General features: G+C 39.2%; 1 protein-coding gene across 6 annotated transcripts; it reads left to right on the plus strand.

The window, feature by feature from the left end:
- Positions 1–19175: 19175 nt before the first annotated feature.
- Positions 19176–121540, plus strand: fndc3a.L (fibronectin type III domain containing 3A L homeolog). 6 transcript variants are annotated; one of them, XM_018247598.2, is made up of 27 exons: positions 19181–19712; positions 37016–37108; positions 41228–41368; positions 67041–67116; positions 77469–77545; positions 80781–81009; positions 84451–84714; positions 86475–86533; positions 89736–89893; positions 92267–92326; positions 98152–98290; positions 99890–99943; positions 100275–100399; positions 101737–101911; positions 103214–103300; positions 105680–105818; positions 107097–107165; positions 108369–108487; positions 109948–110053; positions 110193–110368; positions 112274–112387; positions 113074–113223; positions 113324–113607; positions 114402–114614; positions 115104–115270; positions 116338–116465; positions 118846–121540. In XM_018247598.2, exons 3-27 carry the CDS (start codon positions 41249–41251, stop codon positions 119158–119160), a joined length of 3603 nt encoding a protein of 1200 aa, XP_018103087.1. In that variant the 5' UTR covers positions 19181–19712; positions 37016–37108; positions 41228–41248; the 3' UTR covers positions 119161–121540. The 6 variants fall into 6 exon arrangements, with proteins under 6 accessions (XP_041438538.1, XP_018103087.1, XP_018103088.1 ...); XM_041582601.1 differs by lacking the exon at positions 19181–19712 and adding an exon at positions 32887–33019; XM_041582604.1 differs by lacking the exons at positions 116338–116465; positions 118846–121540 and adding an exon at positions 116040–116097 and having other exon boundaries at positions 19176–19712.
- Positions 121541–123896: the final 2356 nt, after the last annotated feature.

Genomic DNA, 123896 nt, shown 5'->3' on the forward strand with positions numbered 1-123896 from the left:
CAAAGAGCAGACAGATTGTGGTTTCAAAAGGAAGTGCATTTGCTAATTATTTTATAACAATAGGAGGCAGCAAAGCTCATTCTATAGCTATATAAGATAAGGTTCTAACAATCTAACTCTGATGAGGTTTTCTGAGAATCTGTGTTCCACTGACTGCGTCATTCTCAATCACATAGTGATTCTAGTTTCTTCATTCTCAAGATACGTACCCACTGGCATTTTAACTTACGTACTTGTGGATGTTGCTGCATTCCACCATATGGCAAAAGTGCTTACTGATATGAGTCTGATGCTCACAGAATTTTGTGCTGAAGCATTGGCCATATTTGCTTTCAATACTCCGTAATAGTGGTTGCTTGCTATGAGAAAGATGCACCATGCTTTTGTACTTTACACAGTACTTTCCTCCAATGTAGAATTGGGTATGGCAACACTCCATTTATGAGGGGCAGGGCAGCCATCAGGGGGGGACAGGGGGGAGAGTTGTAGGGGGCCCGAGGGTAAGGGGGGCCCCGGCCACGACACACTTACTTGATTAGCCGGGCCCCCCATCTTTCTGAAAGCTGCTGACTATGGGAAGGCATGGACGTTTAAGGGGCCCTGGCCACCAATTTTCTTCTAGTGGGGGGGGCCCTGGCCACCAGTTTTTTTTTCTCATGTGGGGTCCTAGCCACCAATATTTTTTAATGGGAGGGCCCTGGCCACAAATGTTTTTTATGGGGGGCCCTGACCACCAATATCTTTTTATTTTTTATTAACATGTGGGAACCCTAGCCACCAATATTTTTTTAGTTTTTTTACTGTGTAGTGGGGAGGGCTGACCTGTAGGTGGGGCTTGCGGTGGGCGCAGCCCAGGGGGCCCAGGAAATGTTGTCGTACGGGGCCCTGCGATTTCTGATGGCGGTCCTGATGAGGGGTGGTGGGGGCATGTAAGCAACCCCCCCTCCTTTGTAATCTAGGGAGTGGTGGAGGCCACAGGCTGTAATGGGGCCCACTCGTGCACCCCTTAGTGCTTGTGCACATCTTTCCCTGTTCATCATAAAACACCCACACTGTGGGCACAGCCTAGGGACCAGAACATTGTTCCCTTTTAGTAAATGCAACCAAACCATAGAGCCATATAAAAGCATATATAAGATAATAAATAGATTTAGCTTTAATTTAAGGTTTAAATCAACGTGTTGCATGAAAGGGTTACAGCATTCTGCTTTATGTCCCTTATTGTTTAGAGGAAAATAAAAATAATTCTGCCCGACTGAACATGTCCAGTATAATCAGCTAAGGGATCAACTATTCCCCTAACAGCAAGATATTTGTGTCTTCCAGACAGTTGCAGAACTAAAAGGCTACAGGGTTATAAGAGGTTTCTGGGAATTGTAGTTCTGTAACAAGGGCAGTGGCACAGATTGAATAACTCTGTACTAGAGTGATCGTTTGCATTTTCCTCACCTGCTGTACTGTTGTTAGGGAAGAAGGTCCCCTGGCAATGCATAAAGGCTGGGGACGCCATCTGAGTTGGAAAATTTAATTATTTCGCAATGTTCATCCTGAATCCTTCCTCTTGTTATTGAACTATAACTCCCAGCATCCCCTATACAGCCTTTGGATAATGTTTATATGACTTAACTTTTTTACGTTTTTTCTTTCCCCCTATAGAAGCTTGGGTTGCTACCAGGTCAGTGAATATGGTGCCTAATGCCAATTTTATTAATTGGGAAAGGAGATAATGTATAGTAAGGCCAGCATTCTTCTCCCTGAAAAGACAGCCACCCTAACAGAAGCCAGTCTGATTTTATGGAGAAATTCCCTTTCTGCCCTTCCTTACACTAAAGCAGCAACCGGGTATGAAAATGTAGAAATTCCACTATGCAAGAGGGATGGAGAACCTGAAGACCTCCAATTGTGGTTTTACTACTACCACCAACCCTCCGCCAGCCTTTGGCTGAAGATGGGATTCTGGGAGTTGTAGTTCAATAGCATAAGAAGCAAAGCCATTTCAAAGCTCTAAAGTAAAGGCTCACATTTGGCTCTGATCATTTTTCTCAGCTGGTGACATTATTTTCCGATTTTGGAGCCATTAAACAATTCCAAATGGAAGGGAACTTCAGTTACGGAGAGTGCACTTGAGCACCCCTGGGTGCTGTTGCTGAGGCAGGCAGAGCTGAGTAGCTCTAAAGGCCTTTGTTTAGCCACCTGGGGCTGCTGACTCACAGATCAACAATGTACGTTTGCTTCATTCCATCAATGCTTTGGCCAGACAATCATTTCTGCTTCAGGATGTTCCTTGTCACACAAGAATCGTTTTAACTGTAGCCATTGGGCCAAAATGAGCAACAGGTGAAGCTGTTGTTTCAAATGAATCACATTAGAAGTAGAAAAACTGCAAATTATGTTATGAAAACGAGGGGGGAAATTATTAATGTAATTGCAAAAGTGCAGGAAAGACAAGATATTTTACTTCCATTTGTTTTGATGGTTTACATTTCCTTTAAAGGGGCAATAAACCCCCCTTCAATATCGTTCAATATATAGGGCTTTTGTTAAGCATACTTTTTGCCTGTTGTTTTATTTAAAAATAGCTATTTTCTTGTTGTTTCTTGAACCAAACATGGCAAAATTTACTTCCTGTCCTCATGAGCAGAGTGAAAACAAATCAACAGTCAACCGAGAAGTCCTCTGTATAAACAAACCCCTCTTTTACCCCAGCTGCTGCCTTTGTTAGGAACAACTCATTATAAAGAGACATCTCAGAGGACTGGGGATTCGTTTTGATTTTGCTTGTACATGTGGGAATTATAACGCGTCTTTACTTTCAATTTAGATTTTCCCTTTTGTTAAGAAAAAAATCATGATTTTTTGTGATTAAAATAACAGGCAAAAAGCATGCTCTGCACAAGCCCAATTCAATTGAAAAAGAGAACATTTTCCCTGGACAGGTGACAACCCTATGAGCGGCAATGAGCCTTCTCCTGTTATTGAACTATAACTCCCAGCATCCCCCATACAGCCTTTGGCTGATGTTTATATGACAACTTTTTTATGTTTATTCTTTCCCCCTACCGAAGCCGGGTAGGGGAGGTGGGGCGGATGATGTTGGGAGAGGAGCTTATGATGTGGCTGATGTCACTAACTTCATTGTGCTGTCCCTAATTTGGAAATCTGGACAGGCACTTGGAGGTTTTTGGAAGGGCTGTCTGGCTAAAATCTGGACAGGTAGCAACCCTATGCGCAGGGCTTTCCTGAAGCCAAAGATTATATTATTGTGCATGCACACATTGCTCTGGCTGATGTCACTGAAATGTTCTGTGCATGAGCACATTGGATTTTCGCTGCAAATTGTCCAAAATCTTCAGAAATCGGAGAATGCTTAAGATGCTGATGGAAGCCCAAAATCTGGTAACTCCTGAGAAAATAGGGGGGTTGATAGCTCTGCTTGTATCTGCCTGTGTATGAGACAAGCCTGCTAATATATGGGCACATATTAATTGTGCAGGTTTGAAAAGCCACATCTATTAGGGCTCTTACAGGCGAGTGTTTTTAGCTGTGCTCCCCTGCGTTCCGGCTTCATACGTTCAGCCGCAGGGGAGCGCAGGAGTAGACGCAATGGGGCTGTACTCACACAGGTGCATGTAAGTGCCGAGTGCAGGTTGGGACGAAGCATGTTGCATTTTTCCTGCTCACCTGCCTGCTCATCCCCCCCCCTGCCCTCCACCCCACCGTAAACCTCCTCCCCACTAGCACATACTTTAGTATCTCTTCATGGGCCACAATCGGGTTGGGGGGAGGTTAGAGAGCAGCACAGCACCACACAGGGTCTGGGCTGTGGGGTCCCCCACGGTTTTCCTGGTGTCAACCGGCCCAGTCCAACCCTGGCTGGCTGTAGATCAGCAGATCTCAGATTATGGCTACTTTGCAAAGCATTAATCCTACAGGAGAAAAGCACTATATAAATAATTCCCATTTGCCTTAAAGGAGAACTAAACCCAAAAAATGAATTTGACTAAAAATGCCATATTTTATATGCTACACTTAAGCTGGCCATAGATGTTAAGATTTTTAAAAGATCAGATCCTGATCGTGAGACCACGATCTTCTCAGAACGATCGTACGAATTTACCATCAACTAAAAAGACCAATTTGCCAGGATAACAAAGGGGAGCTGCCTGCTTGGCCCTGCAAACATAGATAGATTGCACTGGGACCGACAAAGATTTTTTGACCTGGCCGATCAATTTCCTGACAGATGTCGGCCGAAAAATCGTAAGATGTACGATCATTCAAATCCCACTAACCGCATGATAATTTCAAAGGATTGGTCGGGCTTCCCTAAAATCAGTCGTTCGGCAAGGAGAATCGTCGCGTCTATGGGGAGCTTTAATGCACCAGCCTAAAGTTTCAGCTTGTCAATTGCAGCAATCATCCAGGACTTGTCCCAGGGGGTCACTATCTTGGAAAGTGTCAGTGACACTCACATGCTCAGTGGGCTCTGAGAAGCTGTTGAGAAGCTAAGCTTAGTGGTTGTCATAAATCATTAAGCAGAAAATGCGGTTGGTCTATTATATAAGCTGTTTATGTGCTGTCATGTAGCATACCTCCCAACTGCCAGTACCTCTTTTGACAGCTCAACCCGCAGTCCCTAGTTTGTACTGGAAAGTCCAGTTTTTCTCTGCACTGAACAGCCAGAAAAAGAAACATTGTTTCTAAATTAATTGGCTTTTGACAGAGAGCCCAGAACAGCAACAAGGTTCAGATAAGATACTTTTGTAACAATTTTGAGATAACCAAATAAGGAATTGTAACAATATAAGATCACAGGTCCCTTGGGAGTATTTAGATTCACAGCTTAGCGGGCAATTCACCTTCATTAGCAAAACTGTAAAAACTGGAAAAAAAAACAGAAATATGTTCAAACTTTCATAACCTGCCAAATTTTGTAAAATGAACATGGTAATTAGGGGGTGTGGCCACAAAATGGACATGGTCAAAAAAAATTGCCACGCTACGTGCAGCAACTTTTTTGTCCCTCTTTTTATTTCCAAAATGTTGTGAGGTATGATGTAGTAATTATCTGTATTAATTATTAATCAGCCTTATATTGCGACATTTATATTATATGTGTACTGTATATTGTGAGTGGGTCCCTAAGCTCAGTAAGTGACAGCAGCACCATGTGCAGTGAATCAGCAGAAAAGAAGATGGGGAGCTACTGGGGCATCTTTGGAGGCACAGAACTTTACTGCTAAAGGGCTGTGGTTGCCTTGGGCTGGTACAGAAGCCCAAAACACAATGTACAACATTTACTACTTCTTTAGTTAAGCTTTAGTTCTCCTTTAAGGACACGAGGTCAGCTGATACCTCTACAACACAGTAATCAATGTGGTGATACACTGACACTAGGCATAAGAGAAAATTGGCACAAGCACTTACTGTATGATGTTATCACACATGCAAGCTGGTAAAGTAAATCAAATAAATGACCTTCCTGCCCTCACTAGAAGCATCTTTTATTATCTAGTTATCCCCGAAAAAGCCCGAGACCTTAAAAGCTGAATAACAAGAACGTAGAACAGCAAACAAACTGCATGTACTCAAAACTATATTTTTAGATTGGAAATGGGTGTTATTAGTGTGTGTTTTTCTCTGCTCGCTCATTTGAGAGTTGATTATATTCCTCTAATTGTTGGGCAATTGACTCAAGAGGCTGAAGCACGGCAGACAGCTGTAAGGCAAGAGGACTGGAGTTTTTATACACTACTTTTGCTTGCTGCTAAAGTCCAGTGAATTATCTCCCACACAGAAATTCAATGTTCAAGGGCCACTGAAGCCTCATATAATTGGCTCTTAAAACATAAAATGCATTTAAATATTTTTAGAGATACTTTAAAAAGGGGTAGGAAACATGATTATTTTGCCCTTTTTATTGGTTTTAAAAAGATGCATTTTAGAAAGGTCAGGTTGTGTTTGTTTTCTGTGTTATTGCCAATATTTATACAAAGGCACAATTATTAAAGTATTCTTTAAAAAAAAAAAAATGTAAGGACTATCGTATAGGGACAAGGATTTGTTTTAGGGTAGGGCAGAGAGTAAGTTTCCCATGGGTCAGCAACACCAGTGGTACAGACGCAGGTCGACGGTTCTGCGGGTTTGCGGTTCGGGCCGCGGGTCTTCTCAATAGAGATTTGTAAGCTTTTTTTCCTGATCCTGTCTACTTCCGATGATGTCACTTCCGGTTTACAATTACAGCACTTCCGGCTTTACCCCTTTTTTCTGAGCACGCCTACTTCCGATGATGCCACTTCCTGTTCACAATGACAGGACTTCCTGATTCTTAATGGTCAGCAGGTTGAGGGTCCAGGTTGTGGATAAGGTACTTGCGGGTCGGGTAGAGGGTCCAAGCTGGTTGCGGATTGCAGTTTGCGGGTACGGGTCGGGTACGGGTTCCAAAAAATGGACTCGCACAGGACTCTAACCAGTGGGGCTCCTGAGGGGTAAAACTGGAGCTGTTCTTGATCTTGCAAATGATCTGATAGCCTTACCTAAAAAATGGATCTCTACTTTCCAGGTGGGATGCACTCTGCCAGTGATTTTATAGCCTTTGTGATAGATACAGTTATATGGCAGAGCCCTGTTCAGATTAGGGATGCACCGAATCCAGGATTCGGTTCGGAATTTGGCTGTTGAACAGCAAGCCTGGGCATTCAGCAACACCTAAAGGTAGCAAGTCTATAGGGTAGAACTACACGGGCGTCTTCAACGCGATTCTGGCGGATCCGATGCGCAGCGCCAAACGCTGGCGTCATGTAGGATGCAACGGAAATTAAGATAAGAAATACAAATGTCGGATCTTGTCGCAGCGTTCATCCGACACAACTGTCGGATGCAGACGCAGCATGCAGCGTCTGCATCTAACAGTTGTGTTGTGTCGGATGAACGATGCAACACCATCCGACATTGTTATTGCTTACCTTATTTTCCCTTGCATCCGACTTGACGCCAGCATTTTGGTGCAGCGTGTCAGATCCGCCAGACTCGCGTTGAAGATGCTTGTGTAGTTCTAACCTTATATTACACACAGGATTGCCCTTAAGGCAGAGAGGAGTCAGTCTGGGTTGCCAAGATACCAAGAAAATGTCATACCAGAGTTTTTTTTCAGATATTTTAAGTAATTACATCAGGGATATTTGACCAAAGACATCATTAGGAAATATTTGATTGGCTCCTATTGCTGTATGGTTCATGCACTATTAATTATGAGCTAGAAATACCACTGATATATTATTAACCCTGTAACCAGCATAGAATGGTTGAAACTATTGGCATTTGAAGCCATGGCCCACTGCTAAATTGTATTAGAAATTTATGATCACACTTATCTTATTAAGTATAAGCTGCCACATTCGGGTATATTTTTAGTTGTAGCTTTGGGGATACTGTCTGAAATCTGACATTGGGCTAGACATATTGTCAGTTTCCCAGCTGCCCCCAGTCATGTGACTTGTGTTCTGATAAACTTCAGTCACTCTTAACTGCTGTACTGCAAGTTGTAGTGACATCACCCCCTCCGCCCCCCCAGCAGCCTAACAAAAGAACAATGGGAAGGTAACCAGATAGCAGCTCCCTAACACAAGATAACAGCTCCCTGGTAGATATAAAAACAACACTCAATAGTAAAAGCCAAGTCCCACTGAGACTGATTCAGTTACATTAAGTAGGAGGAATAACAGCCTGCCAGAAAGTAGTTCCATCCTAAAGTGCAGGCACAAGTCACATAGACAATATGTCTAGCCCCATGACAGATTTCAAAATTGAATATAAAAAAAATCTGTTTGCTCTTTTAAGTATTGGATTTCAGTGCAGAATTCTGCTGGAGTAGCAATATTAACTGATTCGTTTTGGAAAAAACATGTTTTCCCATGACAGTATCCCTTTTGGAAAATGTTTAAGATTGTAAATTGTTTGAGGCAGGCCGCATCAGACGGGAGGGTCCAAGGCCCACCACGACTTCCACCACAGGCCCCCCCCAGCCACAACCCCCCTCCTGCCCCAGGCAAACCCGAACAAAACCCTGTCTCCACATGTTCTCTAGTAGTTAGGGCCAGGGGGGAGATCCACCGAGTTTTTAACCCGGTGTCCTGCCTGCCCAGTCCGACCCTGAGGGCACTCTTTACTTCTTGTATCAGTTACTGGATGTATTTGTATGTAATCTTGTATGTTTAATGTATACACCTGTTTATTGTACAGCGTTGTGGAATATGTTGGCTCTATATAAATACATAGTAATAATAATAATAATAATGCTGATGCTAATAATACCATGCCCTAAATCAGGCTATTATATGCCTCTACAATTTCTCTATTTCTAATGTGGATATGTCATTAGATAATCATCCCATACCTCCCAACATTTTGGAAACAGAAAGAGAGACAAAAAGATTTGAAAATGTTGAAAATGTTTTTGGCCATTCCCATTTTGTAGCCACACCCCCTAATTACCGTGTTAATTTTACAAAACTTGGCAGGTTATGACAGAATGAACACATTTCTGTGTTTTTTATGTGTTATTACAGTTTTGCTAATGAAGGTGAATTGCCCTTTAAGCTGCAAGTCACAGTTTCCATAAGAGACCTGTTTATCTTAAATTGTCTAAGTGCACTAGTGATGTGCGGGTCGAGAAATTTTCGACCCGACCCTAAACTGCCCCCTTCAAATCCACATCCCGTCTGGCCCGCTATTGCCCCCCTATTTGTAGACCAGTGCCTGCAGTGATGTCACAAAAGGGGAGGAGGCAGGCTTGAGTCTATAAATTTAGGCGCCGGAAGTGCTAGGTCACGGCGGGGAGACCAGAAGATTTGGTGCAGGAGTCGACCCGACCCGACGGGTTTTGGGCTGGCCCCCACATCACTAAAGTGCACTAAAGTGCACTAAAGTGCCACGTATTCTGGGCTTTCTCCCAAAAGCCAATTAAGTTTTAGAAACTTTGTATCTTTTTCTGGTTGTTCTGTGCAGGAGAATAAAGAGAAAGTTGGGACATTTCAGTACAAATCCGAGACTGCAGGTTGAGCTGTCAAAATCAGGACTGACACGCAAAAAACGTGACAGTTGGGAGTATATCAGCCTGTTATTTGCTTCTTGGGAAATATAACATATGTTTACATGAGAGTAAATAGTTACTTGAAAGTAAATACAAAATTGGCTGCTTTCTTACAGTCCCTTAAATCATTAACTTGAAGGATAAATACAGCACCATAAAAATCATAGTCTGTACACCTGTAGCATCCATTCTCCAGCTACAGCTAGCTAGCTATTTTTTCTTGGTTTGTGCTAACCTGACTGTTTGGCCCCCAGGCCTACCAATAACATCACACAGTAGGCAGATTTGTTGAGTCAGGGTCCCATCCACGAAACCACAAAGTATTTCATCCTTGAACACTGATCATTGCCATAATCTGATATTGCTTGAGGAAACCATTATGGTCCCATATGTGGGCCAATAAGCTGCTAAATACATCTATAACGCCGTCATGAGTAGTCAAGTCTGCACCCAATATCAACATTCTTGCAACATTCAGGGGCAGATTTATCAAGGGGTCGAATTTCGAATTTGAAAAACTTCGAAAATTCTAATTCAAAAAGACCGACTGAAATTGAATCAAAGGTTTTTTTGGCAAATAGGTCCTTTTTCGTTCGAATTAGAATTGTACAAATTGAAGCAATCGCGCATTTGAATTGTACGATTTTTTTCCCCGGAAAAAAAAAACGTTGAATTTTCAAAGTCCACCAATTGACTCCATAAAGGTTCTAGGAGGTCCCCCATAGGCTGTTACACCAATTGCCAGGTTTTAGATGGCAAAGTTTTTAAAGAGACAGTACATGATAAATTTCTAAATTCGAATTTCCGAATATTTTTCGAATTCAAATCGAATTTGGAATATTCTCTAGTCAAAGTACACAAAAATTAGCTCTAAATTCGAACTTTTTTAATACAAATTTTCGCTTTGACCTTTGATAAATCTGCCCCATAATATTTATTTTTGATTATTTTGGTTTTAGGTTTATGTTTTTTGAGTGTGACCACTGAAGCAAAAGTGAAGGCCTTTCTGGGCATAGACGAGATAGTGCTTCACTTGTTTCCAACATATAGTTACTTGCACCTGGGCAGTATCCCTTAGCAACCAATCAGTGATTAGCTTTTCTCAGCCAACTGCAGTTAAAACAATGAAAGCATGCATCCGATTGGTTTCCATGGGTTATTGCCCAGGTGCACATTTGCCCAGTGTTCATAAATAACTGCCAAGGAGTTAAGTGACAAGACATGAAGGTCCCCATATTCTGACTATTATGCTCAGGTACTGGGGAGCAGGACTATATTTGGGAGTGTGGGTGGGGTGGTTAGGGAGGGGACTTTTGTAGGGCCCTGTGACATACATAAAATATAATCTGTCCCAGTGCCTAACAAACCGAAAGGCTACAGGCTATATTTCTGCAATACCCTTTCTGCTAAAGTATTTATAAGTGTTTCCTTTCAAACAAAAATGTACTTCTGTATGTACTTGGCAAGGAATTACAGTAGCTAGAGACAAAAATGCAAAGGAAATTATGAACACAGCAAATGTAAATTGGGTTTGAAAGGTAAGTTCTGATGTCCACATATGTCAGAAATCAAGGTGTGTTGTAAATGCTCAGCACAGTACATTTTCTGTCTCTATAGAAATGGCATTGCACATATGCATAGCACTTAAAGCCTGCTTATGACCAATACATATATACACATAATTAAACCATAGCAGTCTGGACTGTGGAGAGCTCTGTGCCTAGAGAAGTATACTGTCAAATGCTGGGGAAGGTGGCCATAAATATGGGTGTGGCTAAATTGGTGGGTGTGACAAAAACAGAAATGTGCCACATAGGGGCAGATTTATCAAAGGTCGAAGTGAAAATTCGAATAAAAAAAATTTGAAATTTGAGCTAATTTTGTGTACTTCGACTAGGGAATAGTCGAAAATCCATTTGAATAAAAATTGAAAATTCGAAATTTATCACGTAGTGTCTCTTTAAAAATTCGACTTCGACCATTCGCCATCTAAAACCTGTCGAATTGCTGTTTTAGCCTATGGGGGACCTCCTAGAACCCATTTGGAGTCAATTGGTGGACTTTGAAAAAACAAAGTTTCGTAGGATTCGAATTCGATCGAAAACTGACCTATTTGGCCAAAAAAAACTTAGATTTAATTTTGGTTGGTCTTTTTGAATTCGAATTTCGAAATTTTTCAAATTCGAAATTCAACCCGTGATAAATCTGCCCCATACTGTTTCTCCACTTCTTTTTAGATTAGGGTAAAACAAAGTCAGAAAATAGAGTGAGTTCTTTTACTTGCTCACATTTACTGCCATCAATTGGTTTGTTTTTTTCAACACTTTGTTTTAGGATCAATTACAGGTATGTAATCTGTTATCCGGAAACCCGATATCTCATAGACTCCAATTTATCCAAATAATCCAAATTTTTTAAAATTATTTTCTTTTCCTTGTACTAATGAAACAATACCAGAACCCAAGGATCAAATTACAGGTATGATATCTGTTATTCGGAAACCCATTATCCCATAGACTCCATTTTATCCAAATAATCCAAATTTTTAAAAATGATTTCATTTTTATGTAGTAATTGTAGTACTTGATCCAAACTTAGATATACAGTAATTCAGTTTACAACGATTTTCTAGTAGACTTAATGTATGAAGGTACAGGTATAGGATCCGTTAGCTGGAAACCAGTTATCCAAAAAGCTCTGAATTATGGAAAGGCCATCTCCCATAGACTCCATTTAAAAAAAAAATTATTTTCTGTTTCTCTGTAATAATAAACCAGTTCCTTGTACTTAATCCAAACTAAAATATAGTTAATCCTTATTAGAAGCAAACCCAGCCTATAGCAAGATAACAGCTGCCTGGTAGATCTAAGAACAGCACTCAATAGAAAAAGCCAGGTCCCACTGCATCACATTCAGTTACATTGAGTAGGAGAAACAACAGCCTGCCAGAAAGCAGTTCTATCCTAAAGTGCTGGCTCTTTCTGAAAGCACATGACCAGGCAAAATGACCTGAGATGGCGCCTACACACCAAATTACAATTTAAAAAAAATACACTGGTACTAATAATCCAGAAGTAGGGACGAAGTGCATAGATTTAGGGATGGTAGAATGTCCCTTAGGTTCCATTTAGAACACAGGCTGAAAGCTGAGTTACCTTCTCAATTGCTGCTTAACTACAGCTGTAACTGTTCCCTTGCCTGCAGGGATCAAGCTGTGTTCTTGGTACTGTGAGTATAAGCTCCACACCGTTGCGAGGGCTTGCAAATGAGAGAAAGGTCTCATCCGTGCACAAATATATTTGAAAGTAAACTCATAATAGAGACAGTGCCACTCAATTTATTATAGCGCTACACATGATTTTCCAGCAGACTTAAGGTATGAAGATCCAAATAACAGAAAGATCCCTTATATGGAAAAACCACAGGTCCGGCTAGCAGGTCCCATACCTGTATTGCTTCCATTCTATAATCATTGAAAAGCTACATTTTTACAATACTAGAGTTGTTGTTTTCTAGGAAACAATGAATGAAGTCAGAGCCTTGAAAGGTAAGATTTTACATAATAAAATAGAAAACAACATTTTTAAATATTTACATAAAAATGTTGACATCTAAGGTACAAGCAGCAGTGGAAGGGTGGCCTTGGGTGCTATTTGCCGAGTCCTGACACTGATGAAAAGCTAAAGTGACTTTTTTCCTTCGTTTCTCGCTAAGATGGATGACTATTTAGCTGTGTCCTTTTATGGTATTTTTGATTTTTGAATATCTTATTGATATCTGAAATCAATATAACATCACCAGCCAATATGCCTACTACTACTACTTGACATGCAAAATGGGTTTGTTATTATCCAGAATATTATCCAGAATGCTTGGGACCTGAGGTTTTTTTTAAGGGGCCTATCTGTAATTTGGGTCACCATACCTAAAAACGATTTAAATTATTTAAACATTAAAAGAACTCAATAGGATTGTTAACCCCAATATGGTAGTACAAACTATTACAGAGAAAAAGGAATTTATTTAAAAAAAATAAAATTATTTGCTAAACGTCTATGGGAGATGGCTTTTCTGGAGAATGGCTTTTTGGATAAGGGATACCACACCTGCAAATTGTTGACTGACACAAGCAGGTAAAATAGTAATTTGCAAGACTAAAGTGTGTCTTGCCAGGACAGAAGGGGGGCTCCTGGGTTCCTAGGATTCTTTCACAGCTTTTCCTGAGACAAGTCTGGGACATTTGTGCAGCTTCATGTAGATCAGCTAGGTCCGTAAACATCTTTAAAAACAGCATAACACAACATTAATATAGCTCTGTAATTGCATGCTGCCACGCCTTAATAAGCTGGTGCACATAACCTAATTACTATGTGTTCCTTTGCTAACTGCAGCTGCAACTGGATCAGGTGAAGCAAATCTATTAAAAGTGCCAGTTCAGAATCAAATAGATAACTCGCTTATACAAAAACATCTCTAATCAGAGACTGGGTTTAAATACCATTGTGCTTACTCAACAGCGGCTCAGTCAAAATAGGGTTTACGTATTTTTAGCAAGTCCTTTGTTTTGGGGGTTCAAGATTATTGCTTGTTTGTTATGAAACTTGGTTCATGCAGGTGAATCTACAATTTAGCATTTTTACAGTTATGGTTTTTATGGGGACAAAATGCTTTAGATTTCCCACTCATTCAGTTAGAAATAAATTGCCTTTAAGCACCCAACCACGTTTTTGATTCACATCCAGAAACACTGACTGCTGTGTTTTCCAGCACAAATTAGGGTAGAACTACATGGTGCGTCCAAAACGCAGGCGTCAAATCGGATGCGACGGAGAATATGCCGCATCTGCATCTGACAGTCGTGTCGGATGAACGCTGCGACAAGATCTGACATTTGTATTTCTTACCTTATTTTCATCCAATTTGACGCCTGTGTTTTTGGGCATCGCATCGGAGCAGCCGGAAACGCACCAAAGTCGCCTATTTAGTTCTACCCTTAACTGATAATAAAATTCACTGGTGGCTGTGGCAATTGGCATTGAAAGTGAATGGAGGCAACTTCAAAATATTTCTCTCTCCATTAACAAAAATGCTCAAAATTGCCCCATGTCCCATTACCCTGAAAGTCCCAAATCACTCTTTGTCACATAGGTAAAGTATCTCCAGTTATTACAAACTTTTTATTTTATTAATAAATCTGACCCCTGACAATAAGGTGGGGGAAAATGATGACCCCTGTGACCAGGCTTAAGTGGAGGGGACACTTGTGTCCCTAAGAAATTTCATTTATTTGTCTGTGTATTTGCTCCCATAAAACTTTGCAGAGTGGGGACGTGTGGCCTAAAGCACTAGGAAAGAATTATTACTCACTTCCAGGGAGTGTGATACCTCCCCTTATTCTTTAAAGGTCTATGAAACCCAACTCTTGTTTGATATTTTAGCAAACCCTGTAAACTACAGGTTGGAAGAGAAATGCTTTCACCAAAACTACTTAATAGTGGAGGATTTTTTAGCCCATTTTGTATTCACCCTAACATTATAGGCCAGACCTGTAAAGAAGCATTAGAGTCTTGGCTGGAGTAAAAGTGTCTTATACCAGAAATATTAAGGGGTAGTTCACCTTTAAAGGGGACCCGTCACCCAAAAAAATTATTCAAAATCCTATTTTATCACATTAGTCAAGCAAAATGAACTTTAATTACACTATATAAATTATTTGAATCTTGTTTCCTTCAGTCTGGGAAATCATAATTATAGCAAGCAGGCAGGAGCCATATTGTGGACACTTTTATTAAGGCAAGCCTTGCAACATCTCAAATCTTGTTTTGTGCACCAGAATGTGGGACTCAATGTTCATCCCCATGCCCTGGCTACCCAGTTAAACAGTAAAGAGAACGGGGCAATGTATGGAGAGCAGTGACATCTAGGAAGTGCTGAATGGAAAGTGAAAGTAATTGTCTGCTCCGCCTCTATGCCTAAGGCATAGAGGAGGGGCAGACAATATTTGATTGACAGCTGAGAGTTGTCAGTCAAGCAAAATAAGCTTTAATTACACTATATAAATTATTTGAATCTTGTTTACTTCGGTCTGGGAATTCATAATTATAGCAAGTAGGCAGGAGACATTTTGTGGACACTGTTATTAAAGGGGTTGTTCACCTTTGAGTTAATTTTTAGCATGAGGTAGAGGGTGAATTTCTGTCAACAATTTGCGATTGATTTTCACTTTTTTTCTATTATTTGTAGTTTTTGAGTTATTTAGCTTTTTATTCAGCAGCTCTCCGGTTTGCAATTTCAGCTATCTGGTTTCTAGGGTCCTAATTATCCTAGCAACCATGCAATGATTTGAACAAGAGACTGGAATATGAATATTAGAGGGCCTGAACAGAAAGATGAGTATTAAAAATTAGTAATAGCAATAAATCTGTAGCCATACAGAGAATTTGTTTTTAGATGGGGTCAGTGACCCCATTTGAAAGCTGGAGAGAATCAGAAGAAAAAAGCAAATAAGTAAAAAACTATAGAAATAAATGATGAAGAACCAATTGAAAAAAAAATTGCTTAGTATTGGCCATTCTATAACATACTAAAAGTTGGCTTAAAGGTGAACTACCCCTTTAAAACTCTTAGGGCACTTACACACAGGCTTTTGTTGTGGCTTTACAAATGCACAGTGAGCACAGAAAAACTCTGTATTGAATTTATTTGTGTTTTTGCTTTTTAAGCTCCAAAAGCTGCCTTTTATTCTATTGTCTTTTGAACTTGCGTCAAGTGCAAGAAAATGCAGCATATTACGTCTAAAAAACAGCAATACACCAAGAATGCAATGAAACACAACTCTGAATGCTCATGAGTACAACCAGGCAGAATATAATGGAACCAATTAGTCGATGCATTTAGGTGTGCACAAACCTGACTTATGAAAAAAACGCCTGTACATAAGAGCCCTTAATATCGACATCTTACAACAAATGGTCAAGAACCCTAGCATAAGCACTAAAACATTCTGCTGCTAAAGAGTATAGCTAAGTTTTTCACTGGTGCTCCTTCAACATTTGGTTAGATTCATTAAACACCATCTCTGGTACTAAAAAGTTGCAGAATCACATAATTTTAGACAGGGTCATTCTGAGAAAAAGGCAGAGCTGGACAATCATGCAGTGGGATCTTTTAAGAATATGTTAAATAGATACCATGGTAGGAATATGCAAGAATGTGCAAGCAGTAAAAATACTAATGTAAAAATTAAATAAAATGGAATTTTAACGACAGGGCATTAGAAAGGAATCTCAAAATATGAATGTATACACAGAAAATGAAAGTGATATGTGTATCAAACAATGATACAAAATAAAGGATACAAGAATTATAGCTTTTACTTAAAGGAACAGTAACACCAAAAAATGTGTTTTAAAGTAATGCAGTGTTGCCCTGCACTGGATAAACTGATGTGTTTGCTTCAGAAACACTACTATAGTTCATATAAACAAGCTGCTGTGGAGCAATGGTGGAAATTGAAAAACGGCTATATGGCACAGGTTAACTAATGGATAACAGATAACACCATTAGACAGACAGAGCTTATTTGCTATGTAACCTGAGCCTTTTCTCCTTTGAATGGCTGCCCCCATTGCTACACAGCAGCTCATTTATATAAACAATAGTAGCATTTCTTAAGCAAACACATCAGTTTTACCAGTGCAGGGCAAAACTGCAGTATATTTTCATTACTTTATTTTTTGACTTTACTGTTCCTTTAAAGACCAAAAAAACTAATTTCAAACAAAAGCAAGATAAAATCTAAAACAGCCTGTCACATTCAAAATAGGTAAGAAAAACAAAGTATTAGAGGCCCACTAATAGCTACATTAGCAATAACAATAAATGCTAATGACATTTTAATTGCCCCCTTTTTTCACACAATTACAGTGAAATAACAAATGACAGAAAATCCTACCTAAGTGCAAAATTAAAAATGTAAAACAGGAAGGCTATAAAATTACCTGAACAGGTAAACACCGAAAGAAACATGGAAAAGAAAAATGATCAGAATTGGGTTGCATGAATTCCAGATTGGCAGGAAAAACATTGAGAATTACCCCTCCATATGCTTGCATGGCAATCATGTGATCTGTGCCAGGGTACCTAGGGGGTCAGGTTATATACAATGTGGTAGTATGCTTTTCCAAATGATAATTACCTGACTCATAAGTGGATTTGCATACTACAGACATTTTACAAACAAATGGAGGGCTGATTCCTTGTGTTTTGACACCCTGAAAGCTGGAAATCACCCAGCAAGCCACTAAGAGTGGATGTGACGATCTATGTTTCATAGGTACAACATTTCTGAGAGTCAGTAATTAGACATTTTAAAGGACACTCTGCAAAATGTCTCTGCCAACATAAAAATATCTGGGGGAAATGTTGACAGCTGCACATTTTTTGGAACAAATGACAACATTTTTTTACTGACAAATAAATTATACTATAAGATACCTTTTGGTAATTGGTCATACTTAAGACATCTTAACAATTTTGCGACTGGCACGTTCTGATAAGATTGGGGAGTTGACATTAGTGATGTGCGGGTTGGGTAAAATCCGACCCACACCCTACCCAAACCTGCCCTCCCTCCACCCGCCTTCCGGGTTCCTTTTATAGACCTGCGCCAATCAGGCCCAGATTTGAGGAAAGGCCACCAAGGCAGGATTTTAGGGGGCAGCATGATACCCAACCACACCCACATTGGTTCAGAAACACTGGGGATACCCAGGAGATAATAGTTTTTAAAATTTCCCATGCGGCAATCCCCATTACTTTGTCCTGATAATGAAAATGTTCGTGAATAAAAGGCGCAGGGGCGCCCCCTATGTAAATCTGGCTCTGCCGCCAATGACGTCACAAAATTGTCGGGACGAGCAGGCGCATGACTATAAAATCAGAATTCAGGAGCCAGCAGTTCAAGGTGGCGGGCAGGGGAAGAAGAGCTTGACCTGGACCTACTAGCTACTCGTAAATGGGGGTGCGAAGTTGGCCCGCGGGTATCGGGCTGGCCCACACATCACTAGTTGACATGTATGCAACAAGGAGTAAATTACTTATTATAATAGAGTTCCCATCGTTTCTAGTTTAAGGGGGTAAAATGGGAATGAAAATTGGCAGGTGAACCAGCTTCAGGTGTAACCTGGTGTTTTGGAGAAAGCTGCTGTGAGTGGGTAGGGACTGTGTTGGAATAGGGGTTAGCTGTGCAGGCTGGAGCGTAACTTGGAATTAAAGGGGTTGTCCACCTTTACGATAGTTTTTTATAGGATTTAGAGGGTGATATGCTGCAAGTGATTTTCATTCTTTTTATAATTTGCCATTTTTGAGTTATTTAGCTTTTTATTCACCCACTATCCAGTTTGCAATTTCAGCAAACTGGTTGCTAGGGTCCATCTTACCCTAGCAACCATGCATTGATTTGAATAAAAGGTTAGCTGTGCAGGCTGGAGCGTAACTTGGAATTAAAGGGGTTGTCCACCTTTACGATAGTTTTTTATAGGATTTAGAGGGTGATATGCTGCAAGTGATTTTCATTCTTTTTATAATTTGCCATTTTTGAGTTATTTAGCTTTTTATTCACCCACTATCCAGTTTGCAATTTCAGCAAACTGGTTGCTAGGGTCCATCTTACCCTAGCAACCATGCATTGATTTGAATAAAAGACTGGACTATGAATAGGAGAGGACCGGAATAGAAAGATGAGTAATATCAAGTAGCAATAATAATAAATCTGTACCCTTACAGAGCACTTGTTTTTACTTGGGGTCAGTGACCCCCATTTGAAAGCTGGAAAGAGTCAGAAGAAAAGGGCAAATAATTAAAAATCTATAGAAAAAAAATAGTGAAGATCAATTGAAAATTTGCTTAGAATAGGCCGTTCTAATTCAGAATTCAACGAACCAAGGGAATAACATGCTTGAATGACATAGTAGTAAATTAAAACACCAGCCAGGCCATCCAGATAGCGTTTGTGAATGTTAAAGTATTATTGTACCAACACAGACTGACGTTCAAGTCTCTCCAATAGATCGTCGAGCAGTTCGGCCAGCAACTAGTCACGTCTTGGGAACACCTACACGGTTTGTGTGGGCGTAGCGGATCTTCACGCCGCCCACTCAGCGTTCATGGTGCTGTCCCACCGCGCGGCGTCGAAGGGGAATCTCTGCGTCATGCGCACTGACGTCACGGGATCTCCTAGTGTCTGAGAATTGCGCTGGAGCTTGTGCATATCAGCTTGCGACCCTGTGCATCAGCTGGTTCCTGGCAGCGCTACTTGCCTCCTTACAGCCCACATGCGCCACAGCTGCCCTGCCTCTGGAGCGGAGGAACAGCACGGATACTGCAGCGGGGGCTGTGCGGAGCTTTCTTCCTGAACTCAATACACAGGCACTAGGAGTGGCTAAAGTAGAAGCATCTCGTTACCCGCCCCCCACGGCCTGAATGGTGGGGGAGATGGGGATGGAGCTACCGGGAAATTGCGACTAAACAATTGCCTCAGCGCTGGCTGCAGGGACGGGAAGGATCGTAGTCGGCCAATAGGTGGAGGGGCTGAAGTACAGACCGCAACATTTATACGGGGGTGAGTGGCAGCACTTGTTGCTTCTGTCCTACTTATTATGGCTTTGTGTCTCACCCCTCGTCTTGTGTGCTCGTCTGTCAGTTTGCTGTGTATGTGTCTGTCAGTGTTCCTCATTATTCATGTACTGACTTCAAAGGCAACACTGTGTTGATTCCTGACTGACTTCAGTCACGTGACGGCTAAGGGGGTGGGGTCCGTCTTTTTCTATTGTCTTATCAGCTCTGTCACTATTGTCATACTTTGCCTTGGCATATCGTGTGTTTTTGCTTATATTAAAGGGGCGGGTTCGCCTTTAAGGTAACTTTTATTATGTTATATAACGGTCAATTCTAAGCAACTTCTCAATTGGTTTTCGTTATTTTTTTTTTTATAGTTTTATAGTTATTTGCCCTTTTGTTCTGAATCTTTGCAGCTTTCTAAAAAAAACAAATGCTCAGTAAGGTTACACATATATTGTTATTGTTACTTTTTATTACTGATCCTTCTATTCAGGCCTCTCCTATTCATATTCCAGTCTCTTATTCAAATCAATGTATGGTTGCTATGGTCATTTGGACCCTAGTTACCAGGTTAAGATGCAAATTGAAGAGCTGCTGAATAAAAAGCTAAATAACTCAAAAACCTTCAATAATACAAAATGAAAACGAATTGCAAATTGTCTCAGAATATCACTCTCTACATCATACTAAAAGTTATCTCAAAGGTGAACAACTCCTTTAAAGGGGATGTTCACCTTTGAGTTAGCTCTTAGTGTGATGTACAGGGTCGGATTGGGGGGCCCACTGGGGCTGCTGTCCAGGGCCCCTACTGCTGCGGCGCCGGCGCGCCACTGCCGTGCAGTGTGTGTGCATTTGCACGCACTATGATCTGCCGCCCTCAAAGGGGAGGTGGCCGCAGGAAGAATTTTACAAATCCGAGTGTAGAGAGTGATATTCATGATTTATGGTTTTCTAAGTTATTTAGCTTTTTGTTCAGCAGCACCTCAGTTTGCAATTTCAGCAAACTAGTCGCTAGGGTCCTAATCATCCTATCAACCATGCACTGATTTGAATAAGAGACTGGAATATGAATAGGCGAGGCCCTGAATTGAAAGATGAGTAATAAAAAGTAGCAATAACCATACATTTGTAACCTTTACAGAGTGTTTTTTTTTAGATGGGGTCAGTGACCCCCATTTGAAAGCTGGAAAGAGTCAGAAGAAGAAGGCAAATAATTTAAAAACCATTAAAAAATTAAATAACGACAACCAATTGAAAAGTTGCTGAAAATTTGCCATTCTATGACATAGTCAAAGGTAAAATTAAGGTAAACCACCCGTTTAAATTTTGATGGGAAACATATGGACAACAACAACAACAAAAAAAAAAAGTAGGCAGCTCTGAGCTGTAACTGGTGTTCCATTAGGCATATGTCGGCCAAATCCTGGGCCATCCCTATACATTGTTTTAAAGGGGTTGTTCACCTTTGGGTTAGTATGATGTAGAGTGAGACAATTGTAAGCAAATAAAATATACAGGCACTTTTAATTACTACTCCTCCTGCCTTTTACTGCTTACAGTTTAAATTTTTGGTGCCCAAGGCATTGGAATGTAAATCTACCAAAGTTCACATAGCAGTGACGTGGGAATCCGGCCAAATTTTTAAACTTCAAAGCACAAACCTTTTTTTGAACTGCACCACTCCCCTTTATAATTCTAAGTGCCACACAAGGGTTGACTTCTAATTATAAGTTATTATGCCTTGTTTATTCTTAGAAGGCAAGCCAATAGGAATATATATAAATATATATATATATATATATATATAGGAGATAACAAGCAGAGCCCGCACACACAGGACTTGAGTGAAGAAAAATTATTTTCGTTTATTCAACGTTTCGGCCCAGTCACATGAGCCGTCTTCAGGAAGTGAGGGTGTACCAATAGGCATACAGATATTTATACATTTGTTTTACAAATGTATAAATATCTGTATGCCTATTGGTACACCCTCACTTCCTGAAGACGGCTCATGTGACTGGGCCGAAACGTTGAATAAACGAAAATAATTTTTCTTCACTCAAGTCCTGTGTGTGCGGGCTCTGCTTGTTATCTCCATTTTATGTTTAATTGCTCCAGCACCTAGGCATCCATTTTGTGCTCTGTGTGCACCGACCCCTTTGGTTGTTATATATATATATATATATATATATACATACATACATACATACATACATACATACATACATACGAGTCTTATTATCCAGATGCTCAGGACCTGGGGCTTTCCGGATAACGAATCTTTCTGTAATTAGGATTTTCATATTTTAATCTACTAGAAAATCATGTAAACATTAAATAAACCCAATAGGCTGGTTTTGCTTACAATAAGGATTAATTAATCTTATAATAGTGGTCTAATGACAAATACAATATGTATGCCAATGGCTTATCCGGCATTTGTGGGTATGGATCAACATTCACTTGAAAGCAGGGGTGCACTTTCTTGAAAGGTGATTGTCTCCCAGCTCAGGGAGCTTCAAACATCTGGGCCACAAATACTTGAATTATGCCATATGCCATGGTCCTTAATAAAGTCTGCTACACTGATTTGACGTATTTGTTGCTATGACAAAAGCTGTTAAAGTATTCATTATCTGTTTTTCTGCTGTCCGGTTAATTCCTTATTCACAATTAAACCGGTACACTTACATTCTCCTTTGCATTAGTACCCTGTATCATTACTGATCTTGTAGTATGTTTTTGTGCTGTTGGCAGAGACTGGAACAGCAGAAGGAAAGACAGATTAATGAGGAGAAAATAGAAGCTCCCTGGTTGGATCCAAAGACCCCAGCGCTTTAACAACATTAGTTCAGTGAATAGGGCTTGTGCTGAACATACTTTATGCCTATTGCATGAATTGCATAAAATCAATTGTTTCTGTTATTTCATGAGCTAAACAGGCAAATAGAAGCCATCCCAAATTTGTTACTTGCTAGGAAGAATAGTGTTTGACCCTTTATGTAAATAAAGGTAACATGGTAAAATGTAGTCATTAAAGGGATCCTGTCATCGGAAAACATGTTTTTTTTTTCAAAACACATCAGTTAATAGTGCTACTCCAGCAGAATTCTGCACTGAAATTAATTTCTCAAAAGAGCAAACAGATTTGTTTATATTCAATTTTGAAATCTGACATGGGGCTAGACATTTTGTCAATTTCCCAGCTGCCCCTGGTCATGTGACTTGTGCCTGCACTTTAGGAGAGAAATGCTTTCTGGCAGGCTGCTGTTTTTCCTTCTCAACGTAACTGAATGTGTCTTAGTGAGACTTGGGTTTTTACTATTGAGTGTTGTTCTTAGATCTACCAGGCAGCTGTTATCTTGTGTTAGGGAGCTGTTATCTGGTTACCTTCCCATTGTTCTTTTGTTTGGCTGCTGGGGGGGGGAAAGGGAGGGGTGATATCACTCCAACTTGCAGTACAGCAGTAAAGAGTGAAGTTTATCAGAGCACAAGTCACATGACTTGGGGCAGCTGGGAAATTGACAAAATGTCTAGCCCCATGTCGGATTTCAAAATTGAATATAAAAAAAAAAACTGTTTGCTCTTTTGAGAAATGGATTTCAGTGCAGAATTTTGCTGAAGCAGCACTATTAACTGATTCATCTTGAAACATTTTTTCCCCATGACAGTATCCCTTTAAAGGAGAACTAAAGCCTAACTAAAGAAGTAGGCTAGAAATGTTGTACATTATGTTTTGATGGATTAAAATCTTTCGATGGATTAAAATCCTTCGTATCGAACGATTCGAAGGATTTACATTTGGCAGTCGAATATCGAGGGTTAACCCTCGATATTCGACCCTATGTAAATCTGCCCCTCAATGTTACAATATAAGGCTGATTAGTAATTAATGCAGATAATTACTACATGACGGCACAGGCACCAGTGCAATTAGCATCAGAATTTAATAATCAGCCCTGTACCATTATCTTATATAACAGACCAACCTCGTTTTCTGCTGGATAATTTGTGACGACCCCTAATCTTAGATTCTCAACAGCTGCTCAGAGTCCACTGAGCATGTGAGTGGCAGACACTTTCCAAGATGGTGACCCCCCTGTGACAAGTCTGAAGTCCTGGATCATTGCTGCTATTGACAAGCTGAAACTTTAGGCTGGTGCAATATGTTCAGTATATAAAATATTAAATTTTTTGCCATATTCCTTTTTAGTTTATGATAACATGATGCCAGAAGTTAATTTTGAGAAGTCTGTGTTTTATGCCTGCCATCCACACTTAATGAATGTACCAGGAATCGTTTACAGTATCATCTAAGTATTTGTTTAAAGAAAGACCAAAACAAAGAAAAGGTCTTGCACAATATTTAATTACAGTCTGGGGAAGCTGTAGCTAGAACCAGCTATAGACATCTCAGGGCAGACAGGAACTCACTGCCAAGGCAATATGTATTGCTTTGATCAGACAGGTACTAGGGGAAGATTTATCAAGGGTCAAATTCTATTCATCCGAGTTAAACAAAATTTGATTTTATTAACAAATTATGATTGGTCGAATTTCAAATTTATGGGAGTTTTTAAAAGCTCACATGAATTCGACCTTTGATAAATGTGCTTCATGGTGTATGAACAGATTTTACATTAAAGAATGTTCATTTCAGAACAGGAAATTAAATACAGGGTATAGCATTTATTTCCTTAGAAGTGGCCTTGTACCTCACTTTGCTCTAAAGTTGAGCCACACATTACCCACTCTAGCCCGCTATCTTGCTAATCTCTGATTAAATACTGCCACAAAAACATAAAAATCGATGAAGGCCATCAGCACATTTGTTGGTGCAATGCTTACATGCTGGAACAAATGCCTTCATACATATTATTGCAGGATATCACTGCTGGATAGCGGAGCAACATTTCTGCTTCTAGAAATATTTATTTCAAGAGGCATTATATTTATTTTTTAACCCTGAAGAAGTCCCCTTGAGTGACGAAACGCGTTGGTATTTGGACTTGAATCTTTAGAAAGCACATTAATGGAAATCAAATCTTCCAATTGTGTTGTTATACACTATTGATGCCTGCAAATATTGTAAGTGCATTTTACCTACAATTAATAAATAGTTCATGAAGATTTTACACAAGGGGAGTGCGCCCTTCTTATTATCTATTTTTAGATCACTCCTGGCTTGACCAGATCTGTTGGGACCACAGACGCCAACATTAATTGGAACTTGGGTTTTTTCTACATAGACTATTTCCTTTAAAGACTGTTCTAAAACGCCCCCTACTTACTAACATATTTTTGCACGGTTATGCAATTTTGTGTGAAATGGCTAGGCAATGAATTCTATTTTATAGCTGCGACAAATCACACCTAACGTACAATGGAAGCGGACTTTTGTGGTCTCTCATCTCTCTGAACTTAAAAATAAACCATATAAAGTAAGTTTACTTGTGAAAACATTTTAGTTTGAACTTTAGGCAACCTTGAATGAGCTACACAAAGGTGTAGATTTATAAAAGTTGCAGTTGTGTTTTCCATGAAAATTCGAGTTTTCCAGTTAATTTATTTTGTTAAAATTCATTTTTTCGGGTTAAAAAAATTGGATTTTTTTCAAGATTTATTATACTCTGACCCTGGAAATAGCTAGAATACGAAAATACAGCATCTAAAAGCTGTCAAGATCATGTAGTAGTCAATGGCTAAGGTCCCTTGAACCATTTGAAGATGCTATAGCCTTAGTGATGTTCGAGTTTTTTTGGTGGGTTTTGCTCAAAAACACAATCAATTCGAGCAATTCGAGTTTTTTCCCGCTAAAAACTTGATCAATTCAGGTTGTCACTGATTTGAGTTTTTCCCATTTGAGTTTTTTAGAATTAGAAATTAAAATCATTCGAGTTGTGAGTTTATTCGAGTTCATTCAAGTTCATTCGAGGTATATAAATCTCTAAAATTCGACCTTTGATAAAAAACCAACTAACATCTGATGTTGGTTGCGGTGTAAATGTCAAGAACTGACACCTAGACATGGATGTACTCATCACACTTGACATTTCCAGTGGAACATGGCAAGCCCACACCATTGTTGGTTGATATAGTGACTGAAAGCTGGAACTGCAGGGTGGGCATCACCCACAGAAATGTTAGGAGGCAAGTTCTGTTTAATGCAGTTAAAGTGCAAATAGAAGAATCAGTTTAAAATGTTGCTACATTTGTGGTTTAGCCAAGAACCTGAGCCTTTCCCCTTCCACGGTTTCGTTTACTGCTGATTGTTTTAAAAGGCCTCAAGGCATGTGATTTTTCAGAAATTGGGAACATAAGGGAGGAACCTCCTAACAATGCTATGAGCTGGAAATAGTTGACATTATTAACTCTTTGTTCTCACTGAGAACAAACGTTTCCTTACAGTAGTGTTTCCACAGTATTTCTTTCGATCTGATAAGGGAAGAGGTAACAAAGAAGGTGGCCATACACGTACCAATATAATTGTAAAAAGCATGGTTCATATGTGTATGGTGGGAGACGAGGAAAATGCTATTGGTAAAAGCCCTGGATATTCGTTGTCTCATCGATTGGACAGGATGGAAAATTATTATCTGGCACCTTTTGAAAACACCTGAATATTGGCAAGACTTTGAGGGTTTTTTTTTATCAATGGTTGAGTTTGTGAGATTTTTTCTGTCTGGAATAAACTGAATGTTTGCTTATTTATGAAGAAACCCGAATGTAAAAAACTGGAATTAATGCAATTGGGGGGAAAAATTTGAATTGATCGAGTTAAAAATTGATCAAGTTTTCGAGCGCAAACCACTGAAAACCCCCCAAAAAGCCTGAAGGTTAAAAACTTCTTCAAATTACCTCTCTCATTGACGTCTACATGACTTTGAGTTTTTACTGAAACTACCCTCAATTCAACCTTGAATTTTTCAAGAAAACAGAACTTGACCTTTGATAAATAACCCTCTTAATGCTGACTTTATAGGTAGAATTGTTTTGTTCCTACCTGCATATCTGACGATTCAGCTCTTAAAGGAGAATTCAACCTGTGGGGTGGGGAGTATGGGTTTTTTTCCCCCCACAGGTTGAATTCTCCTTTAAGGTTAGTTGTGAAAACAAAACATTGTAATTTGTATTTCCACCTTTAAGGTAGCTATACATGTTCCAATTAAAGCTGCAGACTCTGCCTTATATCGATTGGGCAAATGCTGTTGGTAAAGGCCCCATCATCTCATTTGATGCTGCCTTTCCCTGGTGGGCCACCCTAGGCCCCATTAAAAGACGTTCTTTGGCTATTGGCCAATCTGTTCGATCATTCAGACTTGGTTGAGGGTGTTGGTGGCCAAATTGAGGAGAAGTTACACAGATATACCCATAAGGGGCACCTTACAACGCTTTTTTTCCAGTTCAGTTGGTTTCAGACAGTTCACCAGAAAAAAATACTTTTTCAATCACCTTCTATTTGCAACAGTTTTTCGCCTTCTTATGTCTTTCTAAAGCAGTTCTGGAAGGGGATCACCAACTCTCTACACTGCTTTAAATTGATACATTAGTTGATACATTTACGTTACTATATACATTTCTTATCTTTGTCCCTGCTGAGCAGAATCCCTGAGTTTCACTAAAGGCAGCTGTTAGAATTGATACAATAGTTACTAATGTTCCACAGATGCTGTTGAGAAATGTATGAATTCATGCAGCAAATTGTATCAGTTCAGGATCTGCACCTGAATTCCTGAGCTGCCAGACTGAAACACCAGAGGCAGGAGCATTAAATGTTAACTTCAATTTTGGAAAACTGGTAGCTAATAATGTAATGTAGCACGATGAAATAAGTTAATTTACAAAGTAAAGTTATTTATTTTATCCTGCTGCATTAGTTCACTTTGCACTTGTCACTGGGAATTGCATTCTTTTAAGGGCTTGTATGTTAATAATTTTTTTTTATGTTAGGTTAAATGGATTAGGGGTTGTTTACACTTCTTTTAACACAATGGATGACATCAGTGATGCAAAAAAAAACCCAAAAAAAACACACACTAGGGAGCATATATGGTTTGCTTTTGGAGTGTGGGGTATCTTGACAAAGGTTTGAGATGTAGATTGAAACATTGATCTACAAGCTCACTGTGTTTTCTTTGCAGGGGCCAAAACTTTATCCATTAAATTGTAGTGCACCGTTCATATTTTGGGGCCTCTACATACCACATAGCTTAGGTAATAATATTCATATCCATTTGAATTATCCAGCTATTCACAACACCCGTGGCATTCGTTTTAAGGCTGTTTTGTTTTTGTATCTAAGTAAATAGTTATATGATAACAGATAAAATCATGGACTGTATCATTTTTGAGTCAATATTATGGAACCTTGTATGGATCAATACATTCTGTTGGGCTGGGGCCACATCAAGCTGTTTATCCTCTCCCAACAGGTTTGCATAGTCCAGAAGCCAATTATTTGATTAACCTGATTTGGCCCATCACCTATATTTGTGTTGGGCCGGACAGTGTTTTTTGTTTGCAGGGGTTAAAGTGGCAGCCATATAAATTCTTAGGCTCACTTGACGTTTTAAGGTGATATATCTTAAATAAAAACACATGTTAATTTATATGCTATAAAATATTGTTTTGCTTAAAAGTAACAAGTAGCTTTAGGTTGTAGTTGTAGAAATGGATGCCTGGGTGGCCAAACAAGCCTGCTTTGAGTGTAGTATGGACATGGTTCAGTTGCCCTTTGAGAACTTAATCCAAATTTGGGAATGTAACATTGGCCGACTACTCCTCAGCAGTTAGTCCAAGTTCCATAGGTGACCAAATAAATGTTTTCAGCTCACAGGTTTACTTTTCTGTTCTTTGTTTTTTATGTGTATTATCAGCCTTGTTGCCTAATGTAATCTAGTGTGTCAGTGTCACTCATTGTTGATGAATGTAAAAATATTATTATTATAAGCATCATCATTGATTTGTGTTCTTTGTTTTAAAATTCATGGTTATTTGAGTATTCTTTGGGGAATGCCCTTTTTTACTGCCATAACAGTTGAACTGATCGGGGGTCTGGGCTACCGAATAGAGCAATTCAAGATACAAATATAAGCACAGGTTATCTATTCCCTGTGGAGAACTCCCCAAATTAGAGCAGTGGCCCAGGTGCTCCTGCTCCACACCCTCAACTCTGGAACCAACATGCAAATCAGACCAAAAATATTTGTTAATAAGTAGAAAAAAATCTTTATTTCAAGATTTACGCCATCTGCTACTTAATTACAAGCTTTATATAGAGCAGCCATTACTACTTGTTCTAGAAATTTAATTTTAAGTCGTGTTAAAGTAGCACCCATTCTGGTACCAAATTAGAAATCTTGCTTTGTTTGTTTTGATAAATATTAAAACTAAGCATCGCTCAGACAAAATGAAATCATACAAATTAGTTGCTTACTAAAATGTACTAAATACAGTGGACCGTTAACTTAATACTGGACTGACCATCAGGGTACCAGGAAAAGGAAATCCCCATGGTCTCTTTCCTGCTAACTAGGGTTGCCACCCAGCCGGTCAAACACCCCCGCCCAGGCCAGGGCCCGTATTACAAATTTACCTGCAATGTAGTTGATGGTAAACCTGTAATGCCCTTTAATGTAGCCCTCGGCCCGTCCACCTAAGCCCTTGGCCCGCCTAGAACTTTCCCTTCCCGGATCTCCACCTTCTAGGTCCCTTTTGTGGAGTAGTCCTGCCCCTCTGAATCATCCACCCCTTGTTATGCCATGACCCACCCCTTTTTGCCCCCCAGCCAGGCCGGTAAAAATTTGTGTGAAATGTGCCAACCTTGCTACTCACCCATACAAAGAAAAATTAACTGGCACACACAGCTTCTCTAAGCAGGATGAACCCCAAATGTTTTGCTTGGAGAAGCTCTGTACTGGTGAATTTTTCTTCATATTGCTGAATTGTGAAAGTGCTGATCTCCCTATCATTGAGCAGTGATAATAACTGTCCATGGGAAGACAAGGGTGTATGTGTACTTTTTGTTTGGACCTCTTCTCACCCTTGTATGCCTATATCTTGCCAATTCTCTTTTTTGTATACAATTAAAAATGAAAAATAAAGGGAAGATTTATGAGTGAGCATAACAGACTAGGAGAATCAAGAAGGTGAGTGAGGGGATGAAGAAAAATTACTGGGCCATTACTGGGAGACTGGGCCATTTGTCTAAGGTTTTCTGGTGGGCTCCTGGCGTTAATGTCAAGCAAAACCATGAATCTGAATACAATATTTTGGAATCCTGAATCTTTTATGAAGGTTTCAGTCAAATCCAGAACCCTAATTTGCATATGGAAATTAGAGCAAGGAATGGTTAAATAAGAACCACGTGCGTGAAAAATAAAGCACAATTATTTTTTCATTTGTGTGTCTAAAAGTCTCATGATTTTAATGATTTGGATTTGATTCAGCCAGGAATTTGGATTCTGGTGAATCCTGTTGAAAAAGGTCGAATCCCAAAGCTGGGTGTTATACATTGCTTAATATGCGTTTTAAAGTGTTTTGTATCTATTGTAGGGTTATGTTTATAAAAATATTGTTTACTACTGTGATGACTGAAATAATACAGCAGTTTAAGTTTTTACTCAACAAACAGCATAGCTCTCTGCTTTTGTAAGTCAACTAGAAATTCTCAAAAATAGGCACATTTCTGACTGTAAAATACCTCTGACTTTGAGTCTCTCCCGGGTAATATATTGCCCATTGCTTGCAGAGCTAACAGTGCTTCACGTCTTATCTGTGCATAAATGTTCTAGTCTTGCCAAGGCAAATATCTTGTGTCCTGGTTCTCCAGGATTCACTCATTGACATTTAATCTCCAAAGGGTGAACACTGTGCTCTGTACCCTGCTTTAACAGAAAAGACTTATTTGGTCATAACAATAAACAGGAAGCATCTGTGGTATGCCGAGAAGCAAAATTGCTATGATTTTTTGTAGTATAATTGTTATAATGAATTGTGTGTCCTGCCAGTGGAGGTACCCAGATAAAAAATATTTTCAAGTTCCATTTCTCATAGCAACACATTCTCACCCAAAAGTATCTTTCTTTTTCCTTTTCGTTTTATAGCCAATATATTACTCTTTGCTTTGCAGATACTAAACATCATTCACATCACATTTTGGTCATTTTTATCAAAGCCAGATTACCTGCCTGTAGGTTTTTTAAATGTGAGAGGACACCAGAGTACCCAGAAGAAACCAAACCCATGCAGACATGTTTGTTTGCATCTGAGAATTGTTAGGGGGCCCTAATGTGTTTAATTGTGTTCTTAGGGTGCTGTGTTATCCACAGGGGAGGAGGCATATGGATTTAAGGATAGGTCTTAAAGGAACATTTCAATGTAAAAATAAAAACAGGGAAAATAGGCTGAGCAAAATAAAAAAAAAATTCTAATATAGTTAGTTAGCCAAAAAGTAATGTATAAAGGCTGGAGTGACTGGATTCTAACATAACACATCAGAACACTACTTCCTGCTTTTCAGCTCTCTAACTCTTGAGTTAGTCAGTGACTATAAGGCAGGCCACATGGGACATAACTGTTCAGTGAGTTGATCCTTAGCATGCAGCTCAGATTCAAAAGCAACAGTTATGAACCATGTGGCCCCCATCAAATCACTGATTGGTTACTGCCTGGTAACCAATCAGTGGAAACCAAGAGAGCTGCAATGCAGGAAGTAGTGTTCTAGCTATTATGTTACACATTCAGTCACTCCAGCCTTTATACATTACATTTTTGGCTAACTAACTATATTAGAAACATTTTTTATTTTGTACAGCCTATATATTTACCCAGTTTTTATTTTTACAAATAAAAAAATTCTGGGCCTCGGTACCACAGAAGTTGGACAGCACTGTTCTAGGCAAAATCACCTGACCAGATATACTGCAGCTCTAACTGTAACAGGAAGAAATGTGAAAGCAAAAGACAGAACTCTGCCTGTTAATTGGCTCATTTGACCTAACATGTAGGGTTTGTTTGTGTGCAGCGTGAATCATACGAACACAGGGGGCCGTCCTTATTTTTAAAAATGTCTGTTTTCTATTTATGATTACCCAATGGCACATACTACTAAAAAAGTATTATGAAAATGGTTTATTTACATAAAGCAGGGTTTTACATACGAGCTGTTTTATGCAATATCTTTTTATAGAGACCTACATTGTTTGAGGGGTATAGTTTTCCGTTAAATTTTCAAAAACTTTTTAAAAAAAAAAAAAAATATATATAAAATATAAAAAATAAAAAATACGCAAGGGTAGTACATGTGAAGTGTAAAGCTGGCCATAGATGCAAAGATCTGATCGTACGAATCATCGTACGATCTGACTTTCCCATCTCCCGAACCGACACTAACCATTCAGATCAAAGTCTTACCAGTCAGATTAGTTAAAGAACAGATCAGCAATGTTCTGCTCCTGACAGCAATCGTACGATATCTATGTCCAACCAAAGCTAGTGACAGTCTCCCACTGAAAATCGTACGATCAGCAATACACGCAGAGATGTTATCGGCAGCCGACAGAAATTTTCTAACCTGTCCGATCGACCAAACGACCGATCTCCGCCGAACGAAAAATGTCAGGACTCTCCACACACGTTCCGAATATCGTACGAATCCTCGATTCGTATGATCAGATCTTTGCGTCTATGGCCAGCTTTAGGGCTGGGACACACTGGGCGATTTGGGGAGATTTAGTCGCCTGGCGACTAATCTCAGCGACTTTTCTCCCCGAATGCCTCCCCTCACTCTGCGCCTGGATAAAATGAAAAGTCGCCGATGCTAATCACACACGGCAATTCGTTTTCCGAAGTCGCCCGAAGTTGCCTCACGAGGAAACTTCGGGTGACTTCGGAAAACGAATCGCCGCGTGTGATTAGCGCAGGCGATTTTTCATTTTAGCCAGGCGCAGAGCGAGGGGAGGCATTCGGGGAAGATTGGTCATGGAAAGTCGCGGCGATTAGTCGCCAGGCGACTAAATCTCCCCAAATCGCCCAGTGTGTCCCAGCCCTTAGTGTTCATATAGTCGAGATATCCGGTAGAACACATGCAATATGCTGTAGGAGTGGAGCTATAAAGTGTAATCACCAATTTCTGTGTCTCTTCCTGTCTGGCAACCGGTTCAGCAAGGCAAACACCAGCTGAGAGCTTTTAGTAGAGGAAGGAGATAACATTTGCTACAAAGGCTTCTCTCTGCCTCTGACATATGGATGTCTTTTAAGACCTGGGGCTGCTGCACGGGGGAACCTGTGGGATGGCAATTGATGCAGGTCTGTACGATAATGAACTAATTCTCTGTTCAGATCAGCGGCAGGTCCTTTAACACATTCAGACTGTATCTCTGTATTGCCGCTTACATGGCTGCCACTTTTTATCTATAGTGTGACTGGGTGTTTACTGTTCTACTTGTTGCCTTTGAGGCATTTCAAAACTGTTTTCTGTACTCTGAGAGAAGGCAATTTATTGCATGGACTATAAGTTAAAGCCCTTGATTCTGTTTAGGCGGATCCTTGCTCCTTTTTTTGTAAAATATTTGGTTATTACTGGTTTTTTATCCTCTGTCCTTAACAAATGTTACCGTTCCTAATATGACTTTCTTCATAGCTTTGAAAAGATGAGGCAATACACCCCCTTTCTAAGCAAGTGTTCTCTTTAAATCAACAAGTAACCTTGCTTACCTGAATATTTATCAAAGTGGGAGTTGCCGTATTGATTACCTTGGATGAGGCATCGACAATAAGTTTTGTCATATCAAATTTTCAAAGCACACATGCATAAACATGCAAGCCAGAATTAAAAATTAATGTTCTTTAAAATGGGTCCATATGGGACACTATTTTGACGTTAAATTTAAGAAAGGACTATAAGGGGGCATGGTAAATGCAGTTGTGCTAAGCCTGAGGAAGGTCATCATTCCTCATTCCTCATGCCTTGTGCATTGCCCTCAAAATAAACATGTGTTTTTTGCCTTGCTCCTTCTGTGCATAGGTCACCTTGTGATGCCTTCCTTCCTTGTCCTTGGTCTAAATTTTTAGTAAATCTGGACATACTAGTGCTCCTGTTGCACAGAGGAAAGACCGATCCAGTGGCAGAAGTGAATTTTTTAGTTACTCCCTGTGTTTGCAGTCATTCTTTAGCTACGTAAGTGAACATGATCAGAGCCAGGGATTCTGTCATGATTTTTTTTTTTATGTAGTTTTTTTTATTTTATTTCTTAATTACACTGTTTACACTGCAAATAGTTCACTTTACAATATAAAATTTCATTCCTGAACCAGCAAGTATATTTTTTTTAGTCTCAGGTCACTTGCCTGGTCATGTGCTTTCAGAAAGAGCCAGCACTTTAAAATGGAACTACTTTCTGGCAGGCTGTTGTTTTTCCTACTCAATGTAACTGAATGTGTTGCAGTGGGACCTGGAGTTAATTATTGAATGCTGTTCTTAGATCAACCAGGGAGCTGTTATCTTGTGTCAGAAAGCTGTTATCTGGTTTCCTTCCCATTGTTCTGCTGATGGGCAACTGGGGAAGAAAGGGAGTGGAGTGATATCACTCAAACTTGCAGTACAGCAATAAAGAGTTACTGAAGTTTATCAGAGCACAAGTCACATGACTGGGGACAGCTTGGAAACTGACAATATGTCTAGCCCCATGTCAGATTTCAAAATTAAAAATCTGTTTGCTCTTTTGAGAAGCGGATGTCAGTGCAGAATTCTGCTGCAGAAGCGCTTAACTGATGCATTTTGAAAAAAAGTTTTTCCCATGACACTATCCCTTTAAATAGTAAGTTGAACAACCAGATCGCTGGGAACTGGCAGCCAGTTCACTGTTTACACTAGGGATGATCTTAATCCAGGATTCGGTTCAGATTCGGATTTTTTCATCGGATTTGGCCAAATCCAACTGCCTGGCCGAACTGAATCTGAATCCAAAAAATCACAACTTTTCATCACACAAACAAGGAAGTCAAATGTATTTAGCCCTGCGATGCCCACATGATTCTTCCCCCCCCTCGTTTCCTTAATTTACATATACAAATTAGGGTTTGGATGTGGTTCGGGATTCGCCCAAATTTTTGGCCAAATCCCAAAATTGTAGATTTGGTGCATCCATAGCTTATACTACAGGGTTGTTATCAAAGAGATGATTTAACATATCCGCTAAAAATCCCTAAATGTTTTTTATTGGAAAACCTAGTGCTTTTGGCTCCACAGAAAGACCGTGGAATTGTCAATGAATACTTCCAAACTGGTAATAACCATAGTCTTCTGTCTCCACCTTAAACGCCAGCCAACAAGTTTAAATCATTTTAAACCAATCTATTATAAAGGGTTTAACATATGATTAGCATTTGATTCAACCAGTAAACAGACCTTATATTAGAAATTTCTTCCAATTATGAGGGGTCTTCCTAGCTTGGGAGATGTTTCTTGCAAAGGTAATTGCAGTTGGAATCTAGTACTCATAGCTGAGAGGCAGATCTTATTGGCTGCAGGAATAATGCCAACACAAACTATGATTATAAACTATATCAGTGCTGTCCGACTTCTGTGGTACCGAGGGCCAAAATTTTACTGGCCTTTGTGGTGGAGGGCTGATAATAGATGTCAGTGTTGGCCACTCCCCCTTTTAAACCACACCCACTGTAAACTGCATCCATGTTACCACAAGAACTTCTAATATCATATCCACATTAATGGTGGTAGCACACCAAAAAACCTAATGGTTGGTGCTCACTGCAGGGAAATCACTCATATGTGAAATATTGAAGTCATGTTAAAACATACCCTTAAATCCATGTGGATAATACAAAAACCCTCCAACACATGAATAAACACCTTAGGGGCCCTTAACAAAATTTTCCAAATGCTAACAAACCCCTAACAGGCTTACATTCCACAGGTAGTGTAAGGCAAGCAGAGAATGGCACAGACAAGCAGCACTGGGCAAGCAGAGAATGGCACAAACAAGCAGCACTGGGCTAGCAGAGAATGGCACACACAAGCAGCACTGGGCTAGCAGAGAATGGCACACACAAGCAGCACTGGGCAAGCAGAGAATGGCACACACAAGCAGCAATGGGCAAGCAGAGAATGGCACACACAAGCAGCACTGGGCAAGCAGAAAATGGCAAACACAAGCAGCAATTTGCAAGCAGAGAATGGCACACACAAGCAGCACTGGGCAAGCAAAGAATGTCACACACAAGCAGCACTGGGCAAGCAGAGAATGGCACACACAGGGAGGGAAGGCAGAACAGAGCAGGAGACAGGGAAAGCTATCAATCTAATATGTACTACATACAGTGACACAGTGCTGGTGCCCCATCAGCATTTTGAATAAGGTGTGAACAAGTGAACAATGTGGGCAGTTTCAGTTTGGGTCTCAGTTGTGAACAATACAGGCCTTTGGGCTATACACAATAGAAATGTCACATGTGTGAACAATGCAGGAGGATAACAAGTGGGAACAATACAGGGGATTCGTCTGAATTTGAGGTTTAATCTCTGTTAATCTCTGTAGTGATACCTTTTAAATCTTACATATAGTAATCAAACACAGCATGTTGGGGGCCACAGGAGGGGGGGGCGCCAGTTGGACAGCCTTGATCTATATTAAACAAATTAAACATAACTCTTGAAACTGAGACATCACTAAAAATGTTTTCCCTAGTCTTGTAAGCACTAAACAGCACTGCAGCAGATCTCTTGACTTAATTTTCGTCCAGATAAAGAGAAACAGAACCCATGTTGTCCATGTTATCCAGCCCCAGGATTGTTTAAAAGTGCTAGTACTGTGTACTCAGTTTGAGTTAGTCAGCACACACTTGTAAAGTAATTAGCATTTAAATAAAGTTCTATTTAGTGCTCTTTCCGATCTCCCCTCCCCTTAGTTTTCATTCATTAAGGTCTAGTCACCCTTCATTCCCAAAGGTCTCGGCTAATTTCGTTGCTCTGGCAATCGGTATGCAATTCAAGCTATGACATCTTTGTTTTTTAGGACTCTCTTTTTTATTATATAATGAGATTTGTTGCTGGGTCTATTGAAAAAAATGTAATTCACTTTTTTTGTTCACTATTGCGTGCTGGGAAGAACTTTATCATAGACACTTCTGTAACTACATCTGCCATATGGTGCAATTATATAGGTCTTGTTCCCTTAATTTTAACAGTCTTATTTTGAGTTTTATACAAGATGATACACCCTTGCCAAATAAGCTCTTAGTACATTTCGTTTGTTTTTGTAATCGTGAATCTTTTGTTTTCAGGTTGTGTAATTTTCAAGAACATCACTGGTTGTTCCTATTGATTGGTAATTTTACTGGCTCTTTGAGAGAGTATCGAGAATGAGTAATGAGTGGGTAAGTTAATTCAAAATCATGCATAGCCCTTAAATTAGTTTTTTTTTCTTTTTCTTTACAGAATATAAATATTATTGGTTTCTTGAAACAACTTATGTAATGACTTGTTTAATGAATACAAAGACAACTGTAGTGAATGTACAATAAATCAGTCTTTTATATAGTCTATGGTTTGTTAGGGCTTTGATGCATAATGCTTTGTAACTACAATCAAGAAGCTATAATTTGTACAGGGTGTCATAAAATAATTCATAATGAAGTATTTTTTGTAAAAATTTTTTGAGTTTTTTGGTTATGCTCAAGGTGAGGTGTGTTAATGACTTACATATATAGCATGCAGTGACACCGTTTAAGTTTCACTTTAAAAGGGAATCTAATACAACCAGTCTAAAATGTAAAATGGCTAGCCTTGTTTTTTTGTAAGTCAAGGGTAGTTTATGTCTAGATGCTCATTTAATTGTTGAGAAAATGAACCATGTTGCTGGCGGCATAATTCTACACTGTTAGACAAAGAAGTGACTCTTAGGATAATATTGCACTTTGGCTTTTTCAGGCCAAAATGTGCCCCATGTGTGCAATGACAGGTGGATACCATTGACATTACTGCCTGGGCATGATGGGGTTTTCCATGTGTAATATTTTTTTTAGTAGGCTTCTGTCCTCATTGTAAGTGCTCAGTGGAGCTTGTGTTTTTGGAACTCAGTTGTGTTTCTTCAACTGTACATTTCTGGTACACACACATACTGGCCTTAACTCATTTAAGACTTCGTTCTTGACCCTGGAAATGGCCTTTTATTGCTGAAAACCTTGACCTCTAGTTTTTGTAACCTGGAGCTCTTACTATACTGTGTTTTAGTGACTTTACACTGAAATCTATTTGTGGTCACCTGGGATGATTTAGTTACCTGAGGTTGCAGCACCTGACTTTCCCTATACTGATCCCTTCATTCCTTTGTTTGGTCAGTCCTGGAGGGGGGCCTAAAAGAGAGCACATCCCTATAGGAAGAGAAGTATGCCTGAATGTTAATTAATAAACCTAACTATCATGTTAGATACGCTGGTTGAAATTCATTGTATTATGACCAAAGACGAGTCGCTTTATCTCTTGGTGTCCCTGCATACTTAGTGCACATGGCTGCCTTGATTGCTGTAAAAATAAAGCATTTTGCATTACATGAGAGAAAAGCACTGTATAAAAAAGATTCTATTTCCATACGTTTTCTCCAAAATAATTAAGTATTTCAAGGTTCTCTGATCGCTTTCGTGTCTCAAGCTCACTTGCACACCAACAGTGTCGCACGAGTCAATTTTCACTGAAGCAAACCAATATGGTACCCTCAAACATGTCCGTTGGGGCTTCTTTTGATAGCAGAGCAAGATGAGGAGATAAACTTATCTTCAGGTTGAGAAAAGATGACCATTGTTATGATGCAAAGATTTTTCTTTCTTTTATTTTTATTTCCCCTTAAATAGACCGTTCAGTACAATATAAGACCTTTATTTATTCATATAAGCAAGATTATATAAATTTACCTTACTGGGACTTAACATATTGGTTGCTTCGGTGAAGGCATTCTCCAAAGAATAGCACCATCTGCTTTTCAGAAGTGGACAATAGTTTAGTGTTTCTTAAACTTTTCTCATATGGATTGCTGATTAAATTGTCGCGCATTAAAATAATTTTGATGCCCATTGACTTTTTAATGCATTTGGACAAAAAAGTTGCACGTGTAAAAAATGTCGCACGTCAAAATAGTTTTGACGCTTATTGACTTTTATGAGTTTTACGAATTTTGCTCTGAAACTAAATGGGAAAGATTTGCCCATCACTAGTGGTGGCAATCTAAAAATGTAGTTAGACTGGAAAACGTTTTGAGCATGGACTGGTGTCAGAATAGACATCTAGCTAGATTTCTTTTAAGGCTTTGACAGTAAATTGTTTAATAAGACGTTAAAGTTGATGGCTACACCTAACTAGAAAACCAAATATTTAATGTTGATAAGTCCCTAATGTGGAAAGTTCTTAATTTCTATAACCTTTATTTTCTTTTGTATAGTATCTTGTTAAGCTTGTAGTGCCTTATCAAGATGAAACTTTTGTGTAAAACCGTTACACTCAGGTGGGTTGTGTGTGGGCTTCCAGGAGGATTTTAAAGGAACAGTTCAGTGTGAAAATAAAAACTGTGTAAATAGATAAGCTGTCCAAAATAAAAAATGTTTCTAATATAGTTACTGTATGTATAATGTAATGTATAAAGGCTGGAGTGAACAGATGTCTAATAAAACAGACAGAATCCAACTTCCTGCTTTTCAGCTCTCTAACTCTGAGTTAGTCAGCGACTTGATGGGGGGCCACATGGTACATTTCTGTTCAGTGAGTTTGCAATTGATCCTCGGCATTCTGCTCAGATTCAAAAGCAACAGATATGACCCATGTGCCCCCCCTAAAGTCTCTGATTGGTTACTGCCTGGTAGCGAGGGTTACCAGTCAGTGTAAACCAATAGAGCTGAAAAGCAGGAAGTAGTGTATACATTCAATTTTTGGCTAACTAACTATATTAGAAACATTTTTTATTTTGCACAGCTTATCTATTTACCCAGTTTTTATTTTTACACTGAACAATTCCGTTAAGACCTTCAGTCTGCTCAGGGGCTTCACAGAATTCTTTGTATAACATAATTATTTTATATATAATCCGGTCTTCGGACATGAAAAAATAGACCCTAATAGAAACTATTATTATTATACTATATCTTTTAGGTGTAGGATCCATTATCCTGGATGCTTGGGTCATGGGGTTTTCTAGATAATTTGCTAGATAGTTTAGAGACCATAACATCCATCCTTTATGACCACATTACATCCAGAGTTTTCACTGCAGTCATTGCCAAGGTAGAGCATGTTCTCTGAAAGCAACTCTACTCCCGGCTTTCACTGCACATGTTTCTTTTCAATGATGACTGCACTGAAGACTTTGACACATCCAAACATGGCAGCCACAAACCCTACTGCGCAGGGTTGGGGAAGGAGAAGGGTGGGTCCCTTTTGTATAAAAGTGGCTTTGATTTTCCCTTAAGACTACTAAAAAAAAATTTTAAAAAATGAAAACTTTTGTTTTTCCATGAGTATGGACTTTGCTACTGTAGCAAATAATATAAATTTTTTTAATACAAAGATGTTTTGAATTAGGACACTATTGGGGGGAAGCAATTTTGGTATGAGAATCTTTTCTTAAATCTTTCCTAGGCAGAAGAACATCAGAGCAGCCTCTTTCTTTCTCCTGACCACTTCCTTGACTACTTGGTGGTCAGACTGGTCAGAAACTGACCAGCAGGTGGTTCTGTTGAAATAAAATTCTTTCATATTAACAGTACATGTATCCCTTAATATCTTGGAATGAAAAGAAAATAAATAATGAATGTGCATTAGTGACTGTATCCGCCAAAACATGATGGTATAACAGAATGTAGGGGCCTAGTACTACTGTTGGGTGCTCAATGGTTTATGAATTTCTGTCTCACTGCTTTTGGGAAAGGTTAATATTTTCAATTATGCCAGGAGTGGTAGCCTGTGGCCTTCCTGATGTTGCTGAGCTACAACTCAAAAGCAGCCTCTCCGCAGATTATGGAAACGTATACTATACAGTGGTGCTTATTATATTGTGTCCAGTAACATTCTGGCAAACCCCCTAACCTCTAGTAGAAGTTACCTGGCCCCATACTGGACAAGTCGGTAATCTACTAGTACCCTAGACTTTCGTCTCTGCAGATATGTTTGTTGGTGTCTGCCCCTTTTAATTAATGTGGCGTTGTCCCCATATACTTTGCCCAGTGTATAGTATAAGCACAAGGCTTTGAACCTGATAGTCAGCCATCGTCTGACTGGAGACCATGGCACAGCATTTTCAATTTGTACATGTACTGTACATGTGGTAGCTTTCTTGCGCCGGTTGCCGCTTCTGATTGCTTGTTTGAGGCAATTAAGTGGTTCTTACCATGTATGCATTTAGAATTAGTGTTTAAAATGTGTCTCTGCTGTCAGTAGAAAAATAAGAACTGCATTTCACAATTCTAAAGGCACAATGAATGATGAAAACTATGTATTTTTGTCTCATTCAGGGCTTAAAGACGATCTTGTAAATGTATATTTTATCCGTAATGGCAGATCATCCGCCTCCTCCACTGGACAGCACACCACTCCTAACCACAGATATTCCTCTGCTCCCTGCACCCATTGTTAATGGAGAAGGAGGCCAACAGGTAACACTTTAGTGTATTGTGGGGTACAATATGTTCTATTCAACAGACAATTAGGGGATCTGGTTGTACTTACTATGGCATTTATATTTAGGTTTATTACTGTAAAGCTCATAATGAAACACAAGGGAAGTCATGGTTCTACTGAAAAATAGCATTGCCTGCTGAACAGATGTATTTCTAGTGCCTTTCTGTTGTCAATAAAGAAGTTTTTGTAGAGCCACATATTCAAAAGAGCGAACCGTAATCAAAAAAAAAAAAACTTTGGTGTCCCAGCCTGAGAAAATAAAGCCTATGTAAATTAGAGAGGGGGTAAGGATGTCAAAGCAGTAACGTACAATAGAGTCCTGCGTGGGTCCATTTTTTGTAACCCGTACACGCAACCTGCAATCCGCAACCAGCATTCTTACCTGCTTGGTCCCGCTACCTGACCCGCAAGTACCTTATCCGCAACCCGGACCTGCGACCCGCTGACCATCAAGAATCAGGAAGTGCTGTCATTGCAAAACCGGACGTGAAATCATCGAAAGTAGGCATTATTAGAAAAGAGGAGTAGATATTGCTATTGAGAAGACCTTTGACGCGACCCTCAGAACCACTGACCCTCGTCTATATCCACACCCGAAACTTCTACCCACAACCCACTGGGTACCGCAGGTTTTTGGTACCCAACCCGCTGCAGGACTCTACCGTATAATGCCACTTTGCTATACTTACCCCAGCGGTTTAACAACAATTCACACTTCCAGTATTGAAAGTTTAACACCTGCCTCAATGAGAATCATGGTACCATTGTGACTGGATCACACTTTCACACATGTCTGAGTTTCAGCCAACGTAGAAGATTTAAGAGAATAGCACAACACCATGTATGTTGCAGGTGGGGAGTTTACCCCTTTTATTTAAAGTGACCACCTGTGCATCAACGTTTCGGGGGGGGATAATCCGAAAGCTGCCGAAGTGCTGTTTTAGCCTATGGGGGACCTCATAGAACCTATATGGAGGCAATTGGTGGAGTTTGAGAGATTGAAGTTTTTTTGGGGGAAAAACTTTGAATCGAAGTAGATTGAAGGCACTATTCCTTCTAACATACGTTTCGAAGTAGGTTGAATACGGACCACTTCGACTCCCAAAAACCTTCGACCTCTATTCGGTTGGTTTTTTTTAATTCGAAGTTTGAAGTTTTTTTTAGGCAGCACACAGACCATCACAAAATGGTGGTTCAAGGCAAGCGATGTAAAGGGGCAATATTTAGTTAAATATATATACCAGTTTGATAAGATTCTTTAATTATCCACTTAATATGATGTAAACTATCTGTTGCTGAAATATTCATTTTGGGGGTAAAGTTTTCCTAGGGAATTCCCTACCACTTCAGTTGAACTGAAGAAGTTGTTGTGATAAGTGGAGTCTTGACTATGGAGGAGAGTTGAGCTTTACTACATTGTTCCATGAGCCAGAACCAAAAGTGCAGAAATAGATACAATAACTATTTTCTTTGTTGCCATGTTTTAAAGTTCATGAAATAAAAGGTAACTGTGCATTAACATTTACAAATATGTTGCTTTTCAACAGTTTCCTTCTTTTTTAAATGAGATAAATATGAAATTTGTAACAACTCCAAAAGACACTAACAGAATTTATGAAAAAAGTTAGTCTTTGCTTAAACATGCTATATGATATCATACCATGGTGCCTACCAGTTAATGGTACATTTATTTTTTGGCCTGTCAGGCACAACCTTGTTTATCTCCTCCTCCCATAGCCCTTCGATTGTGTTATAATCCCATAAAGAGGAGCCAGAACAGATGTTTACCCCTTTGGTCAGCCAGGGTTGAAATGGAACCATTATACATCTAAGGTGACCGATTTACCCGTGTAAAATAATTGTGCATTGTGATAAGAACTTGCAATAGAAATCGGAACCTGTTACAATAACAGATGCAAACCTATATTTCTTGTATGAGGAAAATGGTGCAGCACTTCTCCTGTTGTCTAGGCTGAGTGCTGCCATAAATTATGCTGTCAGTTGGTGACTCATGCTTTTAATCTTAGCCTGCATCACTGAAATAGTTAACTGTGTTGCGCAGCATCCTGAAGATAACCGTCATTATATCAGGTAAGATTGCTTATGAGCTCACTGCGGCCTGCACTGACAGTCTCATACAGAAAAGTATTATTGGGTTAAGGAATAGTATCATTATGTTATTATTGTACTTTGAATAATTTCCCAGGCCAAAAATTGTCCATGATTTTTTTTATTCTTTAATAAATTTCCTTCACTGTCAGAAGCTAAAGCTGACTATACATGGACAGATTTAATCAGCCGATTCTGCCCCCTTCAGATAGAGGCGGCAGCTTCTGTGGCCATGAATGAACCCTTCATGACAGCTTCCCTAACAGATATCTGGCCAAAAATCCTATGGAGTAAGGACCATATTGGTGCGTTTGTGCAGCCCTCTCCCTATTGGCCTGCGTACTTTGCCAACTGTGTCTCTTGGGAACCTCCAATGCCTTTGTAAAAGAAAAAAAAAAACTAAAAACTAAAGATTTCTGTTGGAATATTTCACCCATTATATTTTGTAAATGTAGCCTTTTTTGTCCCTATTAAAAATCTGGTATTAGTTTTCACCTGCAAAAGTCCTAAATACTCAAAATGACTCCGAGATTAGCTTTACTGAAACTAGCGATTGTTTTGTTACTAAATTATTATGAAAAATCTAGAGCTTGGCTGCTCAAAAAAAGATTTTATTAAAAGCCTAAAAACTAATGGTTGCTTTTGTTTTCTATTATCATCTCCTAAATTAACCCAAATTTTGCGCTTTAAATTATGGAAAAAAACCCCTCGGGATTGGAACCCAAAATAAGTTTATTTGTGAAACACGGAAACGTGGCAAAGAAACTTTCTGCTGCCGAACTGACAGGGTTGGGACCAGATCAAAGGAAGAGCAAAAGATTACTTTTGTTCAATTTCACCCAGTTTCTTTTCTCCTAAACTAGCCCCTGTTCTGTCCTGTAATTGTGACTCATCTGGCGCTTGTCTGCCAAATAACAAACACACTCTCTAATGCCACTGGGAAACGTGAATAAAATGGCAAAATTATTTAGGTCAGTTTTACCCACTCTTCTAAATCAGCCCGTTGAGGGTCCAATGCCATTGTGGAAAAAACGTCCATATTTCACCCATTATATTCTCCAAATTAGTCTGTAACTTGTCCCTAAATTGTGAAAAATAATGGCCTAGTCTTCATGTGAGAGGAACCCAAATGAACTGGCAGGGAACCTCCTACACACGTCAGAGTTAGGCCCATAGCAAACAAAATGTAACAAGTTCCCCCTCCCCCCCCCATTTTTTCTCTCCTAATTTTTCCCTTTTTTCTGATTTGTAAAAAAAAAAAAGAGTCCTTTTATTGTCACTTTTTAGAAGAAAATGCTCTTACAGTGTGGGTATTTTTATCACAATGTTTTTCTTCCCTGGAACATGTAGAAACCGTGCACAACTGTTTACTACAGAGACCCCTGTGGCAGCTATTCTGTTAAAAGTAGGATCCCCCAAAAAAAAAACCTGCAAACAGCCCCCGACACATTACTAAAAATTGTAAGCTCACGTGCCATGTTACTCACATAGAGTTGGACTACTGTGTTAGGGCCTGAGACTCAAGGGCCCTTCTCCTGACACCCAACCTTGCACCGCTCCTAATACTCTCCCCACCCCCACTTGTGCCAGATGCTGTGCTTGCATCTGTTTGGGGGAGACAGGCCTGTGTGGGCTGAGGAGGACTGGGTCGGCAGGTCTGTCCTCATAAGAATGAGTGGAACACGAGTTCTGTAAAGAAAACATTTAGGGGCAAATTCACTAAGCCACGAAGCGCCGAACGCTAGCGTTAATTCGCTAGCGTTTGGCATTTTCGCTACTGCGCAAATTCACTAACGAACGCTGGCGTAGTTTCGCTAGTGTTACTTCGAAACCTTACGCCAGGCGAAGTTTCGCTAGCGACGAAACTACGCAAATTCACTAACTTGCGCAGTGTACTGAACGCTACCTTTTACGCTAGACTTCCTTCGCCACCTCAGACCTGGCGAAGCGCAATAGAGTAGATAGGGATTGTTTAAAAAAAAGTCAATTTTTTTTTCTAAGTCCCAAAAAACGCTGGCGTGTTTTCTACATGATGGCTGATAGGCTGAAAAAGATCGAAAATTTTTTGGGGCTCCCCTTCCTCCCCCCTACATTTCCTGACTCATGGCAGCTTACCTAGACAGTGGGCACATGTGTAGGGCAAAATAAAATTTTTATTTGCTGATTTGAAGGTTTTCTAGGCATTTGTAGTGCAGATACGTGTTCCTCCATTGAAATTTGAATTTCGTGCCGTATGCAAATTAGCCTTCGCTAGCGTAACTTCGATTTATATAGCGAATCAACGCTAGCGCAACTCCGCAACCTTACGCTACCCCTGTGCGCAACTTCGGATTTTAGTGAATTTGCGGAGCCCTGGCGAAACTACGCCTGGCGAAGTGCGGCGAAGTTGCGCCTGGCGCAACTTCGCATCTTAGTGAATTTGCCCCTTAGTGAGATTGTTAATGAAGGGCCTAACAACAGCAAATTGAAACTGCGTACTGCAGGGCCCCCGAAGAGATGAGGGAGTTACAGCACAGAAGGAGAGGTATTAAGGAGGACAGTTATTTGGTACCGTAGACAGACAAAATTTGGTGACCATAGTTGTTTGGGTTGGTACCAAAGACGGAGCCAGAGATAAAGGGGTAGTTGCCAGAGTTCATACCATATACAGCCTGAGAGGGCGGCTCATCTGATCCCACGGAGCTGCTGCCAACTGCAGCCATCATCTGCCTGGCTCCTCCCCTAGCTCCAACCTACACCACCTTTTCTGCCCGTGCAACACAGCCCAACACTCGCCTCTTTATGGCAACTCCCAAGAGCTGCACTGAAATGCTTTGGAGTGACTCCCACTCCTTATACAGATCCCTGATATACCATTGGGCACTTCTGCTCTAAGTAAACTCCTATGGTATATTATAAGGCTCCTAGGCTTGGTATACTGCCTGCATATATTATAGAGTCCAACATGTGCTGGGACACTTGTTACCCTTTTCTAGGGGTTCCTTAATCTATATTCCATGTATACTCGATATATAGGAACCCCAAGGCTCCAGAATTTATATTTGGCTGCAGTACTCTTCCAGGTCTGGTATCCATTTTATATAAGGGCCCCCTTTACTCTGCATACTAATTCTATCCATTATATAGTGCCGGTTATTTGGCAACTCTTTTCCTCTGCTACTGGTGCAAGTGATCCTATGAATCATAAAAGCCTCAAACAATAGGTTCCCCCAGAAAACCAGATGTGTTTGGAGAAAAAAAATTGTGTGTGCCATAGCCTTAAGGGAGGGCAGATCCATGGATAGGAGGGAATTCAGAATTCCGGGGGTCAACACTGGGGGGGGCTGGATTTCAAAGGACTCAGAAGACACATGGTGACACCATGCCTGCTATTGTTATTGGCTCATTTAGCATGTGGCTTCCAGGATCCATTGGCCCGACTGTGCTTTTACAGAGTGCTGAATACGTTTCTGATGGTGGGCATGCTAATGGGTACCAATCTTTAGTTGTTAGTAGGGATGGGCGAATTTGCCCCGTTTCATTTTGCCAAAAATTTGCCGCTGGTGAATTGTTGTTGACGCCCATTAAAGTCTATGGGCGTCAAAAAGTTTTTGATGCACGGCAAAATATATTTGTCACGCATCTTTTTTTTTTTTTTTTTTTTGACATATGCAGCCATACAAGTCTATGGGCGTCAATTCTGCAGTGAAACAAGGCGAAAAAATGTGCCCATCCCTAGAACTTGTTAGGCTTTTTTTTTTTGGTTACCAACAGTGCCTGTCACCATCAGAACATTGTTGTGCCAACTAGGGCCTTTTAAAATTAAAGGATTAGGGACACACCGAATCCAAGATTCAGTTTGGACCTAGGCCAAGATTTTTCACCTAAAATAGTGGATTTGGTGCATTTTAGAAAGAATCTTAGGTAGAAAGGAGATTGAAAGGTAGCCCTGGGTTTAGCTGCCAGTGGCTGTGCCTTAACTAGGCATTGTAGCCTGTGTTGTGTTGCACAACTGCCAGTTAGTTGGCATTGAGTTGAGCCCCTGTTCCCCATCTCTGCTAGTTCTTGCTGATTCCCTTAACAGAGACCACTTTTAAAGACCAGTGCCTTCTTTTAGTTAGTGTTTTCAGTAAAGCAGGGTTTTATCCCAGAATGGCAAGTGCAAAAGGTTTTATTTTTTTATTCCGAAAAAAGCATAGTGTTCAAATAGTTCAACTGCCAGTTAGTTGACATTGAGTTGAACCCTTGATAAAGGGGTGTGGCCCCGAAACGTTGCACTTCCGCACAAAGGATTAAAGCAAGGCTTTCCCTGCAAACTAAAGCCTTGTGCCGGTATCTTTGTTCTATTGAACCCTTGTTCCCCATCTCTGCTAGTTCTTGCTGACTCTTCACAGAGATCACATTTAAAAGCAAGTGCCCTCTTTTAGTTAGTGTTTTCAGTAAAGCATGGTTTTATCCCAGAATGGCAAGTGCAAAAGGTTTTACTGTATTTTTCATTCCTCTAGTGTTTGCAGACACATGTGACCCTATGGACATGGCACTCCATTATTTGTGACAAGTTTCAAAATGCAGTATATTAAACAAATGACAAGGCAGCACAGTGCATAATTCCACAAAATGTTGTGTGTATGACTAATCAAACGGAAGGGAGCCCTCTACACTTACTTGTTGGGCCGTCATTTGTTCTCTGTTACTGCTGTTGTGTGATGCCTTGCCCAAATTAAGCCTCAGGCTGCACTGAGATACAAGACCTTGGTTTATTGAGGAATGCATTTGCACACAATTCAAATCATGTAACATGGGTTGCCTGGCACTCACTGCCAACACTCCAAACCATGCTCTGGCACTTAGGTGGGACACCAAAACTAGGGATGCACCAAATCCAGGATTTGATTCAGGATTCGACCAAGATTCAGTGTTTTCGGATTAGGCCGAATCCTTGTGCCTGGCCAAAATGAGTCCAAATCCTAATTTGCATATGTAAATTATGGATTGGTAGGGAAATCCTGTGACTTTTCATCACAAAAGAATATTTTTTTTTTCACCTTTTCCTTTTCTGCCCCTCATTTGCATATGCAAATTAGGACTATGTTCGGTATTCGGCCGAATCTTTCACGAAGGTTTCGGGGATTCGGCAGAATCCCAAATAGTGAATTCAGTCTATCCCTAATCAAAACACCACACATACCATGGCAGCATTTGTTATTTTGTTTTTGCTTCAAATGGATGTAGAAAAAGTGTTTACCATGACAAATGCAAAGCCTCTCTAGAGGCTGGTTCAGAACCCCTACATATAACCAAATTTAATGAAATATAGAGACAAATCAGTTTCCTATTGTTGTAGTCTATGCAGCAGTTGCAGAAAGCTTTTAGTTTCTGTGCATTTGAATGACTTGTTTTATTATATGCATGATGCAATAAAAATGCCCCCCAAATATTTTATCTGCTTCCCGCTTAATAAAAAAGAGATTTTAAATCTTCCTCTTGCAACAGCTGCTTAAATCACACAGTATAACCTACTTTGGTAAATCTAGACATTATTTGTTCAGTTACAATAAAGTCAGATGTTAAATGTCAGTCCTGTTTATTTAGAACATTTACATTGGCTGCACAGTTTGTGGCTGTGCTTTTATGAAGAAGTCGTTCATTTAGCACCAACTTTGTTTAGGAAAATGTCAGCACATTTGTTATGTCATCCTTTGTCCAAGTGTCTGTTTATTATAGACCTATAGCGCAACACAATGTTAAATTGGATGTTCAACTTAAGCAAAGTTGTAGGACTTAGGACATTAATGTATTGAAAATGGATTGTTTAAATTGTATTAATAATAAAAGTTTGCACTTTTTATAAAGTGCTTTTGGGCTACCCCTTCTGGAGAAGAAGGTCGCTAACCCCCTCCTTTTCCATGTAATTGTAGAGATTGGCATAATCTTCTGTAAGGACAGTGTGGCTTTAAGCTCCAATGTGCATGCCAATCACTGGGCAGTAGCCAATAGGATTGTTGCTATATTAGTGAATGAGTGCGGCATGGGCATGTGCACTGGTGCATAACACCACACTGTCCTTACAAAAGATTCCTTCATCCTGACCATATCTGCATCTACTCTATGGGTAAGCACCAATTTGAATTATTATTAATATTCATATGAACCTTTTTGATACAGTCATTTATCTGGGAAAGGTATACTTCACATTTGGGGGATTATTTATTAAGGATCGAATTGTGTTTTCCATGAAAATTCAAATTTCCGAGTTGTTGTTTTTTGGTCAAGATTCACATTTTCGGGTTTAAAAAAAAACTTATATTTTTGAAATTTTTTAAACTAACTTTAACTAATTTCAACATTTTTTTTTTGGTATTTATTATACCCCCAACCCTGGAAATAGCTTGAGTCCAAAAATACTAGTGATGCACCAAATCCAAGATTAGGTTCAAGATTCTGCTTTTTTCAGCAAAATTCGGATTCAGCCGAACTGAATACAAATGCTAATTCACATATTATAATGAGCAAACAGTTTTTTCTTTTTCAAACTGTCATTAGTTTAAAAAAAAAAAAAAATCAAATAGTCAGGATAATATTCCCAATATTCCTTATTGTTCCCTAGCATTTTCACCTAAGGGGCAGATTAATAAAAGGTCAAACTACTTATATAATTTCAGTATGTCAAGAGAGCATTCACATTAGGAAGTACAAGATAACTTCTATCTTCAAACTGAATCTAATCACCAGTGAAACATTTGAATTGTTCTTTACAAGACTTTTCCCCCAGTGTCTTCACTGTGATTAATTTCCCAATTTGTGAAAACGTTCACAAATTTGAAGGGAAGCACACTATGATTTTTTTTAACCTTTAGAATAAAATGGCTTGTCTTTCTGGGTAACAAAAGTGAGGAAGATGCAGACATTTTTGATCCGCAAGTACAGTGTTCAAAGTGTAATTTTTTTACTAACAATGCAGCATTTTCCCATCATTTTTTAGCTATGGGGAGTTTTTTCTCCAAATGCATTAAAGTCAATGGGTGTTTTTTCTTATGGGCATTTTTGTGGCAAAAATTTCTGCAGCAAATTTTCGTCGCAGTTTCGCCAAAAAATTTGCTCATGCCAAAATTCGGAATTTCGCAGTGACTCCATGGCTGGCGAATAAATCCGCTCATCACTACTCAACAGTGAGAGTAATGTTACATTTATTCATAGTAGGAATTACATCAAATTTTAATAGTGTTATATAATATATTTATCTGTGAATGAGGTGCTTTCTTTCCTGGATAACCTCCCTTTCCCCTTTACCTTTCTTATTCCATTAAGTTGTTGATTTCTCTAGACCTTGGTTGCAGGCTGTGCTATTTGTCAAAATGTCATATATTATTATTTTAATAATATAACAAGAGACCCTCATAGGCCTGCTGTATTCTACTGGCTCATGTACCTAATCTATTAGTCCTCCTGACTGCTTGCTGCTTATGCAGTTCAGAGGTGTGCATTGCAATCCCATTCTGCAGTTATTAATGTACCTTTTGCATAGCACTTTCTCTTTTATTCGTCTGTGGGTCATGGCCTGTGATGTTATGGCTTAGAAGCTGATGGAAGGAATGTCTGGTGCTTAGATTTTATGAATACGTTAGTGCAGGGCACAGGGAAGGCAAGCTCATTAACTCTGATAGCACACAGTGAGGTTATCTGGTATATACTGGCAAGCATTACATTTAAAGGGTATTTTATTAACAACTAGAATCCGGAATTCGGTTTCAGATTTGTCTGAATTGTAACACTTTTTGCAACATTCTGATTCAGCCAAATCCTAAACCTACTTGTGTCTCCCTGAACACTCACTCGCATAAAATTAAAGGGTTAAAGTCACAATTTGGATTATTTATTTCTGTGCAGCCTGATAATGTTGACAGTGTGGGATTTTAAACCTTTGAGCACTGAATTGTACATACATTACAGATTATTTTTTTCCCTCGAAAAATATCCACTATAAGCACTGCAATTTGAAGGAAGCTATCTTATCTCTGTCCGGCACATTTCCACAAAGGTTTCTTTCACCTTTTTCTGAAAACTTCAGTCGGCCATTAAGGGCTGAAGAAATAATAGATAATAGTTAGAAAGCATGGAAATTCTTTTTCAATGAAGAGAACAGATATAATGAAATACTCTTTTTGCAATGTAGGTATTTCTTTGTTCACCAGAGGAAAGTGACATTAGGCAAACAAGGCCAGGTGGGCCCAGGGTAAACATCTACTAGAAAATAATTGTTTTGATTATTGGGATTATTTCAAATAAATATAAAACATTTGTGCTTTTGTATGTGCATTCCAGGAAAACAAATATATTACAGTGAAATTTCAATTTTCCATCCACTTTTTTTCCGTTTTCCTGTTTTTTTTTCACCATTTTTTTTCTGGTTCCTAAGAAACATATAATGGGGGTTCTACAGTTAACAAATAAGAGGAAGAAAAAGATTAAAATAAAGGCTCTGTCATGCCAGATGCTTCATTCAAATGTTTTCGCAGACAAAATGGCCGATGGTGCCTCTTTGGGTAGGCCAGAATCCCAATATCTCAAATTGCAAATCACAATAACATAGTAAGTTAGGATGAAAAAAGACAGACGTCTATCAAGTTCAACCTTTTAAGTCTACATATAACCTTCCTAAATGCTAGTTAGTCCAGAGGAAGGCAAAAAAAAACATTTGGAGCAACTGGATCAACTTGTACTATGAGCTATCTTCCATAACCCTCTATTCCCTCACTTGCTAAAAAGCCATCCAACCCCTTCTTAAAGGGGTGGTTCACTTTTAAGTTAACTCTTAGGGCAAATTCAGTAAAGGGTGATCTGCTGCACTAGCGCCACTTTGGCAGACGAAAATCCGATACCACTACACTAATTCACTAAAATGCGTCTGGGTAGCCGAATGCTGGCGAAGCTTCGCTAGTGTTAATTTATCAGCGCAAGCATTTCATAGCGAACTTTCGCTAGAATTTATTTTTGCCTAGTGAAACTTCATTAGTACTCTTATGCTTAGGTCAATTTGAATAGGGCGGGTACATATAGGTTGTATGGACATCTTTATTAGTAATGTTAATGCAAATGTCGAAGGAAGCATAATAAAGATAAAAGAGCTCCTCTAATGCCCTAGACACGAGCCCACCCTAAAACAAATGTGGCATGCCCCAAATGGTTGGGAAAGAAACACAAAAAGTTAACACAAAAATCTTTAATAGTTAGAACTTTTAAAGGCAATCCCCCTTTAAAATATGAAAAAGGCCAGTCTTTTTACAGGATATGATGTCACTGACATAAGATGGAGGAGCATGTAGCTTCATCTTATCAGTTCGCCAGGTCTAAGCTGGCCAAGGAAACTCTGGCAAAAGAGGTAATGCGCTGTAAAATTCGCACTTGAATTGAATTTGTGGAGTAATGATAGTTCTCAAAAATTTGTCTGGCGATAGGATGGGAAACTGCGCTAGTGATGGTCTGTTTCGCTAGCGAATTTTCGTCTACACCTGTTAGTGATGTGGATGAGATTTCTGGCAAATTGTCGCTAGTGATGGCCACTAAGCCCTTTAGTAAATCTGCCCCTTAGTATGTTATAGAATGGCCAATTTCAAGAAACGTTTCAATTTGTCTTCATTATTTATTTTTTATAGTCTTTTTACTTATTTGCCTTCTTCTCACTCGTTCTAGCATTCAAATGGTGGTCATCTAAAAACAAATGCCCTGCAAAGCTACAAATTTATTGTTATTGCTACTTTTAATTACTCATCTTTCTATTCAAGCCCTTTCCTATTAATATTCCAGTCTATTATTCAAATTAATGCTTTGTTGCTAGAATAATTAGGACCCTAGCAACCAGTTTGCCGTAATTGTAAACTGGAATGCTGCTGAATAAAAAGCTAAATAGCTCAAAGACCAAAAATAATAAAAACCAATTGCAAATCATCTCAGAATATCACTTTCTACATCATACTAAAAGATCATTTAAAGGCGAACAACCCTTTTAAAGCAATCGAATGTATCAGCCAGCACGACTGATTTCACATCTTCACAGATCTCCTGTAAAAAACCCTTACAGAATATTTATCTGGCATCTCCTTACTTGCCAATGTGTCATCTGGAAAGGCCTACTGGTAATTAAAGAATTAGAGAGATTATTACATGATTCCTTTGTATATTTATCTATAGTTATCATATCACCCCTCTGGCACCTCTTGTCCAGCATAAACAACCCCAACTTGGCCAGTCACTTGAGAAAGGGCACAAATGGCCCGAAACATGTTGTGTATGGTAGTCAGTGAATAAATACTTTTTCACAGCATTTTGCTTTGAAGTGCTCTCCTTGAACCAATTGTTTAAAGATTTGGCCAGTCATTCCTTGTATGCTATGCTTTTATCAGTTTAGTAGCCTATATCTGCACTGGAGACCAAACTGTAAGGTATATTCTAGATGAGGCCTTACCATCACTCTGTATAGTGGAAGAATCACCCCCTCCCCAAATCTATGCCCCATTTTGATACAGCTCAAGACCTTGTTTGCCCTTGAAGCTGCTGACTTGCATTGCTTGCTTCAGTCAAGTTTATTATCTACAAGGACTCCAAGGTCCTTTTCTATTATGGATTTGCCTAGTGCAGTCCCATTAAGGGTATAAGTGACTTGCATATTTTTACATCCCCCTAAATCTCATCTGCCACTGAGCTGCTCAGATTGCCAGGTTGTAAAGATCCTGCTGCAAGGATATTGCATCCTGAATGGAATTAACTGGGCTACATAGTTTTGAGTCATCCACAAACACTGATACATTACTTACAATACCCTCCCCTAAGTCATTAATAAACAAGTTACATAAAAGTGGACCCAATACAGAGCCCTGAGGGGACCCCACTAAGAACCTTACTCCAAGTAGAGAATGTAGCATTAACAACCACCCTCTGTAACCGATCCTGTAGCCAAATCCTGTTTCCTATCCAGGTGTAAACGACCTCATGAAGCTCAAGAGACCTTAGTTTAGAAATCAGTCGTTTGTGGGGCACAGTATCAAATGCTTTGGCAAAATCCACATAGATCACATCTACTGCTTCCCACTGTCCAGCATCTTACTTACCTCATCTTAAAGGAGAAGGAAAGCTACAGAGGCATTTTATTGCCAATAGATTAGCTGCAATAGTGCAAGCTAGAATGCTATATTTATTCTGTAGAATGTTTTACCATACCTGAGTAAACAGCTCTAGAAACTCTCTGTTTGTTTAGAGTAGGAGCTGCAGTATTAATGTGGTGTGACATCACTTCCTGCCTGAGTCTCTCCCTGCTCTGGGCTCAGATTACAGTAGACAAGGGAGGGGTGGTGGGAGAGGAGCAAACTGAGCATGCTCTTGCCCAGGGCAATGAGGTTTAAGCTGAAGGCAGGAAGTCTGATACAGAAGCCCATGTGTACACAATAGAAGGAAAGAAATGCAGTGTTTCTTTTGACAGGGGACTCAGAGCAACATTACTTTGGGGGTTTACTGGTGTATTTAGATGGACCTTTCTGATAAGGCTTACTTAGTTTTAACCTTTCCTTCTCCTTTAAAAATCAATCCAAATGTCTGACATGACCTATCCTTCATAAAGCCATGCTGATTGCTGCTCATAATGCCATTTACCAGGGAAAAATTTTGAATGTGATCCCTTATCAAGCTTTCAAATCATTTGCCCACCACGGATGTCAAATTTACTAGCCTATAATTGCCAGGCCAAGATTGTAATATTATTTACATCTTAATTACATCAGCTTTCCTCCAATCCATAGGTACTAGTGATGTGCGGGCTGGGTTTTTACGGAAGTTGGAAGCATACAGACCGTCAGTGCGAGGTGGCGGGTGGGGAGAGCAGGAAGAAGAGCTCAACCTGGACCCGCCCACCACCCGCAACTAGAGTTCCGTGTCGGCCCGAACCTTCGGTTATCGGGCCGGCCTACACATTACTAAATTGAACATTTTTCAGGTTGCGTCTACTCAGGCATAATCCTGGGGCTTCTGCCACCCCCCTCCCTCTCCATGCTTAAAACTTTAGTGTATGAGCAGGTCAAAGGGGGAATGCATCACCATTGCTATAAAGCGCTCTCTGCACTAGCGGAGCCGAATTTCTGAATTTTTTTAAAAGTTGGAAATTTGGCTCTTAAAGTTAGTAGAGGCTGCTATTTGTAGCCCCTGGTAACTGGCTGCTCACTGCTGCCCGAGGCAGGGTTCTCATGGCAGGAGCATCCCTGCTTCTACTTGCAGTGTTTGCTACATTCTCCTATTGATTTATAATGTAAGTTAACTGCTGTATTTTCTCCTTTCTGTTTTCTTATAATAGAGGGAAGCTCTTGTGTTCCTTTACTACAAGATCTATTTTTATTAGAAAATGTTGCAGGCAAGTATATAAACATATATGCAGTGGCCTAAAAAAACCTTTAAATGTATTATTGCATAGTTTGCATGCATGTTACTATAAGATGATGGATGTATTAGAATAGTATACTGGTATAACCTTTGCGTGTTGCAGATTTATTGGAAGCAAACTTTGTCTTGTATTTCCACTAGTTGTGTAATCTGAGTCACTTGCTTTTAATTGTTAATTTCCCATCGTTATTGAAATGCAATATGATCTTAAAGCGTTTGACATCACAGCAGCCCTGTTAGTCATGCAGTCTGTGTATATTTTGGGATAATTTCCATTGCATTGAAAAGCAGTTTGTTCCTGTTGCATCTCATATTCTTGTAAGGCATGAAAGCCTTTATCCCTTAAAGGGTTCCTCCACCCAAAAATTTTTTCCACAATGTAAAAATATATAAATGCAGCCTTATAGATCAATATAAATTCACTAAATGTTTTATTGGTTTTACAGTTATTTATAGTTAATGAAGGTCCTAATGAATCAGTATCTTCCTGCCTGTTTAACAGAAGTCAGCTGCTTATAAAGACCTGGAGGAGACAAATACCACTTTTAACTTTATTTACTTGTCTAAAGGTGGCCATAAACGGCAGCCGATATCGGTCCTTTAGACTGATTCTGCAGTTTATTTGCTCGTGTTTGAGGGCTTCCGACGGGTCCCCCAGATCGATATTAGGCCAAAAATCGGCCTGATATAGATTGTGCAGGTTTTATTTGATTGGCTAATTGATGCGGTCCTACGACCTGTCGCCACCCATTCTCTTCGTTGTAATCCGATTGTTAGGGCCAGGGCCGCTCCGGCCATGAGGCAAGGTGAGAATTTTGGCTCAGGCAGCAAGGAGCGGCCAGTTACCAGGGGTGGCAAAAAGCTGCCTCTGTTAACTTTAAAAATAAGAATGTACATTAAAAGTTACCTATAAGTCATGTTGATCATTTTTTGCTGAGAGGTCTGTTTTTGTAAATAATTTTTAGTTTATGTTCCTAAGCCTGACTGTTTTGCCAACCTGACTCTCCCATCTCAGCCTGTCGGTTAAAGTTTCTAATGCTAACGGACTTTAGCTGCACAAATATGGCAGCCTCCTCACAGACGAGCACTGGGAGTCAGATGGGTAATGTAAAAGCTTTGAGCAAATACTTTATGGCAAAATTATAAGTAGCAAACAAAGCCAATACTATGATAGATGTAAAATGGTTTAATTTCTGGTGTCCGTATTTCTTTAAGAGACGAATTTCCATTTTTCAAAACGGAAATTCGTCTCTTCTAGTGCAGCGTGCAATATCGCTCACTGCACTAGCGATGCGGCCCCTGCTCCACCTATCTCCGATGCTAGAAGCGCGGATCGGGTTGGGGGGGCAGCGGCAGCCCCTGAAACCTGCCTGCCTAGGGCCAAACCATATCACCCTGCCGTTAGTGGGCATATGGGGGAAAGATCCGCTCATTTTGCGACCTCTCCAAAAAAGTGGTTATTATCGTGTATGGCCACCCTTACATAGTAACATAGTAAAGTTAGGTTTAAAAAAGACACACATCCATCAAGTAGTTCAATCTTTTAACTCTATATATAACCTACCGAACTGCTAGATGATCCAGAGGAAGGCAAAATAACCCATCTGAAGCCTCTCCAATTTGCCTCAGAGGGGGAAAAAATTCCTTCTTGACTTCAGACGAGTCCCTGGATCGACTTGTACTATGAGCTATCTTCCATAACCCTGTATTCCCTCACTAGCTAAAAAGCCATCCAACCCCTTCTTCAGAGCTCTCACTCTTAGTTCAAAACTTATGACAAGTAAATGATTGTACATTGGAGAGTATATTAGACTTGATTAGAATTACAATTCATCTTGTATTTAACCACAGATCTCTTACCGATTATCCCTGTGGACCAGATTTTGCCCCCCCCCCCAGTTTCCTGATACAGTCTATTATTTGGTTGTACCTTTCTTATAGATTGCCTCTTCATGATTGCCCTACATCTGCCATTTTTTCTCTTTCCAAAAGAGAACTGAATAATCAAATTATATTTTTTTAAATTAAAAAAAAAAAAAAAAATTTCTAAAGGGAGGAAGAGTTTTACAACCATGTATAAAGAAACCTGAGAACTCCGGCTCCGTAGTTTGGCAATTATTAGTGATTATGGTCTGATACCCAGGAGTGCACTGCCTCCAATCTACTATAAAGAAACTTGGGTCAAAAAACATGGGTCTGAATCTAACTCCATATTCACAGCCACATCAGGAGTAGTTCACTGGGTGTATCCATTTTTCTTGTATATCCAAGTGACTCCAGATATGATGGCTCACTTTCACAATGTATTTCATAGTGATGAATATACAGTTATCCAGAAGTCAATTATCCAGAATGCTCAGAATTACAGGAAAAGCCATCTCCTGTAGGCTATGTTTAATCAAAGAATTCAGATTTTTTTTTTTAATTATTTCTGTTTTCTCTGTGATGATAAAACAGTAGCTTGTACTACCAGGCCCGGATTTGTAGCAAGGGCACAAAGGCCAGGGCCTAGGGTGGCGAACTTATAGGGACGGCATGCCATCTGGCCACATCGTTTATCGCATGAGGAACACATCGGTCCCCAGCACTATGACGCATGCACGCTTGCGGGGGTGGATTTTCGCGTGGACGGCGGGCGCTAGGACCCGAGGCCTCGGGGCGCCGAGTAGAGAAATCCGGCACTGTGTACTACCTTCAACTTCTAATCAATGGGGACAACTGGTACACAGAAGCTCATTTGGTGCTAGTTTATTTTGGAATGTGTGCATAGTAGGAGTTGTGCCTGTTCCACGATCAGAGTCCTACTCATCCACTCCATAAGGGTAACACTGCAAATGGCTCCGCTTTTGGGTATATTCATGGGTCTCAACTCCAGTGTGCCGTTACCATGGCATCCAACCTTTGGTCCATGCGATGGTTGAAACAAGACTGCCTTTCACTTTGTGGTCATTACCATAATATGCCATAACAAGAGGGGTATATTTCTGTGCTCCAGTTCTTTTAAATCCTAACCTTCTGCTGGCTGACGTTAGATAATCCAGAAACAGATGCTGCTGCAGCGATTTGTTGATTTAGTTTCCATGGAAACCTGATACATTCGTCTACCACAGGAAGCTCCGTGCACATTGGCTGATTTGATAGGAAGCAAGTCTTGAGGTAGGTATTGATGACTGCACTGATAATTGGTCATACCTTTTAACATTCAGCCTGCACATACATTATCCATGGACTTTGAGATAAGGGACATAGGAAAATACGATGCTATCTAAAGTCAGGGGTTAGGCTGTCCTGTTCAGTAGAAGGAGGCCTGATGACCGAGACGTCAGTACTGATTATCTAGTGAATGGGACAGACTGGAACATCGGGAGCGGTGTCTCTTGAGTCTTCCTGCAGCCTTTGTCCGCCTGCTATTGCCTCTCGAATGAGCCACATCAAAGGATGCTAGCAACAGTAAGTGAAAGTGCCGATGCTTTGCTAGATCATGCTTGCTGCCAGGTTACCATGCTCCCAGGGTTTGTTTGAGACAACGGCAACGGGAGGGTGAATTTTCAGTGACACCAGAGCATGGCATGTTCACTCTTTGTGTTAGGTTTCCATTGTGGCTGAGCTCACTTGTCTGTTTCCCCATTGTATCTCCCGAGAAACCCTGCAGTGCCCTTTATTACTTTTGATACAGATGGAATCCTATTGATTCCATTAATTTACTGGATTGATTGATGTGCAGCCTGTTAACCCCTTTTTTTTGCTAGTGGTGTTGTCACTATTTAAAAAAAGAAAAAAAAAAACATCTTGAAGTCTTCTGGGATGTGTTCCAAAACAGCTGTAGATTCCCAGTCTGGGCATTCATTACCCAACTACAAAATATAATGCACATATATAGCTGATAAATTCAAATTATAATCTTCTTCTTTCTGGCAGTATTCTGTATTGCTTGTGCTTTATTTAGAGAAAAGGTGTATGAAACGTGCCACCTTTCAGTTCTTGATCTACTGTACTTCTCTCCACGTCCAGCAATTTCAGCTGTCAGTGGGATACTGGAAGTAATAAAAGTTATAGTTCAGCTACCAGAACCTTTCTGTAACCTTAAGAATGAATTTGCTGTATCACGTGTAGCTAACCTGTCTCATACGCTATTTTTCTTCTGCTGTTTGTATGCTCTAGGCTCTTTATTCATTTGTGGTGTGCAGTAGAGATAAGCAAACAAAGATCAAGGCAATTTTCTAACAATAGACTTTGAGATATGTAATATGGAACTGTAAAATCATTTCCCTTTCAATGCTAGACAACTACCGGTAGTCTTCATCTATACTGTGCATCTGAGCCAATAAAGTGTTTTAAGAGACAGCCAAGTTTCTAGTTAATTTTATAGTTTTTTTAATACTAGAGATGGAAAATTGAGTATTGTTAAAAGCACATGGAAGTAAAGATATATCCTGATGGGTATGCAGCTCTAAAAATACTGGCTCTGAACATGGCCTAACATGTTCACATTTAGTAAATGATTGGCCCTTTAACTTTCTTGATTTCCAGATCCATCACCTGTTGACAATATTCTGATATATGTGTAAAACTATATTTTATAAGCTGATCCTACAGGGCTGTTATTAAATTCTGATGCTAGTTGTACTGGTTTCTGTGCTGCCATGTAGAAAATATTTGTATTAATTACTAATCAGCCTTATATTGTGACATTTATATTCTATGTGTACTGTATATTTTGAGTGGGTCTCTTAAGCTCAGTAAGTGACAGCAGCACAGAGCATGTGCAGTGAATCAGCAGAAAAGAAGATGGGAAGCTACTGGGGCATCTTTGGTGACACAGATCTTCCCTGCTAAAAGGCTGTCGTTGCCTTGGCCTGATATAGAAGCCTAAAACTTAGGGACAGATTTATCAAAGGTCGAGGTGAATTTTCGAATGAAAAAAAAAAATCGAATTTCGAGCTATTTTTTGTGATTTGAATTTGAAAAAAATTTCAAATATCGAAATTTATTATGTACTGTCTCTTTAAAAATTTGACTTTAAACCATTCGCCATCTAAAACCTGCCGAATTGCTGTTTTAGCCTATGGGGGACCTCCTATAACCTATTTGAAGAAAATCATGTCTGCTGGGTGTTATTCAAACCAGAAAGTAGATCTATCGTCAGGATAGATTTCAGTATTTATGCCCTATTCTTCTTGCCATTCACAGCCTCTTCATTGGGTTATGTGGGAGCTTAGCAGTTTCAATTCCAAAGTGGAGATCTACAGACCATAAAGTTACATTTATTTGTGCCTTGCCTGATTAGCAGCCAGAAAGGAAGTCTACAAAATTACTGCCATTTTTAATTTTCTTTTTTTACTCTTCCTTTCTTTGTTGTTCTGCCAGTCATAAGCGAACTCATCTAGGATCTAATTTCCTCATGTTTTTATGTACAATAATGTAGCAGACAGCAGAATCCATGTCAAAAGAAGACTAAAGTCTAATCTAGGATCTCTATTTAATGTTATTTATTTATAAATATTCTACTCCATAAGTATCCTTCTCTGTAACAGCATTTCCTTATTAAGCAAGACAAAAGCTCATACCAAATCTGTCATGCATCTGATATTCTGTGCAAAAAATATTTTTATCTTTGTTTGAGGAAAGAAAGGGGGCATACGAATAAATATTTTGCTTGAGGGATCAGAAACAACTAGTTATTTTATGGAGGCTAATCTTATTAGGCACGTGGTGTGAAAATAGCAAACCGTATTAGCGCCAATTCAAAAATTGGCTGCCATTTGGTTTTACAGTAACTGGACAGTTTTTTTTTTTTGTTTTTTTTTTTTTTTGTTTAGAGATTTGACAAAGGTTTAGATCTTGTAACTGCGTAGAGATTTGACAAAGGTTTAGATCTTGTAACTGCGGACAAAATGGAAAGTGTCTAATCTCATGCCGGTGCTCATGAAGCAGGATTCAATCGGTTTTGCGGTCTGTTTAGGCCATAGTGTAGTGTGCGAATGTCTTGAGAATAGTATAAGGTGCATCTTTTTATTCAAAGTGTATCATTTGTCTACAAATACTAAATTTCTGACTCACAGATTCCATAATTAATCCACTGCCTTTTTAGCAGCTGGGGACAGCTAGCACTGATAATTTTTTTTTACTTTCTCTAAAGACTAAACTGTTCAGACGAAGGCACGGTTGTCAGACCATTTTAGTTGTTAGTGTCTTCACTAATTAGCTTTAGTTATTGATTAGATATGAGGAGTGAATGAGAGAGCAGAATCAAATATAACCCTTAGCACTTTGTCTGGGGATAGGGGGTGATGGTGGTGTTATTAAAGGGATACTGTCATTGGAAAACATGTTTTTTCAAATTGCATCAGTTAGAGCTACTCCAGCAGACTTCTGTTTTTCAAAAGAGCAAACTGATATTTTTTATTTTGAAATCTGACACGGGACTAGACATATTGTCCACTTCCCTAGGATCCCCAGTCATGTCACTTGTGCTCTGATAAACTTCAGCCACTCTTAACTGCTGTACTGCAAGTTGGAGTGATATCACCCCCTTCCTTCCCCCCTCCCCAGCAGCCTAACAACAGAACAATGGGAAATTAACCAGATAGCAGCTCCCTAAGGGTAAGGCCACACTGGGCGTTTTGGGGAGATTTGGTCGCCTGGTGACTAATTGCCTCATCTTTGCGGTGACAAATCTCCCCAAACGCCTTCCCTCATTCTGCGCCAGCTAAAATGAAAAAACTAATCACATGTGGCGATTCGTTTTGCATAGTGCAGCACTGGCTCTTTCTGAAAGCACATGACCAGGCAAAATGACCGGAGATGGCTGACTACATACCAACATTACAATTAAAGATAAAAAATATAACTTTGGTTCAGGAATGAAATTTTATTTGGTAGAGTGAATTATTTACAGTGTAATTTATAAATAAAAACAACACCGTAAAAATCATGACAGAATCCCTTTAAAGAAGGAAAGGCTTGTGCACTTAGGGGTGCCAAATGTTAGGCACCCCCAAGTGATTGTAGTGACTTACATGAAACCCTGGGCCGGTGCTCCTATTAACAGAAAACTGCACTGGCCCGGGGTTATACCATTGAGCACCACGGATGGATCCTCTCCAGGCTTCTTCTAGTTTCCCAGGGCAAACACATGCACAGTTGAACGAAATAACCGACTTTTTATTTAAAAGTTCAGATTTTCGTTCTACTGTGAGTGCGCAGCCGCACAAAGACAGAGGAAGACGGAAGATCGCTCCTAGGTGCTCACTGGTATAAGATTACAAGGCCTGAAATAAAAAAATAAATGAGCAGTTCATATTGCCATTTGTATGACCTGCTGAAAGAGCAACTTCAAGTTTAAAAGGAACACCAGGATGGAGCAATGCCGCAAAGGCAGAGAGAATGGAGAGACTGTTCTAATTAGGAGAACTTTTTTGGTGAGTTGTGTTAGAGCAGAGTTTTTTTATGTTTTGTGGCCAATAATGAAACTTTCATTAGAGAAAAAACAGGTGAGAAAGAAAGGGACACAAATAGATGTGTTAGCAGTTACCAAGGTTACCATTCTTTATTTCATGATTTTTTTTCTTTTATATTTAATAAAGATCCTTTATTATCCCTTATTTAGGACATATTCCACAGCACTTTCCATAAATTGTTTATTATTCACTGCCACTGTGGAGCTACCCATTTAAGCTAATCTAAATGAATATATTTATATATTAAATTCTAGTAAAACTAAATACTTTACATTTCAGATTTTTATTTATTTATTTATTTCGTTTTATATAGCGCTGACATATTTCCACAAAGCTTTACAGAGATCACACACATTTTACAGTCAATCCCTACCCCATTGGAGTTTACAATCTAAGGTCCCTATCACATTAACACACAGTAAGGCCAATTTTATCAGGAACCTGTTAACTTGGCTATAAGTTGGAGGAAACCGGCGTACCCATAGGACCCACTCAGGGAGAACTGACCATTCATCAAAATGGAAGGATGGTAAATTATGTGATACCACCCACATCTATTGACCCTGTAGACTCATGCTATAAGAATGTACTGCTGGCAGTTTAAGAGGGTAGTGTTAACAAAGGAAAGCCTGAGGATCTGTGGAAAATCCTTATCTGACTTCCGAGAATATGAGATTAATCTTACCACGGACACATTTTCTGCTTTTCTTTCCTGTTTTGATGCAGGTAATAGCTGTGAGGGAAATGCACAATGCTTTGTCACTGCAACTTTATACCCAAACTGAGCAGTTTAAATAAAACTCCTGTAATAAACACAGATCACTTCCCATTATAAACTATACAAATCACAGCCACCATGGTATTACCTACCAAAATATTTATTTTTATATATATATATATATATATATATATATATATATATATATATATATATATATATATATATATATATATATATATATATATATATATATATATATATATATATATATATATATACATATACACACACACACATACCCATGTGCTATACCCCAGTGATTTTCATTGATGATAATGGAAAGTGTTTTCAATTCCTCTGCTTTTAGCCAACTTTTTTGTATGTGATCCAACTGCAAGAACTCTAATTGGTCGCCCTGTAAATTTACTAATTGGATTGGTAGTGAGTGTATTTTTTAGGCTGTTTTAAACTGATAGTAGTCCTTTTAGTTAAAAATCATTTCTCTTTAAATACGGTACTGTAAGCATATGCTATTATATTATATACAAAGAATGTTTTTATCCTCAAAAATATTTTCTGATAGACTTTCCAGTTTTACCCTCATCCACAACTAGGGTTGCCATCTGGCCGGTAAAAATGATGGCTGATCCCAGTGTTATTAATAAGGAAAGAAGTTAAATAGGAAGGCAGGTATTTTTTTCCAGAAAAGGTGGCAACCCTATCCACAACTGTCCCCCCATTTAACCATGCGAGAAACCTTTGGAGATGCCAAAATCCAGCCTCACTACACATGCACAGTGCATGACTTAGGCAGTCTATCAACTAAACATATTATTGTACTTTGTCACCTAAACAACAGGGAGATTTCCTGCAACCTTTAATATTCATTAGCTATTATTTGTCTTTATCTCCTGCTCTTCCAGGTACTGGAGATCAGAATGGCTTTCCAAAGAGTTCTGCTTGCGTATATAGAAATCTGATATGTTGGGGATAGATGCTGAATTCATTAGTGCATGAATGGCTGTGACCACATCTATTTTTATAATTAATAGCATAGAGCAATGGGCTGCTTCTATGCATATTGTATACAACAGTGATCCCCAACCAGTAGCTTATAACCAACATGTTGCTCCCCAACCCCTTAAATATTGCTCCCAGTGGCCTCAAAGCCGATGCTTATTTTTGAATTCCAGGCTTGGAGGAAACATTTGGTTGCATAAAAACAGTTGTATTGCCAAAGCTTTCTGTAGGCTGCCAGTCCACATAGGGGCTACCAAATAGCCAATCACAGCCCTTCATTGGCATCCTCGGAAACTATTTTCATGCTTATGTTGCTCCCCAACTCATCTTACATTTGAATGTTGCTCATGGGTGAAAAAAGTTGGGGATCCCTGGTATAAAGCATGGGGTAGTTAGTCCATAATCTTTGTGAAGGTCTGTATCTATCCCAGATGTATAATGACTTGCAAGGAACAGACAGAAAATTAACCTGTACAGATATGGGGTCTGTTATCCAGAATGCGCAGGACCTGGGGGTTTTCCTGATAAAGGATCTTTCTGTAATTTGGATCTTCATACCTTAAGTCCACTAGAAAAGCATGTAAACATTAAATAAACCCAATTAACTGATTTTGTTTCCAATATGGATTAATTATATCTTAGTTTTGATCAAGTACAAGTTATTGTTTTATTATTACAAAGAAAAAGGAAATCATTAAAAAATTTAATTACATTTTATTATAATTGACTCTATGGGAGACGGCCTTTCTGTAATACTGAGTTTACTGGATAATGGGTTTCCGGATAACGGATCCCACACCTGTACCAAGAATATGTTGAGTGGCATGGGGCAGTCTCCTAAGGTATATCTTATTGATTATATTGCTCATACTGTGTGTGTTGGCCATACATGGTAGGATCTTTACCCAATTTGGCCAATGACACGGTAGCCCAGATTGGGATGATTTGATTGTCTACTCTAGCCCCTTGGTTTACAAATGGAACACAATTCACATCAAAGCTCTTATGCAGATCAACTGAGATTTTCAAACCAGCTCCTATGTTATTTTGGGCATGCAAGGGGCTAAAGTCTCATTGATTGGCTGCATCAGGAATATGTTAATACTATTTATCATTGTAACAAAGCCTCAATCCTTACTGTAACAGACAATCTCAGTGACTTGTAAATGGAAATGATTAAGTTTTGTTAATTTCCAATGTGCCTCTTTAGGGACTTGATGTATCAAGCCGTATGTGGTATGCTTCATCTCTAGGTGTATCAGATAGACCAGGGGTGTCCAAACTGCAAGGTGGGCCAGATTTGGTGAGGGGAAAATGTGTGGGGGCCAACCATTCAGCCTGACATTGTTTGAACCATTAACATCATTTAACTCATTTAAACAAGGAATCACTTAGTTGTAGGAGTAATATTTGGCACATTAGTGAAATGATCTGCCACTGGCTCGTAGTGACGTGTTGCTCTCGCATACGTCTTTAGTTTACTGTACTGGCACATCAGTACGTCTATTAACACCTTCAGCCCTAAAGAAGTATGCGAGAGCGGTGCATCGCTACGTTCCAGTACGTGTCTATTGCTAACACCTTCAGCACACAGGCAGCAGTATAGACCAAGTGGCAGATTATTTCACTAATGTGCCCAAATATTACTGCTATGGCTAGGTGATTCCTGATTGCACTGTGCTGGTGGGCCTCATTATTATTCATTTCATGACAGAGGCTGAGGGCCGGTGTAAATTTGAAAATGGGCCTTTTGCCCCCGGGCCTGACTTTGGACATGCCTGAGATAGACCTTTTCTATGGGTAAAAACCTAAAAAACAGCCCAATGTATATGCCCCCTTGGGGTCTTTGAGCTTAATGCATTTATGAATTGTGGCATTGGTAAAAGAGTTACTTGGTGACCAGTAATTTATGTTCTCTCTTCCATTTCTTTTCAGGTTATTCTGGTGCAAGTTAATCCAGGGGAAGCATTTACAATAAGAAGAGAAGATGGCCAGTTTCAGTGCATCACTGGTTAGCTATGTTTTCCTACTCTCGCTGTTCTAATTTTGTGTATTTTTTTATTCCAAACGGAGACCTTTGTGTTTTGATAACACATTATTTTCTTTTATATTCATAGTATAAGCTTTTATAGAAACTATTTTTGGTGATTGGGGGTGGGTGAATTTTTTCGCCTTGTTTTGCTGTGGAAATGACGCCCATAGACTTGTATGGCGTTGTGCGTTAAAAAATTAAAAATACGTGTTGAAAAAATTTCGCCGTGCGTCAAAATTTTTTTGGACGCCCATAGACTTTAATGGGCGTTGGCTACATTTGGCCGGCGGCAAATTTTTTACAAGTGCATGAGCACAGTAGAATCTGGAATGACTGTGTACATATTTTACACTTCTATAACCTCATGTACAAAACTGCAGTTTGATGTTGGGAAGTTTTATTGCAGTGTTTGTGCTATTTCTCAATATTTTTTGCAGAATAATATACCCTTTTTTCCTCTGTATGACTACAGTGCCTTGCTGCATCTTTTGTCACTTGGATCTTAATGTACAAAATACACAACCTTTAATTGCCATTTCTTTGTTTGAATAAGACAAACACCATTGACTAGCTTCTTTTCTTATTGACATTTAGAAAAATTCAGCTGTTTAGAGAATCTAGTTTGTTTTGCAATTAAGTGCAATTAGAGTCACTTATAAGCTATTTAGGTTGAAAGCACATTTGACTTTTTTCAAGCAACTGAGAAGCGCACAAAATAATCTCCTACAATTCTCATTGGCTTGAAGGCATGAAAGTCCCTTTATTATTGCACAGACTTTTAATATAGGCTCTGAATGATAATGAAGGAAATATATTGGTCTGTTGCTATGGGTTACTACTACTAGGACTCAAAAGTAAAATGTACCCTTGTACCAATTTCGTTCATGCTTCAATGGGGTACATGGAGCAGTAGGGGCACACCAGAGGAATTCCAACATTATAAGTGGGTATAGGGCTACTGGAAGTGGTAAGAGCTTAAAAGGATTCTGTCATGAATAAACTGTTACACTGTTTACACTGCAAAAAATTCACTCTACAAATTTCAATTCTGAACCAGCAAGTGTATTTTTTTCCGTTGGAATATTGGTGTGTAGGCAGCCATCTCGGGTCATTTTGCCTGGTCATGTGCTTTCAGAAAGAGCCAGCACTTGATGGAACTGCTTTCTGGCAGGCTGTTGTTTCTCCTCCTCAATGTAACTGAATGTGTCGCAGTGGGACCTGGATTTTACTATTGAGCGCTGTTCTTAGATCTACCAGGCAGCTGTAGTCTTGTATCAGGGAACTGTTATCTGGTTACCTTACCATTGTTCTATTGTTAGGCTGCTGGGAGGAGGGAGGGAGTGGGTGATATCAGTCCAAATTGCAGTACAGCAGTAAAGAGTGACTGAAGTTTATCAGAGCTCAAGTCACGTGACTGGGGGCAACTGGGAAACTGACAATATGTCTAGGCCCATGTCAGATTTCAAAATTAAATATAAAAAATAAAATCTGTTTGCTGTTTTGAGAAACAGATTTCCGTGCAGAAATCTGACGGAGCAGCTCTATTAATTGATGCATTTTAAAAATAAAAAAAAACATTATTTTCCCATGACCGTATCCTTTTAACAAGTCCATGATAGTTCAGTCTTCTACATGCCCTATAACTAGCCTCTGTAATGGTAAAAATAGACTGACATCTCATTGTCATTGATCGTATGTGGTGGATTTGCCCAAAAGTGTATCCTATGGTACATGGCTGTCTGGGGAAAAAATGCTGTGTGTTACATAGCCCTAAAGCTCAGTTTCAGTGGCTGCCACCATGGTTCTGAAGCAAGTATATATTTTTTAAAGTGCAGGGTAACTGTATATATATTTAAATACATACAAAATCCCTTTCACTTTTTGTGGTTTTACTGGTCCTTTAAGAGCACTTTAACAAGCACGAATAAAGTTTGTCCTTGATACATTAGAAATCTTTTTATAGTGTCTGTAGCCCGGAAATAAATCAAGGCTGATCTTTTTGTTCACATGCTAACAAAGAAATGGGAAATCTAGCCCCCCCCATCCTTTTCTTATGCGGTGCTCCTGAAATAGAAATGTCAGCTCTATGACAGGGAGCCGAGTTGCTGAACACATGAATGGGCGCCATTTGTAGCTGAATAATCCATTCATGAAAAAATGTGTGCTGCAGAATTTCTGAATGAAGATGACTCATCCAGGGCACAGTCCCAAGCTGCTGCTAAGGACCATTAAATGCTGCTTGACATCACAAGGAAAGCCATATTAGAGATGGTCTGGCTGAGAGGAAATTGCCACACGCCTGGAGAAATGGAAAATGTGCAATGCAAATGAGGATGAGTCACCCATAATTAAAGTCTGAAATAAACGAATGAAACATTTATATGAGGATAAACCTTTAGATATGACAGAACTCCCAAGAAGCCCTGACTGTTCTCTTTATTTCGCAGTGCAGACTTATTAGAGAACTAATAACATGCCTCGTTTGTTTGTCCTTAAATGAGCCGGCAAATTGGACGGTGTAGTTGTTAGTTAAAAGAACCATATAAACAACTGTGCTCCAAGAGGGCTGTTAGAATGATATATTTGTTGTTGTCATGGTGTTAAAGGAAACCTATAACTGAAATACAAGTTGGCTTAACACATTTCATCTTTCTAAAAGAGCCAGTAACAGTAGGAATTGAAAATGACCTGAATACATTTACATATGGCTGTGGAATCTGTTATCCAGAATGTCGTGGACCTTGGATTTATCAAACTGCCCCTTTTATAATACAGGTGTGGGATCCATTATCTGGAAACCCATTATCCAGAAAGGTCGGATTAAAATGGAATATATGGGAGATGGCCTTCCTGTAAATCAATGGTTTATTTTATTTTTATTTTTGAAAATGTCCTATTTCTGTTTCCTCTGTAATAATAAAACAGTACATTGTACTTGATCTAAACGAAGATATAATTAATCCTTACTAGAAGTAAAACCGGCCTGTTGGGTTTATTTAATGTTTATTTTATTTTTAGTAGACTTAAAGGAAACATTTTGTGTAAAAAATAAAAAGTCAAATACAAGCTCCTGGAAAATATAATTTTCCAGCTCCAGTTTCATGTAAAGCAGCTTAAACTTTCGGTTTTAGGGCTCTTACACACGGCTGTTCCGACCTGCGCTCCCCTGCGTTCCGTTTTTTGGCGTTCAGCCGCAGGGGAGCGCAGTAATAGACGCAAGTCATGATTTGAAATGGGGCTGTACTCACTCAGGCGCGTGTAGGCGCCGAACGCAGGAAAAATGCAGCATGTTGCGTCTGAACCTGCGTTCGGCGCCTACACGCGCCTGAGTGAGTACAGCCCCATTTCAAATCATGACTTGCGTCTATTCCTGCGCTCCCCTGCGGCTGAAAGCCAAAAAACGGAACGCAGGGGAGCGCAGGTCGGAACGGCCGTGTGTAAGAGCCCTAATTGTCCTTTAGGTTTCCGGCTGTAAACATTGTTGTTTATCAGGATCTTTAACCTGTAGCTTCTCAGCTGCTAAACAGCCACTCCCAGCATTCTGGGAGGAATTAACGATATCTCTGCTCTTGATTTATTATCAGAACAAAATAGACAACTTGTGAGCTTTATTTTTGTACCAGGAAAGGACAATCAATGGCCATATAGATGATACTGAACTACAACATGCAATTATAATTGTTATGCCTTGCACTATAAATGCAGCAGACTCCAAATTAGTGGGATCACAGCAGCAGTGCTCCTCCTTCCGGTTTAAAGAAGGGGGTTATTCTTCCACTGTATAGATCACTGGTAAGGCCCATCTACAATATGCAGTACGGTTTTTACGGTTTCCAGTTCTCAAACAGGACATCATTAAATTACAGAGGGTCTAGAGAAGGGAAACTAGGCTGGTAAAAGGAATGAAAAATCTCTAAGCTACACTACGAGGAAAGACCGGCCAAGTTGGGGTTGTTCACCTTTGAGTTAACTTTTAGCATGACGCAGAGAGTGATAATCTGAGACGATTGCACTTGGTTTTCATTTTTTATTATTTGTGGTTTTTGAGTTATTTATCTTTTTATTATGCAGCTCTGCAGCAATCTGTTTGCATTGATTTGAGCAAGAGACTGGAATATGTATAGCAGAGGGTCTGAATAGAAAGATGAGTAATAAAAATGAGGTATAACTATATGCACAAAAACTGGAGCATCCAGCACATGCACGAACATCCGCAAATAATCCTGCACACTTGGGTGCAATCCTCCGCATTGCACATTTATTTTTGTAGTCTTCTCTGATCTGGCCGGCGGGAGCCCATGAGGGCCGAGGCCCACCGGGTTTTTTTCTGGCCCAGCTGACCCTGTATAGGTTCCAGGGACTCTTTTTTTTTTTTTTTTTTTTTTTTTTTTCCCCCCCCCCAAGGCAAATTGGAGAGGCTTTAAATGGGATTTTTGCCTTCCTCTGGATCAACTAGCAGTTAGGCAGGTTATATACAGACTTAAAAGGTTGAACTTGATGGATGTGTGTCTTTTTTCAACCTAACTCACAATGTTACTATGTTAATATGTTTTTATACAGCCACCTTACCTTGATCCATTTTTGCCTGCACTGTATTGTTATGAAAATAAAACCCAGCCAGAAGTAGCAGCGTGGGTGTGGAAACAATAGCCTGGGTGCCTATTTCTGGTAGTCAGGCTATTGATCCACTGCAGTTACTGCTTGATTGGTGGTGTGACAGCGTCAGCCTGCATCTCTATTCTTTCTGCTGCTGTGGCCTTTGTGTTTGATCCTGTCATTGCTTGCGTCAGTGATACATATCAGTGTTGATGTGATGTCAAAGTGTGGGTGTTCAGTTAGAGAGACACCGTTCATCTAATGCGCTGCTGTAAAACTCCAGCACTGTTTCCTCTCTGGGAATAACAAGCAGAGAGTGATTCATTGCTGTTCACATTAGCCCAATGCTAAGTATAGAACCATTCACGACCTGCACATCCGCATGGATTAGTATCTCGGCTGGCTAAATTAAGAGTGCCAAAAGGCTTGGATTAATAAACACAGGAAAAAATAGCTTGTACCAAGTCCTAAAGTAAACCCTGCCACCTAGGATAGAGCTGTGCTTCAGGGAGGGAGTGAAGTACAGCGAAAAACAAGTTTAACCATCAAATGGTTTAGTGTGTACACACGCTTAAGCTGGCCATAAACGCAAAGATCCGATCGTATGAATCAATGTACGATCGGACTTTCTCATCTCACAAACCCTCCACTAACCATAAAGATCAAAGTCTTACCATTCAGATCAAATAAAGTAGTAAAAGAACAGATCAGCCAATGTTCTGCCTCTGACAGCAATTGTACGATAGTTATGTCTGACAAAGCTAGTGACCCACTGAAAATCGTACAATCAGCAATACACGCAGAGATATTATCGGCAGAAGACCAAACAACCGATCTCCGTGGACAAAAAATGTCGGGACTCTCCACACACGGTCCGAAAATCGTACAAATCCACGATTCGTACAATCGGATCGTTGCGTCTATGGAGGCAGAAATATTCTGCAATTTACTAGTATTGGTGCCTGCAATTGAACAACAGTGCTTTGCCGAGTTCTTTCCAGTGTAGCTATAGTCTACCTGACCCTATAATACAGGGGTGTCCAAACTGCGGCCCGAGGGCCACATGCGGCCCTGGATGCATATGAATGCGGCCCAGCTTGGTTCCCGAGGAAACGTCATCTCACAAAGGATATAGGAGGAGGGGGGACTCTTCCCATTGCCTAGTTAGTAATAATAATATAATAATAAGTCTATTTAATATCCAGGTGTCCCATATTCCAGTGAATAGCTCCATCTGGTAAAACAACTGGCATTGTAGTTCTTTTCTGTGTATTTCCTTTACTTTTACAAATCAAACGTGTTTGTATATTTCATGTGTGGCCCCAGACAATTTTTCTTTTTCCAATGTGGCCCTGCGAGCCAAAAGTTTGGACAACCCTGCTATAATACATTTAATTATTAAAACCCTAGACTTTATCACTAATACATACGTATGATACTGATAGGGCATTGCATTCAGTGGGTTCACTTTCTTCATTAGCATTAAAATGCCAAATCCTAAAGCGGTTGTTCACCTTTGAGTTAACTTTTTGTATGAGAGTGATAATCTGAGACTATTTGCAATTAGTTTTCATTTTTTATTATTTGTGGTTTTTCAGTTGTTCAGCTTTTTATTCAGCAGCTCTGCTGTTTGCAGTTTCAGCAATCTGGTTGCTAGGGTCCAAATTCCCCTAGCAACCATGGATTGGTTTGAACAAGGTTTGAACAAGAGACTGGAATATTTATATGAGAGGGTCTGAATAGAAAAATGAGTAATAAAAAGTAGGTATAATTATAAAAGTATAGCCTTACAGAGCATTTGCTCTTTAGATGGGGTCAGTGACCCCCCCCACTTGAAAGCTCGGAAAAGTCAGAAGAAGGTAAATAATTAAAAAAAATAAAAACCATTCAAAATAAATAATAAAGACCAATTAAAAAGTTGCTTAGAATTGACCATTCTTAAACATACTAAACGTTAACTTAAAGGTGAAACACCCCTTTAAAGACACTTTGTATAGCATATTGCCTTCACATGTTGTTCAACTACAACTTTTATCACTTGACAAATGCTTACAGTTGCTCATTCTTGGACATATTGCTGGAGGTCTGTTATTAGTCCATACATTGTTTTTAAGTACATTAAGTGGGTTTACCTACTTAAATGGTCACATAGTAACTTTCACACATATGTGCGCACTGAACCTTAGCGGACAACTTTTCGGTCATCATTTTTTTAATATCGTTTTTTAATTAGTAACTTCCACTTCTGCCACTTTCTTATTTTGAAATAGGGGTCACTGACCCCAGCGGCTTTATGAAGCTACACGTCTATTATTACTTTTTATTACTTATATCTGTGTTCATGTCTTCTCCTATACATGTTTCAGTCTCTCATTCAAACCGCTTTCTGGTTGCTATGGTATATTAGACCCTAGCAACCAGATGGCTGCTCAAATTGATCAATCACAAATTGAATATCACTCTTTATATCGTACTTTAACTACAGTGAAACTTTAATTTTACATCCCTTGATTTTAAGTTCTGAATTTTACTAGGGATGCACCAAATCCACTATTTTAGATTCAGCCGAACCCCCGAATCCTTTGTGAAAGATTCGGCCGAATACCAAACTGAATGGAACTGAATTGCATATGAAAATTAGGGGTAGGAAGGCAAAACCATTTTTTACTTCATTGTTGTGTGACAAAAAGTCACACAATTTACCTCCTCAACCCTAATTTGCATATGCAAATTAGGATTCGGTTCGGCCGTGCAGAAGGATTCGGCCGAATCCGGGCCAAATCCCGAACCGAATCCTGGATTTGGTGCATCCCTAGATTTTACACCATTTTTTTCTGGTCCCCTGAAAAACTTAAAATGGGGGTTCTACTGTATATAGAAATGTTTTGAAAAAGTGCTATTATCTGGATTATGTTTTTAGTTATAGAGGTATGGGACCTGTTATCCAAAATGCTCGGGACCAGGGGTTTTCCGGATAACAGATATTTCCATAATTTGTATCGTCATACCTTAGGCCTACTAGAAAAACATTAAATAAACCCAATATGCTGGTTTTGCCTCCAATAATGATTAATTCCATCTGGTGGACATAGACGCACAGATAATATCGTACGAAACTAATTTTCGTCCGATATTCGTTGCGTGTATGGTGGAAAAAGAGCCGACCGATATCAGCAGAAGACTTGGATATCGGTCGGCTCGTCAATCGGGCTGGACGGAAAATTTTGATCGGGTGCCTTTGAAGGGACCCAAACATCGGCCATTGTTAGTGCTGAATCGTCAGATACAGGTAGAATTCTATTGTTTCTTCCCGTATATCTACCTGTATATCTGACGATTCAGCTCTACACGTTTGTATTGAAATGAACGATCTTTCTTGGAATGATCTTTTCCAAGAAAGATCGTAATTGTTACGTCTATGGCCACCTTTAGTTTGGATCAAATACAAGCTACTGTTTTATTATTACAGAGAGAAAGGAAATCTTTTTAAACATTTGGATTATTAAGATAAAATGGAGTCAATGGGAGCTTCTTGGATAACGGGTTTCCAGATAATGGATCCCATAGCTGTATGGTGTACTTTAACTTAGAGTATGGTAGATACATAGCGGTAAACAGTAGGCCAATAGCAAGTGAGTAATATTACACAAACGCGGAATGGAATTGTAGCAGCCATAATGAAGCCTGGGTTCCTATAATTAATAAAATAATTGATTGCCGGTGCCTGGGAAGTGCAGCAGCTGCTACTTTGCCCTATGAAACAATAATCTGCTACATTTCCTTCCTTTATTGCACTCGCACCTCCTGGCTCACCCTTTACTGTATGTCACGTGACTCGGTCATGTGACCCAGGCTTTCCATTCGCCGGCATTACCTGCTACCGTGTTTCCTACGTGTGTCCCTGGGATGTGATGTGTGTCACAGCTGTTACACAGACATGAGGGGTAAGAGCTGAAGCTTGCACGCACCAGCATGTACACAAGCTGATTGATCTATGAAAGGATGTGCACACACACAAATTGCCTAGGAATCTGAACCTTATCACATTCTCCTGTTATGTATACATAGATGGAAAACACCGGCATTTCTTCTTTGTGTGCCATTGCTCAGTTTTCAGTATTAGTTGTGCAGTGTGTTGTATATTTGCATATTAATAGGTGTATTTAGCTGATGCTTTGTGCAGAGGCAGGAGCCAGCTGTGAGCAAGTGTTCCCAGGCAGCCATGTGGCCTCTGAATCTTCTGAATCAATCAGCCATTTGCTGAATCACTCGGCCCCGTGCTCAGATATGCATTGCATCAAAGAAACTGCAGTGTGTTCCTTTATCGGGAATTCTGCTAAATGTCAGCTTTTACTCCTGGGTAAAGTCAGGTGGCAGTTTTACCATTTTATTTGTTGTGACAGATTGTGCTAAACCCTTCTGCACAACACTGTCAATACTAGGGTGGGATTACATTAACCCGTTCATTGGTACTATTTCAAACTATTATGTGTTACTCTTCTCCCTATATGCCACCTAAATTAGTAAAATGGTTGGTTTTTATTAGCACAGAACACTGAAATATGAAAATTTATATGGAATGGTTGGTGTGTTTAGAGGTCTTTACATGTCTTTTTTTTTTACTTACAAAGATATATTTTTTTTTAAAAAAGAGACTTTCTGATAGTGTGAATTTCAGAGCAAAGGAACCTCTTAAAGGGGTTGTTCACCTTTAAGTTATCTTAGTATGACGTAAAGAATTATATTCTGATACAATTTGCAATTGGTTTTCATTTATTATTATTATTATTATTATTATTATTTGTGGTTTTCACGTTACAGTAGAACTCCACATTTTACATTTTTCAGAGGACTAGAAAAAAATGGTGTAAAATCAGGGAAATGTAAAATCAGGGAAATGTATTATGCATAATACATATTTTGGACCACAAAACAACAGTGTAAAATGAGGGGAAACTTAAAATCAGGGAATGTAAAATTGAAGTTTCACTGTATTTAGCTTTTTATTCAGCTGCTCTCCAATTTACAATTTCAGTCATCTGGTTGCTAGGGTCCAAATTCCCCTAGCAACCATACATTGATTTGATTTGAATTTGGGATATGAATAGGAGAGGCCTGAAGAGAAAGACAAGTAATAAAACGTTTCAATACAATAACAATACATCTGTAGCCTTACAGAGCATTTGTTTTTAGATGGTGTCAGCAACCCCCATTTGAAAGATGGAAAGAGGCAAATAATTAAAAAACTGAAAAATAAATAATGAAGACCAATTGAAAAGTTGTTTAGCATTGGCCATTCTATAACTCACTTAAAGTTAACTTAAAGGTGAACCACCTCTTTAATGACTAGGTAGTATTATCTATGGAGAATACCTCAGCAGAATTATCTGTGCACCCGGCTAAGGTTCTCTGTTTCAGATAGAATATATGGAAATATAACTGGCAACCATTATGCAAATAAACCTATATGTCCTGTTTTTATTGAAGGGAATTTCTTTATTGTAATCCTCATTTTTGATACCTTCCGTTGTAAACCACAGATATAAACTGCTGTCTGCACTGCATGAGTTGCTTTACCTATATAAAGACCATTGTATGGCAGCAGTTTCCTATGGTGACTTTTCATAGAGGCTACTTTGTATTATGTGTAATATCAAGTTATTGTATTTATTTGGTTTAGTTTAGTGTTTGTAGTTTGTGCCTTGGATTTAAGATATCTCTCTTTTCTTTGATAGGCCCTGCTCAGGTTCCAATGATGTCACCAAATGGCTCTGTGCCGCCCATATATGTGCCTCCAGGATACGCTCAGCAGGTATGTATGTTCTGCAAGCGTTTACATGATGTCATTATAATATAATTGGAAATTACGTGCCTTTGGTTGAAACTTCTTTCTAGAAACCTATTTTTTTCCAGCTATGTTTAATGCTCTTAGAATCATGAAATTGATTTTCATACCAGAGGCTGACTGAAAAGGAGATTGGATTGAATGGAATTGCAGCCTGTACTGATTGTTTTATTTATGATGGACCAGCATTTTCTGCAACATGATCTATGGTGATCAGACAAGAAACAGACCTTTGCTACATAAATACATATTATTAGACATATTGAGACAGAAAATTGAGGACATTGTATATTTAAACTCACAGTCTGTAGAAATTGGACTACAAGTAGCAATTGTGTGACCGTGTTAAAGGAGCACTCATTCTCAATAACACACATTAGCTATCATTATTAAAACATATACAGCTTTTATGTAAAACATGTATAGTAGCACTTTACCAGCATGAAAACTGATTTAAGGAGGTTGTTCGCCTTTAAGTTAACATTTTTTTTTTATGTTCTAGAATGGCTAATTCTAAACAACTTCTCAGTTGGTCTTCATTTTTTCATTATTTATAGTTTTTGCATTATTTGCCTTCTTCTGCCGCCCCATTCCAGCTTTCAAATGGGGGTCACTGACCCCAGAAGCCAAAAACATATTGCTCTGCGAGGCTACAATTTTATGGTACTGTTCCCTTTTATTACATACCTTTCTATTCAGGCCCTCTCCTATTTGTATTCACGCCACCACACAGCCGCTGAAATTCTAAACTAGTAAGCTGTAACAGAAATAGCCAAATAATTAACTCCCCCCCCCCCAAATAAAATGAATGCCAACAACAAGTTGTCTTAGAATGTCAATCTCTACATTAGCAACAGTTACTTTTAAGGTGAACAACCCCTTTAAATTAACGCTCATTACCAGTACTTCAGTCATAACATTTGGTGATTGGTGGGGGTTATTTACAGGTAATCCAAATATCTACCTCACAGGGGCTAAACATGGCGTACCATCATTTTCACTGTTAAGGGCAAGAAATGACAAAAAAAACCATTGATTTTTCAAAATTAAAACAATTGGCAAAAAGTATGTTCATCACAAGCTCTATTCACTGCACTTGTATTAAACAAGCAGGTTTACTGCCCCAGTAAGGCATTTTGTACTTGTTAAAAGATTAAAGGAGACTTTTCACACAATATGGAAGATACATGTATTCCTTTATCTTGAATACATATTCATTTTCTGATCATCATTTTCAAACACATCTGACAGATTTTTAGGTCATTATTGTTGGACCAGTCTCATGTACAAACATTCATACATCTCCATTTAATGGTAATTGCACAGGATTGTCAAATTAATCTGATCACTGTATTGTCAAACAAAAGATGAAATGAATCTGAAATTGGGCAAGAGATATGATCACATGGAATCTTGAGTAAGTATTAACTATGGCTCTTAATTGTATTGTATTACTCCAGCTTTTTTGATTTGTTCTATTGACATTTGTACAAGTATTTCTAAATTGCTAACATATTCAGAATGGTGTAAAATAGAAAGTTGTACATATCAAACATGCAGATTACATACCAATACTGACAGATTTAGGAGGTAAACAGGGCCTTACTCGTTACAGTTTACAAACTGATACAATTTGGGATAAAAATCTCCCTTCATCCTCCAGAATAACATTTAGATTATTAGCATATGTCGAAGAGCTTGTGTGCAGTGTCATTCCATGGTGTAAAGTAGCTAATTTTATGGCTCACATAAGCATTGTAATAGTCCTGTCACTCCATTACATAAAACATATGTACAAACAACATCTTCAAATTACACCTGCCAGCACATTTGTTCTACTGTCCAACATTCACCTTTAAACTGTGTACAAAGAAGGATGGTTAATCTTTAGCAACAGTGTTTATTCTGACATGAGCAAACAGAGACCTTGTTTTGGAAACACAATTGATAGATGAGCCCCTTTGTTTTGGGTGCATGTGCTGGAACCCAATACCTGTGTGAAGGTGCTTTCACCTACAACTGTGTGGTGCCGACAACACCAATGTAGCATCTTTAAGAAAGGCATAAGGTGATTTCTAAGTGAAGTATTGGGGGCTCCCCCCCCATTTAAAGTAGAGCATGAGATGTATGAAAACATTGTACATTGTTTTTATATTTATTTATTTTAAAGACCATTTTGGAGGGCTTAAACATTGCTGTTATTCTGGTCACCAGATTGTAGCTGCAGTACCAGTGTCGTTCCCTTAACTGTAGCTGTCTCGTACAGCCAAAAAATAAAACAAATATGCTCATTCTATTGATGACATTGAACCAACATTTCATATGTCACATTACATTTCAGTCACTGTTATAAGTGCAGCTCCTGTGTCTGCTATTGAGCTAATGTGCAGGAAGGCCCACCATAGTCTGATTATGTCTATATTTGCATGCCCTGGATTTTCTAAGCATCTACTTAAAAGAACAGTAACATCAAAAATAAAAGTGTTTTAAGGTAATTAAGATATAATGCAGTTTTGCCCTGCACTGATAAAACTGCTGTGTTTGCTTCAGAAACACTACTACAGTTTATATAATAAGCTGCTGTGTAGCAATGGGGCAGCCATTCAAAGGAGAAAAGGCTCAGGTTACACAGCAGATCGCAGATAAGCTCTGTAGAACATAATGGTGTTATCTGTTATCCATTATTTAAGCTGTCTGCCATATAGCCTTTTTCAATTTCCACCATTGCTACACAGCAGCTGGTTTATATGAACAATTGTAGTGTTTCTGAAGCAAACAGATCAGTTCTACCAGTGCAGGGCAAAACTACATGATATTTTCATTACTTTAAAACACTACTTTTTAAAACACTAAAAGACTTCAATTTTTAGGTGTTACTGTTCCTTTAATTTTGTCTTAGACATTGTCCCCTTTATTATTTTTTTTTATTTGACGTGACGTTCGACTGTATGGAAGTTCCCCAAATGTTTGTTCAGCTCATTCTGCATTTTTTTTAGCATATGGATAGTGGTTTACAGCCAATAATTATTGGGGCTTAATGGAGCCTGAGGAGGAGATTATCTCAGCCAGTGATTAAGGGTTATGGCAGGCACTTTGTCACCTGCAGGAGTGGAGATTTCCAGTGGGAAACAAAACACCCTTTTGTAAATTGTATAGCATAGTATTTGACTTTCAAATACTATTTTCTTTGTATCCTATATAGGTAATTGAGGATAATGGTGTACGTAGAGTTGTAGTGGTTCCACAGCCCCCTGAGTTCCATACAGGCAGCCATGCAGTCATACATCGGCCTCCTCCTCCAATACCAGGATTCATTCCTCTGCCAGCTATGATGCCTCCCCCACCTCGGCACATCTACTCACCAGTGACTGGAGATGTAGCCTCACAGTATACCCCACAGTATCACCCCGCACAGGTATATGGAGATCTGGGTAAGTCGTTTCCGTAACTTTTCGTCTTTAGATATGTGAAATTGAAAATGTAGTAAAGTGATTAACTACATACTGAAAGTCAAAGTATAAAATATGGACACGGTCAGCTATTTTTATTTCACTTTGCACACTGCCTTTCTTTTTCCCTACACGTTTCTGCCTATCATTTCAGAACACACAGACTGGTGGCTGTCCTCATGAATACACTGCTGTATTCATTAGGGACAGGAGGGGAAGACGTATAACAGGCTCTAAGAACAGTGTTGGCCTGTGCACCTCTTGCTGAATTTTAACCAATTCAAGGTGTAGAGCAAAGCCATTCCCTCAGTCTGAAGTTCTTCAATCATGAGCACTAAGAGGTTCGCTTTTGCGCCCCTTAGTGCTTTTCCATACTTCTCGGGGCATAGTAAATACCCACCTCTGTATATTACACCTTGTTCACATGCACATATGAATCTGTTAGGGATACACTGAAACCAGGATTCGGTTCGGGATTCGGCCTTTTTCAGCAGGATTCGGATTCGCCCGAATCCTTGTGCCTGGCTAAACCAAATCCGAATCCTAATTTGCATATGTAAATTAGGGGTGGGTTGGGAAATCACGTGATTTTTCGACACAAAAGAAGAATTTTTTCCACTTTTTCCTTTCCTGCCCCTCCCTAATTTGCCTATGCAAATTAGGATCCGGGTTCGGTATTTGGCCGAATCTTTCACCAAGGATTCAGGGATTCGTCCGAATCCCAAATACTGGATTCGGTGCATCCCAAATATCTATACACATTTCACATTCCGTTTGCCCATATTCTGTGTAGAACAATATAATGGAAGAATAAAAATAATTCATATGCTTTGCAACAGTGATAAGTTGAAATCTTGCTTAATTTTAACAAACAATAACATGTGCCCTAGACCTGCTCAGATGCACACAGTATTTGCTGTTTTTATTTTCCATATTTGGCCAATACAGTGAACCTGTAACCTGTTAGAGTGACCAACAAGTTAGGTACATGTGACTATATAATCAGGTGGATGCAGGCCTGCAAAACTGATTTCTACCAGCTGTACAACTGACAACAGCTTTATCCCAAATCCTTCCCACTGCAATCTGCCTGCTCTGAACACATTCAACAAGGTCATATCATCATAAACCTAGAGTTAACACAAAGACATGTTGCAGAAGCCTATTTTGTAGAGCAAAATATTATACCAGACCTGGCCCTGGACATTCAGACCAGGTTGCTCACAATGCTACTACCCACAATCATTATTACCTACCCTTAACTTGCCCAATGCCTGCATTTTCTTCAGCGGCTAACCAAAACATGTTTCCTCAGGAATTTTGGCTTCATGCATTTTGCCCTCTACTCTGACCAATTTCCCGGTCCCTTCTGATGATAGCATCCCCACAATATAATGCTACCACCACCATGCTTCCCATATTTTGGGAACCGCTGCCCTAATGTACACTGATTGGAACAATGGGTATTTCACTTACTCCATTTTAGCAATGAAAAAAGCCAGATTCCAGTCCTCTGCCATCTTTTAGTGCAGATTCTGTTTTGTGCAGTCTTGTTCATGAACTAGTGCTTTATTTTTGCTTTTCTTTTCAGGAGAGCCAGTTACTTATAAAAAAAACATCTATTATTGAGACTAATTGGGACCTAGAATATTGTGGATCGAGAGTCTTCCTGTTATTGGGAGCACCATGATTTAAAGGGCTTGTTCACTTTATTATGATGTAAAGAATGACATTCTGAGACAATTTGCAATTGGTTTTCATGTTTTATTATTTGTGGTTTTTGAGTTATTTAGCTTTTTATTCCGCAGCTCTCCAGTTTGCAGTGTCAACAAACTGGTTGCTAGAGTCCAAATTACCCTAGCAACCATGCATTGATTTAAATGAGAGACTGGAATATGAATAAGGGAGGGTCTGAATAGAAAGAGGAGTAATAAAAAGTAGCAATAAAAAAAATGTGTAGCCTTACAGAGTCAGTGACCCCCATTTGAAAGCTGGAAAGTAATTTAAAAATTATAAAAAATAAATAATGAAGACCAATTGAAAAGTTGCTTAGAATAAGTCATTCTATAACATACTAAAAGTTAACTTAAAGGTGAGCGACCCCTTTAAGGCTGGTGGAGCTGTCTTAATAATGGCATTTTCTGATAATAGAGCCCATAACTACAGGTATATCAATTTCTGAAAATATCCACTGATGGAAAATGTAACCGCATATGGAAGTTTTCATTAATGTAACCTTCTAATTCTCAAACCACCTGGTAATATTAATCTTGCAAAACATGTGCTCAGAACTTTGCCTCTGGGTTAAATGAGACTCACCCACGTCATCAGGCAAAGTCTATTTTTGTCAGTGCACAAAACTGGAGCAGTAATACAAGCATAATCTTTTGTGAGCATCACTAAATATTCACAAGTTTATAATCATTTTGTTGTGCTATGTATGTTTTTTTTTTTATATGCAGTACATATTGCAGCATTTTCATTTCTGAATTAAATCCGTTTTTATTCCATTGAATTGTAGAGATCCAAATAAAAAAATCCTATTGCTTTCATTATGATAAATGTTACCAAAGACTAGATTATTTCAAGCTTTTACAATTTCCTTATGATAAATTTGAAATTGCTGATCGTGAAATTGTTTTGCTGTATTTGCACACAGTATTTCATAGCTTATCTGTAATTGGTATTGATTTTCTAACCGCTCAGTTACTTGCTTTATACCTTGAATCAAAATCTAAAAGGAATGTAATAAAATATAAGGTGTCGTTTACAAACCCAAGCACACACACAACATGGTTTGCTAAATTGTGTATACAGTTATGGGACCTGTAAATGCTCGGGTCCTGGGGTTTTCCAGATAACTGATCTGTCCGTAATTTGGATCTTCGTATTAGAAAATCATGTAAACGTTAAAAAAACCAATAGGCTGGTTTTACTTCCAATAAGCATTAATTACAGTATATCTTACTTTGGATCAAATACAAGGTACTGTTTTATTATTACATAGAAAAAGGAAATCGTTTGCAAAAAATTTGATTATTTTCTTAAAATGGAGTCTATGGGAGACAGCCTTTCAGTAATCTGGAGCTTTCTGAATAACTGGTTTCCAGATAACAGATCCCATACCTGTATTATACACTATTCACAAAGGTACATTTGAATACACACACCTCTATATTTGCACGCATTGATGTAAATGAAACCTATAACATCATAATACATAATATCAGTTTCATAACTGTGGAGCTTTCCCCTTTTTCATCGGTTACTTGCCATCATCATGAATGGGAAGACTTAAACGTTTTTTATTACATCATCCTCCGTCAGCCAAGGTCCAGTGCTGAGATGGTATGGGATAGTCAGCATCAAATAACTTAAGTGGATCAGCTGCAATCATTGGTGATTTTGTTCTGTTAATTTCAGATGCTCTTTCTACACACGGAAGATCTAACCTCAGAGATGAAAGATCCAGCAAAATACATGAGAGACTACAGAAAAAACTTAAAGACAGACACGGAGTACAAAAAGAGAAGCTAAACAGCCCCCCATTCTCACCCAAGAAAAGCACTTCTCCGATAAATGAATCAAATGGACTCATAAAAGGCCAGAATTCGGGCTTAAATACAGGACAGGCAAAGAACAAGCACAAAGGAAAAGGTGGCTCTCCAGTGGAAGCAGAAATACAAGGTATGGGTCCAAGAGAATTTTTATTTCTAGTGAAAATGTATCCCCCAGTCAGTTCTAAAGGTGGCCATACATGGAGAGATCCGCTTGTTTGGCGATGTCGCCAAACGAGCGGATCTCCCTCCGATATGCCCACCTTGAGGTGGGCAATATCGGGCTGATCCGATCGTGGGCCCTAGGGCCCAACGATCGGATCCTAACGATGCCCAAACGGGCGGTCGGATCGCGGCACCGCATCAACAAATAGATGCGGCCGCGATCCAACGGGATTTTCTGTCCCATCCGATCGAGATCTGGCCGACTTTCGGCCAGATCTCGATCGGTGAAGCCCGTCGCAGGGCCCCATACACGGGCCAATAAACTGCCGACACGTTCTGTCTGCAGGTTTTATCGGCCCGTGTATGGCCACCTTAAGGCTAATGCCACACATACACATGCTATTTTTTTTATTAATTGTATTCATTTGTGTGCCTATGGGCAGGAGAGTAGCCTGCAAATACAAGTGGGTCACAAATAAATGTGAATATCAATGTGAAGGATATAATAGCAAATATTTTTGTTTGGCAGTAGATAGGTAGAGAGGTGATCAAACTGCCAGTGGGACAAAAAAGACTATTTAAGTGATAATGAGACCTATTAACAGATTAACTCATCTGTTTCTTAGACAAGAATTGAGTGTGATTATTTTTTTATTTTTTTTAATAAGGTCTTGTAGAAAGTTAGGTTGGCACAAACCATAAATCAGTCAAGAAAAATTCTGCTTAAAAATAGAGTATTTTATTCAAAAAATCTATTGTATCTTACAGCACATTGGGAGAATCAGCAGGTCTCATATAGAACGTTTACAGAAATATATGCTGTTTGCAGAGACTACGTAGTATGTTCAATTAGCTTCTAATGTTCAGTTCAAACATTTGCCTCATTGCAATAGCCACTACAAGCTTCAGCACTCTCTTAACAAGACCTTGGGGGCACATTTACTAAGCTTGAGTGAAGGATTCAAAGTAAAAAAAACGTTGAATTTCGAAGGTTTTTTTTGGGGTACTTCGACAATTCAATAGGCGACTTCGATTCGAACTAAAAATCGTTCGACTATTCAACCATTCGATAGTCGAAGTACTTTCTCTTTAAAAAAAACTTTGACTACATACAAGGAAAATCGTTCGATCGATGGATTAAAATCGTTCAAATTGTTCGATTCAAAGGATTTAATTGTTTTCCTTTGATTGATTGTAGTATTTGCGGTAAATCCTTCGACTTCGATATTTGAAGTTGAAGGATTTTACTTCGAGGGTCGAATTCGAGGGTTAATTAACCCTCGATATTCGACCCTTAGTAAATGTGTCCCTTGGTGTTCTTAGCAACATGATCTACTCCATGTGGCCTTTCCACAGCCAATCACCACAGTCGATAGTTGGACACTGCTTACATTGAATCAACACCTAGAGCAATGGCCAAGTGCAATACCACCACCAATACCAAATTTTCCCCAACGTTTTGGTATAGAACCCAACATTTTTCTTTGGTATTGCTCTTGGCCAATGATGTAGGTGTTGATTCACCATACTCTAATAACATAACAGGTCTCCGTAACACTAATGCATGATATTGAAGGTGATGTTTGCATCAAGATGATTCCATGATTTATTTTCAAGAACCACACTGCTATCTCTTCTTAATGCATATACTTGACAGCACCAGAATTATGGTCAGTTTCTGCTATAAAAGGAATGTAGTAAGGCCCATTTTATTTTCCTTTCCAGAAAAAGATGATGAAACAAAGGCACTAGAAGCACTGCTCTCAACAGTTTCCAAACCTGTGGTAAGTCCTTAAAGAGCCACTTCCATCATTTTAAATTTGAATTCGTTTTTGTCAACTTGAAATTATAATTTCTGAATATAAAAGTATTATTATTTATGTAGGGTGGCTTAGAGTGCAACGTAAATTATGGGGAAACAATTTTTTAGAGCTTTATTGTATAAGGTCAAAGATGCAGAAAGTGCTATGATTGCACACTGTACCCGGGGAACAGGGAGATTTGGCCAACTGTACAGAGACATTAGTGGAGCTCGTTGAACAACTTCCCAGCTGTTTCTCGTATACAGTAGAGCAGTGATCCCAGTAATCCCCAACCAGTGTCTTGTAAGCAACATGTTTCTCACCAACCTCATGGATGTTGCTCCCAGTGGCCTCAAAGCAGCTGCTTATATTTGAATCCAGGCTTGGAGGCAAGTTTTGATTGCATAAAAACCATGTGTACTGCCAAACAGAGCCTCCTGTAGGCTGCCAGTCCCCATGTCAATAGTAGCTCGTATTTGGCACCACCAGGAACTTTTTTTCATGCATGTATTGTTCTCCAAATCTTTTTATATTTGAATGTGGCTCTTGGGTAAAAAAGGTTGGGGAACACTGCAGTAGAGGGACATACCATAAAACTGGCATAGTATGTATCAGTAAAGTGTCATATGTTTTAACATGTAACAGATTTACCCCCAGTCCAGTAACCAACAGCAGTTTTCAGTAAACAAAAGCCGTTATAGGGCTACATTGACTGTAATAAATAGTCGCAATATGTGTCATTTCAACATACAATTCCTGGGAAGTAGCATCCATACATTTCCCTAAAATAAAGCAGCCAGTGGTAGCCTGCATTGCTGAAATACATATTTAAATTCTGCTAAATGTTTCATTACCTCAGGGACCACACCTGTGCTCAAGTACTTGCTTTTAATCTATGTTTTCTCTCATTTACTCAGTTGCTCCCTGCATCTCATCAGCAGTAGAAATGCAGTTAAATGTAAGGAGCATTTTTGTTAGCTTTGAAAGTTCCTCGTTGGTTGAGTCTCAACACACATGAAAGTAAAGCACACAAAGCATCCAAATCTTTAGAAATTACTTGGAAGTCTGAAGATCCACTTGAAGCTTTCTCTGAAGACCTAAAACCAGCTCTTACTTTTATCTTTGTTTCAATGTTTCTTTGTTGAAAACTAAACAGACACTTAAACAAAAGTCTAGTTACAAAAAAGGTAGAAATTGTCATTTTATAAGTCGATCGCATACTGCTGTAATCAGATAGAAACACTCAAAACACTCAAAACACTCCTAATCAAAACTGCTGACATGAGACATGACAGGGACCGACAGACCACTGCCTCAGTAATCTCATACAGTTTGTTGGTCCCACTACTGCATCTGTTGTTGCAATTCTAGAAAACTTAACTATGGGTGGGCAGATAGACGAGGCATGCGCCTAGCGCTCGCCCTAGATACATTTACGCAGCACCTTAGAGATTGTCCAGCAGTCTCTGCTCCAGTGTGGAGGTTACAGTCTAAGCTCCGTATCACACATAGTAGATCCAATTGTATTAGTTGCCACTTAACCTGCCTGTATGATTTGGTGTGTAGGAGAAAACCGGTGTATCCAGTGGAAATCCACACAGATACAAGGAGAAGATACAAACCCGTTGCAGATTTTGTCCAGGCCGGAATCAAACTAGTTTTATTCCACTTTTGGGAAAATTACACTGTACTGACGGAATTTAGGGCGCAAAAAATAAAAATTGGCAAAAACTGTTTTGGAGACTTTTTTTGGGAGCCCCTCATTGTGGCTATTTTCCAACTTGCAGAGAGAAGTGTACAAGTTTAAAAAAATAATTGTAATTGTGTAGATATTTATATTTCAAAACAGTGATTCTAAACCTGTGGCTCAAAACCCAACATTTAGGTAAGTCTCCATGATCCCATTTATTGAAGCAAAGTGTACTGCTTCTGTAGTCAATAGTAATTAAATAAGGTGCATAATTATTTCTTAACCGATTCTTTGGGGTGACTAACAAACTAAAAAAAACACTGTTATTCTTAAAATGCTTGCGCACAACCCAAGACCCCTGTGTCTGTCAAAAGCATTTGCCAAGTAACTGCTCACACTGTATATAATACCTAAATATTGCAATAAATTTGCATAACTGCATTCTAACTAGTTCATATTCTTGTGGAAAACTATCAATATGATCAGCTCTATTTTATCTCTGTGATGTTCCGAAGAGCTGCTTTTTTTATTCACTTAGACACGGACTTTCCCAGGGTTTATAATCCGCATTCTCACTGTGATTCTTTGTTCTTTGTAACTTAATGCTGTTCAGAACTGGTAATTTGTCTGAAAGATTGAGCCGAGAGCAAAGCCCAATAGTGGAATAGAGCTATTCCGACATTCCGTAGTGCTGGTGGCGCAGAATCCCTTATGGCAAATGAATGCACAGGCTGCAAGGGTCTCTGGATTCTTTGGCCTTTCCCACAGTCAGTTGCTTTTGTCGACATACCATTGCTGAAGAAGAACCACATTAATAGAGTTGCTAACGGATTTATGCTCTATGTAAAATAAGCACGGATTCTTACAAACTACCATTCATTCAAGCAGTGGCTGGTGTGAATGATGAACAATCTCCATGAAGCACTCTGCTGGCACTATATATTCTAAATATAGGATAATATTTAGGGAAAATGCAATAAAAGTGTCTTCGTATGCTATTCTAACCAATAGCAACCAACCAGTCTGTATCATTTTACTGGGCTGACCTTACCCCGGAAATGACAGAAGTCTGTGCCCTAGCTTTGTACTTACTGCTGCTGGAGCCAATCAGAGACAAGTACACATGGTGCTATAGTGCCCTGGTCATTTCCACCTGTTTTCACTCCTCTACCTACTAGATTGGTTGCTAAAAATCTGAGGCATTGTTCCAATGTTTCGAAGCCAAATAAGGGCATAAGATTTTAGCTGCTTATCAGCCAGTTCAAATCGAAGGAGTCACACTTCTAACTAGTGATCTAAAAGATCAACATACTTGCGTATAGGTATCCAACCAACTGGTTGTAGCCAGATTAAATATTGGTTAAATGATGAGACATTTAGCCAGATAGTGAAAGATAGTAATGGTTTTATGGACACTGATACCAGTTGTTCACTGCTATATTTCTATTTCATTCCTTGCCATGTGTGAGCATGACCTTCCATTTGTTTTTCCAGGCATCAGATATTCAGGCCAGGTCTGTAACATTATCTTGGTCATCACCTTCCAGCCTTATCAGTGAGGAGAATGATGGGACATGCAGCCCTGAAGCATACACTTATGAAATCCTGCTGTCGAGCAGTGGGAAAGATGGAAAGTACAAGGTTGCCTATAGGTAAGTATCTTGTTGTATACTTAAAAGATCAGTAACATAAATTTTTTTTAAATCTTTTTTTTCTTTTTAATGAAAAAAAAACACCAAGACAGTTAAAACATTTAATTTGCAAAGCTTTTATTAAGAAATTACTTCTCGATTCTCTGCATGTGCTGCTCTTCAGAAACGGCGACAAGCCGACAAACCAACGTGCTGCGCTCGATTTCTCCTCCCTGCCTTCTATAGGAGATAGCCAGGGAGGAGAAATCGAGCGCTGCGCGATGGATCATCGCCCTGTAGCCGTTTCTGAAGAGGAGCGCATGCAGAGAATCGGGAAGTAATTTCTTAATAAAAGCTTTGCAAATTAAACGTTTTAGTGGTGTTGTTTTCTTCGTTAAACAGAAACAAACTTTTTTTTAAAAAAAAAAATTGTTACTGGTCCTTTAAAGAAATACTGTCATGGGAAAAGAAATAACAGTGCTTCTCCAGCAGAATTCTGCACGTTTCTCAAAAGAGCAAACAGATTTTTTTATATTTAATTTTGAAATCAGACATGGGGCTAGACATATTGTCAGTTTCCCAGCTGCCCCCAGTCATGTGACTTGTGCTTGGATAAACTTCAGTCACTCTTTACTGCTGTACTGCAAGTTGCAGTGATATCACCCCCCAACCTTTCCCCTCCAGCAGCCTAACAATAGAACAATGGGAAGGTAGCAGCTCCCTAACACAAGATAGCAGCTGCCTGTTAGATATAAGAACAGCAAATCCAGGTCCCAGGTTTCATTGAGTAGGAGAAACAACAGCCTGCCAGAAAGCAGTTCAATCCTAAAGTGCTGGCTCTTTCTGAAAGCACATGACCAGGCAAAATGACCTGAGATGACTGCCTACACACCAATATTACAACTATAAAAAAAATACACTTGCTGGTTCGGGAATGAAATTTTATATTGTAGAGGGAATTATTTGTAGTGTAAACAGTGTCATTTAGAAACAAAAACAAAATCATGACAGAATCCCTTTAAGCCAGTTTAGTTTTATTGTGCTTTCATCTGACTAGTGGAAATACCCAGAGGTGCTTGTGTTTGTGTTGAGAATAATGTATACCCTATTATAAATTGAAAAGGGTGTTATAAGCTTCCAAGAAGTTCCATGGCCACTAAAGGTCATTAAGCAGCTAACATCATTATGCATGGATAGACCCTGTGCTGTATATGATGTATAAATGCTGCTTAGTAATGTCATCCACAGTGATCAGTGCATTGTGATAGAATTTGTCACAATAATGTTACCCTTTTGTAAAATATGAGGATATTTGAAGACATCCCGGAGTTCCTTGAGCAGTATAAAAGGCTTTTGGCCTCATGATTTATATGGTTGTGGGACATCTTAGTGATTTAGAATAGCCTTATATTTTACAATAGGGGGTGCATGACCCATACTATACATCTTATCAGTTTATAACTTAAAGTGACAACACACTGAGAAGTAATGTAAATGCAGCATCACACTCTAAAGTTATTGATCTAGTTACAACAGATTGCCCCTCTTCCTGTATATGGTGCTTCGTAATGCATTATTCATTATAATCTACATCTTTGGGTCCAGGACCGGAGTTGTGGAAAGACCACAAAGGCCCGGGCCTAGGGCAGCAGAATTTTAGGGTGGCGGCATGCTGCCCAACCACACCCATATTGGTTCAGAAGCACTGGAGATTCGCAGGAGATACAATCATTTTTAAAAATTCATGTGCACCAATCCCCAGTACTCTGGACCCGATGATGAAAATTTGCGCATGTGCCCAAAGAAAGATTATGAACAGCAGTGGGCCTAGGGGTGCTGTTATGTAAATCTGGCCCTGTTTGGGTCACTTGCAAAAAACAGACTAATAAAGGGAGTAGATACTTATTAGTTTATTTACAACACATAGTATTATTTTGTGCAACTGCATATTGTATTTTAGGTCTCTTTGACTTTTGTGTTGCTGTATTGACAGAAGGTGGGGCTGTTGCCCAATTTCTACTTGTGACTCTTCTACTTGTGACTTTGCAGCTAAAGTTTGACAACTATCCGTGTTTTCTGACAGATAAACAACACTCAGACCCTGGTAGTTGCACTTGAACATAAATATGTCCAGCTGATGAAAATAAAAAACATTCTAGTCATTTTGAGACCAGTTATTTTGCTGTTTTCAACTCGTTATTCAACCGAAGTCTTCTTCAAAGAAAAATAACCTCTTTCATCTCCTCTCAACATTTTTATATAAAATATTATGATTACATTTAACAAATGTCACTTATATATCACACTGTGATTTTTTTTTTTTAAAAAAAGGCTGGATTTGACATATTTCAATTAAATATTTACTTCTTATAAAATATTGCCTTTTCTTTGCAGTGGAGAAAAGACTAGTGTTACCATGGATGACTTGAGACCTGCAACAGATTATCATGCAAGGTAAGGCATTGCTACTGCTTGCATAATTTGATTTTACTTTTTCATTGATAACAGAGTATCTTTCATGGAAAATGATGTTGGTATATTTGCTTAAGCACAGGGTCATCTTACCTGTGCCCTACCTGTGCTAGGCAAACCATAATGTTATGACAAACAAAGTTTCTGAAAATCTCATGTGCCTGCTATGTTTTATAAAAGCTTTCAAGGGGTGCTCCAACCAGGGGACCAGAGCTTGACTCCACGCAGAGATGTCGCTTTAGGCAGGAGCAATGCTCTTTCTAAGGGGGGTGCTCATACGTGGCCAGTGCACACAACAAATTGTGGTGCGCACAAAGAATTTTTTGTTAAAGGAAAACTATACCCCCAAAATGAATACTTAAGCAACAGATAGTTTATATCAAATTGAATGACATATTAAAGAATCTTACCAAACTGGAATATATATTTACTTAAATATTGCCCTTTTGCATCTCTTGCCTTGAACCATCATTTCGTGACTCTATCTGTGCTGCCTCAGAGATCACCTGACCAGAAATACTACAACACTAACTGTAACAGGAAGAAGTGAGGAAGCAAAACGCAGAACTCTGTCTGTTAATTGGCTCATGTGACCTAACATGTGGTTTGTATGTGTGCACAGTGAATCTTACGATCTCCGGGGGCGGCCCTTATTTTTTAAAAAGGCAATTTTCTATTTATGATTACCCAATGGCACATACTACAAAAAAAGTATATTATTATGATAATGGTTCATTTACATGAAGCAGGGTTTTACACATGAGCTGTTTTTCTCAGTATCTTTTAATAGAGACCTACATTGTTTGGGGGGTATAGTTTTCCTTTAAAACACAAAATTTTCTGACCTGAGCACAGGGTTTAAAAACTGCTTTCAAGGGGTGCTCCAAGCAGGGGACCAGAGCTTGACTCCACGCAGAGATGTCATTTTGGGCAGGGAGCAATGCTCTTTCTAAGGTTGGTGCTCATTCGTGGCCAGTGCACACAACAAATTGTGGTGCGCACAAAGAATTCTTTGTTAAAACACAACATTTTCTGACCTGAGCACAGGGTTTAAAAACTGCACACAAAAGTTTAAAATGTGTGCACGAAAGAATAGTTTTTTGCGCACATGGCCGAGAAGGAATTTGTGCGAACATTGGCAGGGAGAGTGTGCAACAGACAGCCCTTGGTATAGTAGGGTGAGATGTAGGCAGGGGTGCTGCTTCATGAGGCAAGTTACCAGGGCCAGCCAAAAATCATGGAAACGCTAAGAGACATTTTTAAATGAGAGTTTTGTCTCTTATTTCACCAAGAGTAGGATAAGGGGGACTCATCAATGCATCCCCCTTATCCCGCTCTGCTAAAAGAGTAAAGGCCGGTCATCAGTAATCCTATAGCCCCATAGTGGGGTCCTTATTATTAGTCCACTGTTTGCCTGTCCCCTTTGGGTGTTATGGCCTGTCAACAAGTAAAATGGGGCCCCAATGGAAAAAAATAGCCCTGTGCATGCACTCCCCTGATTGACAACTCCCTAATTATGGCAAAATTCCACCCACAGTCTTCAGAAACCCAACCATTTTTTGCGGACTGGGAATAACTTTTGCCCATCTTTCCCCCCCACCTGCCATTGTGCCATTTACTGCAACACCCCTTATACCCTGATGGTGGATCTGCCCAACAATAGAAGAAGCTCAGAGGGTTGACCAGCTATACTTTTTAAGTTATGTGCTCCAACCTTCTGGAATGGTGAACCCCACGAGACAGGAATGTCCACCCTACAACACTCCATCTGTGGTTTAACTATGCTCTGACTATCCTAGAACCAGTGTCGTACTGGGATGCTTTGGGCCCACCAGAAAACCTTAGACTGAGGGCTCACTTTCCAACTATTTTTCCTTCTCTCTTCACTCAACCTCTTTATTCTCCTAGTCTTTTATCTCTACATACTATACTCTATTTTTTCCATTATTTAGCCCCTTAAAGAAATAGGGCATGACCATGAAATAGGCAAAATAGTTAGAAGCACCAGGAGTTTTCCTGTTATCCCGGTGGGCCAGTCTGGCACTGCCTAGAACTTGTAGTTTAACCACAGTACGGGATTCTTGGGGGTTTCATGGGAGCTTTAGTTTAACCACTGTTAGAAAGCCCAAGTTGCATGACCTTAACGTGTTATATGATTTTCAAAAGAAAATTGACAGATCTGCTCCAAATAGTCTTCAGTTTGCTAACCTGTTGTGGTTTGTTCTTGTCAGGAGTTTCTTGGCTATCCAAAGCTTTTGTTTATCTTCTTGTTTCACTCTTTCAAATTGTGATCATTACAGTGAAACAGATGGCTCTTTCATTCAAACAACAAAATGCATCTAATGTTTGCTTAAAAAAGCGAGAAATTAAATATTGGCTTCAAACCGGTTACTGGAAACAATAGCACGGATGTACTGATTACATTCTTTTGTTGCACTGCATATCAGAAGTATCACCTCCCCCCCCCTTTATTCAGTATGTGGTATCTGTGTGCAGTAGCCAGGAAGGGGCTGCCCAAATCTCGTCTGTGCAATCTTAGGTGAAAGTGTGCTATACAACTTGATTAAAAAGCAGATGTATATTGACAGGTCTCTAGTGATTGAATGGTTCTTCATCATAATAAAACATTCAAGTCTTCAGATACCTACTAGCTGTTTTTAAATTGTAACGCCTTCTATAAGTTAAGCAGTAAGTGGGAAGGCAATACAAATGAAATATCAAAATATTTTTCTTCTGCACACTTCATAATAGCACTTTTGTATTGTATGGATACAATTTGCCTCCTGTAAAATAGATACATGAGAAACTAGAATGGCATTTATTTATTTTGCTGTTTTAATTATGTACTTTCATAAGTTCTTCCCTTAATGAATCTTTTGTCATGGGATCCTTACTGCATAAGTGAAAGAATAGGGGGCAAAATTACTTACCTCCGAAGTTGCGCCAGTCGTGACTTTGCTGCACTTCCCAGGCGTAGATTCACCAGGCCTGTGCAAATTCACAAAGATCTCAAGATGTGCACAAGTTTGTTTGCGAAGTTGCGCCAGCGATGTTATGATCAGCAGTTCGAAGTTATTCTAGCGATCGGAAATTTGCATACGGCGTGCAGTTAAAGTACAATGGCCGTATATGCAGCAGAAAACACATTACACTACACAAGGCCAGGGAACCTTAGTAAATGTATTCTAATGCCCTACACATGTGCCCACAGTATAGTTTAGGTGCCATATGTTATCAAATGTAGGGGGTACCCTAAAAAAAATTCAATCTTTTTCAGCCTATCACCCTATGAAAAGTAAAAGACGCCAATGTTTTTTTGAGACTTAGAAAAAATTTCAACTTTTTTTGAACCATCCCTATCTACTCTATTGCAAAGTAAAGTCTGGCACAAGAGGTAACATTCACGAAAATCCGCAAATTAGTGAATTAGCGTAATTACGTCCTTTCGCTATAGTGCAACATTGTCTGGCATAAGGGTGCGAAGTAGCGCTAGAGTAGGTCCACTTCGCTAGCGAATTTACACCAGCACCCATTAATAAATAAGTGGAAAAATGACGTTACGCTGGGGAATTTTCGCTAGCGTTAGCCACTTCACCCTTTAGTAAATTTGCCCCTAGGTCTTTGTTCTTTAGATGCATCAACCCACTTAACAATATAATAGTAGCTTTTAAAGACATTCTCCATCAGTGTGGTCTAACATATAGGTTTGTACTAGAAAATCATGTGCATGATTTATGCACAAATTGCAAATTAGGATTAGGTTCGGCTGGGCATAAGCATTCTGCCGAATCCGAATCTTGCTAAAAAAGGCAGAATCCCGAACCGAATCCTGGATCCGGTGCATCCCTAGTTGTAAGATTGTTGTATCTTTAGGCTGTCCATCTGCAGACCCACAAACTAGCTGAAGTATTATCACATAAGGAGTCCATAGATGTCTGTGTATGATAAAGTGACTTTGTGTGATCCAGCAGGAGCATATAACATGTTGGCAAGTTAGTAAAGTGCCTAGTGTCCTCACTTATATTTTTTAAAGGTAACTATGACTTGCCCTTGGACTGGATAATTTCCCTATGCACTGTACCTGTTAATTTGTTTCCCTGAATCTTTATTCTATAACCATCGATAGGGGCAAAGGCTCACTCCACACTACTGCTTCTACAAAAATGAGCATTTTATTTTAGTGAGATCACAGTAGCAAACGTTTTGGGGACACCCCCCTTCATCAAGTGTTCTTATAAAGTGTATAAAAAGGAAAGTTATTTAGAGGGGAGGGTAACAAACTCCACCCATTGTGACCCAGGTGATGACATTATAATACATGTCAAACTGCTGCAACACCTTTGCATACATCCTATTCTTATAATACTTTTAAAGCATTCAAGGTACCTTCACCAATTCAATCGTCCATATAGCTGCATGGTAGTCCATTGTGGTCCTATACACCCAGCAATAGAAGATTGTCGTGAAAAATACATTTTAGTGTACTCAAGTAAAATTACAGTTCATTATTCTAGATTATATGTACAGTGATTAATAAGCCTGATATTGAAACTATTTTGTTTCTTTATTAAAGGGGTGGTTCACCTTTAAATTAACTTTCAGTATGTTCTAGAATGTCCAATTCTAAGCAACTTTTTCAATTCGGATTCATTTTTATTTAGTACAGTTTTCAATACTTCTTCTTCTGACTATTTCCAGCTTTCAAATGGGGGTCACTGACCCCATCTAAAAAACAAATGCTCTGTAAGGCTACAAATGTATTGTTATTGTTACTTTTTATTACTTATCTTTCTATTCAGGCCCTCTCCTATTCATATTCCAGTCTCTTATGTAAATCAATGTATGGTTGCTAGGGTAATTGGACCCTAGCAATCAGTTTGCGGAAATTGTAAACTGGAGAGGTGCTGAATATAAAGCTTAATAATGCAAAAACCAAAAATAATAAAACATGAAAACCCAATGGCAAATTGTCTCAGAATATCACTCTCTACATCATACTCTCTTCATTTAAAGGCGAACAACCCCTTTACCCAATTTTATTTTTAACCTAGTTGATTTTAATTTCTGTACAAAATTGGGCCCATGAAGACACAGCCATACTCTCTGTGATTTAAGCAATATCATCAGACTGGAAGCAGCCCACAAACTTTCATACAAATTGACTTTTCAGCATAAAGAGATATCGGTTCCTTCAGTTTCTATTTCAGTGCTTATAGCCCACAAACCGTTTGAAGCAATTACACTTGGACAAAGTAAACTGTGATGATCCTTATATGACACTATGTTCTGTACTCCAATAAAAGAGCTTCCTATTAAGAGCTACATCTAGAAACATATTTTGGAGAGTATCCCTTCAGGGAAGGTTCTGTACTGAAAACAGACTGTTTTTATATTCAACCCGTTAATCCTTGTGCCCTTCCTTCTGGTCTATGGGGTTGATGCTGGTCTTTTCAGAAACATTGATTATCAGAAAACATTTGTTAAGTTCCTGCATTGACTGCTACAGCCAACTATTATTATCAATATCTTATACCTTTTAAAAGCAGTGATAAAATATATATTTTTTTGTTTGCTTAACATCTTGTAAGCCAGAGGCAGTATAAATTGTGTAAATGGCATTCACACGCACAGTATAGTCCAAGCACTGCTGTAAAGTGTTGACAGTCTGTTGGCCCTGCTGAATCTCAGCATTTTACCTGGAACATTTTTGCATTGCATTTGTGCTGGATTTGCAGTTTAGCTTTATATTTTTTTATATAAAAATACTACAATTCACAAGTCTTCATTTGTTGTTTGTTACTCTTTAGAGTTCAGGCTGAGTCTAACTGTGTCAAAGGAAGCTTGTCGGAAGAGGCCAGTTTCACCACTCTGAGCTGTGAACCAGAAACACCAAATAATCCACGAATAACTAATCGGACCAAAAATTCACTCACTCTCCAGTGGAAGGTAATCTTAGCAAAGCAAACTGCTCTGATGACTTTGTCAGTCCCTCTCTGTATCTGTACTCTTTTTGTATGTTTAAACATAGCTATGTATTTTAATATGTTGTGCATTTAAGAAAAAAGCCCCTACCTAGTAAGCAAGATAGTCCCCCCTCCCTGCTTCCCCTCGCATAGTTCAATAGGTCTCAAAATGTCCTTACATTTTTTTCCACCTAACAGTGCAGAGTAAGCGCACTGTAGCAGAACACCACACTGGCTTATGCACAATTGGAGCATTCTTCCTGAGAGTACTGACTGTGCATCAAAAATGCCAGAAATTGCAGAAGAGGAATCAAATTGATGAAGACAACCCAAATTGCTGAAGAGGACCCAAGAGGCCCCGAAGAGGACCAAAGAGGCCCCAAGAGGCCCCAAAGAAATCCAAAGAGGCCCCAAAGAAATCCAAAGAGGCCCCAAAGAAATCCGAAGAGGCCCCAAAGAAATCCGAAGAGGCCCCAAAGAAATCCGAAGAGGACCTGAAAAAAAAACGAAGATTCGGAAGATGCCGCCCACAAGCTCTGTTGCTCTTACTCTGCACTCTATTTTATACTTTAAGTATGCGCAGATTAAGCGCACTGTAACAGAACACCACACTGGCTTATGCGCAATTGGAGCATTCTTCCTGAGAGTACTGACTGTGCATGCTCCAAAAATGCCAGAAATTGCAGAAGAGGAATCAAATTGACAAAGAGGACTCGAATTGATGAAGAGAACCCAAATTGCCGAAGAGGACCCAAGAGGCCCCAAAGAAATCCGAAGAGGCCCCAAAGAAATCCAAGAGGACCTGAAAAAAAACGAAGATTCGGAAGATGCCGCCCACAAGCTCTGTTGCTCTTACTCTGCACTCTATTTTATACTTTAAATTATTTGAATTTTCAATGGCCATTTCTTCCTTTGTCATTGATTGCATCCTATCTGAATCATAATGATGACCACAGGCCGGATCATCAAACAGATGACTTGTTGTTATGTAATTAAAGCAAAGTGGTTTGATTTTCTCATCTAAACCATAACATGGCCTTATCAGTGCAACAGTTGTGCACCATAAATAATTTGTTTCTAAGGCCTTTATTACTGGAGTTGATATTAAAGTGAAGCCCATACTGTTATCTTATTTTATTTCTGTGATGTTGTCTCAAACAAGTCTGTGCAATGGGCAATAGGCAGATTACATGTTTCTTTTACGTCAGTGAATTTTTTATTACTGGCTGAGTGGAAAGCTGTGTTTGGTAATGTTATATGCTCCTGCAGAGCAATGCTTTGTTATATAATGTATTTTTCAGTAACCTTGTTAGAGGCTCATGAGCAACTGATGTACTGAAAGTAAATAAACTGTACAAAGGGAGTTTGCTTCCCTAAAGGCACCCTTGCCCTCTTCCTATTTCTCTGGTAAAATAAGTGTTTCAGGAGCTGGGTAAACAGTATGCAATCGATGATGTGTATAATCAAATGATTGGCTGGTTTGATAATTTCCTACTCCTAAACTTGTGTTGTAAGTATGCTATATTATATAGGTATTATAAACTTTGGTTAATAACCGATTTTCTCTTTAATTTTATTTAAGGCATCATGTGACAATGGCTGTAAAATAGACCGTTATCTTCTGGAATGGGATGAAGTAAGTCATGTCTTTTCACCATCAACACACCAACAACACAGAGATTTCCTTTAATGCATATGTACTTTTATACACGTGATTGTTACTCCTATGTTTCAACCTTAAATGCTAATGCTAGCCAGTGACTCAATGCACAGAATCTATTCATTTGTAAAAGTCTGTTGTACTGTGCCCAATGTATATACTTGGCACTTAAGTATAATTTTTTTAACTTTTATTGTTGTTATTGTTATCCTATAATATATTCAATTGTGTATTATACATTTCTCTGGTGTATTTTTAATGCAAATGCTTGTTATTTAAATTTCCCTTTGCTATACTATTACTACAGGGAAAAGGAAACAAGGAGTTCTGCCAGTGTTACGATGGACCACAGAAGCAGTTTAGGTTAACAAAGTTGTCACCAGCTATGGCATACACGTTCAGACTTGCAGCAAAAAATGATATGGGCACGAGGTAAAGTGCCTTTTTTTTGTCACCCCACTTATTATTTTCTCTATACTGTAGTAATCTGTACTCTGCTGAGATGAACAGTGTAGGAAGCAAGGGCTCTCTGTAGTACACTACCTATAGGTAGTCCTCAGCTCAGGCTGAGGCATTGCTGTGTCCAACCAGGGTCTGTTGGGAAATAGATTTTTGAAAACATACCGCAATCAATTTATGTGTTTATGTAATATCCTTTATAAGTGTCCCTATCCCTAGAACCCACCACAAACATTTATGGCCCCATACTGTACATTTAAAGAAAAATAAATACACAATTGAAGGGAAACTATTGTAGTACAAAATCGCACCATTGTACAGGTATGGGATCCCTTGTCCAGAAACCCGTTATCCCGTCATCTCCCATAATCATTTATAGCAAATAATCCTACGTTTTAGAAATGTTTTCCTTTTTCTCTGTAATACTAAAACAGTAACTTGTACTTGTACTGATCTGCATGAGTTCATATTGGTGGCAAAAATGCTATTGTGTTTAATGTTTACACATTTTTAGCAGACATAATGGGGCAATTAATTACCGTCTATGCCTTAGACATAGAGGTGTGGCAAGCAATTAAATTCACTTTCCATTCAGCACTTCCTAGGTGTCACTGCTCTCCCCACATTCCCCAGCCAGCACATAGAGATGGACATGAGGTTCTCTATTCTGGCGCACAAACAAGATTTTGAGATGATGGAAGGCTTGCCTTAATAACTGTGTCCACAAAATGGCTTCTGCCTGCTTGCTATAATTATGAGTTCCCAGACTGATGGAAACAAGATTTGAATAATTTATACAGTGTTGTTAAAGTTAATTTTGCTTGACTAACATGATAAAATAGGATTTGGAATCATTTTTTGGGTGACGGGTCCCCTTTAAAAAAAAATTACCCTAAAATGCAGAGCAGCACAGTGAAGCTCCAGGGCACCATCTTCCACTGCTTTGTATTCTTTCGGGGGCTCAACGCCTACACAAAGCTTGCAGGAACATGCGCAGTTGGACCAAGCCAGGAATCAGCTTTCAATGCACATGCTGAAATTGCCATTGAGTCCTGAAAGAATATGAAGCAGCGGAAGATGGTGCCCGGGAGCTCCGCTGCTCTGCATTTTAGGGTTGGATTTTTAGGGTCAGGTTGTTTTTTTTTTTTTACTAATGCACAGTGTGGGGTGGGAGAGGGGCAATAGCAGGCAGTTTAGAAGGGCTTTTGATACGGGGGTTTAGTTCTCCTTTAAAATTGTTTATAGTCTATCAAGAAATACTTAGGGGTATCTGGTTCCTCCCAGTAATATCTGTCTTTTTGTTTCCACAGTGGTTTTAGTGAAGAAGTTGAGTTTTACACCTCAGGCAGTGCTCCTACCATGCCAGCAAGTCCCACACTAAATAAAGCAGGAATAAGTTGGTTATCTATGCAGTGGACTAAACCCTCAGGTACACCATCTGATGAAGGGATTTCTTATATTTTGGAAATGGAAGACGAAACTTCGGTATGTGCTGTTAACAAGTCTTTCATCTGTTTTTGACTTAGATACTCTTGTTTCATTCCAACACAGATCCATTTATTTTGTGGCCATTGTGTTACTTCCATTTCACAGTTGAAAACTTGATCAATGTGATCATTATACTTCTTCTAAACTACTTCTTAATATGTATGGCCCTCCTTCAATCTGGCTAGTAAACTGTGATTCTCCCAGAGCTAAGTTAGGTTCTGTTATGTTTGTAGATAAATGTTTAATACACTGTACCTAATGGGGCTATGCAATATCTATTACAGATTGAAGTGCAGCTAAAGCTCCAAAAAATGGTTTATTTAAAATACATTTATGGCATATAACTACTACTGCTTTTTTTTATCAATCAGCCATGCTGTCACAAGATAGAGCCATTTGTGGCCCTTGTTTTTGGGTGCTGTTTGTTTACAGTGCCAGGGACTTGGAGATGGTGCCATGGAGGAGCCAACAAGGCAAATAGGGCTGCACAGATGACTAACATAACAATAATTAAAATAAACTATGTTTATTGGGGAATTTAGCTGCCTTCAGCGTGTTGCAGATGGAAGCAGTTTACACCTGGTCTTCAGTTTTTATATTTTTACAATACAATATTTTTTTTTTTGCAAAACAATTTGTGCCCTAAATGCAGTTTGTTTTGTAAATTACATAGGCCCATTATGTTTATAACAGTAGGTCCAAGAGCCAGATGTTATGATCTTCCCATTTTGACCTACAACTCGGGCTGTCAAATTGTACAGATTTGCTTAATTGCTGACCTGGATGCACTTTGACATTGTTTATAATGTAAATGTTAGATTTGTGCTAAGCTTGTGCAACAGTAAGTAGACTGGAATGTCTTGGGGATGGGGTTAGCGAGTTAGTTGGAGTAATAAAATTTGTAATTGGTCCAAGTAACCCTGAAGGTTTAGGAGATGGCCCGCGGGTGTAGCAAGTGGATTTCGGAAGCAAACAGCTACGAGATAGCTTGGGTCTTATATATTCTTAATCTACTCTATTTTATTCTCTTTTTCTTTTCACTTTTCTATCTATTTATATCTATGGTATTGTATTATTTTTGTAAAATCTGTTTAAAAATAAAAAAAAAAGCTTGTGCAACAGTAAGTAGACCTCTTTATACAGTTTATTACAGTTTATTTGAAGAACTATTTTGAGTTGTATAATTTATAATGAACTTGTTTTCCCAAGGCTTTGTTTTTACATGTGGTAGTTAACTTTGTATTTGTTCTTTTAAATCTGTTTTCTATTAAAAATCATTCTTTGCTATTCTATTTGTAGGGTTATGGATTTAAGCCAATATACAATGGGGATGATCTTACATTTACAGTGAAAAACCTTAGAAGAAGTACAAAATATAAGTTTAGGGTAAGTTATTTTTACATTATACAACAAATTATTTTCCATCTCACGAACCGTAACAAAATATAACTATGTGATGGCTCTTATAAAAATTTACATTTAGCATAACTTGTGTGCTTTAAATGCCTGTTTCTCTTACCGACATCAACAATAACACTTCTATCAAACCATAAAGGTTTGGTTATATGATGTCTTTCCTTGCTTACAAGGGGAATATACTTGCATGTATATTTATTAAGCAGCATTTTAAAGAAATCCCATTTTCCTTCTGTGTTTAACCCTGTGAAAAGACTTTCGGGATTTTCTGCCCAATTGATATCTCTCAAGGGCTCATACAGGAGCCTATAAACATGTGACAAAAATACTTATTTTACTTAATTACTTAATTACCCTGCCTCAAATATCATTATTGTTACCGAGCAAAAACTATTTATGCTATATAGTCATATTCAGCACAGTTTGTTCATATTCTCTGCAATTCATCTATTGCTGAACTTGTTTTAAAATACCAAGTTCACCTTGAACATGCGTCATAACACATAGTGCTTATAAAAGAAAACAAGAACAGCTTGCATAAATATAATGTTTATAGAAGCTTTTATGTAATTATTCCCTAGTGTCTCTCCCTCCAGGTTAATATTACTCACTGCATATGTAATGTTTTGTTTAGGATAAATTATGATACGGAGAGCTATTCACTTGACTGTGTGTGGGCTGCCTGCAATCACGGTTGGCATTTTTTTCTTGGCTTTGCCTGTTTTTTCCTGTCTTGCAGGTGGTGTGAATGGCTCAGCCCTGCTTTACATGTTCATTTGTGAAGTTTTTTTTATTAATTTGCATCAACAGTGAGAAGATCTGTACTTTTCAAACAGTACTGTCTGACTGCATTATATTTTTTATTACTTTAAAACACTTTTATTCTTTGATGTTACTGTTCATAGCAATGAGATATTGAGCTGGGACATTGTCAAGATATAGGTGGGAAGACCACCTGGGCATATTGTTTCCATTTGACACAGACTGCGCAATGCAGTTACTTCTCGCTACAACTAAAATGCCATTTCAAAAGTAAAGTGGAGCAAAGAACACATCATGTGTCTTTATTTACCCAATGAGTAGACAAGTTACTTCCTTACAACAGATTAATGGCAGGCACCAGCACTCCAGTTTGACGACGTTGCCATTTATTTATGTTGCTTCAGTTGGATATTATATTTAATTACATTTTCCATTTAAATACTGCATTATATCAGTTAGTATTGAACTATGTGCTACCTTAGCAGCTTCAGATCTAATTAAAAAAAAGATGTCTGTTTAACATCAGCATTGCAAATAATTAATATGTAACATAATGTTAATTATCATTAGCTGACTTTTAATTTCCTATTAGAATTTGTATTTGTATTTGTATTCAGGCATCCCCAACCTTTTTTTTTACCTGTGAGCCAAATTCAAATGTAAATAAAAGTTGAAGAGCAACGTAATCATGCAAAAAGTTCCTGGGTGCCAAATATGGGCTGTGATTGGTAACGCATATGTGGACTGGCAGCCTACAGGAGGTAGAGTCCTGCACCAGGTCGCGTACCCACGGAATACCCGCAAAGTGGTCGGGTTTTGGGCAAAATGTCCCCGATTCTTGGCCATGCAGGCAGTCCGTGTGTAACCCAGCTGGGTACCCAACAAAGGTGCAGACTTGATCCCTCCCACCAACCCTTGTGATTCTTCCAGTTTTTAATTTTTTTGGGAAGATTCGGCACCAAAATTATGTCACTTCTTGTCAAATGTGACTTCACTTCCGTTTTCACGTGCCCTCTGGGTCGGAAGGTTAGTGGGACTATTGCGGGTCAGGTCATGTAGTGGGAACATGCTGGTCAAATTGCGGGTTTGGGTTGCAGGTACAGGTCGGGTGCGGGTTTCATAAAATGGACCCGCACAGGCAGTACACCTGTTTTTTATGCAACCACAACTTCCCCCAAGCCAGGAATTCCAAAATAAGCACTTGCTTTGAGGCCATTGGGAACAACATCCAAGGGTTTGTGGAGCAACCTGTTGCTCATGAGCCACCGGTTGGGGATCACTGCTTTACATAATCTATTTTACTGTTACTTTTATCTGCTATAGTTGATCTGAGGTTATAGCATGTTTATGGCAAAGGGAAATGTTGCAGGTAACCCCCTGATCCAAGTTGTCCATCCAAAACACTCTGGCTCATCTTGAGAGAAGACAATAGTGTGACATGTTTGTGGCTTTACGAACTCATTTATCATATTTACAGGCAGTTGGGTTAATGTCCCAGGTTTTCTTTACAGATCAAATCGTTAAGGGTGGACCCTGAATACCTTTATGTAGTCAAAGTTGAGCACATATATGTTATTGTTCTTATAGGTCATTGCATATAACAGTGAAGGCAAGAGCAGCCCAAGTGAGGTGGTGGAGTTTGTGACTTGTCCGGACAGACCAGGAGCACCCTCAAAGCCTTCTGTCAAGGGAAAGGTCCATGCACATAACTTCAGGATAGTATGGGGTACGTTAAGTCCACATGCATAATACTTCATTGGCTGCTAATAAAATTCCTGACTACTATATTCCACTGTATGTCACTGGTCATTAGAAGTGTACAGAAGGAAAGTCTGGGAAGTCCTTTGTTTGTGGAATAATAGTTTGACTAGTTATATTACTTTTCCCTCTACCTTTACCTTCATGTGGAACCATGTAGTGGCGGAACTACCAGGGGTGCGTGGGATGTGATTGCACAGTGGTGTAACTAAAGTTTGGGGCCCCCTGCAGACAAACATGGTGCCCCCCCTACCTCGGAAAACTAATGAAACACGTGTATAACATATGTATAAACACATGTATAACATTTAAAAAAAAATCCCAGACTTGCCAGTTAGACCACTGCAAATATGTCCAATGATCACTCCATTAACCAGACTTGCCAGTAAAATTACTGCAGAAATGTCCTCTGGGCACTGCATTGATAGATTGAAAGCATTACCTCACCAAGCTGAATATCACACTTTTCTTCTAACTGTGCTTGTCTCTCTCTCTCTCTCTGCCTCTTCCACCTCAGGGAAACTTCAATGAAAAAATCAAACATGGCCGTGCGTTCCACAGGTGGAATGCGTGGCCATCTTTAATTTATTCCAGCCAGAACGGGAAGGTGAGACAGCTCTGTTTAAAACCTGGCAGCAGCCCCTTAGGATATGGGGCCCCCCGCGGTGCTGTCCTGGGGTGCTATTTTTGCCTCTGCGACTGCACCAGGGCACACACCCCCTCGGGGCCCACTGGCGGTTCACAAGATAGAGAATCCGCCATGAAAGTTTGTTTTGGTGGGAGGGCCCAACTGCATGGCCTGCACCCCGGCCCTGAGCGGGTTAGTTACGTTACTCAGACCTTGCAAATGGTGAGATAGAATGCTCAGCTGGAATCTGCTGGTCTCGCCTCCCAACAGGAAATTGAATTTACATAAATGATATTGGGATTTAATTACATTGTCTTTCATTATGAAAAAAAACTATTTGTGGGCAGAGATCTCCTTTTAGGCCAATAGCACAGTTATTATTTTCTCTGCTGGCATTTATCCATGTGACATTGGCCTAAGCCTTGGGCAGTATTTAGCACCCTTCAGCTCTGCAACATTATGGATTTACGACTCCCCCTATCCCCATCATCTAAGCTACCAGAGGGTGTCTAAATAGCAGTTTTTTTTGTTCAGTTCAATCCATTCTGAGGGAAACACTTGAAGCAGTGTTTAGAGTGAGAGTTTGTTGCCTGAACCCAACGCTTTTTGTTTTTATAGATCCACCTAAAGACAACGGAGGAGCAGCGGTCACAAAATATGTTCTGGAAATGTCTGAAGACAGCAATGGTATACATTTTTTTCTCCATTTTCCCATATTATCAGGAATGAAGATCGGTATGGTATTTGTACTTGTAATGAACGTCTTTTGGCCTTGTTTGAAGGAGTAGATCACCATACTGTTTCTCATTTTGTTCATTTTTTTTTTTTTGTTATCAGCCTTTCTTATCTTTTATTCTGCAGATTTTTTTTAAATAAGAGCCCCTAATGTTTTTTGCTAATGTTTCATATAGTACATGTTACTTTGATGCTTTAATTTATCCCTTTAGAACATTATATGGGGAAAAAGTAGTGGCATGAGTTAAAGGGACAGTAACACCAACAATTTAAAGTGTTTTAAAAGAATGACAATTTAATATAGTGTTTCCCTGTACAAGAAAAGCTGGTGTATTTGCTTCAGAAACTCTACATTAGTTTATATAAACAAGCTGCTGTGTAGCCATGGGTGCAGCCATTCAAAGCTGAAAAAGGAGAAAAGGCAAAGAGATGAGCTCTGTAGCATACAATGGGATTCTTTAGAATGTATCTGTTATCATCTGTGTATCCTGTTCTAGAATGGCTGCCCCCATGGCTACACAGCAGCTTGTTTATATAAACTATGGTAGAGTTTCTGCAGCAAACACACCAGTTTTACCAGTGCAGGGCAACAGTACATTATTGTTGTCATTCTTTTTAAACACTTTCATTTGTTGGTGTTAGTTTTCCTCCATGGAGGGATTATTCCTAGGGTGTACTGTATCCAGCACATTGAAATATAATTTTTTTTAAAAAAAAAAGTCCATTGTGTGACCAGAAATGTTATTAAAGGTTATCTATCTCTCTGAAGCCTGGCCCCACGGTACAACAATACATCTCTGTTTTTCATTTACGATTCCCCTTATCTGCACTTGTTGTAGTGCATCAGAGCCATTGCTATTCAATTGTGTGTTATCTTCTCGGTGTCTACATATTAGTCACTCTATTTTCTTTGTTAACAAATGCATACGGTAAGTGCCTGAGATCTTTACCCCGGCAGACCTTAGATGCTGCTTTTGGATTTAGTACTTATGAGTTGATTTAATCAACTGCAGGAAGCTGTTAGCAAGCTTTCCATGTTTTGTCTGTAAACAAATGACTAGGAGACTGGTATGTAAAAACTAGGAGACCAAGATGCGCAGAGCAAAGACAAAAACTGGATCTTTACTAACCAAACATTAATGTTAAATCCTGCAGGAAACAAGTGGGATGTGATATACAGTGGAATGACCCGAGAATACCTGTGTGACCATCTGTGTCCAGGCTCCACCTATCGCCTACAAGTCCATTGCATCAGTGATGGAGGGAAGAGTGCGGTAATGTCACTTACCTTGAAATATAAGGTCCCTAGTTTGCAGAAGCAAAGGGCTAATGACACATGTGTTTGTTCACAGCATAACATGAACCATAGGACTTCTATTCCCATTAATTATAATTAGGGATGCACCAAATCCACAATTTTGGATTCGGCCGAACCACCAAATCCTTTGCGAAAGATTCGGCCGAATACCAAACCGAATCCTAATTTGCATATGCAGATTAGGGGTGGGAAGGGGAAAACACTTTTTACTTCCTTGTTTTGTGACAAAGTCACGCGATTTCCCTCCCCGATACTAATTTGCACATGCTAATTAGTATTTGGATTCAGGTCGGCGGGGCAGAAGGATTCGGCCGAATCCTGTTGAAAAAGCCCGAATCCTACCCAAATCCCGAACTGAATCCTGGATTCAGTGCATCCCTAAATATAATGCCAAGTTATTATTTTTTATCTTTCCCTAAGGTAAAAGGCGTTTACTCATCTGCTTTTTAGTACTCCATTTGCTTAAAGGGATCCTGTCATCGGAGAACATGTTTTTTTTCAAAACGCATCAGTTAATAGTGCTACTCCAGCAGAATTCTGCACTGAAATCCATTTCTCAAAAGAGCAAACAGATTTTTTTATATTCGATTTTGAAATCTGACATGGGGCTAGACATTTTGTCAATTTCCCAGCTGCCCCTGGTCATGTGACTTGTGCCTGCACTTTAGGAGAGAAATGCTTTCTGGCAGGCTGCTGTTTTTCCTTCTCAATGTAACTGAATGTGTCTCAGTGGGACATGGGTTTTTACTATTGAGTGTTGTTCTTAACATCTGCCTGGTAGATCTATCTTGTGTTAGGGAACTGCTATCTGGTTACCTTCCCATTGTTCTTTTGTTTGGCTGCTGGGGGGGGAGGGGGGTGATATCACTCCAACTTTCAGTACAGCAGTAAAGAGTGATTGAAGTTTATCAGAGCACAAGTCACATGACTTGGGGCAGCTGGGAAATTGACAATATGTCCAGCCCCATGTCAGATTTCAAAATTGAATATAAAAAAAATGTTTGCTTTGACTTTATCAAAAGATTCTACTCGTTCAGTGTGAGTTGGTAGCGTATCTGCCTGTGTATGGGGCACTACAATGGGCCTACTGACCAATATCTGGTAGAAAATCAGCCAGATATCAACCGGACAGGTAAAAAAATCTCGTCAGGGTAGATGTCCCCCATTGCCTCATTCGTGCGATCCAGTATCCCTGTTGTTGGCCCTAGGGCCAAACAATCGGATGAAACCGATCTCATCCACCTCAAGCTGGGCATATTGAGTAAAGATACTCATTTGGTGTCGCAAAACGAGCACGCTGAAAGTGAATCAAGTCAATTGACTCAACTTAACAATGGAAAATGTCTTTGATTAATTATCATTTATTATCACAGCAATCACAGTTATAGTGTATTTTTGTGTTTAATGGTGCCTTAGGTATCCGACACCCTGTTAGTGCAGACTCCAGCTGTGTTCCCTGGGCCATGCCAGCCCCCCAGGCTCCAAGGCAGACCAAGAGCAAGAGAAGTGCAAATGAAATGGGGTATAAACATGGTCTTATTTTTCATCTTTTTTACATATGTGCTGTGTCGCTTACATAGTGCAGTGACCAAAAAAATATCTGAAGCTTTCACCTGTGGGTTTCTAGCATTTACTGACTTTTAACTACTGATTTTTTTCAGCACCACCACAGCTGGATGGTGGTTCTCCGGTCACCTGCTACAGCCTGGAGATGTTGCCTGCTGATGCCAATGAGCATAGAGAAGTCTACCAAGGACATGATCTGGAATGCACAGTGGCCAGTCTTCTTCCGGGCAAGGCATACAGCTTTCGACTGCGTGCTGCAAACAAAGCCGGGGTATAGTGCTGCTGCTATAATGTTTCCAATTACAGTAGAACCCCCATTTTGCGTTTTTCAGGGGACCAGAAAAAAATTGTGTAAAATCAGGGAAATGTATTCTGCATAATATATAGGTGGGACCACAAAACAACTATGTAAAATGAGGGAAAACCTAAAATCAGGGGATGAGGTTTCACTGTATACAACAGTGTTTGGATTCTGTACTTGAAACTTTCGCAAGGATTGTGCTGTGTTCCTTTCATAGAATCCTCAATTGTTTGCGGCAAAGTAAATTTTGCATCATCAGGTATACATAGGTTTTACATTGTTTAATGTTGTGCAGTGCAGAAAACTATTTTTTACAATACAGGATACATGAAAGAGATAAAGAAAATGCTGCTCTTAGAAACAAAGACAAGGGTAATGGCTGACAGGAAGATCTGTTGCGCACAACAAAAATGCACAGCTGCGGCAGCAAATGCTTCTCCCACGGCAATAATTGAAGTCGTCTGTAGAAAAACCGACTCTTAACTAGGTACATAGGGCCAGAGCTTTCCTGCATATTTAACATCAAAAAATGTAAGTATTTTAAATGAATGCCAATATAATGTACTGTTTCCCTGCATTGGTGTGTTTGCTTCAGAAACACAACTATAAAAACAAGCTACTGTGTAGCCATGGGGGCAAACAAGGGAAAGTTGTGCTCACCACTAATTTTTAAAAACCATTAGGCGGGGGTGCAATGAGGCTGTGACCACAAAATACATATAGACACATACAAGAGTCCTCTGCACTAAACCAATTATCAATATATTTAAGACAGAGACATTTTGTGTATACTGCTACTGAAAAATGCCTTACCCTTTAAATGCACAAAATGTCTCTGTTTTAAATATATTGATAATGGGTTGAGTGCAGAGGACTCTTGTATGTAGCCATGGGGGCAGCCATTCAAACACAGGATACATAGTAGATGCCAGATAAGTTCTAAAGAATCCCATTGTATAAACAGAACTTATCTGTTATCTGCTGTGTATCCTGTGCCTTTTCTCCTTTTCAGCTTTGAATGTCTGCCCCCATGGCAACTTGTTTATATAAACTATTGTAGAAATTCTGAAGCAAACATTTGAGTTTTACAGTGCAGCAGTACATTATATTTTTATTACTTTAAAACCTCAATTTTACTTTCCCAAGTCATCCCTCATTTTACATTGTTGTTTTGTGATCCCACCTATATATTATAAATAATACATTTCCCTAATTTTACATTTTCCTGGATTTTACCCAATTTTTTCCCCCTGAAAAACGCAAAATGGGGGTTCTACTGCGATAAAATAAAATTTTGCATTTATGATGCTCCATTTTCAATTTTACATTTCGTCTGTTCTATGCAACGTATTTAGTGGCAATTTATTGACAGCAGTGAGAGAGATTGGCCTAAAATGGGTTAAAAGGAAATTTCCTCTTAAAACTGACAGTTTGCTGCAATGCAGGCAGTTTAAATTAAATAATGTAGTTTTGGGTTTAGAATTAGGATGTTTGTTTTAACATTTTGTATGGCTTAACAGCTAGAGAGAATGTCTGGTTGCCGCCATGTGCAAACTGTAGGCCTGTAACTAAGGACACACACAGGGAATCCTCAACTTTTCTCCACCTGCGTTTTGTAGACAGGCAGTGGCTCTTGCCCTCATTAGCTCCACACAGACACTGGGCCTGTCTATAAAGCTACAGAGGGGAAGTCATTAAAGCCAATTTGCTTTCGCCTTCCTACAAAAGGCAAGTGGAGGAAAGCAAGGGATCTGCTGTGTGTGCCCTAAGAGATGTGTTCAGGGGCTACAATATGTCTTTAGGTAACAGCTGCCATTGTAACTCGGTGTGACCTGATGTCTGTTCTCATTTATTCTTTTTTTGTTTGTGTTAAAGTTTGGTCCATGTTCTGAAAAGTGTGAAATTATCACAGCTCCGGGGCCACCGGATCAATGCCGACCTCCTCAAATAACATGCAGATCTGCAACCTGTGTCCTCATACACTGGGAGGTAAAATGATTCACTGAGAATGGGATTTCATTTGCCAAACACATTTATTTCTTATGCAGTCATTTTTTGGAGAGAATATATTGTGTATCACCAGGCTACTTTCTGCATGTAAAGTTTACTTGGCACATGTTTGTGCCTTTAAAGGAACAGTTCAGTGTGACAAAACAAACTGGGTAAATAGATAGGCTGTGCAAAATAAAAACTATTTCTAATATAGTTAGTTAGCCAAAAATGTAATGTATAATTATAGAGCTAAAAAGCAGGAAGTAGTGTTCTGGCTATTTATGTTAGACATCCAGTCACTCCAGCCTTTATATTTTTAAATGAGTTTACAACAGCTATGAAGACTTTAATAAAAAAAAGAATTTGGATTTCATGTTTAATTTGAAAAGGACTTTTATTATATAGATTTTTATGTCTGGGTGACAGGTTTACTTTAAAAGTTGCTTAGAAATGGCTATTCTATAACATACTAAAAGCTAACTTAAAGGTGGACCACCCCTTTAAAGCTTCTGTGCCACTTTATAGTTTTATTTAATGCTATTTTTATTTCCACGTGTGGGTTAGGCCTATATAAGCAAGCATTTTACACCTTTTCTCACACATACATTCACAATTGTCACCTGACTCTATAGAACTCTATTCGGTCAGTTAAATCTTCTGGAATTGTTTTTTTTTGTTTTCAGGCTCCCAACAACAATGGTGCTGAGATCACAGAGTACCGAGTTGAATGGGGGGGCATGGAAGGGAGCATGCAGATTTGCTACTGCGGACCTGGTTTTAACTATGAAGTTAAAGGCCTTTCACCAGCAATTGTTTATTACTGCAGGGTTCAGGCAAGTTGCAACTTTATTTCTGTTTTCACCACCAAAAAATTACCCCTTTTTTAAAGCAGAATATGATTGAAAGCAGTACTGTTTTCTTTCTTGTTGCCAGGCTGTGAATATTGCTGGCGCGGGTCATTTTAGTGATGTAGTTGCGTGTTTAACGCCGGCGTCAGTCCCTGCTGCTGTGACAAGCTTGTGGGGAGTGAAGGAAGAGGACATAAACAGTTCAAGTTACTGTCCTTCTACTTGCCTTGCAATACAGTGGGAAAAACCATGTGATCATGGTTCCGATATTACCACTTACAGCATAGACTACGGGGACAAGCAGCCAATTGCTGTTTACAAAGCAACGAGCTACATTCTAGATCACTTACAGCCAGACACAACATACAGGTAAGCTGCTCTGTATTGGAGCAAATGCCTCAAAATACAGTTTCATTGCAAACAAAAGAAAACAAAGTCCTGCACTGTCAAACCCATAACTGCTGCTAATTGTGATATTTTTGACTGTGATAGTGAGACGAATGGCATTAGCTTTTAAAGGATCAGTAACATAACTTTTTTTTTTTTTTAAATTGTTAATATAGTATGAAAAAAACAAAGACAAATTAAACTTTTAAATTAAGAAATAACTCACAGAAACTTTTGCTTGCGCTCCTCTTGAGAAAAGGCGACACGGTGACTATGCATCATGGGGCGCTCAATTTCTCCTCCCTGGCTCTCCTAAAAGGAAAGCAGGGGGAAGAAATCGAGTGGCGCACGATGGATCGCTGGATCACCTTTTCTGAAGAGGAGTGCAAGCAGAGTTTGGGTAAGTTATTGCTTAATAAAGACTTAGCAATTTAAAAGTTTAATTTGTCTTTGTGGGGTTTTTTTCGTTCTATACTAACAATTTTTTTTTTTAATTGATGTTACTGGTCCTTTAAAGGTCTAGTTTGTATGTATAACATAAACAGCTGCGGGTTTATTCTGTTCAGTGTGGCCCTTTTTGTTTAATCTTAAACCTGTGTCAGGCCAGCTCTTGCTGAATTACAGTTTAGGAAGGATGCTGAGACTTGTCGTTTAGTAACAATGGAAGAGCCAGAGACCAGTTGTCTTGTATTTTCTTTTTCATTTTTCGCAAAGATGACTTCAAGTTCTTTTTCTATAATTGTGTATTTCTCTCTTTTTCTCTCCCCTTTTCTCAGAATACGGGTTCAAGCCCTAAACAGCCTGGGAGCTGGTCCTTTCAGCCATTCTGTTAAATTGAAAACCAAGCCACTACCCCCAGAACCACCTCGACTGGAATGTGCGGTGTATAGTCACCAGAACCTTAAGCTGAAGTGGGGGGACGGAGCATCCAAGGCATTACCCACAGATTCCATTCAGTATCACCTTCAAATGGAGGATAAGAATGGAAGGTGAGGCTGCTAACATGGTGCCCCAAGGTCAGAGCTGTAGGTTTTTTTTAGGAAACCTTGTATAAAAGGTGCCTGTTGCCCAATTTACAACATTGCTACTACTACTATTTAGTTGCTGCCAGTAAATTGCCTTTTTATGATTATTATTATTATTATTTTACCTCCCTTCTTCCCTAACAGATGGCTCTAAGCAGTGTAAGATTCAAGTGTTGGCTAATTAAGCCTGTGCTACTGCCGTGTTTGTTATGTTACACGCAAGTGCTTTCCGTCTGGCAATAATGTAAATCGCCAGTTGGAAAACAGTTTTCCAAAGTTTCCACATCAGAAAAATAAGCGCCACTTATGTTTTCCCACCAGTTATTTACTTTATTGCTCGTAGGAAAGCATTTTCAAGAGATTTGTTGGCCACAGTAGTAATTTCCCCATCTGCCATCACCCTTATAGCCAAGAAAGATACAGACTGAGTGCTCCCTACTTTTTCTTTTTCAGATTTGTATCCTTATATAGAGGACCATGTCACACATACAAAGTACAAAGGCTCAATGAGTCCACGTCGTACACATTTCATATTCAGGCATGTAATGAGGCTGGTGAGGGACCTTTTTCCTCAGAATATGTTTTTACAACTCCAAAATCACTTCCAGCTGCCTTGAAAGGTAGGTCATGTGCTTTATGGTGATGCAAGTAGGAATATGTACATCAGGGGTCCTAAACATATATACCTGGTGGCTAAAAGTAAGAATGTAACCCAGCAAATAGGTTCTTACTCATTTATGACATAAGTACAGAGATGCAAAGCTGAACACAGATCAACACAAAGGTTATTGTGTCCATACATGCTCCTTAGCAAATTGCGTAGCCTTCTGCTATCCATTGTGCTCAGTTAATGGAACCCTTCCATCCAGAGCCACAGCTCAATATGTAGCTAAAGTCAGTTCTCCTTCATTTCTCTTCATCAGATTGCCTCTGCTACATTGTTACAGGAGTCAGAGCCAGTAGTGCAGAGAATATAGACAGATGTTGCTTTCATCGGTCATTAAAACTATTGGAAACGGTTAATTAATGTATATTGAAATGTTGCTTAGAATTACATTTTACATTTTATATACAATGCAAAATAGTTTTTAATTGGAGGAACCCATTTTAAAGGGTTTGTTCACCTTTACATTAACTTTTAGTGTGAAGTAGATCATGATATTTTGAGACAATTTGTAATTGGTTTTAATTTTTTTGCGTTTTTTGAGTTATTTAGCTTTTTATTCAGCAGCTCACCGGTTTGCAGTTTCAGCAATCTGGTTGCACAGGTCCAAATTACCCTAGCAACCGTACATTGATTTGAATAAGAGACTGGAATATGAATATGACAGGGTCTAAATAGAAAGATGAGTCATACATTTGTAGCCTTACAAAGTTTTTGTTTTTTAGATGGGGTCAGTGACCCCATTTGAAAGCTGGAAAGAGTCAGAAGAAGAAGGAAAATAAGTCAGACTATTACAAAGTAAAAAACGAAGACCAATTGAAAAGTTGCTTAGAATTGGCCATTCTATAACACACTAAAGGGTAACTTAAAGCTGAACCACCTCTTTAAGTATAATTGAGAGATTTCAATTCAAATTGAATAAAACAGGGTTGCAGTTGAGTCATGAAATACTAGGAAACCGATAAACTAAAATTCAGATTTAATGCCCGGGTTATTTTGTTTTTCATTGTCTGCCTTTGTAAGCTCCAAGGATCGACCGAATAAATGAACATACTTGTGATGTCACGTGGGAGTCCTTACAGCCAATGAAAGGAGATCCAATTATCTACATTTTGCAGATAATGGTTGGAAAAGACTCTGATTTTAAACAGGTATGTGACTGCAGATCCCTTTGCCTTTAAATAATTGCATAAACCTAGCTGCATGGACTGGTGACAGATGCCGTCTCTAGAAAAAATGCTCAGGCACAGAGGTCCATTTGTTACTACTTTGATATAAATACGTTTGCAAAAGGTTATTTGGGGTTTCCCTTAAATTCTGTAAAGCTCTATAGAGAAATAATTAAAATGCGGAATTAGTGTGGTGTTCTTTGCTGTGGATGATTCCCAGTGTTCTCTGTCAAGGAATGAATTGTAACTTCATTATGGGACAGATATGAGCATTGACCTCTTATAATGAAATTGGAATAACGAGTTTACTCAGCACTCAGTACAGGGTTTTACATTAACCCAATCTCAGACACCCATCTCTCCTTCAGCCCTTTTATTTCTTTGTGAACTTTGTAAATTGTTTTAATTCTATTAGGAAAAAAAAACTTTAACACTGCTAATGTTATTAACAGAGCAAAGAAACACAGGTTTCCATTTAATTAACAAACAGGACATCCTGTTCTAAAACCCTTATTATACGGAAATCAAACAGCTCAGCAACACTGGTTTAAAGGAGAACTGAAGCCTAACTAAAGAAATAGGCTAGACATGTTGTACATTATGTTTTCGGCTTCTGTACCAGCCCAAGGCAACCACAGCCTTTCAGCAGTGAAGATCTGTGTCTCCAAAGATGCCCCAGTAGCTCCCCATCTTCTTTTCTGCTGATTCACTGCACATGCTCTGTGCTGCTGTCACTTACTGAGCTCAGGGACCCACTCACAATATACAGTACACATAGAAATGTCACAATATAAGGCTGATTTGTAAAACCAGTGCAACTAGCAGGAGAATTTAATAACCTGCCCTGTAGCATCAGTTTATATTACAGCCCACCTCATTTTCTGCTTGATAATTTGCAACGACCCCTAAGCTTAGCTTCTCAACAGCTGCTCAGAGCCCACTGAGCATGTGAGTGTCGCAGACACTTTCCAAGATGGTGACTCCCTGTGACAAGTTTGAAGTCCTGGATCATTGCTGCTATTGACAAGCTGAAACTTTAGGCTGGTGCAATAAGGTTATTATATAAAATATTGCATTTTTAGCCATATTCATATTAAGGGTTTAGTTCTCCTTTAAAGGGGCAATGATTTGAGTCATTTGTTGTCTCAGCAATCACCTCTAAATTGTTCTCAATAAAAGTATTAAATGTGTATTGTTTCTTTGTATAGTATTGAATTGTTGTTTCTCAATACAGGTATAGGATCCGTTATCGAAAACCTGTTATCCAGAATGCTCTGAATTATGGAAAGCCCATCTCCCGTAGACTCCATTTTTTCCAAATAATCCAAGTTTTTAAAAATGATTTCCCTTTTCTCTGTATTACTAAAACAGCACATGTTCTTGATCCAAACTAAGATATAATTAATCCTTATTGGAAGCAAAACCAGCCTATTGGGTTTATTTAATATTTGCATGATTTTCTAGTAGACTTAAAGGGATACTGTTATGGGAAAATAATTTTTTTTCAAAATGCATCAGTTAATAGAGCTGCTCCAGCAGAATTCTGCACTGAAATCCATTTCTCAAAAGAGCAAACAGATTTTTTTTATATTCACTTTTGAAATCTGACATGGGGCTAGACATATTGTCAATTTCCCAGCTGCCCCAAGTCATGTGACTTGTGCTCTGATAAACTTCAATCACTCTTTACTGGTGTACTGCAAGTCGGAGTGATATCACCCCCTCCCTTTTCCCCCCCAGCAGCCAAACAAAAGAAAAATGGGAAGGTAACCAGATAACGGCTCCCTAACACAAGATAACAGCTGCCTGGTAGATCTAAGAACAACACTCAATAGTAAAAACCCATGTTTCACTGAGACACATTCAGTTACATTGAGAAGGAAAAACAGCAGCCTGCCAGAAAGCATTTCTCTCCTAAAGTGCAGGCACAAGTCACATGACCAGGGGCAGCCGGGAAATTGACAAAATGTCTAGCCCCCATGTCAGATTTCAAAATTGAATATAAAAAAATCTGTTTGCTCTTTTGAGAAATGGATTTTAGTGCAGAATTCTGTTGGAGCAGCACTATTAACTGATGCGTTTTGGAAAAAAAAAAAAATGTTTCCCATGACAGTATCCCTTTAAGGTATGAAGATCCAAACTATGGAAATATATCCAGAAAACCCCAGGTCTCAAATATTCTGGATAACAGGTGCCACACCTGTAGATGGACTAAGCTGCCTGTCTAGTTCTTCATTTAAAGACTTGATGATCAGTTTGAGATTCCAAACCTTGGGAGCTGCATTATTATTTGCCAAACCTACAGTAACTTTGTTCCAATCCCAGCACCTTTTGGTAACGTTTGTAATTTCTCCCGCTGCAGGTTTATAAGGGACCCACTACGTCATTCCGTCACTCTGCCCTTCAGCTCAACTGTGAATATCGTTTCCGTGTATGTGCCATTCGTCAGTGCCAAGATTCTGCAGGACATCAGGATCTCATCGGTCCCTACAGTGCCACCGTCCTCTTCATTTCTCACCGAAGTGAACCACAAACCAGCACCAACAAAGATACTGTGGAAACCACAAGGACAACACGGACGCTAAGTGACGAGCAGTGCGCTGCCGTCATCCTTGTGCTGTTTGCTATCTTCTCCATACTGATTGCCTTTATCATCCAGTACTTTGTTATCAAGTGACAGGATCCTCCTTCACCTAAATCCCACCCTGCTCTGGTTTTTTTTCTCCCCCTTTTTAATTGCACATCCCAAATAGATTACAGTTGTTTGTTCGATATGTTCCTATACAAGAGGTGACCGTTAGCATAGCATCGAGACTTCTGTAGCATGCACAATAGTAAACCAGTAACTGCTAAAGAAGGCACAAAGTCTGCTGACATGATGATCACTTACAATCATAACGGCTCCTTCCATGCGATCAGGATGACAGTCGAACAAGGGTAATATATTTACAGAGCTATTTTTGAAGGACACCCAAAGTGCTGTAAACAAAAAACACATTTACAAAGGGGGGGGGATACTGTGAAAGGTAACTTAGCGCTGTACTGCTACCTCCTCTGTGTCTTAACTTCACCCTTCTGCTGCCTGCTGTGTTACTCACTCCTGCAGGCTGAGCTAACAACTAAGGCAAAACTGGAAATTCTAGAGTAGTCTGGAATAAAAAAAAATTATATAAAATATGTTATAAAAAAAAAAAAAAAGCTTTTAAATTTTTTTTGTCAGAAAAGTATTGACTTAGCTATTCAATGTCTACTTAAAGTAATAACACTGGGAAGAAAGGAAATCAGGGCTAATTAAAAAAGGCAGATAATGATATACAGGGACTGGGAATGTTTTTTTTTTTTTCACCCATTTGCATATGGGCTTTTTTTTTTTGTTTTTTAAACCTAATTAGGTCATGAAATGGATGCAAAATAGTATATTTTCCCTAGTAAGGTGAAAAATATGACGCAGATGATTGCTGAGTAACATTTCCTGCATCATTTTCTGTTTTAATAAAACCCATCGAGCTCGGGTTCCTGAACTGCTGCTCTTCAAGCTTTAGGCATTGCAGTTCCCAGCATTCTCAGCTGAAGGGATACGGTCTCCAAACTCTTGAAGCAGTTTAAGGGCCAGGTGTTCATACCCTGCTTTTAGGCTCAATGCCCCCTCCCCAGCCTCTCCAAAGGGTCCACCAATATCATTTCCAGGGCTGTCTGCAGCACATTTCTCCCCCCAGGTTCTGGGAAAACTTGGGAGTGAATCATTAAGCCTTTAGCGCAGAAATTCAGGTATGTTCCAGCACTTTTATCTAAAGCATATGTAGGAAAGGATGCGGTCGTGTATCCATTGCAAATAACCCCCGAGCGTTGACCTTTTTTTTTATCCTCTCTTTTTGTTTCCCTCTCTCACCAAAAAAAAAAAAAAAACTTTGTAATTTTGCACCAAGAAACCTTTTAAGCTGCTTTATTCCTTCATAGAGAAAAGAAACTGATGTTTATTGTCTGTCAAGATTCTGTACCAAGTTGTTTGCATGTAGTTAACTGTTGCATAGAAGCACTTTGCATCATTCCTCGTTCTGTGAGCTTGCCATTTGTGAGTTGTTGATTGGCCGGTCGGATTGATGTATGAACAGCTGCGTGAGTCCCCACAAACTGCCAGCTTCCTAAAGTGTCCCTCCTATTTACTCACTGTCTGTTCTACTCACCTTTGTCCTTTTCTTTTTAATTTATTGTACCATAATATTGATTCACTGATCTTTTTTTTTTTTAAGTTGTTTTTTTGGGAATTGCATTTTTAATGGAAAAATCAGCACCTCTGTCTGTTTAAACAGCTGTATCATGCTTTGAAGATCTCCGAAGAATCGTAATTACATTAGAAGTGGGCATGTAATGTAATCGTTCCTGTGTCAAATAATCTGTGATGTAGAATATGTTTTTTTTGTTGCAAGAAATTATAAACTTGTGTTTTTTCTGATGGTAAAAATGCTCCGTCTTTGAAATGTGATGTGTGTTTACTTTTCTTTCATTTATATATATATTTCATTTCCTTTTCCTCACTTTTTATGTATCGGCTAAAACGTTGTCACAGAACACACTGATAATGAATTTTTTCTAGAGAATTCTAATGTGCCAAGTTCGGCCAGTATAAATGAGGTTTGTGTGTATTGCCCAAAAAGTTTCCTCGCGTTTGAATGTCTAAAAAAGTAAGAAAAAAGGGAGCGTCACTCCAGTGACCTATGTTTTTTCATAGTAAAACTCAAATTATTTCCTATTTTTGATAGTAAATGTCATTTAATAGTGTATTTGCCATTAATCTCAGTGCAGGTTTCTGCAGTGAGAGGGGAAAAAACCCCGAAATTTTTAATGTAAACTTAATTTTACCTCATGCACTGTACATTCCAAAAGAAGAAATAAACTCTAAACTTTTTAAAATCTTATAGGTACACTACCAAACATATCACTATAAAGTGTAAAAATGTCGGAATTCATTCAAAGGAAATACAATGTATAATCTCCTATAAACTATGTAGCAAAAAGTTCTGCAAAAATCAGTGGGAAATAAAGGATGTATAATTCTTTCTCTGCGTGTGCTAGTTTTTCTTACCTTCTTCTAATGTAATGCTGCAAGTGATAAAGACCTAATAACGGTCTGAAAAAATAAAGTGTGTGCAGTGCATCACCATAATAGTTGTGAAATAATAAGTTTGTGGGAGGGGACTGTGACTGGGATAGCAGGCAGGGGCGTAACTATAGAGGAAGCAGACCCTGCGGTTGCAGGGGGGCCCAGGAGTGTAGGGGGCCCAGTGAGACCCTAATTAATTAGCAATTTTAATATATCTATAGGCCAACTTATAAATATTTTGGGGCCCTAAATTGAATTTGCTATGGGGCCCAGTAACAACTAGTTACGCCACTGATAGCAGGTATAGTAGGGAGAGATGGTGCCTATAGTAACAGTGGATAATAGTCTCTGGGAAGGGAGTGTGACTGTGGGATAGCAGGTATAGTAGGGAGAGATGGTGCCTATAGTAACAGTGGGATAATAGTCTCTGGGAAGGGAGTGTGACTGTGGGATAGCAGGTATAGTAGGGAGAGATGGTGCCTATAGTAACAGTGGGATAATAGTCTCTGGGAAGGGAGTGTGACTGTGGGATAGCAGGTATAGTAGGGAGAGATGGTGTCTATAGTAACAGTGGATAATAGTCTCTGGGAAGGGAGTGTGGCTGTGGGATAGCAGGTATAGTAGGGAGAGATGGTTCCTATAGTAACAGTGGGATAATAGTCTCTGGGAAGGAAGTGTGACTGTGGGATAGCAGGTATAGTAGGGAGAGATGGTGCCTATAGTAACAGTGGATAATAGTCTCTGGGAAGGGAGTGTGACTGTGGGATAGCAGGTATAGTAGGGAGAGATGGTGCCTATAGTAACAGTGGATAATAGTCTCTGGGAAGGGAGTGTGACTGTGGGATAGCAGGTATAGTAGGGAGAGATGGTGCCTATAGTAACAGTGGATAATAGTCTCTGGGAAGGGAGTGTGACTGTGGGATAGCAGGTATAGTAGGGAGAGATGGTGCCTATAGTAACAGTGGGATAATAGTCTCTGGGAAGGGAGTGTGACTGTGGGATAGCAGGTATAGTAGGGAGAGATGGTGCCTATAGTAACAGTGGGATAATAGTCTCTGGGAAGGGAGTGTGACTGTGGGATAGCAGGTATAGTAGGGAGAGATGGTGCCTGTAGTAACAGTGGGATAATAGTCTCTGGGAAGGGAGTGTGACTGTGGGATAGCAGGTATAGTAGGGAGAGATGGTGCCTATAGTAACAGTGGGATAATAGTCTCTGGGAAGGGAGTGTGACTGTGGGATAGCAGGTATAGTAGGGAGAGATGGTGTCTATAGTAACAGTGGATAATAGTCTCTGGGAAGGGAGTGTGACTGTGGGATAGCAGGTATAGTAGGGAGAGATGGTGCCTATAGAAACAGTGGGATAATAGTCTCTGGGAAGGGACTGTGGCTGTGGGATAGCAGGTATAGTAGGGAGAGATGGTGCCTATAGTAACAGTGGGATAATAGTCTCTGGGAAGGGACTGTGACTGTGGGATAGCAGGTATAGTAGAGAGAGATGGTGCCTATAGTAACAGTGGGATAATAGTCTCTGGGAAGGGACTGTGACTGTGGGATAGCAGGTATAGTAGGGAGAGATGATGCCTATAGTAACAGTGGGATAATAGTCTCTGGGAAGGGAGTGTGACTGTGGGATAGCAGGTATAGTAGGGAGAGATGGTGCCTATAGTAACAGTGGGATTATAGTCTCTGGGAAGGGAGTGTGACTGTGGGATAGCAGGTATAGTAGGGAGAGACGGTGCCGATAAGTAATGTAAGGATTGATCAAAATTGACCTGCACCCAACCCTTACCAGAGCCCTCCCAAACTAAACCCTCCCTTACCTGGCACCCAAAAGCATAGGTTTTGCTAGTTCAGTAGATTTATTGGTTTTGGCATCCATACGTATCCGTAGCCCACCAAGTGGGAACTGGCCATAGACCCATTGAAAGACTTGTGAGGAAGAAAACACCTTGGAACTCGGCAAACTGTGCAGGTATTAAGTAATGGCATTCTTCTGGGGAACTAGAGAAAGTTACACAATGGCCTTATAGTTGCATTAAAGTGCATTTTTGAGGCATTCACAGCCAATTTTACATGATTGCAGTTCTGCATGTGGATGGAAAAATAAAAAACACTAGTGTTTAATGCTACATCATGAGCACAGCTTTTCTTATTCTATTTTGCTAGTGCTAGCGGGTAGTTTAACAGGACATTGCCCCCACAACACAAGTGCACTGAATAAGACTTGCTCTCATCATACGTTTTGCCTGTTCTTTTAATCACGAAAAAGTCTGTGCTACAGACACTTATTTTATTATTTCAGTGGTGTAACT

The sequence above is a fragment of the Xenopus laevis genome, chromosome 2L (assembly GCF_017654675.1).
Source record: "Xenopus laevis strain J_2021 chromosome 2L, Xenopus_laevis_v10.1, whole genome shotgun sequence".
NCBI classification, from domain to species: domain Eukaryota; kingdom Metazoa; phylum Chordata; class Amphibia; order Anura; family Pipidae; genus Xenopus; species Xenopus laevis.

Coding starts and splice junctions, on each gene's coding strand:
- fndc3a.L (XM_018247598.2), top strand. CDS start 41,249: ATGTATATTTTATCCGTAATGGCAGATCATCCGCCTCCTCCACTGGAC. Junction 108,488..109,947: donor GTGATGGAGGGAAGAGTGCG/GTAATGTCACTT, acceptor ATGGTGCCTTAG/GTATCCGACACCCTGTTAGT. Junction 113,608..114,401: donor CAGCCAGACACAACATACAG/GTAAGCTGCTCT, acceptor CCCTTTTCTCAG/AATACGGGTTCAAGCCCTAA.